General features: G+C 42.6%; 5 protein-coding genes and 1 long non-coding RNA gene across 12 annotated transcripts; 4 read left to right on the plus strand and 2 right to left on the minus strand.

Moving 5' to 3' along the window:
• Positions 1-3,468: 3,468 nt before the first annotated feature.
• LOC110496283 (phosphatidylinositol 4-kinase beta) lies at positions 3,469-36,067 on the minus strand. The gene is made up of 12 exons (XM_021572087.2): positions 35,873-36,067; positions 26,828-28,194; positions 10,097-10,324; positions 9,653-9,886; positions 9,419-9,528; positions 7,769-7,873; positions 7,467-7,590; positions 7,236-7,349; positions 6,868-7,019; positions 6,481-6,613; positions 6,125-6,245; positions 3,469-5,986 (listed from the first exon to the last, which is right to left on the minus strand). The coding sequence occupies exons 2-12, from the start codon at positions 28,178-28,180 to the stop codon at positions 5,805-5,807; spliced, it is 2,856 nt and encodes a 951-aa protein (XP_021427762.2). The 5' UTR covers positions 28,181-28,194; positions 35,873-36,067; the 3' UTR covers positions 3,469-5,804.
• A 6,292-nt stretch (positions 36,068-42,359) lies between these two features.
• LOC110496934 lies at positions 42,360-45,270 on the plus strand. The gene is made up of 3 exons (XR_002469626.2): positions 42,360-42,494; positions 42,657-42,857; positions 43,085-45,270. It is a non-coding gene; the product is annotated as an uncharacterized LOC110496934 (long non-coding RNA).
• A 7,792-nt stretch (positions 45,271-53,062) lies between these two features.
• Positions 53,063-65,164, minus strand: LOC110496284 (DNA-binding protein RFX5). 3 transcript variants are annotated; one of them, XM_021572089.2, is made up of 11 exons: positions 65,058-65,164; positions 57,589-57,738; positions 57,378-57,411; positions 57,202-57,284; positions 56,617-56,700; positions 55,959-56,084; positions 55,664-55,780; positions 55,255-55,333; positions 54,938-55,136; positions 54,713-54,807; positions 53,063-54,577 (listed from the first exon to the last, which is right to left on the minus strand). In XM_021572089.2, the coding sequence occupies exons 2-11, from the start codon at positions 57,696-57,698 to the stop codon at positions 53,522-53,524; spliced, it is 1,983 nt and encodes a 660-aa protein (XP_021427764.2). In that variant the 5' UTR covers positions 57,699-57,738; positions 65,058-65,164; the 3' UTR covers positions 53,063-53,521. The 3 variants fall into 3 exon arrangements, with proteins under 3 accessions (XP_021427764.2, XP_036808748.1, XP_036808749.1); XM_036952853.1 differs by having other exon boundaries at positions 54,710-54,807; XM_036952854.1 differs by lacking the exon at positions 56,617-56,700 and having other exon boundaries at positions 54,710-54,807.
• Positions 65,165-65,703: 539 nt separating this feature from the next.
• psb4 (Proteasome subunit beta type 4) lies at positions 65,704-69,981 on the plus strand. Its single transcript, NM_001165075.2, is given in 7 exon segments — positions 65,704-65,838; positions 66,355-66,561; positions 68,187-68,333; positions 68,828-68,909; positions 69,274-69,390; positions 69,518-69,606; positions 69,819-69,981. Coding segments are annotated over 7 exon segments (771 nt in total). The 5' UTR covers positions 65,704-65,722; the 3' UTR covers positions 69,832-69,981.
• A 21,961-nt stretch (positions 69,982-91,942) lies between these two features.
• Positions 91,943-99,324, plus strand: LOC110496285 (retinol dehydrogenase 12). Of its 4 annotated transcripts, none has more exons than XM_036952858.1 (7): positions 91,943-92,077; positions 96,034-96,168; positions 96,417-96,656; positions 96,816-96,977; positions 97,069-97,188; positions 97,968-98,172; positions 98,912-99,324. In XM_036952858.1, exons 2-7 carry the CDS (start codon positions 96,156-96,158, stop codon positions 99,006-99,008), a joined length of 837 nt encoding a protein of 278 aa, XP_036808753.1. In that variant the 5' UTR covers positions 91,943-92,077; positions 96,034-96,155; the 3' UTR covers positions 99,009-99,324. The 4 variants fall into 4 exon arrangements, with proteins under 4 accessions (XP_036808753.1, XP_036808750.1, XP_021427765.2 ...); XM_036952855.1 differs by lacking the exon at positions 91,943-92,077 and adding an exon at positions 94,925-95,439; XM_021572090.2 differs by lacking the exon at positions 91,943-92,077 and adding an exon at positions 94,925-95,439 and having other exon boundaries at positions 96,465-96,656.
• A 405-nt stretch (positions 99,325-99,729) lies between these two features.
• Positions 99,730-125,774, plus strand: LOC110496286 (vacuolar protein sorting-associated protein 45). Of its 2 annotated transcripts, XM_021572095.2 has the most exons (15): positions 99,730-100,003; positions 101,551-101,685; positions 102,356-102,416; positions 104,461-104,540; positions 104,803-104,871; positions 105,047-105,184; positions 105,259-105,369; positions 106,726-106,860; positions 109,037-109,150; positions 109,386-109,553; positions 110,893-111,051; positions 111,268-111,375; positions 111,493-111,614; positions 111,895-112,026; positions 125,069-125,774. In XM_021572095.2, exons 1-15 carry the CDS (start codon positions 99,911-99,913, stop codon positions 125,151-125,153), a joined length of 1,710 nt encoding a protein of 569 aa, XP_021427770.2. In that variant the 5' UTR covers positions 99,730-99,910; the 3' UTR covers positions 125,154-125,774. The 2 variants fall into 2 exon arrangements, with proteins under 2 accessions (XP_021427770.2, XP_036808754.1); XM_036952859.1 differs by lacking the exon at positions 99,730-100,003 and having other exon boundaries at positions 101,658-101,737.
• The last annotated feature ends 1,429 nt before the right edge of the window (positions 125,775-127,203 follow it).

Consider the following 127,203-nt stretch of genomic DNA (forward strand, 5'->3'; position numbering starts at 1 on the left):
AAATCAAAGTCTATTTGTCACGTGTGCTGAACACAACAGGTTTTGCCCTTACAGTGAAATGAATACTTACAGGCTCTAACCAATAGTGCAAAAAAGGTATTAGGTGAACAATAGGTAAGTAAAGAAATAAAAACAACCGTAGCGAGGCTACATACAGATGCCGGTTAGTCGGGCTGATGGAAATATTATGTACATGTAGATATGGTTAAAGTGACTGCATATATGATGAACAGAGAGTAGCAGTAGCATAAAAGGGGTTGGTGGGTGGCGGGACGCAATTTGGTTAGCCAATGTGCAGGAGCACTGGTTGATCGGGACAATTGAGGTAGTCTGTACATGAAATTATAGTTAAAGTGACTATGCATATATGATAAACAGAGTAGCAGCAGCATAAAAAAGGGGTTGGGGGGGCACACAGTGCAAATAGTCCGGGTAGCCATTTGATTACCTGTTCAGGAGTCTTATGGCTTGGGGGTAAAAACTGGTGAGAAGCCTTTTTGTCCTAGACTTGGCACTCTGGTACCACTTGCCATGCGGTAGTAGAGAGAACAGTCTCACTGGGGTGGCTGGGGTCTTTGACAATTTTTAGGGCCTTCCTCTGACACTGCCTGGTGTAGAGGTCCTGGATTGCAGGCAGCTTAGCCCCAGTGATGTACTGGGCCGTACGCACTACCCTCTGTAGTGCCTTGCGGTTGGAGGGTGAGCAGTTGCCGTACCAGGCAGTGATGCAACCATGCTCTCGATGTTGCAGCTGTGCCATTTCAGAAGGTGAATGGGCAAGGCAAAAGATTTAGGTTCCTTTGAACAGGGTATGGTAGTAGGTGCCAGGTGCACCAGTTTGAGTGTCAAGAACTGCAACTCTGCTGGGTTTTTCACACTTGACAGTTTCAATGTGTCTTTCAGGGTTTCTAAGGCGGACATCTGTAAATAGGATGTATATGGAGACGCTGTAAACTCTCAACAGTAGCTCTTAAACATTGTACAACAAAGAACAATATTTGATTAGCCAGACTGGGAGTGTGGGAAAAGGTCTAGAGAAGTTTCTGAGCAGTAAGAGAGATGCTTGTGGATTTAACACATTGAACTGTACGGATTAGAATGTATTTATAACTTGTTTATAAAGAAGTCTATTACCTCAGAACAGATCTTGCGCCGTGTGGCCTCCGGCTCTCTTTGTTGCTCGTCTCTCTTGGGGAGCCAATCATTAGTGGCACTCCTCATGGAGATCTCTATCTTCCTCGCCATGTCTAATTTCTATTTTTTTGGATTCTCAACTCTTCCTTGTTCTGGCTTACAGTCCAACTCATGGGTTAGCCTCTGATTCTTTTCTTCCATTGTCAGGATCCAATGTAGAAATTGTGATAAATCTTGGAGGTCCTTCTGTAGCATCACTTGGGGATTATGCCAGTTCTCCATCTGGTTTTGGACCTCTTTCTTGCTTCTGGCTCTCCAACTTCGATCTCGCTGATTTCAGCTCTGTTTGCAATGTCTTCCTCCATCCTCTCAGAACTTCAGGTGGTAATACATTTCTTCTCCCTCTATCGCCAAGCTCGTTATCTTTGCACACTACATGTCGTTCTCCTTCTCGGCGATCTTCATTGTTGGCGCGCTCTCCTCTCCACCCTTCATGTTCTTTCTCTTCATCGCCTCTTTTAGAGCAGTTCTGTCTATCTTCTGCTCTCCCTGAGAAGGGAGTTAGGCCATCGTAGTGAGAGAATCTTACTTTCATCCCTGTTGTTTTGTATCCATCTGAGAGGGATTGTGCCACCATGGAGAATATTTGATGTCCTGAGTCTGACACCTGACAAACCTGAAATACATACTTACACACACATGACCACCCTCATTTACAGCCTCGGGCACATAACACACTCACACAAGACCAAGTCATTCAGTAATGTAGCCTATTCCTATTATCACACATTTACATGCTGTATTAACACACAGAGTACAGACTCCGTTTGTTTTACCAGGTGATGCAGCTCTGCGGACAGGTCAGGGTTCTCAAGTCTGTCTCGTTGTCCACAACCACATTTTCAAAGTCAAGAGAAGTTTATATTGCTGTGTTTTCTGAAAATCTATTGAAAAGTGATTTGTCGGTTGTTCAGTTAAAGGCTACTTACACGTGGCCGTCTGGTCCGAGAACCTTTTTTAAAATGATTTTTATTTATCGGACTTATTTGCCTATTTAAAGGTTAAGAACAAATTCTTATTTTACAATGACGGCCTACCCCAGCCAAACCCTCCCCTAACCCAGATGACAATGGGCCAATTGTGCGCCATCCTACGGGACTCCCGATCACGGCCGGTTGTGATACAGCCCGGGTTCGAACCAGGGTCTGTAATGACACAGCAGTGCCTTGCGCCACTCGGGAGCCCTGGTGTGTTCTCACCAATGGCGTTCTGTATAGAGGGGCCATTTGAGGAATTTTGTAGGGATATTACGGCAGAATTGTTCCTTACAGTGCGCCTACATGGCTCTCCGCCGGTCTCTTATTTTCATCATGAGTGGAGATCTGGGCCACCGTAGTAACAGAATTGTTTACCCCTCCTGACCCTCACACACCTAAAACACACATAACACCCTCATTTATAGACTCGGGCACATACACACTTGTAATATCCATATATCATCATGTTATAGTAGTTCACCCGGTTAGTGTGTTAACTGTTGTAGCCCTGTGGCCTTCAGGGCTCAGTCTCAGGGTTAGCCTTGCTTTCCACAACCACATTCTGAAAGCCAAGGAAAGTTTTAGATTTACAGGTCTTTCAAAATATATTTGCAGTTTGTCTGTCATTCTCCCTCATCATTTGATGAATTTTGTACAGAGTGGAATTTAATTTAAATCTATTCCAGTTTACATTTTTTATTTTTTTTTACTTACAGTAGGCCTAGATATACACAGCACGATGCTCGTCTCTGATATTGGACTCAAATCAAGAAAAACAGCTCCTATTAATGAAAGAAACACTTCAGGTAGCCAAAAATGTCCAAGTCCAATCAAGACCGTGTTTGTTGGAAGAATGCTGAACTTTGACAAAGTAGTTACAACCGTAGAATTAAAGTCATTGGCCGAGTTTACACAGGCAGCCAAATTCTGATTTGTTCACGAATTGGTCTTTTGACCAAAGATATTTTCACATCAGATCTTTTTCAGAGCAGATTTGGTTGGTCAGAAGACCAATTAATGAAAGATCAGAATTAGTCTGTGTGTAAAACAGCCATAGTAGCATCAGCACTGCAAATGATTAGAATCACTGTAAAAGAGCTGTAGAGGACAGGTTGTCATTAAATTTGCTACAATTCATATTCAGTTGATTACAATATAGCCTGCCATAGCATCACTCCATATTAAAAACAGAATTAACAAAGTCTATCCTTGATGCAACTGAAAACAGAAATCTATTGCAATACATTACTAGTTTACTGGGTGTATGTAATCACGTGACTCGCATTTTATTCAATTATATATCCAAAATTCCCCCTACAATTTATCAACACATGTTAAGAAAATATACAAGAAAACAACTTTCCAATTTATTGAAGGAGTCATGCATTTAGGCAACATGATACAAGGTTCATCTCTGTACCATGTGTATGAAAAGCGAAACATAGAATTAGGAAGATTAAAGTGTTAGCGTTCTGATACAAAAGTGGGCAATATTTCTTCCCCTGTACATTCTAAAATGTCTTTAGTATCAAGGACTTGTTAATTTAGTCGAATAAATGCTTTGCTTGGTGTTAGCGGTGGACCAGTTCCGTCTAAAACCACGTCTTTCTGTTCAGAACAATAGTGTGATCTATACATTATCTGGAGCAGTCTGGACAAGCATTTAGCTGGTGTGACACTGGACAAGGAGAAGCAGAATTGTGCCCATGGTTCAGAATGGGAGAGAACATCAACGGGGGTTTGACAGAACCCACTCCGGTAAAGATAAAAATGCACTTGAGTTATTTACATCATTTTACAGAATGTTAGGGTTGGAATAAATGAAAGGGAAAGGCAATGAAAGTAGTAGTTTACTGAAGTGTTTAAAACTTATCAAATAAACTTCCTGGGTACATGACCTGCACGCCTTTGTCCCAACTGTTGCATTGATAAAAGTTGTATGTGTCAAGGCATTGGTTTGCTCACAGGAATGACTCATTTGAGTTCTCTGTCATTTTTGCTATACACAAAAGCCACCCACCGACAATACAGCTTTGAAACATAAGCAGGTAATATAAGTTATAGGCTATCCCAGCATGTAGCTTTTTCAAACAGCTCTCTTCAATACTGAATACATGTTTGTGTTTGAGAGAGCAAAAAACTAAAATCGGTTTAGTAGAGTATCATATAAAAAAAATTAAAAAAATCACATAAAGGAAATAATGAGCTCATACTGTTCAAAATAAGGAGAAATAAAAACAGACAGAGGAATGAAATCATCACTCCCATTATTTACATCGTCTGCTCAAGGACAACCCTCTCTCTGGATTGGCCCGAGTTAGTCACAGGAATGCATCCGAGAGCCAACAAGAGAGGGACGTGTTGAGCATTCGTTAAATATGCAACCTTAGTTAACATAACATACAATAATAATGCGTTAACATACACATTTAGTTAGAGATGAAAGACAAACAGTGGAACATCAATGTTGAGTTTTTTTTGCATAAATCCATTGCAATTGTTTTATATATATGTAACCACAGGTAGCCATTTTGGTTCAACGTCAAGTGCATGAGGCTCAGCATGACGCTAGCGTTCCTTCAAGTATGGTGGCTTTAAGAGTGACACTAGCAAAGCAAAGCCCTACATGATGTATGTTGGCATGACACAGTCTGTTGAATATACAGACTGTCATGTGACGATAGAGAACAGTCCTTTTTATTCATGGTATTTCTATCTGTAACAGTAAGTACAGATGTGCTTTACTGGATGAGAACCAGTTGTCTTAAACCCAGATTGAAATGAAACTGCTCCTTTTAAGGATGGGAAGAAAAACACAACCAGCAGCTTTGCTGCATGCTTGGACCCCTAAGAAGAGACGTGTTGGTCCTAGTTCAAACTTCCAGTTCAAAACAAATCAAACTCTTGGAATAAAGTTGTTTTCCTGACAGATAACACTCATACACCCATGGTTTTTAAATAGTCCTTCCCCCCTCTCTTTGGGCTGGCTCATTCTTGATGACCACAGAATTTTCAGAGAAGAAGGGAAAATGTCCATTAGAAAACCTGTCTTGTGCTTTCTTTGTCGTTACATAGTGGCTTCTCAAAGTCCATTTTGCTCTAAGAACAATGGGAAAATAAGTACATATTCGATATGTACCTCTGATTTGCTCTTGCAGTTGTCCAATCTGAGAAAACGCTTCTTGGCTCCTCTGAATTTAGACCACGCCCTCTCCCACAGTACCTCCTCCAATATTGATACTTAATCGTTTTCGTGTGTGATTTGAACTGTGCGTTATGCCTCTTTTTAAGCCGTCAATGAGGTAAAAGTCCTATGGACAGGAGGGAGGAGGTGCAGTCTCCCCCTCCACAAGGCCAAAACAAGGAGGGGGGAGGAGGGGGGCAGAAGTCTGTCTAAGACAAAGAACATATCAAGTTTGCAAACAAGTCCTGTAGTACTAGTCTATACAAGTCCTGTAGTACTAGTCTATACAAGTCCTGTAGTACTAGTCTATACAAGAGTCCATTTTTGTAGATGTGCTGCTATGGCAAGCACATGTTTGAGTCCATATGCACATGTTCACCACCATCTGTGTGTGTGTGTGTACACGATTGCTTGCTCTCCCATGTGGTTGTGTCCCGGTGTTGAACTGTTCACATGATACCGTTGGTGAAGTACTGGAAGCCGTCGTAAAGCTTGGTGGTGATGGAACGCATGGAGCCATCCACCATCTGCTCCACCAGCACCTGTAGCTGCTCCTCCGTCAGGCTCATGTGGAAACGTTCCTTCAGGTAGCGGATGGTGCTGGAGCCATGGAAGCAGGGCAGGTGAGAGCCTGGTGGGGGAGGAGAGAGTGGAGACGGGAGTTGTAATAGCAAGACCATAAAAGAAACCAGACACAGGGCAGAAAGATCATGTACATGGAAACGGCGACACACTGACCATGCTCATATACCGTTTTAGCAAACAGTACCTTGCTGCATGATCTCCACTATTTGGACCACCTTCTCCATGTGTTTGCGAGCAGCTATCAGGCCCTGGAGCATCAGCACCTTGTAGTAGTTGAACATGTCTCCATCCAGGCCTCCCATCACCTGAGAGAGAACCGCGGACAACAGAGTTGACTTTTTACACATGCAAAACCGACAGGTTATGCAGATAACCAGCAAACTCAATGTCGCTAATAGCATCTTTTAACACACCAACAAATGCATTTATGCAGTGAACATTGTGAGATTGCTAACTCAATTGTTAGGCAGCTAGCTGTATGAGCAATTCCGGTTTACAGTTTTATGTGACAACGCACATTCACTAATTTATTTGACTCACATCCACAAATTCGCTGGTGAGCTTAAAAGCAGAGGTCTCAAAGCCCAGGTTTCTGGGTGAGCTGGACAGGATGAAACCAAAGTCAATGTGGATGATGTGGCCCTCAGAGTCCAGGAGGATGTTGCCATTGTGTCTGGAGAAAGGAGACGAGAGAAGGGGGAGTGAGTAAAACATATAGGAATACAGGAGAGGGTGGGATGTGGTAGTTTATCACACCACAAAAGCGGTGTTTATACAGGCAGCCCAATTATCGGCAAAAGATCAGAATTGGGCTGCCTGTGTAAACGCAGCCAAACATCCTCAACGATGCAGGAAGTGGAGAAATAGAACAGGGGAGTAATAGTACTAGTGAAACTAAAGGAGGAATGAGAAGGGAGGGCTGCCCACCTGTCTTTGACCTGCAGCAGGTAGCAGATGAGGCTGTACCCGGCGCAGCTCTCCACAAAGTTGCGCTGGGCGGTGAGGAAGGCCTCGGTGGTGTAGCTGCCGTGCTCCTGCAGGAAGTAGTCCAGCAGAGACAGCTGGCTCTGCTTCCTCACCTGGAGCACAGACACAGCACTCCATTAGAAATGGCAACCAACACGGTATTCTGTACAAAATAGCTATTGATAATAGTGCATTATCAAACTTGTTACTTATATTATCAGAATCTTCATCTCAAGAGGGCAGTCGTACTGCATCACAGCTAAACAACTTGGGCAGCTTTGTCATGACATTTCAAGTGGGGTCCATTTAATTAATAAAAATGCGCTCACCTGGTGCAGAGAGACAGCGTTCAGCACGGGCTCAATCATCCCGCTGTCCGATGACATCACCAGGATTTTATAGGGCTTGATCCACAGGGGGACGCGCTCCTGCTCCCAGATGGACTGGAGAAGAAGGGGGAGAAGTGGAGCGCATTAGCCGGGGAATGCTAATAATAATCCATTATTAGTATTATTATAGCATTTCTGTGGAATGGGACTTGACTGTGGAGGGTCACGTACCTGCAGCTGGCTGAGCACCTGGAAGGCCAGTAGCTCCTGCCTCAGGTCGTCCCCACACTTCACGATGACCGACAGCAGCCGCCAGTTTGGCAGGTGACCGTAAGGAGAGCCCTCCCTTATCCGCCTGAGGGATGGAGAGAGAGAGCGGGAGGAAATAGTGAGACACAGCCAATTACTTGACAATGCCACAATGTGCCGTTCTTCGCTGCACCTAAGTGGGATAGACATGTATCGTCCGGTGGGATTGTGTACGCCCATCCATGCGTGTCCCTTCTATTCATTCTGATCTGCCAATCACCCACCTGACTTTCTCCTGCCAGGGCTCCTTGAGCGCCACAGCGGACGGGTCCTCCGGATCTTTCCGGAACGTGGTGGGGGTGTGGGCCAGGTTCTCTGACAGACGTCGCCTAAGAAAGAAACATGCTGTTGTAAAACCTCTATCCAGACCATAGCGATGGACCCAAATACATGAAACTATAACAAGCATTGCTTGGGCTTGGGCCGGAGCTGTCCTGAGAGCCATACCGGATCCTCAAATTTTTGGGGAACTGTCGTCTCCTTCAGAAAACAAAGTGGGGGGGGGGGGGGGAAGCAGCAAATCACACAGAAGCGGCAAAAAAACGGTTGATCAAAGTGAAGGATCGGCATTGAATAGTAATGGAGAGTGTGCTTTCATATCCTGACTCCTCTTTGTTCAAGCTTATTTGACACTAGTCTCTGAATCCGGTGTGTGTGTGTGCCAGAGTTTGAGAATGCGCCAGCCTGAACGCCAGGATGCGATGTTCCAAGATGTCAAATCAGGGTTCTTATGTTCATAAATCATTTACATATCAGCCCTGATCAGAATTATGCCTACCGTTCAGCGCGTATGTGTGCTGCGGATCATCTCTCTGTGTGTGTGTGGAAGTGGGCCATTGACCAAGGAGAGATAGACATTTAGGCAGCAGTAGGCCTATAAAATAAGGATAGACTAACGGAACAGCCAATTCAAAACATAATTAGCCACGCTACAAGCTATTTCGCTAGTCTTCGCATGATCTATAGCTAAAAAGTTAGTCGTTGACTCAGCCTTTCCACCAGCAACGTTGAGAAATAAATCTAACACCGTTATTTAAAAGCTGCGATTCCCCCCTCTATTAAAACAGTAGGCTATGTAATTCTGACGTTAAAAATATTCTAAGAATAGCCTAATTGACAAATAGCTCCCCGGAAACAAACATTTTAGCCTCAAGGTTATAGATAAACATGTGTTAGTTAGCTACCTTGCATTGAAGTAGCCTACATGATCCATTTTAATGAGGGAATCATTCTAACAAGATAAAAGTATCTGGTTGTAACGTTGCAATATTTGATATCAAGGGTGGTCAACCATCCTCCAAGAGCGCTTCTGGGCGCGCAGGCTTTTGTTCAAGCCCTGCTCTAACACACCACATTGTAGCCTAAACATCAGCTGCTCAACAGGACCTTGTTAGGCAGACTCCGGTGTGTTTCAGGGCTGAATCAAAAGCCTGAACAGCCAGTGGCTCTCCAGATGGAGGGTTGATCACATGCGTTTAATACAGTAGCCGTACAGTGCAGTTATTTTACTTTGTGGGGGGGGGGTTAAGTGCCTTGATCCAACAGCACAGCGGTAGGAGATAAGTCTACATGGGATCACAGACCAGCAGCCTTCTAGTGTCAATGCCACATTTATGCCGACTTCTTTCCATGTAGGCTACAGCGACGCATGGAAATTTGGTTAAAAAGGCATGAAATTCCATCAGTCAAAATGTATATGAACTCTTAACAGTGAATAATCAGAGGTCTCTATAACAATGTAATTTGTGGATTTCTGTGAACTAATATAATGGACTGACTTGGAAAAAAAAAAAGACAGCCCCCCAAGTCAAGCAAGTCTTGAAAGAGAAACTACAAGCTAGCAGAGCAATTCTAGCTGACAGTGACCCCTGTACCTGATGTCGCCGGCGGCGATGAAGATGGGCTCCTTGCTCTCCGTGCTAGTGATGCTGTCCACAGAGAACTGGGAGATGTTGTCGCTGCTACTGGTGTGGCCTTCTGGGAGCTGGAACCATAGAAGGACCCCAGGGTTCTAGTACATTCAAATCTGATTCACTCCTTCACCCTTGTCATCAAAATGTGATGGAAAGTCACACGGTGCCACCATGTGGTTCCCCACGGGTACCTACCTCCACTTGCAGCTCGCCGATGTCGTCCACGGCCCAGGCCTCGTCGTCGTTGTCGTAGTTGGGCACGGTGGAGAAGCTGCCGGCGCGCTGCTCGGCTGTGATGCCAACGCACTCTGGGAGGAGGTTGTCCGCAGAGCGGGCACTGCGGATGCGGGTCTCATGAATGCGCACGGGAATGGCAGACGTCTCGAAACTCCCGCACTCCAGCACCTCCACATAGATGATGTACGGGGCCTGAGAGGAAGGGGAGAATGAAGGAGGTCAGAGGTCATACTTAGGGAATGGAATTCTAGAGCTTTTATTTGAATTTTTAAAGGTACATTTAACCAGTTAGTCCCATGGAAAGAGCATTGGGGCACGTTCCATTTAAACTCCAGGCACCTCAGAAAATAACTAAATGAGTTAACTAAAAAAAGGTTTTAAACTACTAGGCCTTCTGGTCACCTTGTCTTTGGAGTTGAGCACCACGGCCTGTGTGTGGGGCACGCGCACCACGTGATGGTCGAAGGCTGCAGTGGGCAGCCAGACGCGGGCGGGCAGCTTGTGGTTGAGCACTAACAGCTCTGAGGTGAGCTGCTTGGTCTTCTGCTCCTTGGTGGGCAGCGTGGCCAGCCGCTTGCCGATGCCCATCAGAGACTTGATGAACTCCCTCTGTGGCGTCAGGCGCAGCGGCTACAGAGAGGAGGAGAGCGGTTAGAATCTAGATCAAATACATTTCTTTTTGTGTTTTGAAGAAAATGTACAGCGAGTTACAGCACATGACAAGTGGCACAACTTTTTCCCAGGTCCTTCCTTCAATGACTACTCCAATGAGAGGCTGAGAAAGGAGAGAGGACAAAGATGGTATGATGAGACATGAAAGAGGGATGTTTCAGGAGCAGAATCAGAAGAAAGAAAACCAAGGGAGTTATAAGACTAAGAATATATGGCCACAGGGAGAAGAAACAAGCAGATAATGGAGAATTTATGTCAACCTGTTGCAGTACCACATACTGGCACCAGGTGTCAGTATAGCATTGGTTAAAATTAGAGGGTTGAGAGAAACGCATATGCCAAACAAGCTCTGGGGCCTTTGGAATGTTTAGTCACCACTTATGGTGTCCAATATCTTCATATCTCGAGTATGAACGATGTTCAATACCATTACAGTAGGTCAAAGAACAAATCTAGGAAGTCCTTTGTTCTACAGTCCACTATTAAAGTGGAACAAACAGACATATCAAATTCCCAGTTAATGCTACAAAACCAATTTCATAGAGGTTATAAAAATAGGTTATATTTGAATCAACATTCCATTATTGTACACTAAGGCATTGTTGGCAGAATAGATAGATGCAATTCAATGCATGATAAATATCATTTCACCAATGCATTTCTTGCTATCGGGTTGGAAATCACAGCTGACCAGGTACATTGTTTGGTGCCGCCATTCGGGATACACCGTTTCAACGACTCAATATTTTGGACAAAAACAGTGGCTCCACACAGATGCAAGTGTCATTTGGTTAGCGAGCAAGAACTAGAACGACTGTTATCCAGTTAGCCAGAGTAAAGTTGCGAACGCAAGAGATATGCCACCCTCGCCGATTTCGTATGTGTCCCAGAGCGCAGAATAACTGATGAATTTACGAACGCACTACGACCGTGTCAGTAATAGTCACGAATGCACTGGATCAGGGTTTCCTGAGGCCCCCCCCCCAGTGAATGTTTAGTTTTTTGCCCTAGCACTACACAGCTGTTTCAAATAACCAACATCATCAAGCTTTGATTATTTGAAACAGCTGTGTAGTGCTAGGGAAAAGCCCAAAATGTGCAGCCAGGGGGGGCCCTAGGACAGATTTTGGGAAACCCTGCTCTAGATAACATGTAAACAATGTCTGGAAGTAGCTATACTAGAGCTAGCCAACTTTAGCCAGTTAGCTTAGGTGCTTGGTTGGGACAAGTACGAATCATAGGCAGACAAGCTGCAGAAGGATGAGTAGGCTACAATTCCCCATCTTGCATTAGTTGATGATCTTGTTGTGCAAACCATCGAGAGAGGGAGAGATTTCCTTTTTATGACTATTTGATCAATAGGACTGTAAATGTCACAAATGTAAAAGGACTCCCGTGGTATAGACATAGTGGCAGAAATCCACTATAACGTTATTTTGTGGCTTTTGGCGAATGCGTTCTACTGATCTGAAGTTACACGGTTGTAACTGCCTGTAAACACACAGTCCAGTTCAAAGTGAATTATATCAGGCCTGATTGGAAATGCCTTTACATAAAAGGTCTACTGGCGCAACGGTCTGCATATACTCCGGTCCTGGACAAGACATGTTTTTATTAGGTTTCATTTACTGCAGTTTCTATTAACTGTCCAAAACACACAAATTCTATATTGCTATAGCATTTTCATAAATGCCTTACTCTACGTAATTCCCAAACATTCTAAGAATGAATGAAAACATGAAACTGACCATAAGTGCTTGATGTCAGAAAATGTTTTAAAAAGTGTCATTCTTCCTGGGAGGGTGTATATGAACAGATTAAGATTTCATGTTGCTAAAATGCTGTCAGTTCCACTTTAAGGCTACTTTGGAATTAGATAACATCTCAAACACAAGGTTACTATTTAAAAAAAATAGTTAATTATTAGTTTTATGGAAACAATGAATCAAGCTCCAATTAAGTAGTCTAACATATAGGACAGTTACATTTTTTGTTAAGAAAAAAAAAAGATAAGCTTAATTTGTCAATTCTTAGTTAAAGGGGCACTCAGCAAAATCATGTTGCCACCAGAGATATTGAGATGAGTGAGAGGCAAGACTTTGCTCTCACAGTTATATCGTGGTAGCCAGGCGATCAAAACCGTGGAGAAGTTGATCCTCGCGCTTTAATGTGCTTAGATGTTCCGGAAATTGACCCACTATGCTGTTTAAATTTCTGCATATACATCATATCAACAACAACAAGCAGGACTCACACGATATTCTCCAAACACCCCACAGGGCAGACATCCCAATTATTCACAAAAGGAAGCGATGCAGAGGACGAAGAGCCGGATGCCTCGTCCGGACCCAAAGAAGACAACTAGGAAAGCTGCCGTTACCGTCAATATTACTCACCAACGTGCAATCATTGACAATAAACTAGAGGAGGTACGATCACAAATATATCCTACCAACGGGACATCAAAAACTGTAATACCCTATGCTTCACAGAATCGTGGCTGAATGACGACATGGATATTCAGCTAGCGGGATACACGCTGCACCGGCAGGATAGAACAGCACACTCCTGCGTTCGTGATTGTAAGACGAGGGGGGCGGTCTGTGCATATTTGTAAACAACAGCTGGTGCACGAAATCTCTCTAGATTTTGCTCGCCTGATGTAGAGTATATTGTGATAAACTGCAGGCCACACTACTTGCCTAGAGAGTTCTCAGCTACACTTTTCATGGCTGTTTATTTACCACCACAGACAGATGCTGGCACTAAGACCGCACTCAGTCAGCTGTATAAGGAAATAAGCAAACAGGAAACCACTCACCCAGAGGCGGCGCTCCTAGTGGCCGGAGACTTTAATGCAGGGAAACTTAAATCAGTTCTACCAAACCTCTATCAACATGTTAAATGTGCAACCAGAGGAAAAACAATTCTAGATCACCTGTACTCCACACAGAGATACGTACAAAGCTCTCCCTCGCCCTCCATTTGGTAAATCCAACCACAACTCTATCCTCCTGATTCCTGCTTACAAGCCAATATTAAAGCAGGAAGCACCAGTGACTCGGTCTATAAAAAAATCAGATGAAGCAGATGCTAAACTACAGGACTGCTTTGCTATCACAGACTGGAAGATGTTCTGGGATTCTTCCGATGACATTGAGGAATACACCACATCAGTCACTGGCTTTATCAATGAGTGCATTGAGGACGTCGTCCCCACAGTGACTGTACGTACATACCCCAACCAGAAGCCATGGATTACAGGCAACATTCGCACTGAGCTAAAAGGGTAGAGCTGCCACTTTCAAGGTGCAGGACTCTAACCCGGAAGCTTACAAGAAATCCTGCTATGCCCTGTGATGAACCATCAAACAGGCAAAGCGTCAATACGGATCCTGGACTTCCTTACAGGCCGCCCACAGGTGGTGAGGGTAGGTAGCAACACATCTGCCACGCTGATCCTCAACACTGGAGCTCCCCAGGGGTGTGTGCTCAGTCCCCTCCTGTACTCCCCGTTCACCCACGACTGCATGGCCAGGCACGACTCCAACACCATCAAGTTTGCAGATGAAAAACAGTTTGCTAATCACCGACAACGACGAGACGGTCAGAGACCTGGCCGGGTGGTGCCAGAATAACAACCTATCCCTCAACGTAACCAAGACTAAGGAGATGATTGTGGACTACAGGAAAGGAGCACCGAGCACGTCCCCATTCTCATCGACAGGGCTATAGTGGAGCTAGGTGTCCACATCACCAACAGACTAGGATGGTCCAAACACACCAAGACAGTCGTGAAGAGGGCACGACAAAGCCTATTCCCCCTCAGGAAACTAAAAAGATTTGGCATGGGTCCTGAGATCCTCAAAAGGTTCTACAGCTGCAACAGAGAGCATCCTGACCGCATCATCGTGCATCATAGTCTGGTACGGCTATTGCTCCGCATCCGACCACAAAGCACTTCAGAGGCCCAGTACATCACTGGGGCTAAGCTGCCTGCAATCCAGGACCTCTACAGCAGGCGGTGTCAGAGGAAGACCCTAAAAATTGTCAAAGACCCCAGCCACCCCAGTCATAGACTGTTCAATCTACTACTGCATGGAAAGCGGTACCGGAGTGCCAAGTCTAGGAGAAAAAGGCTTCAACAGTTTTTACCCCCAAGCCATAAGACTCCTGAACAGGTAACCAAATGGTTACCCGGACTATTTGCATTGTGTGCCACCCCCCCAACCCAACCCCTCTTTTACGCTGCTGCTACTCTCTGTTTATCTTATTTGCATATTTACTTCAACTATACAATCATGTACATACTACCTAAATGGCCAGACCAACCAGTGCTCCCGCACATTGGCTAACCGGGCTATCTGCATTGTGTCCCACCACCCGCCAACCCCTCTTTACGCTTCTGCTACTCTGTTCATCATATATGCAGTCACTTTAACGATACCTACATGTTCATACCATCTCAATAAGCCGACTAACAGGTGTCTGTATATAGCCTTGCTACTCTTTTTTCAAATGTCTTTTTACTGTTGTTTTATTTCTTTACTTACACACACACACACACACACACTCTTTTTCGCACCATTGGTTAGAGCCTGCAAGTAAGCATTTCACTGTTGAATATGCATGTGACAAATAAACTGATTTGATATCTACCTTAAAATACCAGGTAGGCCTATTTTGCCACATGAACTACTACCAGATTGGCATGATTGTTGCCTAGAACTACCAAGTAAAATGTGTAATTATGACTGACCTTGCATGTGACACTGGAGCTTTCCACTCAAAATCTTCCTATACTATCCTCTCATTCAGGATAGAGACTTTACATTTAGCAGTGTCTCAAATTTTTTGTTGGGGGAAAACCTGAAGCAAGTTATCCAATTAGAGGGAAAACAACCCAAGGGGTTGAGAGACCGTTGCACTACATTCCAATGTCCATATTAGTATACCACAAAGAAATCATGCCCAATACATACACTAGGTGGTATGCTGGTTGGTGTGGACATTGAAACAGAGCCTAGAGGTGGCATTGGTTAGGCCTATTCAAAACAGATTTTCCAGGATGAGGAACCCGTGTTTCATTGCATTTCCTTAGGTCTTTTTGTGTTGACACGCAAACCAAATAGCTTCCTTTGTGTTCTACTTTTGTAGTCAAATATCAAAACGCCTTTCCTGTGAAGTGTCGTTTTCTGGACCATGACCAAACGTCATGACTTCCTGAACATCACTTCCGGAGTGGACAGGACAGTCTATTGAGGAAGGGTCCCTGAGAGATCTAATTTCTAGAAAACACTCTACTCTCCAAAACTGTTAAAATAATGTCTGAGTATAACAGAACTGATATGGCAGGCGAAAACCTGAGGAAAATCCATCCAGGAAGTGCTATTATTTTTGAAATGCCTGTTTTTCCATTGAAAGACTATCCACCATACAAAGACTTATGGACGCAGTTCACGATCCCTATGGATTCCACTACATGTGGCTAGTCTTTAGGCATAGTTTCAGGCTTTTACTCTGAAAAATGGAGGGAGAAACACCACTTTCAATGAGACGACAGTGGAAATTTCCAGACATGAGTCCTGCGCGTAACCTGGACCGTGCCTTTCTTGTTTTTCCTTTTCTATTGACGAAGCCATTGTCCGGTTGAAATATGATTGATTATTTATGACAAAAACAACCTGAGGATTGATTATAAACATCGTTTGACATGTTTCTACTAACTTTTATGGTACTTTTTAGATTTTGTGTCTGTTGTGACTGCGCTTTGTTCAATGGATTACTGGGGGGGAAAAAATACACCAACAAAACTGAGGTTTTTGAATATAAAGAGGGACATTATCGAACAAAATGAACATTTGTGTAACATGGAGTCTTGGGAGTGCAATCTTATGAAGGTCAAAAAGTAAGTGATACACATTTTAAATCGCCATTTCTGACTTTTGTTACTCCTCTTCTTGGCTGCTAACTGTTTGTAATGATTTGTCTGCTGGGCGCTGTTGTCAGATAATCGCATGGTTTGCTTTCGCCGTAAAGTCTTTTTGAAATCTGACACCGTGGTTGGATTAACACAAAGTTAATTTTTAAACCAATGTATGTTTCATGAATTTTTATGAGTATTTCTGTTTTTGAATTTTGCGCTCTACAATTTCACTGGATGTTGGCCAGGAGGGACGGTAGCATCCCACACCCCGTAGAGAGGTTATCTTCACCTTCTAGTGGGTCTAACGTTAATCATTTGATTCTTATTCCATTGGTTACCTCAAGGCAGATGCCCCAGGGACAGAAAATGAATAAGGCACTTTCAAAAAAATGTTAAAGCAATCACAAGTAAAACCTCCCTCGTGAATGACCTCATTACCGAGCAAAGTTGATTGCATGTTCCTCACTGAAACATGGCTGTAATCATACTGTAGTGCCGCTCTTATTGAAGCCTCCCCCGTACTATCCGGTGAATTCTAATTAAATTACTAAAAATATTTCATTTTCTTCGTGAAATCACAAGTGCAATACACCGCTGAACTTGTTGTTAATGCAGCCGGCGTGTCAGATTTCAAAAAGGCTTTACAGTGAAAGCAAACCATGCGATTATGTGAGGCCAGCTCTCAGCAGACAAAACATTAAACAGCTAGCAGCAAAGTAGATTGGTCATGAAGCTCAGAAAAGCAATAAAATGAATGACTTACCTTTGATGATCTTCATATGTTTGCACTCACGAGACTCCCAGTTACACAATAAATGTTTTGTTCGATAAAGATTCTCTTAATATCCCAAAACCTCCATTTGGTTGGCGCGTTTTGTTCAGTAATCCACAGGCTCGTGCGGTCACGAAGGGCAGATGAAAATTCCAAATAGTATCCGTAAAGTTCGTAGAAACATGTCAAACATTTTTTATAATCAATCCTTAGGTTGTTTTTACAATAAATAATCGATAATATTTCAACCGGAGGGTAGCCTTTTCAATAGAAGAGGAGAAGGAAAAGGTCTCGCTCCCGGCGCGCGTGCATGCACAAATCTGAGGACATCTGGCTATCCACTGACACGATGTGATCATTCTCGCTCATTATTTAGAATAAAAGCCTGAAACTGTGTCTAAAGACTGTTCACACCTTGTGGAAGCCATAGGGAAAGGAGTCTGGTTGATATCCCTTTAAAATGGAGGATTGCAATGGAAAAGAGTAGTTTCAGAAAAACAGCACTTCCTGGATGGACTTTCCTCAGGTTTTTGCCTGCCATTCAATTCTGTTATACTCAGACAATATTTTTGACAGTTTGAAACTTTAGTGTTTTCTATCCTAATCTGCCAATTATATGCATTTTCTAGCTTCTGGTCTTGAGAAATAGGCAGTTTACTTTGGGCACGTGTTTCATCCAAACATCAAAATACTGCCCCCTAGCCTAGAGGTTTAAACTGAACTTTTGTCTATTGTCCTTGAGAACTATGATAAAATCATTGTGTTGGGCGATTTTAATATTCATGTTGACAAAAGAGACCGACTCCAAGGCCATTGAATTTATTAATCTTTTGAGCTCTATGGACTTTATCCAACATGTTACTGGGCCCACCCATAACCACAGCCATACTCTGGACCTGGTTAATACCAAGGGGCTTTATATTGACATATCCTTTATTGTTGATGTATCTGATCCCCACTGTGCATTTTTTACTACCTTGTTGCCCATAGCACAGTGTAATACCTAACGCATTATTAAGAAATGCTTCCCTCTCTGAAGTTGCTACAGACTTTGAGTGTATGAACAATACTTCACCACTTATTCTGCCTTCCTCGTGATGATTTAGTTGATCACTTTAATAGCAAATTAAGAGCAACCATTGATGCCATAGCTGAAAGAGGCCACACCAAACAGAGAGCTCATTGGATGAGTGAGGAAACTAAATTAAAGAGAAATTGCAGAAAGGCAGAGCAGAAGTGAAGAAAGTCAGGTCCATTATGATATTATGAGAGAGCAACTTGGCATACAGTACAAGTCAAAAGTTTGGACACCTACTCATTCCAGGGTTTATTTTTTTTAAACTATTTTCTACATTGTAGAATAATAGTGAAGACATCAAAACACACATATATGGAAGGAGTCATGTAGTAACCAAAAAAATATATTAAAATAAAATATTTTCAAGATTCCAAGTAGCCACACACTCTTGGCATTCTCTCATTCTTTTTATTGAATTTTTTTGTGTAGTAAATATTTAAGCTTTTATTTATTGTATGTAAACACATTGCGTTGCAAGCCATGTCTGAAATGTGCTGTAGAAATAAAGCTGGATTTGAAACAAACAGCTGACTGAAGACGGGACAGCCTGATGCATCATGAAACTTTGTTGCTGCTTGCTGAAACAAGCAATATGTTCTAGCAACGCCTCCCTCCCTGCAGCACCAGCACATACAGTCAAACAAGAAAAATGAACAAAAATGAAATACTAAATTGTTGGCTGACCAAGTAATTTGACCAACCAATAACAGTCATTCAAAAGTCTATGACCTTCACAGTCCTTGTCGTTGTTGTTCTACAGTTGGGGTCAAATATATTGGCACCTATGCACAGAACCAAGAAAGTACTTTTTTTTAATGAAATGAAGATTTTTCACTTCAAATTTGTTTGGAGGCAGGTGATTCTCGGTTAGTGTAACTTCCCACCTGTGGTAAGTTGCAGGTGCCTACACAGTATAAATACTAATTCAATCCGTTTTGAAAAGAGAAACAGAACATTCTGCACCATTGCAAAGTGCAAGGGTGGTAAAATATTTTGACTGCAGTTGGACACATTTTAAAGAACTGAAAAAAAATGTCACGCTGATTGTTTCAGTGCTTAATGACACAAAAGATTGTTTTTTTCCACTACAACGCAATGCATTTCGGGAGTTTAGCCTAAATGAGAAATTAGTGGCAGGATACCTTCTGGAATGTACCTGTACAGTCAGTAACTGCTCACCCAATAGACCTGTAACCAAAGGACACATTGCTGATGACTTGGGGATAGAGTTGACAGGGAGGCTTGGTTACCTGCAGAACACAAGGTGCGGCAGAAATGCATCATCTATATGCATGGACGTCAGCAGTAGAGCAGACGTCCTTTGCACCTGTAGTCCAGGTGATTGTTGAACATATGGCCACGTGTTAGAACACCATTGCGCAAGGCAGAGCTAACCTGGTGACAACACATAGCTTCTCTGTACTAGTTTATCTTACAAGGAAGTCAGTCTAAAAATGTACAACTGATTTTACAGCAGTCAAACAAATCAATGTTGAAGCATGTCTGCCACCAAAATGTCTATTTTTAATGCAACCAATCCAACTACACTGAACAAAAATAAAAGCAACACGTAAAGTGTAGGTCCCATATTTCATGAGCTGAAATAAAAGATTCCCTAAAATGTGCACAAACGTGTTCACATCCCTGTGAGCATTTCTCCTTTGCCAAGATAATCCATTCACCTGACAGGTGTGGCATACCTTGTGCTGGGGACAATAAAAGGGGAGGTTTTGTGGAAGTGTGCAATTGGTAGCTACTTTGAAGAAACTCAAATATATTTTGATATGTTTAACACTTTTTTGGTTACTACATGATTCCATGTGTTATATCATAGTTTGTCTTCACTATTATTCTACATTGTAGAAAAATAGTAAAATAAAGAAAAACCCTTGAATGAGGTGGTGTCCAAACTTGTACACACACACAGCGCATTCGGAAAGTATTCAGACTCCTTGACGCCCCGCCCCATTTTGTTACATTACAGCCTTATTCTAAAATGGATTAAATCGTTTATTTCCCCAATGATGGCAAAGCAAAAACAGGTTTGTACAAATGTTTGCACATTTATTTTAAAAAAATTACATTTACATAAGTATTCAGACTCTTTACGCGGTACTTTGTTGAAGCACCTTTGGCAGCGATTACAGCCTAGAGGCTTCTTGGGTAAGACGCTACAAGCTTGGCACACCTGTATTTGGGGAGTTTCTCCCATTTGTCTCTGCAGATCCTCTCAAGCTCTGTCAGGTTAGATGGGGAGTGTCACTGCACAGCTATTTTCAGGTCTCTCCAGAGATGTTCGATTGAGTTCAATTCCGGACTCTGGCTGGGTCACTCAAGAACATTCAGAGACTTGTCCCAAAGCCACTCCTGCATTGTCTTGGCTGTGTGCTTAGGGTCGTTGTCCTGTTGGAAGGTGAATCGTCGCCCTAGTCAGGTCCCGAGTGCTCTGGAGGCGGTTTTCATCAAGGGTCTCTCTGTACTTTGCTCAGTTCAGCTTTCCCCTCGATCCCGTCTAGTCGCCCAGTCCCTGCCGCTGAAACATCCCTACAGCATGATATTGCGACCATGGTTCACCGTAGGGATGGTGCCAGGTTTCCTCCAGACGCTTGGCATTCAGGCCAAAGAGTTCAATCTTGGTTTCATCAGACCAGAGAATCTAGTTTCTCATGGTCTGCGAGTCTTTAGGTGCCTTTTGGCAAACTCCAAGTGGGCTGTCATGTGCCTTTACTGAGAAGTGGTTTCCATCTGTCCACTCTACCATAAAGGCCTGATTGGTGGAGCGCTGCAGAGATGGTTTTTCTTCTGGAAGGTTCTGCCATCTCCACAGAGGAACTCTGTAGCTCTGTCAGAGTAAATTTATTTTTTAAATTTTTTAATATATTTGCTAATATTTCTAAAAATCTGTATTTGCTCTGTCATTGTGGGGTATTGTGTGTAGATTGATGAGGAAAAACATTTAATTAATCAATTTTAGAATAAAGAATGTAACGTAACAAAACGTGGAAAAAGTCAAGGGGTCTGAAAACTTTCCGAATGCACTGTTTGTTCAGTACCAGTCAAAAGTTAGGACACACCTACTCATTCATTTGTATTATTTTCTACATTATAGAATAACAGTGAAGACATCAACACTATGAAATAACAAATATGGAATAATGTAGTAACCAAAAAGGTGTTAAACTAATCAAAAATCTATTTTATATTCTTAAAAGTAGCCACCCTTTGCCTTGATGACAGCTTTGCACACTCTTGGCATTCTCTCAAACAGCTTCACCTGGAATGCTTTTCCAACAGTCTTGAAGGAGCTCCCGCATATACTGAGCACTTGTTGGCTGCTTTTCCTTCACTCTGCAGTCCAACTCATCTCAATTGGGTTGAGGTTGGGTGATTATTAAATTTTTTAAAGAATTGTGGAGGCCAGGCCATCTGTTGCAGCCCTCCATCACTCTCCTTCTTGGTCAAATAGCCATTACACAGCCTGGAGGTGTGTTGGGTCATTGTCCTGTTGAAAAACAAATAGTCCCACTAAGCGCAAACCAGATGGGATGGCGTATCGCTGCAGAATGCCTGTTAATTTAAACTCATTCCAGGTGACTACCTCATGAAGCTGGTTGAGAGAATGCTAAGTGTACAAAATTGTCAAGGCAAAGAGTGGCTCCTTTAAAGAATCTCAAATATAAAATCTATTTTGATTACTACATGATTCCATGTGTGCAATTTCATAGTTTTGATGTCTTCACTATTATTATACATTGTTCTATGTAAAGAGTAAAAATAAAGAACCTGGAATGAGTAGGTGTCCAAAGTTTTTACTGGTACTTGTATATATAAACTACAATAATTTGTGTAAAGCGACAGTTGCATCTATAGTTAAACTTCTAATGTATTTTACATTTAATACCACTCTGAATAAAAAATGTAAAAAGGAGCCATCCTAATCCACCACAGTGCCCCAGCCCAGCAGCTTTGTTGCCAAGACTACGTGGGGGGCAGGAAGAGGGAAGTAGTGAAGCGGAGGGGGCCTGCTGGACACTGACAGCTAAACCCAGACTTTAAACAAAAGCACCTTTATGCAACACCCACCCAAACTGCACTGCGGAGGCGTCCCACTCACATTAAAGCGCGGCTCAAAATGGTGGACATACCCTGAGTGTACAAAACATTAAGAACACCTTCCTAATATTGCGTTGCACCCCCAATTTGTGTCTCAATTAATCTGCAATGCTTGCTGTTTGGGGTTTTATGTTGAGTTTCTGTATAGCACTTTGTGACATCGACTGACGTAAAAAAGGGCTTTATAAATACATTTGATTTGAATTCGTCAGGGCATGGACTCTACAAGGTGTCGAAAAGGGATGCTGGTCCATGTTGACGCCAATGCTTCCCAGAGTTGTCAAGTTAGCTGGATGTCCTTTGGGTGGTGGACCATTCCTGATACACATTGGAAACAGTTGAGTGTAGAAAAAACCCAGCAGTGTTGCAGTTCTTGACACAAACCGGTGTGCCTGGCACCTACTACCATACCCCGCACTTAAATCTTGTCTTGCCCATTCACCCTCTGAATGGCACACATAATCCCTGTCTCAATTGTCTCAGGGCTTAAAAATCCTTCTTTAACCCGTCTCCTACCCTTCATCTACACTGATTGAAGTGGATTTAACAAGTGACATCAATAAGGGATCGAAGCTTTCAACTGGGTTCCCCTGGTCAGTTTGTCATGGAAAGAACAGGTTCATAATGTTTTGTACGCTCAGTGTATTTCACAGCATTCGTCTTCCTTCTCACTGTGCTTTGTGTCCTGATGTTTTTTTTCCCCCTCACTGATGCAATCCAGCCAGAGGCCAAGTAAAAAGAGAAAAGAGAAAAACCTAGTTATTCAATTAGGCCTATAACCAGAGCTGTGTTTGAATACCCATACAAACATACTGTATACTACATACTCAATTAGTACACACACCACATATTATTAGTTCATTTTAGCATCCTATAAACAAAAGGTATCCTTTCAGCTACTGTAATGATATGTGGTTTGTAAGGATAGCGCAGCTAACAAATTGTCAGCCAACATAACATGTAACGCAACTTATTTGAAAAGTCATTACCTTATTACATTGCTCAACATTTTCTTAAAAGCAGCCAATGTATCCGCTCTCGTCGTACTTCACTGTATATTTTCTGCCATTTTCTTCTAATCTGAAATTGTTGTAAAGCCACGCCCATTTCCTGGAGAATTGCATTATTAATTAATAATTGCACTGCTTGTATACTTTGCTTGTATACTTTGAATTTTCGCAATTGTAGTACGACATATCCGGGAACTTTTGGAATACTAACTATATCCATACTATGACCAATAAGCATATTACATACTCATTTTGTCACAAATAGTGCGGTTAGCATGAGTATTTGAACACAGCTCAGGACTAACAAGATGGCGAGTGAAGCCTTATCAATAAGGACTATCAGTACAGTTTTATCATCAAAGCAAAATGGACTGCTTGCATTACATCTCGTGATCAGTTTCTAAACCCAGAGGCGCAACATTGCGAGACTTCCGGGAACGATTGCGAAGCAGACCGGGGTTTGGCAAGTCAATGGGAGAAGTAAAAAAAAAAAAGTATCCTTAATTATTAATTTTCTCAAATGCAAAACATGGTTTTGAGACAATGTCATAAGTAGCAGAAACTGTCATTAATATAACCTTGTGAAAGGGAGACTGACACGTTTTTATTTTCATCAAAAACGTTATATCGAAGGAGTGCCTTTGACAAGCACGGCCTGCACAAGCACAGTTCAGCACGACAGGGATTTCTATTGGAGATGCAGTTTCTGCCCATCTTTGCTCATACATCTTAAAGACCAGAGTCAATAGAGTGGTGTGCCCTTAAACTCCTTTGTGGTGTTGGTTGTGTTCTGTGGATCGTTATTGGGCTCCACCTGCCCTACAGGAGTCTTCACAGAGCACCGACATGGATCACTAAGCACCCAAAATCCCAGCGGGGAGGTTTGATGCAGGCACAACTGGCGAAGGGAGAGGAGGAAAACAGAGTGAGGGACAGTGAAAGAAGGAGAGGATATTAGCCGAGAGAAGGCGGGTTAGGGGATATTAAAAAAGGATGACAAAAACGGGAACAAAAAAACAGAATGAAAAAAGGCAGCAGAGCGAAAGAGACTAGAGGTAAAAGAGGGAACATTGGAAGTAGGGAGAAGACATAACACAGCAAGATGTCGGAGAGTCCACTTGCCTAAAAAGTATATATAAAAAACATTTAAAAGAAGGGGTGGAAGTGAGATGAGAGTCAAATATATAAAACGAGAGGAGAGGGAATGTGACCATCTCTCTGCTCTGGTTCAGGACATTGTTCTGTCTTTCTCATAAAATAACAGATCCCCTGATGAGATGGAAGGCTGCAAGCCAGATTTAAGTTCAGACAGTCAGCGAGACAGAAAGGCCAGAAAGGGGAAGCAGATAAACACTATCCCTGACATTCTTTCCCTGTGCACTCACAAGGAAACCACACTGTTTGAAAGTGTCTCTTCCAACCAAGAGGCATGGATTTCATGTGGTTTACCACAAGGCCCATATCCCTGGCCAACACTGACAAATCCTGCCTCAACAAAAAACCATACTCACAATAGCATCTGGTAAACAATTGAATATCAGCAACAATAGAAAGTGACCCATTTTTACAACAAGCGCTCCAGTCGAGAGGGACTCAAACTCACTCCGACCTCTGACACCAGCTGCAGAGCAATCTGGCTGAGAAGTCCAGCCAAAAAGAAGAGGGAGTAAACTGCACATCCAAAACAATAGGGAGGGAACTCTGGAGATGTGGGACAGATGCTACCTAACCCCACCCCCTTCTTTATTAGTTGGTCTAGCCAGACTAGCCTCAGTCTATAGAAAGAGCTGGAATAGTGCTCCTGAAGATCCTAAATGTGTAATCCTGTGCTCCCAAAGAATGTTCCATTTTGACAGAACAGTTTTTCCACAAGTAATATTATTGTGAGACAATGCCATAAGTCGCAAGCAATCACTGCACCTGCGAAGAAAAGTCTTGCTGACCTGCCACGATCCAGTGTAGTTGAAAAAATGTAACTTGCTGAATCCCAGTGTTATGTAGGACACGCATTTACTACTGACACACAAATAGAGAAAAACTTGGTAATCAGAGTAGGGGCTCAGATTCCTCAACTAAAATCCACACAGGGTTTACTCTGCTCGATCATCTACAGTGACTATTAACAAAGAGAACATGTATGCAACAGGCCTATTGAAGACATGATTAAAAATAACATATTCTATACTCTACAACTCAGATAACACTCGCCCCTCTTTTTGTATGACAAAAGATGTTAACTTCTTTGGGGTGGGGTGGGGGGGAAACACTGAAGTTTCTAAAACTGTTTGAATGATGTCTGTGAGTATAACAGAACTCATTTGGCAGGCAAAAACCTGAGAAGAAAATCCAACCCAGAAGTGGGAAATCTGAGGTTTGTAGGTTTTCAAGTCTTAGCCTATCCAATAAACACTGTCTGTGGGGTCATATTGCACTTCCTAAAGCTTCCACTAGATGTCAACAGTAGATGTCAACAGTCTTTAGAACCTTGTTTCAGGCTTCTACTGTGAAGTGGGAGAGAATGAGAGCTGATTGAGTCATGGGTCTGCCAGAAGGCCATGTGCTCAGTCACGCTCGCCCGTGAGAGTTAGCTCCGTTCCCGAAATTCTCCGGTTGAAACAGATTTATGATAAAAACATCCTAAAGATTGATTATATACTTCGTATGACATGTTTTGACGAACTTTAATATAACTATTTTGACTTTGTCTGGACCTATTGCCTGCGTATTTGTATTACTGTACTAAATGCGCAAACAAAAAAAGGAGGTATTTGGACATAAATTATGGACTTTATCGAACAAAACTAACATTTATTGTGGAACTTGGATTCCTGGGAGTGCATTCTGATGAAGATCAAAAGGTAAGTGAATATTTATAATGCTATTTCTGACTTTTGTTGACTCCATAACATGGCGGGTATCTGTATTGCTTGTTTTGGTCTCTGAGTGCTGTATTCAGATTATTCCATGGTGTGCTTTTTCCGTAAAGCTTTTTTGAAATCTGACACAGCGGTTGCATTAAGGAGAAGTAGATCTTTAATTCCATGCATAAGTTGTATTTTCATCAACATTTATGATGAGTATTTCTGTAAATTGACGTGGCTCTCTGCACTTTTTATGTTTTATAGGCAAAATATAACGTGCCAATGTAAACAGAGATTTTTGGATATAAATATGAACTTTGTTGAAAAAAACATACATATACTGTGTAACATGGAGTCCTCTGAGTGCCATCTGATGAAGATCAAAGGTTAGTGATTAATTTCCTCTCTATTTCTGCTTTTTGTGACTCCTCTCTTTGGCTGGAAAAATGGCTGCGTTTTTTTGTGACTGGGTACTGACCTAACAATCGCATGGTATGCTTTTGTCGTAAAGCCTTTTTGAAATTGGACACTGTGGTGGGATTAACAACATGTTTATCTTTAAAATGGTGTATAAGACATGTATGTTTGAGGAATTTTAATTATGAGATTTGTGTTTGAATTTGGCGCCCTGCACTTTCACTGGATGTTGGTCAGGTGGGACGTTAGCGTCCCACGTACCCTAGAGAGGTTAAGGCACTCACCTCATCGTAGCCCCTTTCCACCTTGGGGTTGCTGGCTGTTCTCTTGAGGCTAGTCGCCAGGCTCGTGCAATGCGTGGCGTCCGACTTGGACCGCTGGTGTGTCCGCTTGGAAGGCGAGAGGTAGGCATCGGCAGGGATGATTTGGCTGTCGGGAGCCGGGGACAGCTCCACGGCGTGCCGCTGGTGAATCCGAGCACCGTCCCGCAGCCCAGGGCTGGCGGCTGCAGCACCAGCTGGATCTACACCTTTAGAAGCCGAGTGGGGCTTTAGTTCGTCGGAGAGGATTAGCTTGCGCAGCTTGGTGCCGCGCGAGTGGCGCTGGGTAGAGATGTGCATGTCGGAGGAGTAGGCGCCGAGCAGCCATGCCGTCTGCAGGGAGAAGGCAATGCTCTGGCGGCAGCGGTGCACCACGTAGGGCCGGATGGCGTCGCCCATATCCTCGTCCATGTGGACGTACATGTTGAGCAGCTGGGGTAGGTGGAAGTCCACGTCGTCGTCAGAGAAGCTGAAGAGGCGGTTGCCAATGTAGGCCTGGACGCCAGGCTCTTTGGACTTGTACAGGTAGGAGATGGCCATGGAGACGTCGAAGAGCTTAGACTCAAATAACCGTAAAAGCAAGGACTGCTTGGCTGCTGCAGAGGACTGGTCGCCATTCTGTTGTTGCGACTGAGGGCATGTGGGAGTAATTTGTCGGGGAGGATCACGCTTTTCTTCCTCCTCTTCATCCTCCTCTTTAATCGAACCGGTGTCACAAGGAATATGTCGAAGAGCATCACTTTCTTCCTCCTCTTTAATGGAACCTGTGTCACAAGGCTGTTGTGACAGAGGACATGGTAGCGTTATTTGTTGTAGAGGATCATGCTGTTCTTCCTCCTCTTTAATCGAACCCGTGTCGAAAGGCTCCAAGTATACTGTTCCATTGGGCAGTCGCCTTTGCGGGCTGCACTTTTCCAACAACTCTGGTTCTTCCTCAACCTTCAGAAGTTTGACATTCTGCAGGACCTCCTGGCAAGCCTTCAGGGCCACTTCAGGGTCGATGACCAGGTCCAGCTCCATAGCGTCCTCAGATATGATGTCCAAAGGAGGGCTGCAGCCCCGCATGCCATCGCTGCCGCTGCTGCAGCCACTGGGGCTGGAGCTTCTGGGACTGGAGCTTCTGGGACTGGAGCTTCTGGGACTGGAAGAGGACTGGTGCTGGTTGGGGCAGTCCGAGGAGCAGTCCGAGCAGGAGGATGAGGAAGAAGAGGATCCAGGTGAGGAAGGGCAGGAAAATGTAGAGGTGGAGGACAGCGAGGGGCTGAGATGAAGTGTCTCGATCTGGGCAGGAGAGATAGCCACTTCCATTTCAGCCATGGTGGCAGTTGAACCTGGGAGAAGGAGAGATGAGTCAGTGGAGCATGAGAGACCAGTGTACAGACAGGGGAAAAGTAGCATGTATTCATAACATCAGATTGATTCTTGAAGTTATATGACTTCAAGGGTTAGTCTAAAGCATATATTCATTTTTTTAAAATTAAATATTTAACTGAATGGCTCAATTAACATTTACCAAAAGAGCAAACTACCATCTGGAATATATACTGAACAAAAATATAAAAAACAACATTTACAACTATTTTACTGTTACAATTCATATAAAAGGAAGTCATCAATTGAAATACATTCAGCAGGCACTAATCTATGGATTTTACATGACTGAAAATGGGCACAGTCATAAGTGGGCCTGGGAGGGCATAGGCCCACCCACTGGGGAGCCAGACCCAGCCAATAAGAATGAATTTTTCACCACAAAAGGGCTTTATTAACAACTCCTCAGTACTCCCCCCACCCCTTCCCTCAGACGATCCCACAGGGGAAGAAGCCGGATGTGGAGGTCCTGGGCTGGCATGGTTACATGTGGTCTGCGGTTGTGAGGCCAGTTGGACGTACTGCCAAATTCTCTAAAAGCAACATTGGAAGCGGCTTATAGTAGAGATATGAACATAAAATTATCTGGCAACATCTCTGGTGGACATTCCTGCAGTCAGCATGCCAATTGCACGCTCCCTCAACTTGAGATATCTGTGGCATTGTGTTGACAAAACTGCACATTTTAGTTGCCTTTTGTTCTCAGCACAAGGTGCACCTGTGTATTGATCATGCCGTTTAATCAGTTTCTTGATAAACCACACCTGTCAGGTGGATGGATTATCTTGGCAAAGGAGAAATGCTCACTAACAGTGATGTAAACAAATTTGTGCACAAAATGAGAGAAATACGTTTTTTTTTTGCATATGGAAAAATACTAGGATCTTTTATTTCAGCTCATGAAACCAACGCTTTACATGTTGCGTTTATATTTTTGTTCAGTATGACCAAGTATTAAACATTTTAATCTATTCCAGTACCTTTACCAAAATCAATTCACAAAGCATGCATTTCCAATCAGCATTAGATCTGGGTCACAAGGTCGGTTCTCCAGACATCCATGATCACACTCCTGCCATAACCAAGTCCAAAGATGTGACAAACACAGTACTCCACGCAGCTGCACTCCCAAGATTTCCTAGAACAAGTCTGAGCCAATGACACAAGCCTCACAGATGTGCTTGAGGCCCTTTCCAATTCCCTCAAGAACGGAAAGGATTAGAGCGTTACAAAACCAGGCAGATTCCCCTCATTGCTTGAAGGGGACGAGATTAATGCTTTATTGCACTGATGTGATAGTGTCCACGACAGCATTTCCATTCAAAAGGTCTGGAAAAGTATTTGATAGCTCAAGATTTCACATTCATTGTGTGTCCATCATTCATGTATAGAAATGTCATGACAAAATGCTGGTCATTTTCAGGAAACAGAGGGAGATTGGCACTTTTCATAGAAGTCCTCTACAAAAAAACTAGCTAATAGGCAAGTATTTTTGGGGATTCATGAGGGGGGGGCTATTAAAGCATGAGAACCACTTGAGGGACCAAAGTAAACATATTTCCAGAAAGAAACCATCAGGCTAAAACTAGGCCTTTTAGACAGATTTCGGTAATGAGAACTTGGGGTGAAGCATCCAAAATTCAGGCGAAAATGTCAAATGTGTTTGCCTTATTTTAAAGTGCCATAAACTAAGCATCTGGTCTTACAGTGGATTGTTGCAGATATCATGGTTTTCTAACTGAATTTGCTACTGCCATGGTTAAAACTGGTTTCATGAGAATCTATCACATGCGTGTCATTCAACAGGTTTCAGCATGCAGTCAGCGACCGGGCTTTAAATTACATGTGCGCGATAGTCCCCTATGTCCACAGGCTTGAGCAACAACAGTGAAACAGAAGATACAGCCCTGCATGTTTGCCTTTATCAGTACCTTTAAGGTTTCGCAAATGTTCACATCACCAACTCAAAGTGGACCTCTCACTTCCACAATCACCCAAACCTCTGGAGTATATCTTCGGTTGGATTAAAGGTTTGATCAAGTAGACTTGAAGCACGTTTCACTTTCTAGAATAAAAATGGAGCCTATTTTCAAAATGCATTTGGAGTCCTCTACCTCCCGAGTCCCTTTTAGAATACATGTTGCGTAGCTTAGCTGGCTCTTTCAGCTGAACAATCCTCCTTAAAAGCATGTAGCCCTGACTACATATGTGTATTGCTCTCTATAAAAAATGTTTTTTTAAAGGCAGTCACTGAAGACCTAGGCTTACCAATACAAACAGCGTATGGCTCAGGTTCCTACACCTATTAAAATGAGCATATGCTGTAGCTCTCATAGGTTTCATTGGGTTGTGGACCTATTAAGATTGAGCATGTGGCCTTGCTCTCTCTCAGGTACAGTTCACTTTGTAAGACATCCTGATCCTCTGACTGTCACCAGATCTGATTATGTTGTGGAGAGGTCCCGCCCCTGCTGTGTCAGAGAATCGGGCACTGATGCTGAACAGTTTGTAGAATACACATTGCCATTCCAGCCTCAACTTTGAGAGAACAAAACACTCAAGTAATCTACTTCCCTCTCGGTGTGTGTTTAGCATACACATTAAAACACAGACCACGATACAATATTCTGATCTGCTGCTTCTGACACCCATTCCAGGCCCCAAAAGCACATTGTGCTATTACGCTAAGCCTGTTCCTATTAACACAGCTTTAGAGTCAAAGGTATAGTCTAGGCCAAGACTAATTAATTAACTCCACAAATGTTGTTTTAGAAGCTGATCTGAGATTAGCACACAATGGAGATTAGGCCTTTATACAAGGGAAAGTCAGAGTATCAATTAACGGTGACACGTGCCCAAAGCACTGATATGATATCACTGGAGGTCAATGTGTACCCACAAATGTTATTATAGCAAGGAAAGCTCTTAAAATGTTTTAAATGGCTAAGAGACATGATAGGCCTACCTAATATTTATTCAGATAAATGTTTAACTGACTTTACAAGCTGTAACCTAGAACATGACTCATTCTTGTGGGATGTGCTTGATGTTCCGATTTCATTACCGATACGCCAGTTGACACCACCAGAAATTCTTTAGGTGGAATTTCAGGAAGTAAATGTTTCAAGCAATTGAAAAAAAATGATTAGCACTTTGACAAGGCTCTGTGTGGTTGTAATGATTGCAAACTCAGCCAACTGTAAAACACAACCCAGACGAGACACGGTCGCGATTAATAAAACACAGGTGACTGACGTAATGGAGCCTGTGCCGGCTCCTCCAGGCCCTGTCAGGCAGGGGTGGGACGATGGCTTCCAGGTGTGGGGTTTGAGGCTGTAGGGGTGGGCGCCTGCCACCTCTCTTCCTCCACACAGCTGCTGCTCCACAGAGCGAGTCATACAGCACAGACACGAACAGTCAACAACTTCTCCCTTTATGGCATCAAGTCTGTGTGTGTGTGTGACATAGTTAATTAAGGCAGTGAGAAGGTTATTTACCAGACCAAGGGTTTGAGGCAAATGTGCACTTGATAATTGAGTATTTGTGCTGGCATCTCCATATCTTTTAAGGAAAATATGACAACTGCCAACTGGGCTTGAGATATTTGCAGGACAGACCATGGCAGTACAGCCTGGCCTTCAAGCTTATTTAATGTGGCCTCTTAACGTGGTTGTGCACAAATAGTCACTGTGTACTGGCCTGAATGGCCTTTATCATTGTTGTGGTTGGATGGTAAAGTCTGGAGTGAAATGTGGGATGTTCCCTAAAATGTTTGCATGTCACTGTTACCAATTAGATCAATGGTGAAAAATCTCTCACTCCAAACACTAACGACATCTGACCTAATTGGACTGACCAACCAGCGATGTAGCAACAGGAGTCCATTTGCCGTCCTTGCCTCCTGAACTCCGACCCTCGGTTATCAGAAATCTAGAGCTGTACACAGAATTATCACCCCTTAAACAAACAGCATATAAAAACTTGCTGGTAAATGACCCTTCCACTGTCCACATAACATACGTACGTATATACTCTAAAATGTCATTACCACAAGTGAAGGCATTGTCAGCAGGTGTGACAGGATATCAGCCTGCATTTCCATCTTTAATTTGTTTCCCTATTTAATTTCTATAGAGAAGCTACTGGACAGTGAAAACAACAGGAAGGGCAGTCAGTGTGTCAGTGGGGTGGAATATCAAGCGCACAAAGCCCTACCTCTCCCCTCTCCCGATGTATTATTTAATGGGGTAGTGGCACAATGAGCTACTCAGGCGGAATAACACTGATTGGCGTCTCGCTCGCTCTCCGAAACTGTGACGAGCAGGATCAGTTGCACACTTCAGTCTTTCCATCACAGCACAGACGGTAAAGTTTCTCTGCTATAGCGGGGGAGTGAGTAATCTGGCACTGGTTCAAATCACGATCTCTCACACATTATGACTTCACCAAGAACATCCCCCAGCTTTTAAAATACGTACATTGAATAAACAATGATACATCATGCTCTTTTAGAGTTGGAATGTGTGGTTGTGTCGTCAAATCAACAAAGACCCTCCAACACACATCTCCAGAAGGCAGCTTGTCCATATACAGTGCATTCAAAATATTCAGACCCCTTGACTTTTTCCACATTGTTACATTACAGTCTTATTCTGAAATGGATTCAATTGTTTGTCCTTACCAATCTACACACAATACACCACAATGACAAAGTGAAAACGGGTTTAGAAATGTTAGCAAATGCATTAAAAAAATAAAAACAGACCCTTTGCTATGAGACTAGAAATTGCACATCCTGTTTCCATTGATCATCCTTGAGTTGTTTCTAAAACTTGACTGGAGTCCACCTGTGGTAAATTCAATTGATTGGACATGACTTGGAAAGGCACACTTGTCCATATAAAGTCCCACAGTTGACAGTGCAAGTCAGAGCAAAAACCAAGTCGTGAGGTTGAAGGAATTGCCCATAGAGCTCCGAGACAGGATTGTGTCGAGGAACAGATATAGGGAAGGGTACCAAAAAATGTCTACAGCATTAAAGGTCCCCAACAACACAGTGGCCTCCAGCATTCTTAAATGGACATTTGGAACCAACAAGACTATTCCTAGAGCTGGCAGCCCAGCCAAACAGCAATCGGGAAGAAGGGCCTTGGTCAGGTGGGTGACCAAGAACCCGATGGTCTCTCAGAGAGCTCGAGTGTTCCTCTGTGAAGATGGGAGAACCTTCCAGAAGGACAACCATCTCTGCAGCACTCCACCAATCAGACCTTTATGGTAGAGTGGCCAGACAGAAGCCACTCCTCATGACAGCCCGCTTGGAATTTGCCAAAGGCACCTAAAGGACTCTCAGACCATTGGTCTGATGAAACCAATATTTAACTCTTTGGCCTGAATACCAGGCATCAAGTACAGAGAGATCCTTGAGGAAAACCTGCTTCACAGCACCTCAGACTGAGGCAAAGGTTTACGTTCCAACAGGACAACGACCATAACGCAGGAGTGGCTTCGGGACAAGTCTCTGAATATCCTTGAGTGGCTCAGCCAGAGCCCGGACTTGAACCCGATCTAACATCTCTGGAGAGACCTGAAAATAGCTGTGCAGCGACACTCTCCATCCAACCTGACAGAGCTTGAGAGGATTTGCACAGAACTGGAGAAACTCCCCAAATACAGAAGTGACAAGCTGGCAGCGTCATACCCAAGAAGACTTGAGGTGGTAATCGCTGGAAAGGGTACTTCAACAAAGTACTGAGTAAAGGGTCTGAATACTTATGTAAATGTGATGTTTTTTATAAATTTGCAAAAATGTTGAAACCTGTTTTTGCTTTGTCACCATGGGGTATTGTGTGTGGACTGAGGGGGGACTATAATTTAATACATTTTAGAATAAGGCTGTAATGTAACAAAATGTAGATAAAGTCAAGGGGTCTGAATACTTTCCAAATACACTGTAGGTCTAGCCCAGTAAGAATTTATTCAAGAGAAAAAAAGCAACTGAACAGGAAGAGAACTGGGTGGCTTATTATTTTAAATGACGGTAAATATCCATACTGAAGACTGACTTGCTATGGTCTTGCCGGTATACAGCACTTCCTTATACTTACGCTCTGGAATAGCTCTTGAAATTCAGTGTCAGGTTGAACACAGATGAGAAGGTCTACAATGCCTGAACTAAATGTTACATTGTCACCATATATTAGACTAATACAAGTAATGTCTGCAGTGAACTTGAGGTCCTGTCTGGATAAAACACAATCCTGATGATGCTCCTTTTCAGTTTATCTTTTAGGGGACAGAAATGTTTGGTGCACTGAAAGATAATCCACCTGGAAGTGAATCAGTTTGTTTGGACATGACAAATGGAAATGAGTGCATTCTTCTATATTCTTCAGTTACAAATGACCAGACAAATCACAAATTTACCTAGCTACGAGGAACGATGGCATCAAATGACGACGTCTATGAAACGGGTGTATGCAGCGGTTTCCGATTAGGAATTCCGAGTTCGATTAACGTTCAATCGACTTTTCCCAGTCGGGGCTAGTTTTTTTAAGTTCCCAGTTGTTTTGAACACACTGAGGTCAGAGATTTCCGAGTTCGGATGTTTTGAACGCGACAAGTCAATTCTCGAGCGTTAATGATAAACATCGGTGTGACGTTTCAAATTGTACAAAGTGTCAAGAGGCACGTGCAGTTCAAAACAATCCGCAAAGGTAACCATCAGTCATGAGACTCAACTGGCATCAGCTCGTCGGGAACCCCCCGGCAAACCCACTCGTTTCATTCTCAACGACTCGAACGTGGGTAACCCTAGAGTAACGTTAAGTGGTATCATGCACACTTTTCATCACCACTTGAATCCTACCGTGGTTAGTCATGATGCTGGTTAGGAGCACTTCCCAAACGGCATGCCTAACTACTTCGCACAGTTGTTTTTGAAGTACATACACCAACGATATGGCTTTTTAACTAAAGTCAGTTGGCTATAGCCATGGAGGAATAGGCGAAACCAATTAACTAATATTTTACTATGGCTAACTACTGTAGCTAGTATACCAGAACCTATTGGCTTTCAAGGAGTGCCAACACTACACCGTTACAGTCAAAACGCTTAGTTAGCTATCAACCCCCCCCCCCCCAAAAAAAACTGCCCAGTGCCCACCTGAGAATGACTAGCATCCTAGCTGTAGTTAATACTCCGTCTCAATCGTGCTTTACATTTTTAGCTAATGCTTTCATAGACAACCAGAAACTGGGTCACGTGAGTTATTGTTTGCCATCTACTTAGCTAGCAGCGCGAACCAGGCTAGCTAGCCGCCTAGCCCAGCAGCTAGTAAACTAACACTTGAAGATCCTAAATGCTACAACAAGCGTTACAGGAAATTCTTCACATCACTGACTTCAACCTCCAATCGTTAAAAAGGACAAATACATTAATACTGCTAAACTCAATAAATAAAGCATAGCTTCTGACTGATTTTCTCGCTAACTAGTAGCTAGTATTGTTAGATAGCTACTGCGTCGATTGGAAGAGGAAGCATTCCTTAAAACGACTAGCCACAGCTGGGACCGGGAGCAACACATATCAATTGAACCCTGTAACGTTAGGTAAATTAGTTATATAAATAAACAACTTACCCTCTTGACAATATTTTTTGATTTTAGGGTCTCAATCTATCCATTGGATTTCTAATTCCATTTGGAAAGACTCTAGCACCCCAGCTCAAATCTCATTCTGATGCTGCGCAAATCCGAAACCTCTAGCCAACGGATCCGCCTCAAAATATTTAAAAGGACCGATGACGCCAGCATTATCACAGTGAATCTGATGCCGCGTTGAAAACAACTGGGAACTCGGAAAACGAGGTCAAATAATGACGTCAGTGATCTTCAGAATTCTGAGTTGGATGACCGTTTAAAACTATTTTTTCCAGTCGGAGCTCATTTTTCCTTTGTTCCCAGTTGTCGTGAACGCGGCATAAATGAACACATCCCTTTCCACCAATATAAGGTACAGTGTGATGCGTTCTATCTGTTCATTACCAAAACCAACCATACATATACCCAAATGATGGTTTATGGTCTGTACTTTATATTGTGTGATTTGAAAAGAGGAAGCTCAGAATAACTAATGTTGGAAATAGATTACATTGGAATATTAACTTGATATGTCCCATTTTCTCGTAGATCATGAGTCTTTGGATTCTTCCTAACTGAGTTGACTTCTCGGTGTGTTTCTGGAAGATTTTATATTTGCCTTGTGCACTCACTGCATTGATTTGCATTAACTAAATGTATGTCTGTGGATAGTATGCCACCCGGTGGCCAATGTGTGAAAATACACCAGTCCCTGAACCCTGGGTCTATTTAATTAGGGAAACGGTCTACCATTTAAGAACGAAACGGAAGCAAACAGAATGAAACGGAGAGGGCCCTACCTGCAATGGTCAAGTACAAACTCAACGGGTGTAGGTAGACCTTACAGTGAAATGCTTACTTACAAGATCTTAACTAACAATGCAGTTAAGAAAATAAGTGTTAAGAAAGTAATTACTAAAATAAACTGAAGTAAAAAATATATATAAATAATACAAATTAAAAATAAGAAAAATGAAAAAATAACAAATAATCAAAGAGCAACAATGAAATAACAATAACAAAGCTATATACAATGAGCACCGGTACAGAGTAAATGTGCGGGAGCACAAGTTAGTTCGAGGTAATATGTAGGTAGAGGTAAAGTGACTATGCATAGATAATAAACAGAGCGTAGCATCCGTGTAAAAATGCGGGGGGCAATGCAAATAGTCCGGGTAGCCATTTGATTAGCTGTTAAGGAGTCTTATGGCTTGGGGATAGAAGCTGTTAAGAATCCTTTTGGGCAAAGACTTGACGCTTCGATACCGCTTACCGTGCGGTAGCAGAGAGAACATTCTATGACTAGGGTGGCTGGAGTCTTTGGCAATTTTTAGGGCCTTTCTCTGACACTGCCTGCTATAGAGGTCCTGGATGGCAGGAAGCTTTGTCCCAGTGGTGTACTGGGCCGTACGAACTACCCTCTGTAGTGCATTGCAGTCGGAGGCCGAGCAGTTGTCATACCAGGCGGTGATGCAACCAGTCAGGATGCTCTCGATGGTGCAGCTGAATAACTTTTAGAGGAGTTGAGGACCCATGCCAAATCTTTTCAGTCTCCTGAGGGGGAATAGGCGCTGTCGTGCCCTCTACTACTGTCTTGGTGCTTTTGGACCACCATAGTTAGTTGGTGATGTGGACGCCAAGGAACTTTTACCTCTTGACCCACTCCACTACAGCCCCATCGATAAAAATGGGGGCGGGCTCTGTCCTCCTTTTCCTGAAGTCCACGATCGTCTCCTTTGTCTTGATCACATTGAGGGAGAGGTTGTTATCCTGGCACCACACTGCCAGGTCTCTGATCCCCTCCCTATAGGCTGTCTCATCGTTGTCGGTGTCATCTGCAAACTTAATGATGGTGTTGGAGTTATGCTTGGCCATGCAGTCATGGGTGAACAGGGAGTACAGGAGGGGACTGAGCACGCACCCGAGGGGCTCCCGTGTTGAGGATAATCGTGGCAGATGTGTTGTTACCTACCCGTACCACCTGGGGGCGGCCTGTCAGGAAGTCCAGGATCCAGTTGCAGAGGGAGGTGTTTAGTCCAAGGGTCCTTAGCAAGTAGTCAGTTGTCTGACCTACACACACAAACAAACAACATTTGGATATCTTACTGCATATTGGAAATATAGATCTGTAAACACACAGATACAATGGGTTGAAATATCAACTATGATTAGTCATGATGAATGTAAACTTCACTTTTTGGTAGCTGTTCAATAGACAACCTTCCAAGTCAAATTTGCTTTCATTCACAAATTTGATTTCATGCCATCCTGAATCTCCCAAAACATCCTTGATAGGCCCAGTCCACCATCAGTCCTCCTCTCAGACAGTTACTAGAGACAGAGAAACCATGGAACTGGACTGCCACATGTCAGGAGGCCATTCAACAGCAAAAATGCACTGGAAATGGCTGCTGTGCATTGCTCTAATATGTAACTATTTTGCTACCAACTATGGCTGGCCAGCCCATATGATAACTGAACTGGACTCGCAATGAGAAGAATGGGCATTCATGCTGGGGTGACTCATGCATTGGTCTGAGAAACTGCAGCCATCCCAACATCCTCCCGAGTGGCGTAGTGGTCTAAGGCACTGCAACGCAATGCTAGCTGTGCCACTAGAGATTCTGGGTCGTGACCGGGAGACCCATGGGGCGGCGCACAATTGGCCCAGCGTCGTCCGGGTTAGGGGAGGGTTTGGTTGGGAGGGATGTTCGTGTCCCATCACGCACTAGCGACTCCTGTGTCGGGCCGGGCGCAGTGCACGCTGACACGGTCGCCAGGTGTACTGTGTTTCTTCTGACACATTGGTGTGGCTGGCTTCTGTGGCTTGGTTGGGTTGTGTTTCGGAGGACTCCCAGCTCTCGACCTCATCAGGAGTTGCAGCGATGAGACAAGACTGTAACTACCAATGGGATACCACGAACTTTGGTAGAAAAAGGGCTTAAAAAAAAAAAAAAAAGGAATCCCAACATCTCTATAAGGACATATGGACTCACAATATGAAGAATAAGCATTCACAATGTGAAGAATGAGCATTCACACTGGACTCGCAATGTGAAGAATGAGCATTCATGCTGGGGTGACTTTAGGATGGTAAAACTAGATGTATGTGAACATTTATGGTGGCCAGGGAGTACAGGAGGGGACTGAGCACGCATGAAAGCACATTTGTGAGTTAGTGGTCTTTGTGTACAATGCTTGATCAGAAATAACACATATGGAATCATGTAGTAACCAAAAAAGTGTTAAACAAATCAAAATATATTTTTTATTTGAGATTCTTTGAAGTAGCCACCCTTTGTCTTGATGACAGCTTTGCACACTCTTGGCATTCTCTCAACCAGCTTCATGAGGCAGTCACCTGGAATGCATTTCAATTAACAGGTGAGCCTTGTTAAAAGTTAAATTGTGGAATTTATTTTCAACTTAATGCGTTTGAGCCAAACAGTTGTGTTGTGACAAGGAAGGGTTGGTATACAGAAGATCGCCCTATTTGGTAAAAGACCAAGTCCATATTATGGCAAGAACAGCTCAAATAGGCAAAGAGAAACAACAGTCCATCATTACTTTAAGACATGAGGGTCAGTCAGTCAGCACACATAATCCAAAATGAACAAGAACTACTTATATGCATGCATAGATGTTTGAGTGTAATCATGTTTGCCATATTGGATTCAGAATCAAATTGATTTACACGAACGCTTTATAGGCATGAGTGTTGTACACAATTCTGAATAAGATAATCTGTGATGGCCCCTTGATTTAGGGCTCTATTTAATCACGGAAAATCATTGTTACAGCGAGAGTGAAATTAAAAAGGCAGTTCTCCCGTGTTAGCGGAGACTGCATTCACAGCTCAAATGGAAATGATCTTTACATTTATTTCTCACAAACTGTAACGCTTCAGCAATACAGATTGAATAGAGCCCTTAATTGCACGTCTGGTGTCCTTTGACAGCTCTTTGGTCTTGGCCATAGTGGAGTTTGGAGTGTGACTGTTTGAGGTTGTGGACAGGTGTCTTTTATACTGATAACAAGTTCAAACAGGTGCCATTAATACAAGTAATGAGTGGAGGACAGAGGAGCCTCTTAAACAAGAAGTTACAGGTCTGTGAGAGCCAGAAATCTTGCTTGTTTGTAGGTGACCAAATACTTATTTTCCACCATAATTTGCAAATAAATTCATACAAAATCCTACAATGTGATTTTCTGGATTTTCTTTTCTCATTTTGTCTGTCATAGTTGAAGTGTACCTATGATGAAAATTACAGGCCACTCTCGTCTTTTTAAGTGGGAGAACTTGCACAATTGGTGGCTGACTAAATACTTTTTTGCCCCACTGTAGGCTTGTTCTGTTCAATGTTCTCTATCGATATAGTAATCTTAATACCCCAATTCATGAATACAATATAAAAAGAATACAATAAAAAAAATATAAAAAAATAATAATATAAAAAGAATTCAAAAGAATACAATATAAAAATTACTGACACCATTCAAACCAACGAGGGTTCGGAAACTTAAAGCCAATTATCTCAGAATCCGATTTTTGCAGATAGAACCTTATTGCATTTCTAGCATAGTCAAATTGCCAGGGTTAGAGGTTCCAAAAGCATATCCGCGGGAAGTTGGGGTGCTGCAGCACCTGAAAAATCTGAATTTAAAAAATATATTTATAAAAATATATATATTCTTCTCACAAAATGATGATATAAACATCAGTAGAGCGGGCAAAATTGTTTTCAGCATATATACCTTGGCAAAAAGGTAGTTGTATAATTAAAAACAATAGTTGCAATTGTAAGAGTTCTTTCCCTGTCCCTTTCTCTGCAATTGTCGTTCTAATGGAATCCAGAAAGAACAAAACCCTTTTTTACTATGTATGTAACGTTAGCTTTCTACCAGCGAAACAATTTTCATAGCTACTTATTTAGCTAGCCGGCACAAGGTTAGCTCGCTAGGTGACGTTAACGTGTTCTAACTAGCTCAATGCGATGGCCAAAAATCAGCTGCATTTGGTAGTCAAACCTATGATGGGAGAAATGTGCATTATTGTAACGACTGTTTTTTGATAACATATTTTGTCTGCGCATTTGTTGGATCATATGTGACAGATGGTTTGCTATCATTTGACAATGTGTTACTAGCTACGTAAACTATGCTAGCTAACTTGTAAGGTTTTATTTCTTATTTCTTGCTAACTTTAGCTAGTAAGTAGCTAGCTAACATAAGAGAGCTTATGCTAGCTAGATAACATTCTAAGCTAGGCTAACGTTAGCTAATTTACTTTTGTCTGCCCATATCCATTATAGGAAGCTAGCTAGTGTATCCACAACTCCAAACTGGTGGGGTGTAGTCATGTGTCAGCCGTTGATTACTAACTGACGTTAGCTAATAGCTAACGTCTATGTTTGCTCGCGGTGCTCGCTCTGACAGTAGACCAATGTGATGGCCTGAGTTTTTCTAACCCAGCTTTGCTTTCTTTTCTATGTCTACATTTGACTTTTTGGTATATATCTAGCTAGCTAGCTTATAAAACCAACGATGTAGCGAAATGATGAATGCTTGTTACGTGAGGTCCATGTAGCCGAGTCTTTGGCATGGAAGGATATGGAAATAATTTAGTGACACACACTTTGTAGCTACTTGTTGTAGTTGCAGGGTCTTGATAACATGTGTTAATGGTTAATCATCTATATTCTTCTTGTGCCTCGTGGCTGATTCATATTATCTCAAAACATAAAGGTATGTACATCTCAGCATATTGCATTCAATTATTGCACTTGTGTGGGCTAATTACAAACATTTCATGACATATACCATCTTACTGTTGGATCATGATTATAAAAGGGATTTATGCCGACCGCAATGTTAGCAATTTCATTTTTTTTTTAAAACCTTTCGCTTTAGTTGTAATTCGTCAATAAGAATTCAATACATGCATAAATACTGTTTTTCCTCAATTAGCTACAATCTTTAGTTGAATTAATAATTTTGTGGTAAGCCATTTTGGATACAAGAAACACTGATTTTCTGTTTTGTGAGCCAGACTAATTAGAATAATGCAGTGCCCAGCATTACCGCCTGCAGAAGTGTGTTGAGTTGACATTTGCCCTAGCAGTTTTCAATTGGGTGGGGCACCGCTCAGTTTGCAAGGCAGGCTCAATGACTCCGGGGGAGAGCAAAAAGAGAGAGATAGCAAAGATGTGGTGCACATGTGTGATGTAGTACTCCATTTTCGGGTGCCACGTTTGGCTTGTGAGTACCACTTTCTGAACCAGTGGCCAAACCGGTGGCATCATTATGTCACGTGTGCTCCCTCTCTGGCCTCTAGGTCACCAGGCTGCTCGTTATGGCTCACACCTGTCACCATCGTTACGTGCACCTGCGAGTCATCAGACTCATCTGGACTCCATCACCTCCCTGATTACCTTCCCTATATATATATATATATATATAACTCCCTTTGGTTCATTCCCCCAGGCGCTATTGTTTCTTTTTCATGTCTGTGCTTCGTTGTTCTGTATTATGTTTTCATTTATTTATGAAATTATTCCAACCCCAAACCTGCTTCCCGACTCCCAGCGCACACGTTGCACTTTAAAAGTAGCGTTTGACTAATGTAGGCAGAGCTTAGTCAAAATTAGACTAGCTACTATGGTGGAAAATTACAAATTCTTATATACATGTGATGTATAAGCCTCAACCTTTACTTTTCCACATTCTGTTTGAAGGTCATGTACGAAGCTAGTAACTTTTCCACTTGTGTCTTTGTGTTACTTAGTCATGCGATGGAGGGCCGTTTAAGGGGGACCATGGTTTTGGTACATCCTGTTCTTTTGGTATCTGTCAAGGACACAGCTGTGTGGAGCCAAGGTTTATGGCCATGCTGGACCAGTACACCCCTAAGCTGTTGTCCTTATTCCATTCCAAGGGAGTATCACTTGGACACAGATTGCAGGTCATGCTGGATGTCCTACTCCAGGTACAGTATTTTCAGAAAAATTTACTTTTATATTTAGCTGGCTGATGTTTGGTGCTACAATTTAAGCCACAGGCCCTGCTCTGCTACCCAAGCATTGTACGTCTTTTAGTAATATTATACTTCGATTGGTGAATGGATAGATTTCACTCCTTCACATGCACAGATTCAATCTGTAGTGTTACTGAGCAGTTAATGGTATGTGGTTTGTGTTGAATACCTCATTTCAGGACCGAAGCAGTACCTCCATTGAGAAGACCAGTGGATTTGTTAACCACCTGGCTGAAGATGAACCCTGAATTACAGAAAATACTAAATGAAAGCAGAAAGTCAAAATGACTCATCAGTAAACGGGATCCTCTAAGCATTCTGAATTGCCCTAGAGGCACCAAAACATTACATTTCTGAACATTTAAGATTGTTCCACTGATGTCAAAAAGCTGATTTACCTAAGTTGGAGACCAAAAGGTGTGGTAACTCGTATGTTTAAAGTTTAGTAATGTTAGGTACAGTGGAACTTTTTGTAAAAGTATCAACCTACGTGACAGAGGGCCAACCAACTTTCGAGAATGCAGTGATGAGTGCTAAAACTGTTGCCTGTAATAAAGTGCATCTAACGGCTTTAATGAAGTAGCCGCTGCGTTCATATAGTCTAGGACCAATAGGCACGTTAATTGAGTGTTTACCGAGGCAGGACCTAGTTCTAGAGAAGAATCCCATTTTTATTCTCCGCTTCTTAACTAACCCAATATGCTTTTTAAAAGACAGCATTTTATTTGCCCAGATACTTGTAAGCAGGGACATGATCAATATGGATACTATCCAAAGTACATATGCTTAAATCAGACTTTATGCACTCTCGAGAACATATACTTAGTTTACAAGGGGCTCCTGAGTGACGCAGCAGTTTAAGGCACCACTAGAGACCATGGTTCAATTCCAGGCTGTATCACAACCGGCCGTGATTGGGAGTCATAAGGGGGCTAGGGTTAGGCCATCATTGAAAATAAGAATTTGTTCTTAACAGACTTGCCTAGTTAAATAAAATAGAAAACCTGCATTCAATACTAATTTCAAGTCTTTCTGTAATGCAATGAAAGACTGTAGTTGGAGCCTGGCCAACCGTGGAGGGACTAGCAAACAGTTTCATCAGTATACAAGTGCAGGTTACAGACAAGTCGATATTGTTAATGTAAAAAAGTACAAGACTCAACAACCCCTGCAGCACACCTTTCATAATATCCGGGAAACCTGATTTAACACCATCAGCAGATACATAGTTCTGTCAAGTAATTTCTAAAACAGTTACATGCAGCTAGGTCTAGGCCAATTGAGGGAAGCCTCTAAATTAGAGGTGCATGAGCAACAGTATCGATAGCCTTTGACAGGTCAATGAAGAGGGCAGCACAATGTTGCCTTTTAGCCATACAATGAACCACATTTATGACTACGGATGCAGCAGAGATAGTGCTATGACCTGGTCTAAAACCCAACTGATGTGCATTTATAATACATTTCAAAGATAAAGAGCAAAGCTGATAATTTAATCAAGGAATCTAATATTTTAGCTAGGCAAGAGGATTTAGAAATAGGGCAATAATTATTTAGCACCTTTTGAAGGGGGATTACATGGGCCGCCTTCCAAACCTTGGGGATAGTACCAGATATGATCTTCAGGTAAAAAGGAGTTAATGATTCAGCAAATCGGGAGGCAGAGAGCTGCAGCAAAAATAGATCAAGCATATCAGCCCCAGTGGATTTTTTAAATATCAATATTAAGGCATCTAGCACATCAGATAGTAAATTGTTGAAATTAAAACAAAGATTCACCAGATATAACTCAACGCGAAACCCAGATGCAGACACAGGAGGCCGATGGTTGAAGTCATTGATGTTTAAGAATCCAAAAAGGAGTAGGCATGAGAATGGTCGCGGAAGGGCTAAAGGTCAAAACCAGATCAGAGTCCAGGAGGTACAGAATGGCAGGCAGGCTCGAGGTCAAGGCAGGCAGAATGGTTAGGCAGGCAAGTACAGAGTCCAGAAACAGGCAAGGGTAAAAATCCAGGAGGACTAGCAAAAGCAGAAGAACAGGAAAAGCGACTGGTTGACTTGGACATACAAGACGAACTGGCACAGAGAGCCAGGAAACACAGGGATAAATACACTGGGGAAAACAAGCATTTCATTTTCCATTTGTTTTGTCTTGTCTTCCTACACACCTGGTTTCAATCCCATTCATTACCTGTTGTGTATTTAACCCTCTGTTTCCCCTCATGTCTTTTTTCAGATTGTTTGTTATTTCAGTGTTGTGTTGGTGCGTGATCGGGTCCTCGTACCCACTTTGTTTTATTTGTTACATTTAGTGTTGGAGTTCTGTTTTCGTCTGTTATTAAATACTCCATTACACTCAGTTTGATTCTCCTGCGCCTGACTTCCCTGCCACCTATACACACGACTCTGACAGAAACTGTAACGGCTGTCGTCTGTGGAAGAAGGAGAGGACCAAAGCGCAGCATGGTTAGTGTTCATCTTTTTAATAAGAAACTGAACACTTCAAAAATACAAAACAACAAAGTGACAACCGAAACAGTTCTATTTGGTGCAGACACACAAAGACTGAAAATAACCACCCACAAAACACAATTGAAAACAGGCTACCTAAATATGGTTCTCAATCAGGGACAACGATAGACAGCTGCCTCTGATTGAGAACCATATCAGGCCAAACACAGAAATAGAAAATCATAGAAAAACTAACATAGACAACCCACCCAACTCACGCCCTGACCATACTAAAACAGACAAAACAAAGGAACTAAGGTCAGAACGTGACAAACTTTTTGAGCAGCCCCCTGAACAACTTGTACAAGTACAACATTAATCCTAGATTAATTAAATTGTACCTCATGTGTCAGTTAAACTATGTTGCATAGTAAAACCTATGTTCTTTATGTGTGTGGTGTATGGTTCATTTCTCTCTCTTTCTCTAGTATGGAAGCGATCTAAGTTCAGCTAGCCTGCACATTTTAAACATCTTATCCTGTTTTTTAGTTTTATTACTTAAAAAATAGCTGAAAGAATAATACTATTGCTGCTACTAATAATAGTTCATATGATCGTTATTGCTGAAGGAATTACATTTAAGGGATGTCATTCAGGGTAACAAAATATTGTCATACAGTATAACACCAGGATTTTATATTAAAATACAACTTATCTGTTGACTCGGAGAGACAAACAAATCTCAAAGAATAAAATGGAAGATATTTTCATAGATGTTTGCATTTTGTTCAGTGTAAGGCAGGAAGTTTTTGTAAAAAAATGTAAACATATTTTTAGTTGTACCCGTGACACATCAAATATGTGGTATTCAAATGAAAAGGTTTTTTTTCTGGGTAGTTATATTTCTGCCAGTCTAAGCATGGATATACAGTCGTGGCCAGAAGTTTTGAGAATGACACAAATATTAATTTCCACAAAGTTTGCTGCTTCAGTATCTTTAGATATTATTGTCAGATGTTACTATGGAATACTGAAGTATAATTACAAGCATTTCATGAGTGTCAAAGGCTTTAATTGACAATTACATGAAGTCGATGCAGAGTCAATATTTGCAGTGTTGACCCTTCTTTTGCAAGACCTCTGCAATCCGCCCTGGCATGCTGTCAATTAACTTCTGGGCCACATCCTGACTGATGGCACCCCATTCTTGCATAATCAATGCTTGGAGTTTGTCATCATTTGTGGGTTTTTGTTTGTCCAACTGCTTCTTGAGGATTGACCACAAGTTCTCAATGGGATTAAGGTCTGGAGAGTTTCCTGGCCATGGACCTAAAATTTCAATGTTTTGTTCCACGAGCCACTTAGTTATCACTCTTGCCTTATGGCAAGGTGTTCCATCATGCTGGAAAAGGCATTGTTCGTCACCAAACTGTTCCTGGATGGTTGGGAGAAGTTGCTTCTTCACAACAATTGAACCGCTCTCCTTGAAGTTTGTTGTCCATTTTGCCACAACTTTGGAAATATGCTTGGGGTCATTGTCCATTATGAAAAATGGTCATAACATTTGTATTATTTTAAAACACTTAATGTTATCCTGAATTACATTTTACTAGGGTACATTCATATGAATCAGATCATATGCAATACTAGACAAGTATTTATGGGGGTTATTAGTAAGAATTAAATCAATTAATGCCGGGGATATATCAAGCAAGTATTTTTATATTCCATAAGTATTATCAGATTAACTGTTTTGCACAGATAATTATCAGATTCAAGTTACAAATGCTGGTAAACACTCAAATACATTTAGTTGAAATGTTTTCACAAAAGTAGTGCACCGGGCATTTACTAGTCCTGTATTAGCGGACTGATATAGATCTCTTCAGTACAGTCGTTTTTTTTTCTCCAGTTCGTTCATACAATGTTTGAATATTCTCATAAACACCTTGTTGATGCAATGCTTCAATATACGCAGAATGTTTCCCTTCCCTGGCGAATAATGCAGACAGGCAAATACAAAAATGAGCTGGGCGCACACTTTCATAAACATTGTAGGCTATCTCAACTGTGCCCACAAACGGAATATCCTAATTCTACCTGGCTACGAGACAGAGGCTGTCCATTCATCCACACCGCACGGAGCTCCCTGGTGCTGAATCATCGGCGCGGCCTTAATGTGTAGATTCTTCTTTATTCCTTGGTCGAGTTTGTTTGTCTTTATGCGTCCTTGTCGATTGTAAGCGAATTGCAAACGAATTATTTTGATGTATGCCTTTTATTTCAATGCATGTGTAGGATTTATCTGACATAGTTTGCATTCGCAGTCAGCTGTTTTATGTTCTGGTTACTTTCACATTGATGTCGGTATTTGAAGTCGTCCTTGATACCGTGTATTATGCATCTATTTCATGTTGCACTGTAGTGATGGGTCGTTCGCGAACGAGCCGGTTCTTGTAGGTGAACGTTGGGAGCCGGCTCGCATATCAGAAGAGCCGAATCTATTTATAAATTATTTATTTTTTAAATGAAGATATGAATAATCAAAATATTTACATGAATATAATTAACTAATTCAAAGAACGAAAAAATAAATTAAATAATATAGGCTTAAATGCTCAACCGCACACACATTCTTTCTGAAACATCTGCAGATCCTCTGAGCTGGTGGAAGAACAAGGCCTCTGTCTACCCACGGCTTACTAAAGTCATGACAGGGAGACTGCATAGTGGCCACATCCGTTCCCTCTGAGAGGGTCTTCTCGAAAACGGGACAAATAATTACTGACAGACGAAACCACATCAGCCCCTCGAAAGTAAGGCAGCTTGCGTTTCTGAATGCAAATCTCTCATAAAAGCTAAATCTGGTCAGCATTGCTGTGTGCTGCTGGTTATTACATGGCAATAAAGAAGTGAGAGAAAAGAGGGACATGTTAATGTTTTAAGTGGGATGCTGCAGTTTTGCACATTATTTATTTTTCTTTATATGGTGCAATATTGTATTATACTGTTCAAATTGTATTCGTTTTGAATTGTTAGATTTATATGCACTTTGTTTACATTAATTTAAAAACATGATTTAATTAGAATTGTTTTAACACCAATCATAGCCAAACTACCGCAAACTGTTTGACTTGAAAAAATACAAAACATGTATTTTTTTTAAAGAGTCGTTTGGGAGCCAAAAGAGCCGGCTCTTTTTGGTGAGCTGAGCTGAACGAGTCGGCTCACTGAAAAGAGCCGGAATGCCCATGAGCTAATGCACTGTGCCACAAGTAGGCTAAATGAATGAACGTAGCCTATGGATAATGAGGTTGAATAGTACAATGTACACGCCAAACCTAATATATACCTAATATCGAGGTGATAATATCTGGGGGACATTTGTTTGTTTTTACTGTTCACCAAATATAATTCTAGAGTTTTAATATTGCGTAGAATTACAGTAAATGAGATTCAACTGGTGGGTGTATTTCTACTCACCCCACTTTGACATACCCTCGTTTTTTTCCAATAGTCATTGACTGAGTTTGACTCTTAGCATCTGGTTTGGAAGAGTTTAATATGGGTTCCGAAATTAGGAAGAGCTCAAAACAGCTCCATTGCCTCAACGGATTAAAAACTCTCCCCCTCTACTCTCCCTCCCTTAAAAGTCATTTTCAGCTCATTTAACACCTGATTTACTTAACAAAGGGCACATCTTAATAGGTGATCAAGGTGTCCTCTTTTAAGTGTGTGTGTGTGTGTGTGTGGAGGCTTTCCTCTTTTGTTCTGTATTGTTCCTCAAGCAAGTGGGTAGGCCGATGACATCAGAGGGCCATCGGACCAACTACTTGAATGGCCTACTCAACGAAGTTTACACTATTTCTCTCGCTCAAATTTATTTGTGGGATATTGCTTTTCAACAGGGAAAGTTTCAAAATAGCTGGAGTGCGTCTTTAAGAGAAGAGTAAAAAAATATATATACAAATGATCAACACCCAACATCTCTTCAACATCTCTCCTTTAACAACATTTATTACAGTCAGCATAGGAAAATATATTCACATTAGTTGTTGTTGGCATCATTTTGTTTAGCTGTTTTTTTAAAAGGAAGCATAGATGTAAACTATACAACTCTGAGACAATGATTTAGAAAAAAACAATTCAAACAATTTCAAACAAGGGCATTCAGAGTTGCACGTATAAAATCACTAACATGTAAGGTGCAATTCTTAATGATCAAATCAGGATTCTGTTTTTTATGTGCACACCAAATGCACACCAAATTGTAAATAATTTAATCTTCAGGTATAAATAAAGTGCAAAACACAACCTGGGGGAATATAATGTTAAACTAAAACAGATAACTTAACACATCTCATTTTTAAACCCTTAGTCAATACATTTTATGGTTTGACGTATGCTTTCTAATCTAGGAGAGTAACAGGTTTTTTTTATTGAATCTTAGAATAATAGAATTACTGTCACATAAAACCATGCATGGACAGATTTTTTAAAACTGGAAGTGCCTTTGAAATTCAAAGACATTCATGTTAAAACTGGACTTCAAATGACCTGTACAATGAATGAAACTTTAATGACTCATATCAACAAAAGCACATATGATAAATCATGTTTTTATAGATTTGATAAAACAACAATAGCAAATGAGTCATTTGCTATCTTCTTATTTGCATGACTCAAACAAACCGCAAAGCAAAGCTATGAAGCTACTTAACCACTACATAGCTAGCCGGGCTGGTTTACAGAGGGTTACCACCATCTACAGAGCTTGACCGTGGTCGGTCATGATGTGGTTTGACCGCCAGTTATGGTCAAGGCTCCGCTACCCGGATCCCGATCCTTATCTTTGATTCTCTAACCCGTTTCTTTTGAGCACTGTGGCTCCACAGTGAAAAAGTTCTCCAACTCACTCATTCACTTACTGCAACACTCATTTAACTGCACACTAAAGGACCTGCACTTACTTAGGGAAGGGGTTACCCGTTTGTGTCCCCTGGGCCTCCAGTTTATCAGTAGTTTTCATTCAAAGTAAAACCCACCTCTTACTGATATTAACTTGATCTGTCAATTGACTAATACAACTCTGAGATCATTGCTAGCTCATACTCCAATGTCATCAACGAGGATAAGTTGAGTTACTATAACTATGCACATGTAATTACACAATTAACAGACCAATAGAATATACTAGATCAGGGGTGGCCAACCCTCCTCACAGCTACATGGTACGCACTGCAGGATTTCATTCCAGCTCTGCTCTAACACAACTGATTTACCTAATCATGAGTAGCTGATTAGTAGAATAGAATCAGGTGTGTAAGAACAGGGCTGGGACAAAAGCCTGCCAGCAAGAAGGTTGGCCACATGTATGTATATGGTTGGTCACCCTTGTACTACATACTGGTTGGGGAGAAAATCTATTAAGACAGACATAGGGAATCCTTGTTTTCCCAGGAAATAGTGTAGTGTGTAGACAAACTTGTGTCCTCACCAATACAGTACCAAATGAATGCATCATGAATTTACATAAAGTTTCTCTCTTCATAATCCCATAGTTTACAGAAGGACAATAACATGGCATAGGCTAATAATAAAGTCTAATTCCGTAGTGCTCATTCTCAATTCAGTCAAATTTGACCATCAACTCTAATGAAAAATAAAGCTAACATAGCCTCATCTAAAACTACCTCAAGCATATAGCAGGTTTTTTTTTTTTCAATCATTGTTTTAATTCCTAGTAATCACTACTATTATATGTTCTAACCAACAGGCTCTTCCCTTTTTGATTTCTTCATTTCAGTGCAAATATTCTTGTCTGCTTCAATCTAATTCCAAAAGGGCTGAGGCTGGGGATTACAAATTGAAATCGCCCATTGTCAAAGGACGGAAGGTATAAAAAACACAAAACCAGCCTATTTAAGGTTGATGATACTTTGGATGATATGCTGGGTTTGGATTGAAGGGTATCAATATCTTACATTATCATGTACTGCTATGTATTGCAATATGCCTCAGTTCAGCACCAAAGATGTATGCACCCCTAGGCAAAGCCAGAGGCTGAAAGTTTGGCAAAGGGTGACTAATAGTTGTCTCTGCCAGACAGTTTGAAAATGTGAAAATTATATAATATTTATACACTCTAGGACTAAGGTACAACATCCATAACTTATATTAAAAAAAGGGCTTGGCAACCTGCATTACCTTAGCATCAGGCTAAATAATTTGCTAAATCTGCGCTAATATTTCATTATGTCTCTTTGCCGCGCTCAAGGTTTTACACTAGGCTCGCAGGTTTGTGCTTTGACGCTTTCGCCCGAGGTGATGCAAGTTCAAAACAGGCATATTTAATTTCGTTTCGTAATCTATGCTAAATCGCTAACAGGAAGTGCTGTAATATTGGCATGACGACCTGGTAAGTGCTCGCGTTGTCACACTCCAATTTAATGGATTTGGAGAAGGGGGAGGGGGCAAACTCACAATCTTGTCACACAATTTTTTACAACACTGTGGCAGACCCAGTTCTGATGCTTGAGGGGGGCATCATTTAAATGCAGCTCCACCAGCAGCGAGTCATGCATTCTCCTTTACTCTGGAAGTCTATTTGAAAGCACAACTACAAACATTAACATAACACAACCAAAGATATACAGTCGGAAGTTTACATACACTTAGGTTGGAGTCATTAAAACTCGTTTTTCAACCACTCCACACATTTCTTGTTAACAAACTATAGTTACGGCAAGTCGGTTAGGACATCTACTTTGTGCATGACACAAGTAATGTTTCCAACAATTGTTTACGGACAGATTATTTCGCTTATAAATCAGCCAAGACCTCAGAAAAAAAATTGTAGACCTACACAAGTCTGGTTCATCCTTGGGAGCAATTTCCAAACGCCTGAAGGTAACACGTTCATCTGTATAAACAATAGTACGCAAGTATAAACACCATGGGACCATGCAGCCGTCATACCTCTCAGGAAGTAGACACGATGAACGCACTTTGGTGTGAAAAGTGCAAATCAATCCCAGAACAGCAGCAAACAACCTTGTGAAGATGCTGGAGGAAACAAGTGCAAAAGTATCTATATCCACAGTAAAACAAGTCCTATATCGACATAACCTGAAAGGCCACTCAGCAAGGAAGAAGCCACTGCTCCAAAGCCGCCATTAAAAAGCCAGACAACGGTTTTTGGAGAAATGTCCTCTGGTCTGATGAAAGAAAAATAGAACTGTTAGGCTATAATGAGTCATCGTTATGTTTGGAGGAAAAAGGGGGAAGCTTACAAGCCGAAGAACACCATCCCAACTGTGAAGCACAGGGGTGGCACAAAATGGCTTAAGGACAACAAAGTCAAGGTATTGGAGTGGCCATCACAAAGCCCTGACCTCAATCCTATAGAAAATTTGTGGGCAGAACTGAAAAAGCGTGTGCGAACAAGGAGGCCTACAAACCTGACTGTTACACCAGCTCTGTCAAGAGGAATGGGCCAAAATTCACCCAACTTATTGTGGGAAGCTTGTGGAAGGCTACCCAAAACGTTTGAACCAAGTTAAACAATTTAAAGGCAAAGCTACCAAACACTAATTGAGTGTATGTAAACTTCTGACACACTGGGAATGTGAAATAAAAGCTGAAATAAATCAAATGTTATTCTGACATTTCACATTCTTAAAATAAAGTGGTGATCCTAATTGACCAAAGACTGGGAAGTTTTACTAGGATTACATGCCAGGAATGATGAAAAACTGAGTTTAAATGTATTTGGCTAAGGTGTTTGTAAACTTCCAATTTCAACTGTATATCATTAAAATAAAATAAACACTGAGGGGAGTTCCTCTCAGGGAGAGTAGCACTTAAAACCTTAAAAGGTCCGAACCCGTAAATACCCCCCCCCTCGTCATCAGAACTATGGAACCGCCTTTATCGCTCTCTCTGCTCACAATTACAAAGACAAACATGCAGTTAGAGTCACAGCAAAGAGTTATAAACGGAAGGTCAACAGGGATTAATAGTGTTTAGGCTTCATCGATCCTTCTTGGCTCTCTGCGCTGCCAATCTTGGATTTCCACCAATCGGGGAGAAGACGCTACCTGGGAGAAGATGATTGGGGGTGGTTATCCTCCCCCTGAGGGTAGTTTAAAGTCCCTTAGTGCTCCTTAGTCTCTGGGACAAGGAAGGCCAGGGCTAGGTTCTTTAGAGCTGTCATCGGGTGTGGGGCCACCTTCCGAGCTAGCCTGGGCAGTGGGGGTCGAGCTAGCCTGGCCAGTGGGGGTCGGCAGATCGTCCGAAGGCTCCACGGGGGTGAGGGTGATCTCCACCTCCCCTCGATCCTCCAGCACAGTGGGCAGGGGCAGGCGGTGCTGGGGGGTAGACTGGGAGTTGTTGTTGTTCTTGGTGATGATGGTGGGTGGTCTCGGGGCCCTCTGGATGACCTCTACCATGGCCCTGCCCATGTCCCAGTTTGTGTGACTGGCCCCTGACAGCAGCAGCACGGGCCGTGGGTCAGTCTCGAGCACCACGCCCCGGTGCTCTGGGTCACCTGTGTCCGCTACCGAATGCAGCTGACCTAGTACCAAGGCCTGCTGGTCCTGGAATACGACCTCCACCACCTGGGAGGAGGAGGAAGAGCAGGCTTTCTGGATCACCCCTCCGGTGAGGGAATTCATAATAGGGGCTTGGTTGACCGAGGGTAAGGGTGGAGGGGGCGGCTGCGGGGGGGTGATGTCCTCTGGCCGTGGCTTCCTGGGTCGTCCTCGTTTCCGTTTGGCCGGCGTGCCTCCTGGCCCGGGGCCCCCACTTGCTGCCTCGGGGGCCCGTTTGCCCACTGCGCGAGCCCTCTGCACCACCGACGTTGGTGCCACGGGCGCCATGGTGATTGACGGGGCTTTTTCCCTGTCGGGGTAGGAGAGGCTGACGCTCTGGGGGAGGATCATGACGGGGAGAGCGCCCCCTTGCTGCTGGGGCAGGGCAGTCATTGTGATGACTTTCATGCCGCCTGCGTCTTTGGGCGCCAGCGAGGGAGGCGAGGAGCGCACCGAAAGCTGGGACTTTTCCGGGACAGAGCTGCGAGGCAGGATTCGGGGCAAGTGTTTCATCAGAGCCTCCACCTGCAATTCGCGACCCCCCGGGCGTACCGACTCCGCCCCTTTCATAGGCTTGTCACTGGACTGCAGTTTCCCTGGCAACGACTGATCCCCAACGTCTTTATCCCTCTGAGAAACAACATCATTGTGTTACATAAAATCAATATAAGTAGACATGGCTCATTATTACAACTTCCAGCCCAGCAGTGTGTTCATGTACTTTGCGTTTAGTCTTTGAAAGGGTATTGTTGATGCACTCACTACCTTAGCTTCAGAGGCGCTCCCTTCCGTCTCTGGTCCACCTCCTTTGGATGGTACTGGGTTCTTCTTGATCACCTTGTGGGGCTTTGCAGGACCTCCTGTGAGACAGAGAAAAATCACAAGAAATTCCAACCATAAGATGGTTGGATTGCGGATGGTATTGAAGATGACTAAACACAGTGTAACGAGGACGACTGAACACAGTATGATGGAAACACTGAGACTCACCTGCCATAGCGGCAGAAGTGACAAGTTCAGCCTGGCTGCAGCGCGGGTTGACGATGTGCTCCTGCACAAGAAAACGGGCGATCTCGACTACTGTGTCAAAGGAACGCTTGAGGATCTTCTGGGCCCAATCACAGATGAGCTCACAAGCCGCCTCCGTCACCTCTTGCTTGTAGGTCTGCACCAGCTCCGTCAGCTCCGACTACATGGACGTACAGCCTTAATCACTACTGACAGTCATTTTTGCACTTAGCTATAGCAAAAGCAATGGTAGTGTGCTATCATCTAACCAGGAAGTGCAGTTGGCTAGTCATACATACCGGGTCGTTTTTCAGGTCCAGGTTTGGCAACAGTGGCATGTTTAGCACCGTCTTCCTGCGGATTCCACTATAACAATACGTGTCAGCGGAGGAGTTAAGGAATAACTGTAGACAGAAAGGGGAACCCCACCCTCTCCACTTATCAATAGATTATGGTAATAATTGTTGATCCTTTGTACTCTGTGGCATTATTCTATCCACATTTCCCATATTGTGCAAAAATATAAAATAGGATGCAAATAGGATGCATTGAAGTATGGGTGAATCCCTGAATTCCATCCAGCATTCAGGGAGACGCTTGAATATTTCATTTACAGGTGTCAATGCAGTTGTGGCAAACAAAAGTAAAATTGCGTTAAAATGCTTAAAGGGCCTCCCAAAACAACCTCGTAACAGACTGAAAGGATATTTGGACTGTCCCCTGCCACCAAGCCTCCGGGCTTTGATGTTGGGGAAGATGTCACGGATGATCTTCCCAAAGTTGGCAGCACTCAGAGGCCTGTGTTGCAGGTTTTCACAGTATCTCCTGGGAGATGAGAGTGTAAGAGATCATAACATTAGCTGGGTTGTTTTCATTAGGGCACACCGTAGCAAAGCGTTTCAAATGGGAAAACGAACATTTCTTATTGATGTCCAGGTAGTCATGGGTTCACGAGTACATTTGTAACTCACAGTCACAGCTGTGCCTCATGACATGAACTTACTTGTATGTCTCGTAGACGTCTTGCTTGGGCAGGCAGGTGTCTGCGTGCTCCTCCAGGTGGCTGCGGATCCAGTTGCAGGTGTGCAGCTGGTCAGCTGTGTTGAAGGAGCTGGGGTCACTGCTGCTGCTGCTCAGGACAAACACAGCAAAGCAGTACATCTCAGCAGCCATGTTTTGCTGATATATTTTTTCTTTCTTGTGGCGGGAAACAAAGCGACAGTTCAATGTAGACATTTTGAAACAAGTTAAGGCGGTGAACCTTAAAAAGAAAAAAATCTAAGGAGGAGATTTACACATCCCCAACTTCTCAACCGGTGCCCCCCCCCAAAAAGAAAGATGAAAAGCCAGCACAAGGTTCATGTTGCTGCTGTTATATTCCAGCTGAAACATGCATTGCTGCCCAATAGTAATAATAATCAATTTGCACTCACATTTTGGCAAGCAACTAAATAACATTCACAAAATGTCAATCAGTGTCAACTGTTTATAATAGATTTATAAACTTAACTAAATAATTTAGTTTATAAACTACTTATAATAGCATTTATGAATCGTTTTAAGTGTAAAGTTATGGGGGAAAGTCAGTATGTGACTGGGTTATTGAGCTTTGTATACATGTTGACAATAACACCCATGAAAACGTGGACCTCTTCCCTTACCTTGGCAGTGTTCTCTCCTCCAAAGCTGACATCGATGCAGAAATACACCACCGCCTAAGTTGTGCCAGCGGGGCCATTGCCAGACTGAGAAAAAGAGTTTGGGGAATTTGGAGATGCGTGCATGTTCGAGATACATAGATCTGCATGGTCTGTTGAATCTCTGCATCTCAAACGCACACAATAACATCCAGATCAAAACTAAACTTAAAACCACCAGCAGGTAGGTACAATGCACCCCCCTCTGGATGGACCACTGCGGCAACGCTTGCTTGCATGACACCTAATGTATCTCTAATGGACTGAATGGAAATAAAACAAAATGGAGGAAGGCCATCCACGGTAGGGCTGCACATCATGAAAAAGACCTCCACCGTGTCACTGAGGACAAGCGGCAACAACGAAAGGAGAGGATAAACATCAACCACTATCAGCCACTACCACCACACACACACTGGCCTCTTCAGTGGGATTTGTGAGTCATACATCAGCCTCTTCAGTCATCTGAAGAGCCACAGATATGTCCCTCCAGGAGGACAATCATAGAGTGCTAGACCCAGAGCGATTTCTGATGATAATGATGCTCACCTTTTCTCCCCTGAACTGGGGCCAGAAGGCAGCTGGAGGTAAAGGTAGAGTTTGTCGTTGTCAGAGAAGCGCTGCACATCTTGCTGTGGGTAGGTGAGACATAGGATACAATCTGGGTCATTCATAGACAAGGCAATTCATACACAGAGCAATACCAAAGATGTCTTGGCACTCACCAGGATAACGTCCACTTTGCCCTGTACATTCTTACTGCGAAAAGAAACAGCTATTACAAACACATTTCTGCAGACTTTCTAATGACACTGATGGATAAGCTGTATGAAATAAATGGCAGGAAATGTTGGAGAGGGTGCTGATACTACACAATATTTTAGTACATTTTGATGATTTAAGCAGTGGCTGTGTGGACAGAGGGGTGGGACTTACGAGATGTTGCTCTTTAGTTTCTGCAGCAGCAGGCTGGGCTCTGTGTCTCCCTCTACTGAGTCCAGCCCCTCCCGCTTGGAGGGGTCCGCCTTCAGCCTGTCCTCCGTCATTGTTTGCTCACACAGTGGTGGCAAACACACCCTGAGGCCTCTGAAATGAGGAGAGGAGGGTAAACGTTATAACACTGTTTTAAGCACTGTGGAATTTGCTGGGGGCTGTCATTTAATATTTTAAAAGCAACTTTTAGTTTTAGTTGAGGATGTTAAATCTATCCCTCCACATCCAATAACGCTCTTTATTGGACATGCACAATGTTAGTGAATTTTCAACTGATAAACTGCCCAACAAGACAAGACAGAAGAAGCCTTCATTTCGTTTCATTTAAATCCAAATGGAAACTATGGATTATATCTGACTATGATGATGGTAGTACTGATAGGAGTTAGTTTCTGATTAAATCCACCAATGGAGTGGAGCAGAGACCAGGCTTGGAATTCAGCTCCAATTACATTGATTCGCCCAAGAATATTAAAAAAAAAAAAATCTATGACTAAACCCTCTGTAGTTGCATGCCTTTCATTGATTGCTGAAATCCATACTCTTAAAAAATAAATGTCAAAAACAACCATTGACTGTTTGCTCAGTGCTCAACAGGTTAGAGCGTTGGGCCTCTTCAGTCATCAAATCCCCAAGCTGACAAGGTACAAATCTGTTGTTCTGCCACAAGGCAGTTAACTCACTGTTCCCCGGTAGGCCATCATTGTAAATAAGAATTTGTTCTTAACTGACTTGCCTAGCAAAATAAACGTTAAATAAAAAAAATATGATGGCAACACAAATGCGTATGTGCCAATTGAATCTCAACAAGGAAACTGTCCGTGAGTATGTGATTAACATTTATTGAAAAGTGGTACAAAAGTCTGGAAAGTTGCATCAACTAGGCTGGATTCTGTGAGAGAATTAAGGCTACTGGCTATCTGACAGGCTCGCTTTGCCGTTTAACTCGTCATCTTTCTTCTCGAATCCGCAGGACATAAAACAATATAGAGGTAAGGTGGATATCGATTTTGAGACATGACATGTAGTATTTTCTTATTTTAGTATACACTTTTCATATGAATTCAAAATCCCTTATCTTTTTTACAAGATTTCTCACATAACAAGCGTATCTCTGTGAAAATGTCAACGGAGCACTGAGCATATACCAAGATTTTTTTCAAATCCGTTTACATTTAATTCAGCTCATGTCATGCTAATTTAGATTTTTGTGACCCGCGTTTGCATGTTGAGTTTGTCTATCCCCACCAGACGTGATCAGGACACAGAGGTAGAAATATCAAAATTAACTCTGAACTATATTAATTTGGGGACAGGTCGAAACTTATGAAACATTAATGGATATTTAGCTAGCTAGCTTGCTGTTGCTAGATAATTTGTCCTGGGATATAAACACTGGGAATTACATGTACAGGGTCCTTTTCTGCTGGATCTTTGTAGAATATCGACCTATTTTCAGTCACAAAATCATGTGTTCTCTACTCCGACAATTAATCCCAAAATAAATTGGGAAACCTAGTTAGTTTCTAGTAATCTCTCCTAGTTCAGTCATCTTCTTCTGTGGATTTTATATGGCAGTTGGCAACCAACTTTAAGGTGCCTTACTGCAACCAACTGGACTGGAGTGTGGACCTCGTTCATCTTTCAATCACCCACGTGGGTATATGCTCCTAAAAACCAACGAGTAGATGGGAGAGGCAGGACTGACAGTGCATCTAAAATAGAACCAAGTTCTATTTTAGCATCTGGCTACGCAGATACTTGTTGATGCGCACGAGCAGTTTGGATGAAATGATTGAATAACATGCATGGGTACATATATTTTGAAACGCTTGGGGACGCAATGCGGCCAGTGTTGTCAGCATGTAAGTGATTTTAATTTTGGAAATCTGTTCCAAAGTATTATAATATGGAATATGATATATTCCAACACATACAGTGGGGCAAAAAAGTATTTAGTCAGCCACCAATTGTGCAAGTTCTCCCACTTAAAAATATGAGAGAGGCCTGTAATTTTCATCATAGGTACACTTCAACTATGACAGACAAAATTAGGAAAAAAAATATTTTCTATGGGATTGAGATCTGGAGACTGGCTAGGCCAATGATATATTCCAACGCATACAGTGGGGCAAAAAAGTATTTAGTCAGCCACCAATTGTGCAAGTTCTCCCACTTAAAAATATGAGAGAGGCCTGTAATTTTCATCATAGGTACACTTCAACTATGACAGACAAAATGAGGAAAAAAAATATTTTCTATGGGATTGAGATCTGGAGACTGGCTAGGCCACTCCAGGACCTTGAAATGCTTCTTACGAAGCCACTCCTTCGTTGCCCGGGCGGTGTGTTTGGGATCATTGTCATGCTGAAAGACCCAGCCACGTTTCATCTACAATGCCCTTGCTGATGGAAGGAGGTTTTCACTCAAAATCTCACGATACAAGGCCCCATTTATTCTTTCCTTTACGGATCAGTCGTCCTGGTCCCTTTGCAGAAAAACAGCCCCAGGATTTTGAATGCTTACCTACTGCCTCTGATCTGGCGGACTCACTAAACACCACTGCCTGTTTTTAACAAGGCACTAAAGTAATAATGAAAAAAATGTGGCAAAGCAATTCACTTTTTGTCCTGAATACAAAGTGTTATGATTGGGGCATATCCAATACAACACATTACTGAATACCACTCTCCATATTTTCAAGCGTAGTGGTGGCTGCATCATGTTATGGGTATGCTTGTAATCGTTAAGGACTCGAGTATTGTTCAGGATAAAAAATAAATGGAATGGAGCTAAGCACAGGCAAAATCATAGAGGTAAACCTGGTTCAATCTGCTTTCCAGCAGACACTTGGAAATCAATTCACCTTTCAGCAGGACAATAACCTAAAACATAAGGCCAAATCTATACTGAAGTTGCTTACGAAGAAGACAGTTAATGTTCCTGAGTAGCCAAATTATAGTTTTGACTTAACTCTTCGTGAAAATCTATTGCAAGACCTGAAAATGGTTATCTAGCCATGTTCAACAACCAAATTGACAGAGCTTGAAGAATTTTGGAAATAATAATTGGCAAATGTTGCACAATCCAGGTCTGAAAAGATCTTAGAGAGTTACCCATAAAGACAACTGTAATCACTGCCAAAGGTGCTTCTACAAATTTTTGACTCAGGGATGTAACAAATTCTTCCACAACTATCTCGACAAACCTTTTCTGTATGGACCTCGCTTTGTGCACAGGTGCATTATCATGCTGAAACAGGAAAGGGCCTTCATCAAACTTTTGCCACAAAGTTGGAAGCACAGAATCGTCTAGAATGTCATTGTATGCTGTAGCGTTAAGATTTCCATCACTGGAACTAAGGGGCGTAGCCCAAATCACGAAAAACAGCCCAGGACCATTATTTGTCCTCCACCAAACTTTACAGTTGGCACTATGCATTCGGGCAGGTAGCGTTCTTCTGGCATCCGCCAAACACAGATTCTTCCGTCGGACTGGCAGATGGTGAAGCGTGATTCATCACTCCAGAGAACACCTTTCCACTGCTCCAGAATCCAATAGCGGAGAGCTTTACACCACTGTAGCCGACATTTGGCTTTGCGCATGGTGATCTTAGGATGGGGCCACAGTGTCTCTTGACCCCTCCTGTCTCAGCCTCAGTTTATGTGTCGGGGGGCTGGGGTCAGTTTGTTATATCTGGAGTACTTCTCCTGTCCTATTTGGTGTCCTGTGTGAATCTAAGTGTGCGTTCTCTAATTCTCTCCTTCTCTCTTTCTTTCTCTCTCTCGGAGGACCTGAGCCCTAGGACCATGCCCCAGGACTACCTGACATGATGACTCCTTGCTGTCCCCAGTCCACCTGGCCATGCTGCTGCTCCAGTTTCAACTGACCTGAGCCCTAGGACCATGCCCCAGGACTACCTGACATGATGACTCCTTGTTGTCCCCAGTCCACCTGACCGTGCTGCTGCTCCAGTTTCAACTGTTCTGCCTTATTATTATTCGACCATGCTGGTCATTTATGAACATTTGAACATCTTGGCCATGTTCTGTTATAATCTCCACCCGGCACAGCCAGAAGAGGACTGGCCACCCCACATAGCCTGGTTCCTCTCTAGGTTTCTTCCTAGGTTTTGGCCTTTCTAGGGAGTTTTTCCTAGCCACCGTGCTTCTACACCTGCATTGCTTGCTGTTTGGGGTTTTAGGCTGGGTTTCTATACAGCACTTTGAGATATCAGCTGATGTACGAAGGGCTATATAAATAAAATAAAAAAAACATTTTTTTATTTTATTTTATTTGATTTGTGTGTGGCTGCTCGACCATGGAAACCCATTTCATGAAGCTGACGTTGCTTCGAGAAGCAGTTTGGAACTCGGTAGTGAATGTTACGACCAAGGACAGACGATTGCTACACGCTTCAGCACTCGGCGGTCCCATTCTGTGAGCGTGTGTGGCCTACCACTTCGCGGCTGAACCGTTGTTGCGCCTAGATGTTTACACTTCACAGTAACAGCACTTACAGTGGACCCGGGGCAGCTCTAGCAGGGCAGAAATTTGACTAACTTACTTGTTGGAAAGGTGGCATCCTATGACAGTGCCACATTGAAAGGCACTGAGCTCTTCAGTATGGTCCATTCTACTGCCAATGTTTGTCTATGGAGATTGCATGGCTATGTGCTCGATTTTGAACACTAGTCAGCAACGGGTGTGGTTGAAATAGCCTAATCCACAAATTTGAAGGTTTTTTTTTCATTAATTTGCCAACATTTTTAATAACGGTCATTTTCACTGTCATTATTGGGTATTGTGTGTAGATGGTTGAGAAAAATATATATTTTATCCATCTTGAAAATAGGCTGTAATAAAATGTGGAATAAGTCAAGGGGTATGAATACTTTCTGAAGGCACTGTATATTATTTTATACTAATACAATTAGTAGAAAAAATATTTTGTTGAAACAAGTAATAGTTTTTTCTCGCAAAAAGGTAGGGGTCAAAATTATTAACACCCCTAAAGATTCTTATAAATAAAGTAGTCCAAATGTAGGATTTGGTCCCATATTCCTAGCACGCAATGACTACATCAAGCGTGTGACTCTACAAACTTGTTGGATGTATTTGCATTTAGTTTTGGTTGGGTTTCAGATTATTTTGTACCCAATTATAAATTAATGGTAAATGTATTGTGTCATTTTGGAGTAACTTTTATTGTAAATAAGAACAGAATATGTTTCTAAACACTTCTACATTATCCTAATATGGATGATTCCATGATTACGGATAGTCCTGAAATTAATAGTTAATAATGATGAGTGAGAAAGGAAGTTACAGAGGGTCAAATATCATAACCCCAAGACATGCTAACCTCCCCTGTTATTGGTAATGGTGAGAGGTTAGCGTGTCTTGGGGGTATGATCTTCGACCCTCTCTCTAACTTTCTCACTCTCATTATTGTTTCAGGTCAGGATTATTAAATGAAGAATAGTACTGCAGAAGTGAAAGTCTTTTTTTTTTCATTTCAATCTTGTGTCAATATATTCAATGTATCAATATGAGCATATTTTTTTATTTGAAAAATCTGAGTTTGGTGTGTACTGTATAGCCAAAATCAAGTACAGTGATGCGTGCTACAGCTACACAGAAGGGTGCAATTCGGGACATTCCTGCATCTGCATTACCCTCTTTCTATTGCTAAATTATTAAACTCGGACAGGTGGGAGCGCTCCAATACAGTAGGTGGTATTAATGCACAATGTTGGATGCCAGCCGCCAATACACCCCACAGAAGAAGGGGCAGGGGCGACAACGGTAGTTAGCTAGCCGTACACCGGTAGACAGTGTCTTTCGTCCCCACCTGTCATGCACTGTTATCCTGCAGTTCTGTTAACTACGATGAGGGCAGGCGTTCGGCGGGCGGGAGCGAAGGACACAGCAGGCAGGAGCGACACAGTGTGCTAGATAGCGCACGGTGTCTCTAACTATCAAGTTAACTAACACACGGTGTCGCCCCAGCCTCCCGCCGCGGGAGCGACCGGTAGAAACTGTATTTCACCACCGCCTGTCGGCCCACAACAGAAAGCTGTGCCCGAAAGGCAGGGGTGAAGGACACGACTTCCACAGGAGGCGGGGGCGACACCGTGCCCTAGCTAATTAGCAAGCTAGCACACAGTGTCGCTAGCTAGTTCGCTACCACATGTTGTCCCCCCAGCCTCCCGTGCTAGCAGGAGGTGGGGGCGACCGGAAGACAGTGTCCTTCGCCCCGGCTTGTTGGGCACTGTTTTCCTGCAGTTCTGTTAAAGACAGTGAGGGCAGGAGGGAGCGAAGGACATCGAGGCGGACTCCGCCAAAAAACTCACATAATACTTGAACTTTCCTTTTGACTCCACATTCAAAAGTGTCATATGCATGAAGACATCGAGGAGGGGGCATTCATCCAGGAACCAATTGGATGCTCATGGGGGGGTTCATGAAGGAACCAATGGGATGCTCAAGGGTGGCCACATGCAGGAACACCCCGAATTGCGGGCTGCAGCTGCACACTATTGCAGCTACAAGGCTGTCTGTCCCTTAAATAGAAAATAAGTCAATCAGTTGAACAGCCAGGGACACTCCCACTACGGCACTATCAGTGTCTGGCAAAAATAATAATACTTGGGAGTGAAACATGCACGATGCTGTCTACATTTCCAAAACATGACAAACTGACGATTACGTAGGATAATTAAAAAAGAAGTGTTCCTAATTATAAAGCTTGATTGGCATAATACAATGGCGCATTGACAGAGTGCAGCCGCTGTCAACCTGGCTGTCACTAGCACGGTGCCGAAATACTATGAGGCATGGTTTTGGCGTACCAATACCTGCCATGACATGGGTCTTTTTCTCACTAGCGTTGCAAACTACTCGCTTCCCTCTCAGCTAGCTAGCGACTTCCATTATTTGAGATGGTTAACAATGGCTTTTTCATGTCACAGCTTGTGCTATTCTATGGTCATGCGCTTGCAATTTGCATACTTCCCGCTTTATCGACACAACATGTTTCAATTCACTGTAGCTAGCTTGCTAGCTAGCCATCTGGCTAGGCACACACTGGTGGTCAGTTTTTTGGGAATAGAAAGCACATATAACAAACGAAGAACAAATAAGCTAGTTTGATAGGCATTTAACACATGTAGATTCACTGAATACTATTATTTAATCTTAGCAAGTGACTAACGTTAGCTAAACTTGATAGCTAGCTAGCTGGGCTAGCATTAGCAAGCAATGAAACACCTTTTGAAACATTAATTGTAACAGAATTCAAACTTTTTCAACAATATATCAAAGTAATGTTTAAATTGCGCATATTATTCGGTGATATATATAATAAAAACCTATTTTACTATTTATTTTATAAAAGAAAAAGAAAGTACCTGAGCCAAAGATACAGCAAAAATCCCCTTTCAGATTTGTTTTGTGATTGGACAAATATGTCATGTCTGCCTGACTACAAAGCAAACGTAAATTCCAATTGGTGGATTGTTCTAATTCTACTCGGATACCAAGTGTAAGTTAAATTCTATTGGTTCAATTGCTTTATTTTCTTGCTAAATATTATTCTGATAGGAGCCGTTATGGTTGGTCTGCCCAGTAACTGAGCTGATGGCTCGTCTAAGAAAATTCTGCCTAGTGACAGAAACTTGATTGGTTTACCCATATATGAATATTTTATTTCCTTTTGGGCTAACTTACCCCATGCACAGATCTAGAATCAGTTTACTACAACACTATCCTAACGTCGCCTTCTAAACACAGGAAACGTAAACCTAACCTTGGATCAGCATCTAGTGCAATTTAACTCTCCTCTGATTTTACTCCTTCCCTTCTGACTAAATCATCTAATATTTATAATAAAACTAACAGTTATTGATGAGTTTCTTGTTTTATTTATTATACTTCGGGTTAAGGTTTACATGTGGTTATAAATAAGATACATAATGTTTGGCTTTTGTTAGAATTGTCTGCTTCCTGTATCCCATAATCTTTGCAAAAGAACACAACACGAGCAGCTGTGTCGTCACATCCGCAAATTTGTAACATGGATCCAAGCGGTTTGAAGCTCAATTTCTGGGAGAATGGACCAAAACCCGGACAATTTTATTCATTTCCTGGCAGCAGTTTAGCCCCAGGATGCGGACCTATCAAACACACTCTGTAAGTAAATACTTTTGAGTGGAGACCCTAATAATGTCATCCCACTTTCGATTTCCTCGGTACGCTGCAGTGCTGTATCATCATGGTGGAGCTAGCCGATGTAGTTAACGTTAGCTCACTGACTACTGCACTATTATTTAGTTGGGCTACTAGTTAGCTAAACTGAATATGTTCACGCGCTATCTTATTCTATTTCGCATAAATTGGCTGACGTGATAAGTTGTACATCTATGCCTCGCCAGTTATCTACCTAATCATATTGCGCTTACGGTAGCTAATGCTAGTATGACATGGCAGTGAGGTAGCTATCTAGCTAACAAACTCACCATCACGAAGGATGCTATAGAAGCATATTATGTAGCTAGTCCTACTCCCGCCATATATGATATATATGCGCGTGCATGAGCCTAAATGGACGTTCAGCATGCATTCCTCTGTATTGCATTTTTAGTGTAACGTTAGCTAATACAACTTTCCCATGACAAACTATCTACATTTTCCCTCCCTAAACTTTAGAAACCCCATGGTGACGGGAACATCAGTGTTGGGAGTGAAGTTTACAGGTGGAGTCATCATCGCAGCTGACATGCTGGGCTCCTATGGTTCCCTGGCACGGTTCCGTAACATCTCTCGTCTCATGAAGGTGAATGACACCACCATCCTGGGCGCTTCCGGTGACTACGCAGACTACCAGTACATGAAGCAGATAATCGAACAGATGGTGTAAGTTTGAGGTTTCTTTCAGAAAAATCGGATATGCTGTCTTGGTCCTTTTATGGTGAATATTTACATTAATGTTTTAAAAGTATATATATTTTTTTGTTTTTATTTATTGTTGACTCTTAAAAGGCACATACACAGAAAATTGAGTAGTTCATAATATATTAGCATTCATAATAATAGGTTGGTTCTAGAAAGGAGAAACAGCAAGAGATGCCCTTAGCTTTGTATGCTTAACTCACTGACATTGGCACACAGAAGCAGATCTGACCATCTCTGTCAATGACATCAGTGCGTTTGCATATGCTAGTGTCAACATTTTTTATATACAGATATTATCCATTGACAGAAGTATATGAATATGCACAACATGAGAGGAAATAATTAAGGAATGAGGCTGAGTTAAACGCCAACTTTTTTCCCTAATCAGCCAAATTGAAAGTTGCTTGGATGAGGTCTTTACTAGAAGAGAATTTCAGATGTGAGACCTCTTTTTCTAAGCAGTACCTTGTGAAAGGAATGAGGATTAAACTTGGTTTCCCGAGGTACCACATAACCGCTCCTAGCCGAACGTAATTGTAAGTAGAAAAAAAAAGTGCTTCGGCAGGTTGTGCTTTTGTTGGACGTCTTGGAATGAGCCATCCCCCATAATTTCTGAACGTACTTGGGTTTTTTCCCCCTCCAGATACATGGAGATTAAGGAGTACAGTTTTTTTTGACAATTCTTTTGTTTGTTGACAATTTGTTTAAAAATGTAACCTTATTTTAACTAGGCAAGTCAGTTAAGAACCAATTCTTATTTACAATGACGGCCAAACACACCCTATGGGACTCCCAATCACGCTGGATGTGAAACAGCTTGGAATTGAACTAGGGACTGTAGTGATGCAGTGCCACTGCGATGCCCCGCTGTGCCATTCGGGATCCCGGGTGGTGCTACAGGGAGCATTGATACTGAAAAAAATTGTGGAAGGGTGTTCATTTTAACCACTGAAACACAATTGAAATTTAATTATTAATTATTATTACATCATTTATCTACTTTTTTTTTACATTATTCAGTACAATATTTTGCAAGGAGGGATACATTTGTACTCCCAGATATCTAAAATACTGGACCATTGGGATGTTTAACGGAATAGATTACTCTTGTCTATTGTTCAGTGGTAGTAATGCAGACTTCCCCCCAATTGATCTTGTATCCTGCAATTTTGCTAAAAGCATTAAAGATATCTAAAAGGTGGGGAAAAGAGTGAGAAACAATCTGGAAGAATAATATGTCATCAGTATAGAGATTTGATATTTGGTGCCATAGATTGTAGTAGGATCATAGCAGACTGACTACGGGTTTGAGAGAAGGCAATTAACAATGAAGAGGACATCCTTGGTGTGTACTTCTGGAGATGGAAAACTAACGGAAGCAGATGTTTGCAGATAGATTGGAGTATAGGGTCTGGATCATTGATACAAAGTATAATAATGGGTTTTAAGGAGATTGGGGCAGGATCTCTTTGTTTTAATGGTTTCTGGCAATAAGTAGTCATTTCCCTCACTTGGGGTGCTGAAACCTTTTATTGGTTATCTCCCTGAGGACCACCACTGATCAGGTCTGTGTGTTTGCATCCAAGGATCGACGAGGAGCTCCTGGGGGACGGTCACAGCTACAGCCCCAAAGCCATTCACTCCTGGTTGACCCGGGTAATGTACAACCGCCGCAGCAAGATGAACCCACTGTGGAACACTGTGGTCGTTGGTGGTTTCTACAATGGCGAGAGGTGGGATGATTTTTCAGCATCTTTAACTAGTCATTTTTTGTCCTTCTCAGAAGTTATGCCGAGATGTGGAACTCTTGAACTTGCTTAGCAATTTAGGAGTGCCCGTTGACAATGTTGTCATGTTAGATCGAATAGTTTAACCATGACCCTGGTTAGTTTTTGCCTTTTTTATTTTACCTTTTACTTAACTAGGCAAGTCAGTTAAGAACAAATTCTTATTTTCAATGATGGCCTAGGAACAGTGGGTTAACTGCCTTGTTCAGGGGCAGAACGACAGATTTGTACCTTGTCAGCAAGGGTCCGTGTTGAACTCTTGCAACCTTTCGGTTACTAGTCCAACGCTCTAACCACTAGGCTACGCTGCCGCCCCTTTTAACAAACATCAATACCATGGTATGAGGTTAACATCAAACTGACTTGAGACCTGCAGCTATGCATATTGTAACTAGCTACATCAAAATAAATGCATAACTCGTCATCTTGTATTTCTCTAGCTTCCTGGGCTACGTGGACAAGCTGGGTGTGGCCTATGAGGCACCTACAGTGGCGACAGGGTTTGGTGCTTACCTGGCCCAGGTGAGGACAAATAAGCTAATGAACACACATAAGGGGACTAATATTGAGAGGCAGTAATAACTTCTATACATTTCATAGTTTAGAATGTATCTTTTATAAATCAAAGATAAAATGCCATAGTTTCTATTCCCATGATTGGCTGGAGTAGTCATTTATTTTTAAAGTCGTCGGGCTACACTTTTTCATAGAAAGTGGCAACCCCTTCAGGGATAAGAAAAGGAATGAGTGTAATCTGTACTGCATGATGCATCTAATACTTCATGGTAATACTGTATGTAAAAATGAATGTTCCACAGTTGGAGTTCAACAAAGACCCTTGCAGTACGTATGGATTTGTTTAAGGTTATTCTGTGTGTCCATGCAGCCCCTGATGAGGGAGGTGGTGGAGAACAAGGTGGAGATCACTAAGGATGAGGCGCGAGCGCTGATTGAGCGCTGCCTTAAAGTGCTGTACTATCGCGATGCTCGCTCCTACAACAGGGTGAGTCGTTAGTCTTGTAACACTCCCAAATGAGTTATTTTCAACAGCATATAGTGAATTTTTCTGTTTTTGAAGCTACCAGTCTCATAGCCATTTGTGACATGACTGATGTTTTGACTGTTTTTAGCATGAGATTGCCATTGTGACAGAAGAAGGTGTGGAGATTGTTGGCCCCATGTCCTGTGAGACCAACTGGGAAATAGCGCACATGGTCAGGTAGGTTATAGCCACATGACTCATCGTGACTGTCCAGTCAGTGTCCATGAAGTTGGCATGTTTAGTGTACTTGTGTGTAGTACATCACTTGATAGGAAATTGTTGTTTAAAGCTGTCATTTGTCCTAAATTGATCATAGCATTTAACTGAAGATACATTGTAGATTAGTTCATATTAAGTGATATGAAAATGTAATTTTTTTTCTTTTGCAGTGGGTTTGAATAAGGACGATGTTGGTGATTCAGGACTGTACGTTAAGCCACACTATCAGTCTGTTCCATGACATTCTAAAATGTTAGCGCTTTGATAAGGCTGCTATGTAACCAATTTAGTTTTTCCCACTTTTGTAATATGAAAAATAAATGTACATTTCTGAATGGGTGAGTTATTTAAACTTGAATGACAATCAGGCTTAAAATAAATCTGGTGAAGTTCTGAGAAATTAGATTTATATTCTGTAATTGGAAAGGTCCACACACAAGCAGAGCTAAGGGTAAAGGTTCTTGGGGGGGGGGGACACACCTAAACTTGTTTTTGGTTCAACCATACAGAACTATGCTGTTAGTACCTCAAAGGAAAACCCACCATTAAAGCAGGCTTGGCACTTTATTTCTTATTTAAAAATGGAGAATCATTCAGGTGATAATAAAAATATGTAAATGAGCCCAGGGGTAGGATGTAATCCAAGAGAAAGCAGTCGGTAAGGCATCGACATCTGAGATTTCCTTGGAATGCATAGTTGGTTTTCTTGAGGTAATTTATCGCTGTGGACAGGATTTCTTTAAAGGCTAGATTGCTTTTAGTACATAGGCCATTGCATCTACTTTTTGTTTATCTATCCACTTACGTGATAAAAACAGAGAAGCCGGTCTTTGGAGGATATATTGGCACAGGTGTTAGGTGAAGCATACATTTGTCATTTAGCAGACGCTCTTATCCAGAGCAACTTACAGTAGTGAGTGCATACATTTTCATACTGGTTCCCCCGTGGGAATCAAACCCACAACCCTGGTGTTGCAGGCACCATGCTCTACCAACTGAGCTACACAGAATCATACAAGTGAGTGAAGTTAAATACACTGCTCAAAAAAATAAAGGGAACACTATGTAACTCCAAGTCAATCACACTGTCCACTTAGGAAGCAACACTGATTGACAATACATTTCACATGCTGTTGTGCAAATGGAATAGACAACAGGTGGAAATTATAGGCATTTAGCAAGACACTCCAATAAAGGAGTGGTTCTGCAGGTAGGGACCACTTCTCAGTTCCTATGCTTCCTTGCTGATGTTTTGGTCACTTTTGAATGCTGGCGGTGCTTTCACTCTAGTGGTAGCATGAGACGGAGTCTACAACCCACACAAGTGGCTCAGGTAGTGCAGCTCATCCAGGATGGCACATCAATGCAAGATGTGGCAAGAAGGTTTGCTGTGTCTGTCAGCGTAGTGTCCAGAGCATGGAGGCACTACCAGGAGACAGGCCAGTACATCAGGAGACGTGGAGGAGGCTGTAAGAGGGCAACAACCAAGCAGCAGGACCGCTACCTCCACCTTTGTGCAAGGAGGAGCAGGAGGAGCACTGCCAGAGCCCTGCAAAATGACCTCCAGCAGGCCACAAATGTGCATGTGTCTGCTCAAACGGTCAGAAACAGATTCCATGAGGGTGGTATGAGGGCCCGACGTCCACAGGTGGGGGTTGTGCTTACAGCCCAACACCGTGCAGGACGTTTGGCATTTGCCAGAGAACACCAAGATTGGCAAATTCGCCACTGGCGCCCTGTGCTCTTCACAGATGAAAGCAGGTTCACACTGAGCACATGTGACAGTGTGGAGACGCCGTGGAGAACATTCTGCTGCCTGCAACATCCTCCAGCATGACCGGTTTGGCAGTGGGTCAGTCATGGTGTGGGGTGGCATTTCTTTGGGGGGGCCGCACAGACCTCCATGTGCTCGCCAGAGGTAGCCTGACTGCCATTAGGGACCGAGATGAGCTCCTCAGACCCCTTGTGAGATCATATGCTGGTGTGGTTGGCCCTGGGTTCCTCCTAATGCAAGACAATGCTAGACCTCATGTGGCTGGAGTGTGTCAGCAGTTCCTGCAAGAGGAAGGCATTGATGCTATGGACTGGCCCGCCCGTTCCCCAGACCTGAATCCAATTGAGCACATCTGGGACATCATGTCTCGCTCCATCCACTAACGCCACGTTGCACCAGACTGTCCAGGAGTTGGCGGATGCTTTAGTCCAGGTCTGGGAGGAGATCCCTCAGGGGACCATCCGCCACCTCATCAGGAGCATGCCCAGGTGTTGTAGGGAGGTCATACAGGCACGTGGAGGCCACACACACTACTGAGCCTCATTTGGACTTGTTTTAAGGACATTACATCAAAGTTGGATCAGCCTGTAGTGTGGTTTTCCACTTTAATTTTGAGTGTGACTCCAAATCCAGACCTTGGGTTGATAAATTTGATTTCCATTGATAATTTGTGTGATTTTGTTGTCAGCACATTCAACTATGTAAAGAAAAAAGTATTTCATAAGAATACTTCATTCATTCAGATGTGTTATTTTAGTGTTCCCTTTATTTTTTTGAGCAGTGTATATCAAACGATCCCTACTAGAAGTGACATTTTGCTCTTAAAAAAAAAAAAAAAAAAAAAACTCATTTCATATCCAATTTGGTAGTTAGTCTTGTCCCATCGCTGAAACTCCCCTATGGCCTCGGGAGAGGCGAAGGTCGAGAGCCATGCGTCCTCCGAAACGACCCTACCAAGCCACACTGCTTGCTTAACCCTTGAAGCCAGCTGCACCAATGTGTCGGAGGAAACACTGTCCAGCTAACGACAGTCAGCTTGCAGGCACTCCCGGCCCGCCACAATGAGTCGCTCACACGTCGCTACACCCGTAATAACATCTGCTAAATGTGTATGTGACCAATAAAATGTAATTTAAAGAACGATGGGACAAGGACATCCCAGCCGGCCTAACCCGGACGACGCTTGACCAATTGTGCGCCGCATCATGGGTCTCCCGGTCACGGCACGGCCTGGGATCAAACCGATGCAGTGCCTTAGACCGCAACATTTTGCTCTCTAAGCCAGCCTATGAATGACAGTTTCAATCAAGTCTAAGGAGTTTGAGTACAAGTTATTTACAAAGTCTTTAGTCTACAGTGTTGATGGAAAGAGACTTATTAATTGCATAAAACAGGTTAGTCATATTTAATGATTTAACCTTAGGGTTACACGTAAGACAAAAACGTGTACAACAGCAGCTTGTGATAGAAAATGTACAAAAACACTTCATTATGTGCATGTTCCACCCACAAAATAGCAAAAGTTACCTCGCCTTCCCAAGAGAAAGGAATGAATGTGTGCACATAGTTAACAGGGGTTTGGTAAAGTCTCCAGAGATATTCCATTTCTGCTTCAAATGTCATGATTCCCTTGGTTTGAAACAGTGTTGAATGATCCATGTCCGTGGTCTCTACTGTGAGTTGCGAGTCCGCAAATGATCAATCTCAGTTTCCTCAAAGCCATGGAAAGATTCCAGATCACTGTCCTTCTCAAACACCTGTTTAAGAGCTTGAGGGTTGGGTGTCGGCGAGGGCAAGGTGTACTCAGACGTAGTGTCCGAGACCACCCCTTTGTCCTCTGGCTCCACTTTCATTAGCTCTTCAGAGCTCCTCTTTGCCGACTTTGCTTGAGAAAGGCCAACCAGAGCCTCGGTCAGGCTCTGCGCCAGTTCAGCTGGACCTTCCTCTCCTTCCTCCTGTGGCGGTGTGCTGACCATCATGAAGGACTGCTGGAGGATCTTGGGTTGCGTGGCCAAGCACGAGACCACGTCACCCAGACATTCCACCAGAAGTAGAGCCAGGTCGCCCGGCCCCAGAGCCACAGCTCCTTCATTCTGGGTGTGCATCTCGCACCAGCGGGCCTGCAGGAACTCCTTCATAACAGGTACTACGCACAGCTCCAGGGGCTGCAGGCGACAGGAGCAGCCGATGGGGATCACCGCCGGCAGGGTGTTGCTGCTGTTTAGAGCGGCCAGAAAGTCATTGGCCAGGTGGCCGTGGTGGGTGTCCATGATCAACAGACCTTTTCCCCCCGCCTGGGGGTTCACATGCTTCTGCCACACCTTAGAGAGCCACAGCTGGAGCCGCTCGTCGTCCGTAAAGCCCTCCGGGCGCGCCTCCAGGAAGACAGAGTTCGGGATGGCCTTGTGGAGGTGTGGAGGGTTGCCTTTGAGGAACACCATGGTGGGCAGCATGGTGCCATCGGCCAGCCCTGCTAGGACCACCTCTATCAGGGGCTCCCCGGTGCCGATCAACTGGAACGCCTCAGGGCTCGTCTTGAGCTTATCCAGGTCCAGGAACACAGAGAGCTCGTCGACGCATCCCATGGAGGGTGGCCGGAAACCGACATCTTTGACCTGCTTGCAGACAAAGCGAGTGAAGATGCGGACGCTCTCGTAGACGTTGCGTGGCAGCGGGCGCTTGGCCGAGCAGGTGGCCTGCAGGCCGAGGTTGTGGCGGAGCATGAACTCCACAGCCCACTCGTAGAACTCACCGATCTCGTGCGACTCCTCCAAGGCCTGCGTGGCTGTCTGGAGCAGGTTTTCCTCTGTGACTGGCAGCTGCTGCTCCCGCTGGCACATCACCCACTCTGCGATGCGGTCCGTGCTCCAGATCCAGTCCTTCTGGAGGCGCTGGTTCTCCAGCTGCAGCATCCAGTCCTGGATGAGCTCTGGCTGGGTGCCAAAGCGCAGGGATGCCTGGGGGAAGCCACTGCATAGGGCGTAGAGCAACACCTTCAGCTGGCGCAACGTCAATTTGGTTGCCCCTTCTTTCCTGGATTTGCCCATCCTGGCCTCTCCTCCATGGAACAGCTCTCCGTTGGACCCGTGGGACTCCACTGCCTGGTGTTCCATCACATGGCCCAATCCTCTGACCTTGGGGGTTGTCCAGACACCATTGGATGCAGCAGTGGAGGGCATGGTTTTATTAGGACCAAGGACCGTGATAGTCATGCTGGGTTTGGAGGATAGGAGGGGTTTGATAGAGAGCTGGGTGGAACTATTGCCAGCTGGTAGCAGATGGATAGGCACAAAGGACCCTCCTTGACCCGGGCTGATTTCCCTAATTACAAAGCTACAGGAGGAATGAAAACATGTTCATTATTACATTTTTCAGGAAGCTCAGTAAATGACACACACATTTGATAATGTAGCAATGGAGTGTCGCAGTGCAACCAAAGTGTAAATTGACTCGAGAGCCAACTCCAGGTCTGTCCAGCAGTAAGTAATTTCACTCAATATGTAAGAGGATATTAAATACCTTTGAGAACCCTCCTCGGGAACTTCTGGATGGAAAAAAGAAACATAAAAAAGTTTGACCTACAAAGATACTTAAATATCAGAACATGGAACTCAAAACAATTTCTGGTCCCGTGTGGCTCAGTTGGTAGAGCGTGGCGCTAGGTTTGTGGATTTGATTCCCACGATTCTCTGGATAAGAGCGTCTGCTAAATGACTAAAATGTAATGTAATTACCTTCCACCTCCGGCTTGCTGAAGCTTGCAGCATCATGGTCTTGGTGATCCACCAGGTGGTTGGCCATCATATCTCCAACCTTGGTCTGGTAGTTACAAGACGTGCACCTCATCTCATCCATTCTGACACGGGACCAACAGAGGGTTTAGAGCAGTCCGTATTAAATAAAAACACACTATATTCAGTTAAATACAGCTCAACAAATTCGGACTAAATGATTGTTACCTTGGGTATGACTCGTACATGGCCAGGTATTGGGTGGTGCTCTTACGAGTCACGTGGTTACTGCCAGTGAAAAGAGACAGAACCTGTGTCATACACCCTTTTCCAAACCCACATCATTTCAATGACCCTCTATGATGGAAGAAATCACTTGGGAAATGTTGAGTTGACAAAATCTTGAGGTGTTGAGCGACATCACTCACTTGATCATGTGGTTGGCATAGGCGCGGGAGCAGCAGGTGCAATAACGACACAAGGAGCAGTGGACGTAGGTGGGGAAGTGGTTGGCAAAGTCAGGAATCTTAAAGGCGCACTCCATGCAGTTCTGTTGGGCCAGCGATGCACTGTGGGGAAAGGAGGTGAAATGAAGGCAGAGGCAGGTTACCCATAGTGCACAGCGATGGAATGTCCAAGCTTATCCATTTTACACATTCAATTTCTATCTGCAGCATCCCAGAACACTGCTCCAAATTATAAACTGTCAACAGTTTTACTGTCAGACAAAAGCTAAACACTGTTTACAGTATTTATTTAAACACAATGGAGTCTGAATAAAGCTTGGAGTCAATTCCATATCAAATCAGGGTGAAAAACATCAACCCTCTTCTACCTCATCTGGAACTTAGTGAGCAGCTCCATCAGGCTCTCGACAGGCTTCTTCTTGGGCTCGGGTTTTTGGGGAGCAGATGGAACGTCAATCACTTTGGAGGGCCGGAGGTCTCCTCGGCCAGAAGACTCCTGATGGAAGTACTGCTTACCCTGCAGCGCGTAGGCCCTGATGGTCACCTGGAACAGAGAAATATTCTTAGACCACTCTAATATACATGACTAATATTCCCATTATGCACAGGGAAAATGCATACATCACAGCAATTGACTTTCCCATCACAGAGAAAGTACAGACAAAAATTACGATTATAAACTGGTGGGTCGAGCCCTTGAATGCTGATTGTCTGACTGCCATAGTATATCTGACAATATACCACGGGTATGACAAAACATTTTTACTGCTCCAATTACGTTGGTAACCAGTTTATAATAGCAATAAGGCACCTCTGGGATATGTGGTATATGGCCAATATACCACGACGTAGGGCTGAATCCAGGCACTCTGCGTTGCGTCATAACAGCCCTTAGCCGTGGTATATTGGCCATACACCACACCCCCTCGGGCCAAATTGCTTAAATATCACACTCCAGCAATCACTCACACGTGCACACATACATAGACAAACACACACTCCTCACCTTGGTCCCAGGCTTCAGGCCCTCCAGCTGCCTTGGCTTGAGGTGGGTCTTGTGGTATTGCACCTTGTGCTCTGCCCGGTCCTTGGCAAAGAGGAACTGCAGCCGGCACCGGTCGCATTGAAACACTGTTTTTTTCTGCACATAAACACATAGGAAGAAAAACACAAGGAGGGTTTCAGAACAAAAATGGAGTGGAATAGACGCTGCCAAACGGCCATATATGTAGCATGTCACCTCATTGAGTTTACCTGGTGGCGGCTGTAGTGGTTCTGGTAGTTGCTGCTGGAGCGGAACAACTTGAGGCAGTAGGGGCACAGCAGATTGGCCGTGCCGTTGTGGACCTCACGGAAGTGGGCGAAAACGTCCACATACAGGGACGAGCGGTAGTCGCACACCTTCACATGAAACCATGAGACTATTTTAAGGGTGAATTGCATTAGGAGACACTACATGTTGATATAGTGAGCTTTCTGACAGGACATTGCATCTAAATATATAGACTTGGTTTGGACATTTAGGCTTAGCCCTCAAGTGTTCACTGAAGTTGTGTAATAAAACAGCCCTCTCAAGTGATTAACGGTGAGTGAACGTAAAAGAGAAAAGAGTGCAGAGATTCACCGTGTGAAAGGAGGGCGAATGGAAGAAACAGTAGAAATAATGACCAAGTGGGCAACGTTTACCTGGCAAATGTAGGGCATCTCTCCTGGTTTGTGGGTGCTCTTCATGTGCTGCAGGAAGACAGGCTCGCTCTCGTATGCCCACTCACAGATCTTACACTTAGCTGTGACGAACACAGAAAAAAGGCCGGCGCGTCACAGAAGCTTTCAAAGTTCTCAGTCCTCTTGCTGTATGCACTTACTGAACATCACGCAGTGTAAGAGTGACTGCTTACTAAATACCCAACAAGGTATTTCACCCAATACCCAACAAAGTGATATTTCAGCACCCAGTGCTGATTCAATGTGACTTGACACTGGGTGCGTGTGGGAGAATATTGGTGGGATGGCAAGTGCCGATAGATTCACATTGTTTTAGCGACTGTATGTGGTAGGACAGTGGTTGGTGGGTGAGTGGGGAGTGAGCTAGTCCTCACCGGTGGACTCCAACTGGCTGTGGACGCTCTCCACGTGGCACTGCAGGCGGAAGGGCGTGGCCAAGTTGCGGAAGCAGTGCTGGCAGGCGGTGTGCGTGTCCACCTCGCCGTTCTGCTGCGCCGTCATCTCCACGTGGTGGCGCATGTGGTTCATCAGCCTGGAAGAGAGGACAGGTGGAAAATGGAGGACAAGGAAAGGGTACGATTTCAGTCAATTCAACAAAGCAGAATTGTTTAAGAACGTAACCTGAATTCCCGTTCCCCCACACTCCACCACTCACTTGATGTTGGTCTTCAGGGTCTTTTCGCAGTGGATGCACTTGAAGACGCCCGGCGGCTTCTCCACTGGTGCGCCACTCAGGCTGCGGCCCTTGTCCACGCCGTAGTAGAAGTCCTCCACCAACATGATGAGCTTGCCCTGCTGGTCGACCTCCAGGATGGGGCTGCCTTCCTCCTCTGGGTACACTGGTCGCACCGGCGTGGTGGGTGGCTCCTTGGAGGCCTCCTTGGAGGTCTTGGAGAAGGATGAAGAGGAGGAGGTGGCTTTGGATGACTTGGACTTGGACCTGGAAGATCTGGAGGGTTTGGAGGAGAGCTTGGCCGTGGCATTGATGGCATCCAGGCTCAGGGCGATCTGCTTGCTGCAGAGCTAGAAGGTAAGAGGGACCAATGGGGTAAATATCAATATTCAGTCATCTCTTTAACCATTATAAGAGTGTAATACTTTAACAGAAGCTTTTAGGGTAGATGTCATTATAGCAGAGGATTTTGCCATATCAAGAGAAGCTTTTAACAACAGTCATTCACGGTCAAGGCTAATAACATTAATACATCACCCAAAAATCCACTAAATAAGTTCTATACGTTCCCCAAAAGGAGAGTGTAAAGTAAATCTAAGGCACACTTACACACATGAAGCCCCGGAGGGCGTTGACCAATTTGTACTCGGATCCACAGCGCTTGCACGTCTTTGGCTTGGCGGTGGCTGGTGCAATCACTGCAAAGGGAACACAACAGAACTCTGGATAAAAAGAAAAACTATTAAATGTGCCAAATCACAGAACACAACATTGGGCTTGGTCAGTAGTAAATTACCTTTGACTTCAATAGGATATCCTATTAGTATGGATCACTTCTTGTTTGGAGTGGTGAAAAAAAATGACAGGCTACACAGTAGTAATATCTGAAAGATGAATGCAGTACCAACCTATTTCTATTAGCTGTTACAGGAAAGCGGTGTGTTCCTGGAGACTACTGACCTCTGAGGGGTGTACCAGGAGAGGGCGCCGTGCTCGGACCACTGGTAGCAGGGGACCTGATAGAGCTGGGGGCTGGTTGCAGGGTCTGATACCGCTGTATTTTGGGGGTGACTGTGAGGGGTGCAGTCCTCACAACATGGCTTCCTGCTGCACCTGAAGAACTGGCTGACACAATCCCTACACACACAAGAAAGCGGGATTAGTGTCCCAAGACAAAGCAATGATTCATAACAGATTACACAAATGTGGGTTTAAAAAAAGAAATAAAGATAGCCTTCACTCTCGGAGACTACACTTAAATTCATACGGACAATAATTAGCTGAGACTGCAATTTAATTTATTATCCCGTGTTCACTCGGGAGAGACTGATGGCCCACAAGGACTAGAGCCTTCCTCACCTGTGACAGCTGCAGGGGAGGATGAGAGGGTGACCCCGCCGGAGGCCACAGTGCTGATGGTCTGGACTCCGTTGGTGGTGCGGATGGTGAGGGTGACGGGGATCCGCACTGTGGTGAAGCCGCTGGTGTCCGGCCTGCCCCTGGGCTGAGACAACACCTGCTGGGGCGGTAGCTGCAGCTGGGTTCCCTGAACTGGAGGAGACAGTAGTTAAGAGCCTCTCACAATAGGCAGGTTTTCATTAACAGGTTTATTAGGCAACAGCAAAAACAACAATGCGACACGTAATGGAAACGGCAGCTATAGGAGAAATGTTCTAATGATCGACAACATTTGTATCTGTTTGACGGGTGGATTTTTATTTTATTAAAACTGTCTGTTTTAAAACTGTTTATTTCTACAACTGATGACGGAAACCGTTTTCCCGAATTCATTTGTATTGCCGAATACTTTTGATGGTATGTGGGGTACGTGATGTCATCACTAAGACCTACAGTTGAAGTCGGAAGTTTACATACCGTAATTTCTGGACTATTAAGCGCACTTGAATATAAGCTGCACCCACTGAATTTAAAAAATATATGTATTTTGTACATAAATAAGCCGCACATGTCTATAAGCCGCAGGTGCCTACCGGTACATTGAAACAAATTAACTTTACACAGCCTTTAAACGAAACACGGCTTGTAACAAAAATAAATAGGCACTATCTTCCTCCTCCTGTGCACTGAAACCACTGAAGTCATCTCCTTCGGTGTCGGAGTTGAATAGCCTCAGAATTGCTTCATCCCATGTTGGATCGTTTTCATTGTCGCTCTCGTCACTTTCATCCGGAGGCAAATTCCCCGCTGAGCTCATGCTGCCCCCTTCAACACGCAGCAGTCCAGCCTTTCGAAACCCGTTGATGATAGTGGATTTTTTGACAATGCTCCACGCTGTCAGGACCCACTGGCAGACTTGACCATAAGTTGCTCTTCGCATGCGGCCCGTTTTAGTGAAGGATTTCTCACCACTTATCATCCAAGCCTCCCACTGAACAAGGAGCGCCACCTTAAATGCACGATTTACACTGATGTCGAGTGGCTGCAAATACTTTGTTGTGCCCCCAGGAATCACAGCTGGAATTGAGTTTGTCCTCTTGATGGCTTCTTTCACAGAATCTGTTATGTGGGCCCTCATGCTGTCCAACACGAGCAATGCCTTGTTCTTGTGAAAGAATCCTCCCGGTCGCTTGCCGTAACACTCCGTATGCCATTCATGCATCAGGCCTTCCGTCATCCATCCTTTCTTGTTGACAACAATTCCTCTCTGGAATTTCTTTCGGCATCGTCATGCGTTTAAAAATCAACATCGGTGGAAGCTTTTCTCCTGATGCCGTGCAGCTCAGAACACAGGTGAAGTGCGTTTTCAGCGTGACGGCTGATTCGCCTTTCCTGTTGACAGTCCGAGTGAGAGGCAGGTCAAACGTCAGAGGAACCTCATTCATATTTATGACGTCGTGCGGGCCGATGGAATGCTCCCCTATCTTTGCATCAGTGAATTTGCGGATGTTTGAAACTTTTTCCTCGTAGTCGGGAGGGAACGGCTGACAAAGACTCGTCCATACCCTGATGGACAGGCCTTTACGTATCATAAATCTTAGACACCACGATGGTCCACCTCTAAAATCCTCAAACTTCATTGCGGTGGCGATTGTTTTGGCTTTCAGTCGGATCTGCACAGTTGAAACACCTCAGCCGTCTGCTCTCTGTGTGTTGACCCAGTCTTCAAGCTCATTTTCTTCCCTCTGAAATCCTTTGTTGTCTTTTTGCACTGAGTCAGTTCCTCACGCTGCTGTTTCCAACGTCTTATCATCAACTCATTAAGGCCAAGCTCCCGTGCAGCAGCTCTATTTCCTTTTCCAACAGCCAAATCGATCGCCTTCAACTTGAAAGCTGCATCATATGCATTTCTCTGTGTCTTTGCCATGATGAGGGTGACAAAATGACTACCGTAATCAGAATGATGGGAAGTTTGAGCGCGTTCGATTTACTTTATTATGCGACGGTGCTCAGTTTTTTGGCGGCATGAATCTTGTGAAAGCGGGAAAAATCCATAAATTAGCTGCGTCATTGTATAAGCCGCGAGGTTCAAAGCGTGGGAAAAAAGTAGCGGCTTATAGTCCGGAAATTGCGGTACACTTAGGTTGGAGTCATTAAAACTCGTTTTTCAACCACTCTGCAAATTTCTTGTTAACAAACTATAGTTTTGGCAAGTCGGTTAGGACATCTACTTTGTGCATGAGAAGATTATTTCACTTACAATTCACTGTATCACAATTCCAGTGGGTCAGAAGTTTACATGCACTGTTGACTGTGCCTTTAAATAGCTTGGAAAATGTCATGGCTTTAGAATCTTCTGATAGGCTAATTGACATAATTTGAGTCAATTGGAGGTGTACCTGTGGATGTATTTCAAGGCCTACCTTCAAAAGCAGTGCCTCTTTGCTTGACATCATGCGAAAAACAAAAGAAATCTGCCAAGACTTCAGATTTTTTTTTTGTAGACCTCCACAAGTCTGGTTCATCCTTGGGAGCAATTTCCAAACACCTGAAGGTAACATGTTCATCTGTACAAACAATAGTACGCAAGTATAAACACAATGGGACCACGCAGCTGTCACACCGCTCAGGAAAGAGACGCGTTCTGTCTCCTAGAGATGAACGTACTTTTGTGCGAAAAGTGCAAATCAATCCCAGAACAACAGAAAAGGACCTTGTGAAAATGTTGGAGGAAACAGGTACACAAATATCTATATCCACAGTAAAACGAGTCCTATATCGACACAACCTGAAAGGCCGCTCAGCAAGGAAGAAGCCTCTGCTCCAAAACCGCCATAAAAAAGCCAGACTACGGCTTGCAACTGCACATGGGGACAAAGATCGTACTTTTTGGGGAAATGTCCTCTGGTCTGATGAAAAAAAAACATAACTGTTTGGCCATAATGACCATTGTTATGTTTGGAGGAAAAAGAGGGAGGCTTGCAAGCCGAAGAACACCATCCCAACCGTGAAGCACGGGGGTGGCAGCATCATGTTGTGGGGGTGCTTTGTTGCAGGAGGGACTGGTGCACTTCACAAAATAGATGGCATCATGAGGGAGAAAAATGATGTTGATATATTTAAGCAACATCTCAAGACATCAGTCAGGAAGTTAAAGCTTGGTCACAAATGGGTCTTCCAAATGGAAAATGACCAAAAGCATTCTTCCAAAGTTGTGGCAAAATGGCTTAAGGACAACAAAGTCAAGGTATTGGAGTGGCCATCACAAAGCCCTGACCTCAAACCTACAGAAAACGTGGGCAGAACTGAAAAAGCGTGTGCGAGTAAGGAGGCCTACAAACCCGACTCAGTTACACCAGCTCTGTCAGGAGGAATGGGCCAAAATTCACCCAACTTATTGTGGGAAGCTTGTGGAAGGCTACCCGAAACGTTTGACCCAAGTTAAACAATTTAAAGGCTATGCTACCAAATACTAATTGAGTGTATGTAAACTTCTGACCCACTGAGAATGTGATGAAAGAAATTAAAGCTCAAATAAATAGTTCTCTACTATTATTCTGACATTTCACATTCTTAAAATAAAGTTGTGATCCTAACTGACCGAAGACAGGAAATTTTTAATAGGATTAAATGTCGGGAATTGTGAAAAACTGAGTTTAAATTCATTTGACTAAGGTGTATGTAAACTTCCGACTTCAACTGTATCTATAAAGCTCTACTACACATTTAATTCTAAATGCCAAAGCCTACTGCTTGCTAAATCTATTTTTTCTATTATAACAATTGTTTTTCTTTGCAGGAAAAGGATTGTCCTGACTTTTAAGAATGCCTAAAATTGCTACGCCTTGCTTTTCTGGGTTGGCTGGATGCAAGTTTCACCATCCAATTATTTCAGCTTTACAGGAGCGCAAGTTCCACCATGGCACGGACCATGGCGATATGTTGGCCCATGAGAATTATTAGAATATGCCAAATATTAGTCCATTCTAGCATTCTATCAACGGTGGCTTTTGCGTGCTACTGGAGACCTGAAACAGTTAAGTGGGATGGCATACAGGCTGTTTCCAATTTATTAGTGTGCAAGGAACTGTTATTTTTATTCAACACTAGGTTTTTGCGAGGTCCAACTGTTTTTATTGACACAAGACAGTTCATTGGAAACACACCATAGCAGGCAATTGTAAGTATATACAGTGGGGTGAACAAGTATTTGATAACCTGCAAAATCGGCAGTGTTTCCTACTTACAAAGCATGTAGAGGTCTGTAATTTTTATCATAGGTACACTTCAACTGTGAGAGACGGAATCTAAAACAAAAATCCAGAAAATCACATTGTATGATTTTTAAGTAATTCATTTGCATTTTATTGCATGACATAAGTATTTGATCACCTACCAACCAGTAAGAATTCCGGCTCTCACAGACCTGTTAGTTTTTCTTTAAGAAGCCCTCCTGTTCTCCACTCATTACCTGTATTAACTGCACCTGTTTGAACTCGTTACCTGTATAAAAGACATCTGTCCACACACTCAATCAAACAGACTCCAACCTCTCCACAATGGCCAAGACCAGAGAGCTGTGTAAGGACATCAGGGATAAAATTGTAGATCTGCACAAGGCTGGGATGGAATACAGGACAATAGGCATGCAGCTTGGTGAGAAGGCAACAACTGTTGCTGCAATTATTCGAAAATGAAAGAAGTTCAAGATGACGGTCAATCACCCTCGGTCTGGGGCTCTATGCAAAATCTAACCTCGTGGGGCATCAATGATCATGAGGAAGGTGAGGGATCAGCCCAGAACTACACAGCAGGACCTGGTCAATGACCCGAAGAGAACTGGGACCACAGTCTCAAAGAAAACCATTAGTAACACACTACGCCGTCATGGATTAAAATCCTGCAGCGCACGCAAGGTCCCCCTGCTCAAGCCAGCGCATGTCCAGGCCCGTCTGAAGTTTGCCAATGACCATCTGGATGATCCAGAAGAGGAATGGTAGAAGGTCATGTGGTCTGATGAGACAAAAATAGAGCTTTTTGGTCTAAACTCCACTCGCCGTGTTTGGAGGAAGAAGAAGGATGAGTACAACCCCAAGAACACCATCCCAACCGTGAAGCATGGAGGTGGAAACATCATTCTTTGGGGATGCTTTTCTGCAAAGGGGACATGACGACTGCACTGTATTGAGGGGAGGATGGATGGGGCCATGTATTGTGAGATCTTGGCCAACAACCTCCTTCCCTCAGTAAGAGCATTGAAGATGGGTCCTGGCTGGGTCTTCCAGCATGACAACGACCCAAAACACACAGCCAGGGCAATTAAGGAGTGAGAAGAAGCATCTCACGGTCCTGGAGATGCCTAGCCAGTCTCCAGACCTGAACCCAATAGAAAATCTTTGGAGGGAGCTGAAAGTCCGTATTGCCCAGCGACAGCCCTGAAACCTGAAGGATCTGGAGAAGGTCTGTATGGAGGAGTGGGCCAAAATCCCTTCTGCAGTGTGTGCAAACCTGGTCAAGAACTACAGGAAACGTATGATCTCTGTAATTGCAAACAAAGGTTTATGTACCAAATATTAAGTTCTGCTTTTCTGATGTATCAAATACTTATGTCATGCAATAAAATGCAAATTAATTACTTGAAAATCATACAATGTGATCTTCTGGATTTTTGTTTTAGATTCCATCTCTCACAGTTGAAGTGTACCTATGATAAAAATGACAGACCTCTACATGCTTTGTAAGTAGGAAAACCTGTAAAATCGGCAGTGTATCAAATACTTGTTCTCCCCACTGTATTTTCTATGCATATTTTCTAAATGTCAACAACAAAATTCACTGGAATAATAATGAAATCATACAGTAGCTATTGTCTATTTGCATTTTACAAAACACTACCCACAGATAAAATATACATTTACGTGCTTTTATGACACAATAATAGAACAAACACATTTCTCTGGATCCCACTAAAGGTGGTTACTTCTAGGTTTCAGGTGGGCTGTGAAATACTTAGTTAGCCATCAGGACATTGATAAGATAACAAAAATAGACATGTCTAATGCAGTGGAGGCTGCTGAGGGGAGGACGGCCATCTACAATGGCTGGAATGGCGTGAATGGACTGGCATCAAACACATGGGAAACCATGTGTTTGATCTATTTGATACCATTCCACCTATTACGAGCCAGCCATTACCACGAGTCCGTCCTCCCCAATTAAACGTGCCACCAACCTCCTGTGGTCTAATGTCAGCTACTTACCACCAGGCAGCACGGTGATGGGCTGGCCATTCAAGATATATCCTACTGGTTTGGCACTTATGGTCTGTCCTCCCCCTTGAATGTTCTGCACCACAAAAAGAGAACAATCACAGCAATGACTCTAGGCTCCTTATTCCTGTAGCAAAACACAAGTCCATGAAGCGCTGCATGGTCCACTGTTGTCAACCTAAATGTTCGCTGCTCAGCAGCAATCTAATGAGAACAATCAGGGCAGGGTTCAGATAGAATTATAGAATGAAGAACCAACAAGTCTCTCACCTGTGTGGTGAATATGATGTTCTGCCCAGCGTTGCTGCCTGTGCCAGGCAACATAGTGGTCGGCATATGCAGCACCTGAGGCATGGAGGTCTGAAAAGGCTGCAGCACTTGAGTCATAGCCTGCGTCAAGACCATTGGTTTGGGTAGTAATGGTGCTGCAGAGATGGGCAAAAGTCAATATACTCCCTATGAGGCTTACACCGATTGGTTACATGTGTCCATTGAACCATGTTTTATTCTACTGTGACTACAAGTCAGTAAGTAAAAAAATAAGTGAAATAATTGAAACATTTGAGTAAATGAGGGATACAATGTATATTGACAGCGGGCGCTTCCACACAGGTGTGGTTCCTGGGCTAATTAAGCAATTAACATTGCATCATGCTAACGGCCATGTATAAAAATGCTGGGAAGTCCATTATTTTGGCTACCATGGCTATACTCCCATAGGATGAAAATGGACCCATCCACAGGGCACACGCCCTATTAAGACACTTATTTTGGCAGTTACCTCATATTCCTATTTCTTTTTTAATACACTACATGACCAAAAGTATGTGGACACCTGCTCATTGAACATCTCATTTCAAAATGATGGGCATTAATATGGAGTTGGTCCCCCCTTTGCTGCTTTAACAGCCACCACTCTCCTAGGAAGGCTTTCTACTTGATGTTGTAACATGGCTGCGGGGACTTGCTTCCATTCAAACCCATGAGCATTAGTAAGGTCAGGCACTGATGTTGGGCGATTAGGCATGGCTCGTAGTCAGCATTCCAATTCATCCCAAAGGCATTTGATGGGGTTTAGGTCAGGGCTCTGTACAGGCTAGTCAAGTTCTTCCACACTGATCTCAACAAACCATTTCTGTATGGACCTCGACTTGTGCAAGGTCCATACAGATGAATTGTCATGCTCCTGAGTGGCGCAGCAGTCTAAGACACTGCATCTCAGTGCTAGAGGCATCACTACAGACCTTGGTTCGATTCCAGGCTGTATCACAACCGACCGTGATTGTGAGTCCCATAGTGCGACGCACAATTGGCCCAGCGTCATCCAGGTTAGGGTTTAGCCGTCATTGTAAACAAGAATTTGTTATTAACTGACTTACCTAGTTAAATAAGAAAATGCTGAAACAGGAAAGGGCCTTCCCCAAAATATTGCCACAAAGTTGGAAGCACAGAATCATCTAGAATGTCATTGTATGCTGTAGCTTCAAGATTTTCTTTCACTGGAACTAAGGGGCCTAGCCCCAGACCATGATTCCTCCTCAACCAAACTTTACAGTTGGCACTATGCATTCGGGCAGGTAGCGTTCTCCTGGCATCCACCAAACCCAGATTCGTCCGTCGGACTGCCAGATGGTGAAGCGTCATTCAGCACTCCAGAGAACAGGTTTCGACTGCTCCAGAATCCATTGACGGCGAGCTTTACACCACTGTAGCCGACGCTTGGCATTGTGCATGGTGATTTTAGGCTTGTGTGTGGCTGCTCGGCCATGGAAACCCATTTCATGAAGCTGAAGTTGCTTCGAGAAGCAGTTTGGAACTCAGTAGTGAACGTTGCAACCAAGGACAGACAATTGCTACGCGCTTCAGCACTCGGAGGTCCCGTTCTGTGAGCTTGTGTGGCCTACCACTTCGCGGCACAGCCGTTGTTGCTCCTAGACTTTTCTGCTTCACAATAAGAGCACTTACAGTTGACCAAGGCAGCTCTAGCAGGGCATACATTTGACAGACTGACTTGTTGGAAAGGTGGCATACTATGACAGTGCCACGTTGAAAGTCACTAAGCTCTTTAGTAAGGCCATTCTACTGCCAATGTTTGTCTATGGAGATTCCATGGCGGTGTGCTCGATTTTATACACCTGTCAGCAACGGCTTTGGCTGAAATAGCCGAATCCACAAATTTGAAGGGGTTTCCACATACTTTTCTATATACAGTGTACCATTCCAGAGCACTCACCAAGGGCAGACATAGGTTTGGTTGTGATGCTACTGCCATCGCTGAGGGGTATCACTGAAGTGTCATCGGGAGGTGCTGGTACTGGGAAGGCGATTTAAAGAACCATGAACGTCAGTTTAATAGAATATGACAATACAGACTCCCCATTTACAGTTGTCTGTTGTGAAACTGTTGCATATGAAAATTGAGTCTCAGAACATACAAAATGTTACATTGAGTCTGCAAACCGCACACTCACCTTTACTTGGGCCCTTGCTTGTTTCTTCCATTTCCTCTTCTGGTTGCTGTTGCCATGGCGTCAGATCCTCCTCCACACACTCCATGTGGAGCTCGGAGTCAGTCACATTGACCTCAGAGTCTGTCATGTTGACGTCTGAGTCCGCCATGCTCATAACTGTAGATTAGTTGATATAATAAGGGCGTTATGATGATAATCTATGATCAAGTTGTAGAGATGTGGACAAGACATCATGTGTATGTGTTGTCCAGTTTTAAATGGACAGCCATTGTGGTTGTAGTTAGAGAGGAAGGGGAAGAAAAAAAACGAAATTGTATTGTCTTAACCAAATTGTAAGCATGAACAGTGTATAAATGTCATTAATATAATAAAAATATATTAAAGCTACAAATACACTAATAATAAATATTGAGGCATTCCAGTGAATTTATATCTATATAAACATGCCAATTAAATAATGCACGACCTAATAGGATAATGTTAAACAAAATGTACAGTATATTCTTTGTAATGCATAATTTAATATGATCAAAACGTCATCTCATTAGCATAACGCCACCATGTTCTCTGTAGAGGGCAAACAGCAAAGTTTTGATACTCCTTGCTTGAATTATTCATAAGCAACGATCAAGTTTCAGTTATTAGCTACTAGCCGGCCACATTCGTTGGAAATAAAACCTAGCTACATTCCAAGTTAGCAACGTTAAGTTGTAATGATGCTCATGCACGCTGGTCCAAGATCAGCTTCCTGTCTTCTAATCTTCACTTTCCTTAAAACAAGTAGTACAAACTAACTTGTCCTGGATCAGTAGCTAGTGACGTTCGGATATGTGCAGTGCGCATGTGCATTGAATCCTGCAGCACACTCTGCAACATGGCTCCATGCAAACAGCAAGACGTGAGCTTGAGCTAAAACCACTGCTAGCTAACTAGTTAGCAAGCAAGCTAACTGAGTTCAACAACTAGCAACATCTAAATCTATCCACGAAGCATGCCATGACTCTGACCTTGTTCACTCTTTTGCCAAAGTTAAATAAAAAGGATGAAGTACAATAAAACGTGGATATACGTTACGTACCTCACCCATGAAGTGAAAAATAGATCTGTAGAAGAATGGTGGCTGCTACCGTTTTTCCCTTTTCGGCTCGTTTAGGACAGCGCAAGCAATTCCCTACGCCACTTCCCGTTTTTGATGTCGACGCTCTGATTCGCTACAATCCTAAAAACAGGGGCGGGGTGCCCATCTCCATCCTGAAAAGAACACGATTATGTTGACGTCTTCCAAAAATCTAACTTGCAACTCCTAATACACCCGCAGATATAATTTTGGTGTAAATTGTATGACTATTTCCACATTATGCATATTCCAATTCGATGCGTTTCTTAGTACAAGTTGTCAGATAGTTTGTTACAATGTTGCAGCCAATGTAAAAGTCTCACCACTTTCGCTTTCAAAAAATCGTAGAAACTGCAATTACCGGAATCAATAGTAGCATGCTAATCTAACGTTACCTCCTAACTAACGTTAATATAGTTAGTCATCCATTTCAACATGTTTTGAAGAATGATCTGCAAATGAAAAAAGTTACTTGCACGACCATCTTAACGGGCACTGCTCTCAAACGCCAACCCGCGATAAAGTTAAGGCCCCACAACCAAACTAACATTTAGCTAGTTTATACTTCTGAATGTCTTTCTTAAAATGTTGGGGGATTTGTGTGTATTGTTAGGTATTGCTGCACCGTTGCAGTAATAAATATAAGCATTTCACTGCACCTGGGATAACATTTGCAAAATATGTTTAAAAATAACATTTCAAAACGTAGCTAGCTCGTGCTTGTGTTCATTGAAATAAATAGACGAGGACGTAGGTGTTGACTAGCTAACTCATTTAGCCTGCTAACAATCTATATGTAGCCTCGAACACCAGTCCAGCTGCCCGATATAAAACCAGGGTCGGGTGACAACTGGAGGTATTAGCAGTGGCTGACTAACGAAGCTAGTTAACTAACAAACCGACAAAATTGGTTATCAAACTGCTAGCTAGCTAACATTATTGCTAGCTAGCTAATAATTCACGTATCGAACTGGCTGGATAACGACGGTATAACTAAAGTTAGCTAGCTGAGCTATCTATCTAATATTGTTCTGTATGTGAACATGAACCATAGCTAGCGATATGGGCAACCGCCTAAAACAAATACAGCTTTACCTGCCTAGGCAAAGCGAAAGGTAGCTAGTAGCTAGGTACCGGTAAACGTAATTTTACGCGGTGGCGCCGGTATACGAACAGGAGCGCCCCCCTCTGGTAGACGATGGGTTTAGCTCAGCTATCTAGTTATATAACCTAAATTACAAAATTCACGCGACCAACCATCAACCCCAGTAATTCAGTCAAACAATGTTTACGCATATTTCCTCAATGTTGCAGTTGATTAGATTATTTCCAAATGCACTACTAACTCAATATCGATATCAGTGTAGCTTGCCAACAGTATGATTACCAGATTGTTACTTATAATAAAATAATTTACATGAATTATGAATAATCTAGCTATAGCTTTTTGTCCTATTTGCCTTGACTATCGCTCTTTTAAAATGGTAGCCCTACAATAGGTGGCACACTAGGTCCTACCCATACCTCAGTGGGTCCTACCCATAGACTTGGTCCTACCATGTGTCATCATAGCAAAAGTGGAAGTATTAGTAGTACACTCAACCACAGGGACTATGCCACTTCTGCTACTAATGTCAAAATTGAGGGGGGGCACTATTAAATGGAATACTAACTGAAATATGGAAACTGACTGTAGACCTAAACTCTGCAAAAAAAGAAACGCCCCTTTTTCAGGACCCTGTCTTTTAAAGATAATTCATAAAAATCTAAATAACTTCACAGATTGTAAAGGGTTTAAACACTGTTTCCTATGCTTGTTCAATGAACCATGAACAATTAATGAACATGCACCTGTGGAACGGTCATTAACTTCTTCAGAATTGGTGTCCCTTCCACAGGACAGTTGAACAAACACAGGCTAATTCGATTAGCATGAAGTTTTATTTATTTTACTAGGCAAATAATTTAAGAACAAATTCTTATTTTCAATGACAGCCTAGGAACAGTGGGTTAACTGCCTTGTGCAGGGGCAGAACAACAGATTTTTACCTTGTCAGCTCTGGGATTCGATATTGCAACCTTTCGGTTATAAGTCTCTAGCCACTGCCGCCCCAGGTAGCCAAATTTCCCAGGACATAGACATATCTAATATTACATTATTGTTAATCTAACTGCACTGTCCACTTTACAGTAGCTATTACAGTGAAATAATACCATGCTATTGTTTGAGGAGAGTGCACAATTTGCACATGAAAAGTTATTAATAAACAAATTGGGCACATTTGGACAGGCTTGATACAAAAGTTTGAACAGAAATGCAATGGTTCATTGGATCAGTCTAACACTTTGCACATACACTGATGTCATCTAGTGGCCTAAATCTAAATTGCACCTGGGCTGGAATAATACATCATGGCCTTTCTCTTGCATTTCAAAGATGATGGTACAAAATAAATGGTTGAACGGTTGGTTTTTTCTTTGTATTATCTTTTACCAGATCGATTGTGTTATATTCTACTACATTCCTATCACATTTCAAAAAACGTCAAAGTGTTTCCTTTCAAATGGTACCAGGAATATGCATATCCTATCTTCAGGGCCTAAACTACAGACAGTTAGATTCTGTGTCATTTTAGGCGAAAACTGAAAAAAAGGGGCTAATCCTTATGAGGTTTTAATCGCAGGGACTTTGTGGATGAGCTAGAGGAGGAGTTTGGTCTGGGTGTGTCGGACGGAGGAGATCTGCCCTTCGTAACCATCAGAACACAACAGGGCTTCAAGTACACCATGAGGGAGGAGTTCACGTGAGTTACAGACATATTCTCAGCAAAAAAAAGAAACTGCCCTTTTTCGGGACCCTGTCTTTCAAAGATAATTTGTAAAAATCCAAATAACTTCACAGATCTTCATTGTAAAGGGTTTAAACACTGTTTTCCATGCTTGTTCAATGAACCATAAACAATTAATGAACATGCACCTGTGGAACGATCGTTAAGACAATAAAAGCTTACAGATGGTAGGCAATTAAGGTCACAGTTATGAAAACTTAGGACACTAAAGAGGCCTTTCTACTGACTCTGAAAAACACCAAAAGAAAGATGCCCATTGTCCCTGCTCAACGTGAACGTGCCTTAGGCATGCTGCAAGGAGGCATGAGGACTGCAGATGTGGCCAGGGCAATAAATTGCAATGTCCATACTGTGAGACGCCAAAGACAGCGCTACAGGGAGACAGAACGGACAGCTGATCGTCCTCGCAGTGGCAGACCATGTGTAACAACACCTGCACAGGATCGGTACATCCAAACATCACACCTGTGGGACAGGTACAGGATGGCAACAACAACAGCCCGAGTTACACCAGGAACAGACAATCCCTCCGTCAGTGCTCAGACTGTCCACAATACGCTGAGAGAGGCTGGATTGAGGGCTTGTAGGCCTGTTGTAAGGTAGGTCCTCACCAGACATCACCGGCAACAACGTCACCTATGGGCACAAACCCACCGTTGCTGGACCAGACAGGACTGGCAAAAAGTGCTCTTCACTGACGAGTCACGGTTTTGTCTCACCAGGGATGATGGTCGGATTTACGTTCACCGTCGAAGGAATGAGCATTACACCGAGACCTGTATTCTTCAGTGGGATCGATTTGGAATTGGAGGGTCCATCATGGTCTGGGGCGGTGTGTCACAGCATCAACGGACTGAGCTTGTTGTCAATGCAGCCAATCTCAACGCTGTGCATTACATCCTCCTCCCTCATGTGGTACCCTTCCTGCAGGCTCATCCTGACATGACCCTTCAGCATGACAATGCCACCAGCCATACTGCTCATTCTGTGCGTTGATTTCCTGCAAGACAGGAATGTCAGTGTTCTGCCATGGCCAGCGAAGAGCCCGGATGTCAATCCCATTGAGCACGTCTGGGACCTGTTGGATCGGAGTGTGAGGGCTAGGGCCATTCCCACCAGAAATGTCCAGGAACTTGCAGGTGCCTTGATGGAAGAGTGGGGTAACATCTCACAGCAAGAACAGGCAAATCTGGGGCAGTCCATGAGGAGGAGATGCACCGCAGTACTTAATGCAGCTAGTGGCCACACCAGATACTGACTGTTACTTTTGATTTTGACCCCCCTTTGTTCAGGGACACATTATTCAATTTCTGTTAGTCACATGTCTGTGGAACTTGTTCAGTTTATGTCTCAGTTGTTTAATCTTGTTATGTTCATGCAAATATTTACTTATGTTAAGTTTGCTGAAAATAAACGCAGTTGACTGTGAGAGGAGTTTATAACCTTTCACATGTAGTAAAATATAACTCCTGCAGATTTATGCATTTTTTGCAGTTAAATGATACAACAAATATTACTTTTGTCTCAGTAACAGCAGTGAATTAATATTATCTCTTGAGAAAATGCTAAGTGCGTGTAATGTGTGTTTTTGACTCTGTTATACAAGCAGACAGTATTTCAACCACATAAAATAATAGTGCCCAAGACGAACTGAAGTCTAATCAGAAACGTGTTTCATTGTTTTCTCAGCTTTTAATTTCCTTAAAACCAGTCAAACTCATTACATTGGGCGTTTTGCATATGATCTTTCCACTGTTTTGGAGTTATTGCGTTTTCTCCCGGTCCCTAAAGGAAACAGACAACTTTACCGGTGTTAATTAGATTGTTCCATTCATTCTATCGATGTAAGACATTATTCTGGTGAGCACTACTTCTAGGGCAACAAGTAATGAACGAAGAGAAGCTTCATGTATGTATACTGAACAAAAATATAAACGCAACATGTAAAGTGTTTTCCCATGTTTCATGACCTGAAATAAAAGATACCAGAAACTTCGATATGCACAAAAAACTTAATTCTCTCAAATCTTCTGCACAAATGTCTTTACATTTCTGTTAGTGAGCATTTCTCCTTTGCCAAGATAATCCATCCACCTGACAGGTCTGGCATATCAAGAAGCTGATTAAATGGCATGTTCATTGCATAGGTGCACCTTGTGCTGGGGACCATAAAAGGCCACTCTAAAATGTGCAGTTTTGTCACAACACAATGCCACAGATGTCTCAATTGTTGAGGGAGCGTGCAATTGGCATGCTGACTGTAGGAATGTCCACCAGAGCTGTTGCCAGATAATTTAATGTTAATTTCCCTACCATAAGCAACAACTCCAATGTTGTTTTAAATAATAGGGCAGTATGTGTTTGAGGAGTATTTCTGCCTTTAATAAAGCCCTTTTGTGGGGAAAAACTCATTCTGATTGGCTGGGCCTGGCTCCCAAGTGGGTGGGCATATACCCTCCCAGGTCCATCCATGGCGGTGCCCATGCCCAGTCATGTGAAATCCATTGCTGAGGGTCTAATGAATTTATTTCAATTGACTGATTTCCTTATATGTACTGTAACATAGTAAACTCGTTGATATTGTTGCATGTTGCGTTTATATTTATGTTCAGGGTAGTTGATAAACAAATGGCCTACCAAATGTCTGAAATTATAAGCAGAAACTTGAAAGTAGCCATGCTATACGGTCCAGTCTGGCGTATCAGCAAAACAAATGATTATGGTGGATCGAACTGCGCAGGTAGCCGACTTTTTGAAGTCATCACACACAACACCCTAATATGCGCGACTGAGCCTGCGCAGACCGCGAAAAACAACAGATGTTTACATGCCACAGTATCCCATCTAAAATCAACATATCCCAGGCATTTTGTCCTGGTTTCACATAACCGGGATACAAGTTTTTTCGGGTTATTGTAAACGGGATATGATGTTTATATGCATCAACTCAAAAACAGAATACTTAAGTATCCCGAATAATAACGGGATATTGGTGTGCATGTAAACGTGGTCACTGACTGGTCAAGGGAGTAGTCCTGGTTTAATCGGACTATAAGACTTTAAACCTCGTATGTAAGATACTTAGACCTATTCATAGCTACTCGATCTGTATCACTGCTGGTGCTATAACAACATTTAAAGCAACCCAGTTCAAGAAGACGAGACAGACTCGATAAACTCATGATTTACCAGGCTAAAATGTAATTGTCTTGCCTGGGGTGGTCAAATTATTTTGGCAACAGTTGATAAGATGTGGAAAGAATTGAAGAAAAACCAGCTCGTCAAGTACGGCGCTGTGACCACAGTGTCAACCATCAGTAAGTCACTGCTCTACTGCTATGCAAGTTATCTTGATGTATTGTAGGTTTCAGACCTAATTTCAATTACTTTTACAGTTTTTTTGTAATGGTAAAATCGTTTCTAACATTTCTACATTGACATATAGTCTCGGTAAATTGTATTCTAATTTCAACAAAACCAGGAACTTCTTAGTAAACACTAATAAACTACCCACAGCGAGTATTGTACCGAATGACATATGTTGTGACGTACAGGATGTACAATTCTTCAGATTGTATTATACATTTATCTTGATCGACATGGAAATGAACAGAATCACTGAAGGATGATTGACCGTGGTATGTGGTTCATTTGTATTGTAGTGTCTATTTAAGGGTTGTGATTTTAAACGTGTTTATTCCCTGTAGCTCCAAGATCCTGATATATACTATTATGTGTGTAAATACTTTACAATTGCACATACAGTATATGCTACCTTGTCCATTAAGTATGTAAACAATTCCTACTCCCACAACAAAGGGTCTGCTGCATAGGCTTAAAAGGTTCATAGGTCAACATAAGAAGAAGTAAAGAGTGATATTTTGTCTCAGTGCCGTTTGTCTCCAAACCAGGCTATGTTTTACTGAGAAAGTGGATCGCCGGTGGGATATGCCACAGCCGTGCCAAGCTGCATGGAAGGACTGTGGTGATCACTGGTGCCAACACTGGTATCGGCAAGGAGACGGCCTGGGATATGGCCATGAGAGGTACAGTAGGCAAATACCACTTCTCTATTGGACTGTAACTATGTTGTGATTTGCATTACCTTTCATGGGATGTCGCTTTTGAACACAAACAAGTTACAATGCAATCTGAGGAAAATGTGGGTTTAAGGGCAATTGTGGGCACTATTCAATGGAAGGCATGAGAATAGGGGGCTTAGTGATGGGGTGTGGTAAATTTGTGGATGTTGTTCAGCTGATGATAGGACTGATCCTATATATTCTATTGGAAGGGAATGTGATGAGGGTGTTCTCAGACGGACGGTACTGCGTGTTCTCAGGAGCCCGGGTGATTATGGCTTGCCGAGACCTCACCAGGGGAGAGGCCGCTGCAACAGAGATCCGCAGTTCTACTGGAAATACTAACGTGGTGGTGCAACAACTAAACCTGGCCTCCCTCGGGTCAGTACGACAGTTTGCCAGGGAATTCATTGCCACGGAGACCCGTCTGGACATACTTATCAACAACGCAGGTGAAACTGATGCATTTAACCAACATGCTTTGAGAACCTGAATTGTGTTGGTGTTACTCTGGGTATGTTTTGAACTATAGCATGTTTTTCGTTGTCAAAGTTGTGGGCTTGATTTTTTTTTAACCATCCGTTAAATACTCAATCCTCTACTCCTCACAGGTATAATGCTATGTCCCAAAAGCTTCACAGTGGACGGGTTTGAGAGTCAATTTGCTGTCAATCACCTAGGTCACTTCCTATTGACCAATCTTCTCCTGGACATGCTGAAAGCCTCCAGCCCCAGCCGCGTCGTCACTGTGTCTAGCATCGCTCATCAAGGCGGTAAGCCCATTCTGACCAGATATTTTTGTAATAAAACAAATATCCTCAATTAAGTTATAGCTTTATCTGGCTCTACCTCATTCTCTTTCAGGGAAAATCCACTATGATGACCTTAACTTTGATAAGAAGGGGTACAACTCAGTAATTGCCTACAAGCAGAGTAAACTGGCCAACCTCCTCTTCTCCAGGGAGCTGGCACGAAGGACCAAAGGTGAGGGGTTGCCTTGTTACAGCTCTATTACGTATTACTACTCATGTACATGTAGTTAGAAATTAGACCAATTCAAATGAATTAACCTAGTTATGCATAGAAAATTAGGTAATGTAACTAGGAGATTTTTCCATTTCCACTACATATCCTGTTCAATGGCTAAATGTACTGTATTGGTAATGGACCCCAGTTAACCAATACATGGAAATACAATACCAATGGGCCATAACTTTGTGCGGGTTCAGAAAACACCATAATAAATGCTTCAACACATACACTGTTAGTCTACATTTATTGGTTAACAATCGATGTGGATTTTACCGTAGTTATGGATGGATTTGACTTTACTTTATGGTGGTTTAGCAATGCATGGCTAAAGATAAGGGAACTAATGTTTATTAGTGGATTCAAGCCCGTACCAGTTGGCTGAGAGGGGTGGTGTCAAGGCTTATCTTTTGTTTTTGTAATGTGCATTGGGGTGCGGAGTGATTTGAGGCTGTTGTTGCAGAGTATTCATCAAGTATCTTGAAGTTAACCGTAAAAATAATCGGACCTATGCAATTACTGTATTTAACGATTATTTACCTATTAATGCTGTTTCCCCCATTCTTCCCCATCAGTAGCAGTCTTAGTATGCACAACAAACATTATACAAACAAATCATGTTGCTTCAAAATCAGGTCATAACTGGTGTACAGTGCATTGCTCTCTGCCACATGATGTCTCTGAATGTCAACATTCTAAGGTTAGTGGCCCTATCCCTACACTCACCCCATCAGGTACTGGAGTGACGTCGTATTCCCTGCACCCCGGGGTTATCCGGACAGAGCTGTGGCGCCACTCGCAGTCAAAGTACCCCATGCTGAGTTCCATGCTGTCAGCCCCCGCCTGGCTCCTGATGAAGACCCCCAGGGAGGGGGCCCAGACCACCATCTACTGCGCCGTCACTGAGGGGCTGGAGGAGAAGAGCGGCTACTACTTCAGGTAGTAGCATCCCAGTGTGTAGAGTGAATTAGCCTAAATCGATCTCTCTCTTTGTGTGTGTGTTTGTGTGTTAATTGGAGGGGGATGATTTTCATTTACAGTGGGAGTGTATCTTGTGTGTGTGTATGTGATAGTTAAGCATCCCATCAAAAGTATGTGTGTACAATGCGGTATATATTCTGAGTGTAGACAATATACACTGAACAAAAATATAAACACAACATTTAAAGTGTTTGTCCCATATCATGAGCTGAAATAAAAGATCCCAGAAATGTTCGATACGCACAAATAGCTTGTTTCTGTCAAATTTGGCGCAAAAAATGTGTTTACATCCTTTTTAGTGAGCATTTCTCTTTTGCCAAGATAATCCATCCACCTGATAAGTGTGGTGTATCAAGAAGCTGTTTAAACAGCATGATCATTACACAGGTTCACCTTGTGGAGATGTATCACGCTGCATGAAGCAAATGGTGGTCACACCAGATACTGACTGGTTTTCTGATCCACGCACCTAACATTTTTTAAAGGTATCTGTGACCAACAGATGCAAATCTGTATTCCCAGTCAGTTGAAATCCATAGATTATGGCCTAATAAATGTATTTCAATTGACTGATTACTTTATATGAACTGTAAATCAGTAAAATCTTTGAAATGGTTGCCTTTATATTTGTGTTCGGTGTAAATAACTACTGTATGTGTTTAGGTGAGCTTTAAGTTAGGATGTGTTTGTTTCTCAGTGACTGTCAGGTAAAGGAGCCAGCTCCTGAGGGGAGAGATGATCTTGCAGCACTGAGACTATGGGGCGTTAGCGCCGGGCTAGTGGGACTCAATTAAAACAACTGAACAACTCACCTTGCAACACGGTGCCACTCCCAACCCCACCTGACAGAACCCTCACGGATACTGGCATTTTTAAAAATGTTGGTTCTTAACTTTCATATCAGAAGATATCCTGTATCCTATATATATCCTGTATTCTACACATTTTCTATATTCTATATTTTTTGATGTTGTATTATAATACAGTATATTTTGATCAAACATTTTTTTTCTGTATTTTATTGTATTGAAGCTTATTCTCGTTACAATGGTCTTCATGCTGAAATTCTGTATTTTTCATGTTTTCATTAAAAAAAATGTTATTTTGCTTCAGAAGTCTTTGCATGAGTAGTAGTGTAGTTTTATTAATTGTAATTTTACACCCCAGTTATTTTATCAGTTTAGCTAAACTACCTTTAAAAAGTGTTACTTATTTTAAAGACATAATAAATTATATGCTATCTGTACATCTCAATATTTTATTTCTAGGTTTTTAGAAGTTGCTTGCATGCATGACATATTTCTCAAAATAACAAAATATATCCGTTTCATTTGAATGGTCTGCCCTTACCAAAATGGCGTCCTCGTCGTGCAACCATTAGCGGAGCATTGTGGGATGTAACAAACACATGCTGACTTTGGATCAGTGAAATGCATGCTCAGATTACGCTTTTGCCTGTACTTTGCTCTACAAACTGGTCGTAGATCAGTCATTACACTCTTCAGTTGACCAAATGTTCACCCGGAAATGTAACTCAGGTTCATTTCGAAGCTGAGCTGAATATTTGTCAACAATAGACTCATTTAACATAAAACGAATTGAAGCGTTGCCTGGTGCAAGAGATCTTAAGTTCATACAATTCGGCCTTTGGTTATTTTTCAAGCTATCATTGCTAGAATTTAAGAACGTTGTCAAAATGAATGTGACACTTGCTGTCAAGCAGTATATCTCCAAAATGATAGAAAACAGCGGGCCAGGAATGAAGGTTCTGCTCATGGATAAAGAGACGGTAAGTAATGTAGATAGAATGGTTACAATGTAGTGGTTCAAACGATGGACAGTGGTTACAATGTATCAGGTTATTTTTGTTGGTACACTACATGCCCAAAAGTATGTGGACACCTACTCGTCAGACATCTCATTCCAAAATCATGGGCATTAATATGGAGTTGGTCCCCCTTTGCTGCTATAACAGCCTCCATGGTGCAGGGACTTGTTTCCATTTAGCCACATGAACATTAGTGAGGTCGGGCACTGATGTTGGTCGATTAGGCCTGGCTCGCAGTCAGCGTTCTAATTCATCCCAAATATGTTCGATGGGGTTGAGGTCAGGGCTCTGCAGGCTAGTCAAATTCTTCCACACCGATCTCAACATTTTTGTATGGACCTCACTTTGTGCATGGGGGCATTGTCATGTTGAAACAGGAAAGGACCAAACTGGTGCCACAAAGTTGGAAGCACAGAATAGTCTAGAATGTCATTGTATGCTGTAGCGTTAAGATTTCCCGTCACTGGAACAAAGGGGCCTGGCCTGAACCATGAAAAACAGCCCCAGACCATTATTCCTCCTCCACCAAACTTTACAGTTGGCACTATTCATTCGGGTAGGTAGCATTTTCATGGCATCCGCCAAAGCCAGATTCGTCCGTTGGAATGCTAGATGGTGAAGCGTGATTCATTACTCCAGAGAAAGCGTTTCCACTGCTCCAGAGTCCAATAGCTGCCAGCTTTACACTACTCCAGCCGACGATTGGCACTACGCATGGTGATCTTAGGTTTGTGTAAGGCTGCTCGGCAATGGAAACCTATTTCATGAAGCTCCCGACGAACAGTTCATGTGCTGATGTTGCTTCCAGAGGCAGTTTGGAACTCGGTATGTTGTAATCGAGGACAGACGATTTTTACACGCACCAGCACTCGGCAGTCCCGTTCTGTGAGCTTGTGTGGCCTACCATTTCGCTGCTGAGCCATTGTCGCTCCTAGACATTTCCACTTCACAATAACAGCACTTACAATTGACTGGGGCAGCTCTAGCAGGGCAGAAATCTAATGAACAGACTTGTTGGGAAGGTGACATCCTATGACGGTGCCTTGTTGAAAGTCACTGTGCTCTACAGTACAGGCCATTCTACTGCCAATGTTTGTCTATTGAGATTTATACACCTGTCAGCAACGGGTGTGGCTGAAATAACCAAATATTTATTTATATTTATATAAATTAGCCACTTATTTGAAGGGATGTCCACATACATTTAGCCATGTAGTGCATGTGTTGTCTTTCTGAGACGGACACATTGAAGGAACAGAACCTTGAATTATTCACCAATTCCTGATAATAAAAAAAAAAAACGTGAAATCACAAAAAAGTCTCTGGACCAGTCTCTAAAATGCCATTCATATCAAATGTAGAGATTTGGTTATAAAAAAGGAAACTTCTCCTTTAATGATTAGTATTAAATAATATAGATAGGAGAACCAAGCTTCTGATAATGTCATACTGTCAGCAACTCCTTCCATTTTGTCATCATGCCTATTTGTTTGTGCTTGTCTCATCAGACCAGCATCGTCAGTGTGGTCTACACTCAATCCGAGATCCTACAGAAGGAGGTCTACTTGTTTGAAAGAATCGACTCGCAGAGTCGAGACAACATGAAGCACCTCAAAGCCATCTGCTTCCTCAGGCCAACCAAGGTGCCCCAGTCACTGTATAGACATTGCAGCCAGCCTTTGCTCTGCATTAAAGGTCCAATGCAACCATTTTTATTTATATCAAATCATTTCTGGGTAACAACTGAGTACCTTACTGTGATTGTTTTCAATTAAAATGGTCAAAAATGATATTGCTAGGACATGAATGTTGCTAGTACTGTCTTGGAGTGGTCTGAGAGGAGAAAACAACAGAAAATGTGCTGTTATTGGCAGAGGGGCTTAGAACTCTTTGTTATTAGTATATTAACTTAAGTTATCTGCATGGCGATGTCAACATGGAAGGCCGAAACGCCATTCCACCAAAACAGACTGAAATTTACAAACAGCTGTTACACTAAAAACGATTATCATAATTTTCACAATTTCACAGTATTATTCCAACCTCATAGTGTGGAAATATAAATAAAACACAGGCAAATCATCTTTTTGACTGCACTGGGCCTTTAAGACTTTGTTACTTACCATCCACACACATTGTATCTACTGGATTGTGTCCATCCACAACTGTATGAATGCATATGTCAACTTCATTGTACGTATACTGAATATATTGCGTCCATACACTATGCACTATTTGGAGGCAAAGTACTTTAGTCATGCTCAGTTTTGGATTTGTATGACTCCCCTGACTTTCTCTCTGTCCTCTTTACAGGAGAATGTGGAAAATCTGATACAGGAGCTCCGGCGACCAAAGTACAGTGTCTACTTCATCTGTAAGGACTTCTGCGCTGTTGTTTAAATCGTATGGTTCTCTGTTCTGATTCCTGTGCAGGTTTTTAGACAGATCAAATACAGATAAAGTGGACTAAGATGTTATGTCCCTGTCTCATTTATATGGTTTAAACCTAAAGACTCAAAATTGATTGACATTGCGATTGACCACACATCAACATTTCATGGTGGCGGCTATTGCCCATACGTAAAAATGATATATTAATATATATTTCAACAACATGTTTGTAAATTACAGATATCTAAATATTTAAATATATATACAAAAATATATGGACATATTCCAAAATGGTCCGTTTTCAAATACACTCAGTGGTCTGTTCGTTAGGTGCACCACCCCGTTCGCGAAAATGGTTTTCTCCTACGGACAGTGAGTCATGTGGCCGTGGCTTGCTATGTAAAGCAGGCATTGAGGCATTCTGTTACGGTTCGATTGAACAATAGAATGGGCAAAACTATTTTACCTTTTGAGTGTGGTATGATCTTCGGTGCCAAGTGTGCCGGTTTCTCGATCTAAGAAACGACCGGCCTCCTAGGCTTTTCACGAATTACAGTGTCTAGGACAGGGTACTCCAACCTTTTCGTTGCTACACATTTTTTCAAGCTTTCAAATAGGCATATTCTTCTCTTCTCCCCTGCAACCCTTCCCCGGGTACCTAGTGTACAAGAGAAAGTAGTGCACTATGTTTTCTGTCAATATACCTCATAAAAGAATGGTTAATAAACAACTCTAAGGGGGGGCCCTATAAAATGTCCTCCAAAGTAGGTTCTCAGTTACGTTTTTTCTGGTTTTAGATTTAATCTTAATTACAATTTTTCCTAGAGAAAAAAATTAATTGGATGTTATGAGTCCACGCCAATGCTTAAATCACATCAGAAGACATTTTATTTAGGTCTGTAAGTAAACATTAAGATTCGAGTGTAATTCCTCTTTAATTGTGCATCTAACGAGAGGAATGTGCGTCTAACACACTGGTCTAGCGATGGTTCTGTACTGCTGCTGCTCATTTCATGGCAAAGTTTGCAAACAATAGATACAAATGATATACTTATATACATAATATACAGTGTCACTAACTAGAAAGCTAGCTAGGAGGCAGGTGCGACCGGTAGACTGTGTCTTTGCCCCCTGCCTGTCGGGCACTTTTTTCCAGCAGTTTTGTTAACAACGGTGAGGGCAGGTGGGAGCGAAAAACACTGTCTACTGCTAGCTAGGAAGGAGGAGTCCGGTAATGCAGGATTGAAAAAACTCTAATTCTTTAAACCCACCTCAGTCTTCAAGTATTGTGGTGGCAGCATCATGTTATGGGTATGCTTGTCATCAGCAGGGACTGGTGAATTTGTCAGGATCAAAATAAATATGAAAGGAGTTAAGCCCAGGAAAAAAGTTAGAAAACCCACCTCAGTCTTCTGAAAACCTAACCCTGCGACTAGTTTTATTTTTCAGCAAGACAATTTAATACCAAAGACACACCAGAATGACTTTCCAAGAGGTGTTGAGTGTTCCTGAATGGTCAAGTCTCAGTCCTGACTTAAATCTGCTCAAAACAATCTGAGACACGGTTTAAATATCACTGTCCATAAATTATCGCCATCCAAATTTACGAAGCCTGAACATTTTTGACAAAAATGATGGAACATTACAAATTGTGATTGACAGCTCAGGAAAATGTATTTGAATCTATTTAAAAATATATTTACAGATATGGTCTACGTTCAAGTGTCTTTTCGAAATAAACCTCCTTTTTTTAAATATGTTTCATTAAGTGGCGGGTAGGCTATACCTCAATAGCTGCAGAATACATTTTCAATTACAACTCAATGATCCAACTTTTGCATGCAAAATAACTCTTTGGGAACCTAATGCTAAGGTACGTAGAAACTCAACGTTGTCATTGGGGTAGAGAAGGTTGTGAGACGTGAGCGTGTATTTATTTGATATATATATTTGGTAAATATATTTAAATAAATTCCAATATATAATTTTTCCTGTATGGGTGACATCCTCCTCATAATCCTTTCTAGACTTCAGCAACGTCATCAGTAAGAGTGAGATAAAAGCCCTGGCTGAGGCGGATGAACAGGAGGTGGTTGCAGAAGTGCAGGTAAGTTAACGCTAAGGGCAGTACTGTAGGACAGTATCCATCAGTTAGGTACACAACTATTATTATTTGTAAACATTTTTTAAATTTAATTTATTTTATTTTTTTACCTTTCTTGGTTTTTCCTACTAGTCCTGAATCCACATTTTTCATCATTTCTAGTTATAACCACTTTACAGTAAGCGTCGTTTTGTAATAGCCAGGTTATCCTTTGACGTTTATACTGGAAACTAATAATTCAAATTTCTCTCATATATGACTGCAGGAGTTCTATGGAGACTTCATTGCTGTGAACCCACACCTTTTCTCCCTCAACCTCAGTGGTGTCGCAAGGGTAGGACATGCAAATATGCTATGACGCTTTGCATATGTGACAATCTATAAAGGGGTTTATTATTCATCTGCATTGACTTTAGTTTAACGTTTTTTGTTTGTCTCTACACTTGACATATTCCCTCTGTATTTTGGATCCGTTTACAGAGTGCATTCCCATCATGTGTGTGTTGCAGGGTCGTAGCTGGGAGCCAACTCTCCTACCACGTACCACCCAGGGTCTGACCTCAGTGCTGTTGGCCCTGAAGAAATGTCCCATGATCCGCTACCAGCTGTCCTCAGACATGGCCAAGAGACTGGGAGAGAGCGTGAAGGTGACTAATATCACATGCACAACTATCGCACGTGCACGCATGCACGCAATCTCACTACCCCTCTCCTCCTCCAGCAAATCATCACCAAGGAGTATGAGCTGTTTGACTTCAGGAAGACAGAGGTGCCTCCTCTCCTGCTCATCATGGACCGCAGTGATGACGCCATCACCCCACTACTCAACCAGGTCAGAACTACACTACCGATCAAGAATTTGGTGTCACTTAGAAATGTTAGTGTTTTGAAAGAAAGCAAATGTTTTGTCCATTAAAATAACATCAAATTGATCAGGAATACAGTGTAGACATTGTTAATGTTGTAAATTACTATTGTAGCTGGAAACGGCTGATTTAAAAAAAATATATGGAATATCTACAAAGGTGTACAGAGGCCTATTATCAGCAACCATCACTCCTGTGTTCCAATGGCACAGTGTGTTAGCTAATCCAAGTTTATCATTTGAAGTCTTATTGATCATTAGAAAACCCTTTTGAAATTATGTTAGCTCAGCTGAAAACTGTTGTTCTGATTTAAAGAAGCAATCAGAACAACAACTGGCCTTCTTTAGACTAGTTGAGTGTCTGGAGCATCAGCATTTTGAGGTTTGATTCCAGGCTCAAAATGGCCAAAAACAAATAACTTTCTTCTGGAACTCATCAGTCTATTCTTGTTCTGATAAATGAAGGCTATTTCATGCGAGGCGACTCCTCTTCACTGTTGATGTTGAGACTGGTGTTTTGCGGGTACGATTTAATGAAGCTGCCAGTTGAGGACTTGTGAGGCATCTGTTTCTTGACCTAGACACTCTAATATACTTGTCCTCTTGCTCAGTTGTGCACCAGGGCCTCACACTACTCTTTCTATTCTTGTTAGAGCCAGTTTGCGCTATTCTGCGAAGGGAGTAGTACACAGCGTTGTACGAGATCTTCAGTTTCTTGGCAAAGTCTAGGCAAAGTTGCAAAGAAAAAGACATCTCAGACTTGCCAATAAAAATAAAAGATTAAGATGGGCAAAAGAACACAGACACCGGACAGAGGAACTCAGCCTAGAAGGCCAGCATCCCGGAGTCGCCTCTTCACTGTTGACGTTCGTTTGAACTATTAGCCAGAAGATACATTTCAAAGATAATCTACCTGTTTTTTTTAGCCTGGCACCAGACTGAGCATTTTATCAGTCTGGAACCCAGGCTACATATTTACAAAAATGTAGGCAATGACCAGGTCATCTAGTCAAACGACATACCTGTAGAATATTCACATCATTCTGATGTGTACTGCAGCCTCTGGTCACTTGGGGGCAGCAGCGTCTTATACATACATTTACCAGGCCTGCAACCTGCACACTAAACTAGGTCATGTACTCAAGGCCCTTTGTGTCACATGTAATGCACCAATCTTTAGCGCACATTAGAAAAGCTAATCAATTGGCAAAAACCTCATACACCCCTCATCGCTGAATGGAATTAGTAGAGATTAAATGTACTTTATTTTAATTGTGGGTTTCATTGCTTTGGTTTCATTGTTTGTTGCCCTGTTCCCTCTAGTGGACGTACCAGGCCATGGTGCACGAGCTGCTTGGCCTCAACAACAACCGTATTGACCTGTCCCGAGTCCCAGGGATCAGCAAGGAGCTGAAGGAGGTGGTGCTGTCTGCAGAGAACGATGAGTTCTATGCCAACGTGAGTCCCAGTCTCTAGGCCTGGTTCCAATTCTACACAAATGTTCCCTTCGGCATTGAGACGGTCTCATTTGAGCAGGCTGGCAGGTAGCCTAGAGCATGGTTCCCCCACGGGCCAAATTTGTTTTCTTATTGCTGGACATAAGACTGTAAAAACGGCAGCATTTCAGCACCAAGTGATTTTAATTTTGGATATCTGTTCCAAAGTATTCCCACGCATAATAGAGAGATACAGTGGGGCAAAAAAGTATTTAGTCAGCCACCAATTGTGCAAGTTCTTCCACTTAAAAAGATGAGAGAGGCCTGTAATTTTCATCATAGGTACACATCAACTATGACAGACAAAATGAGAAAGAAAATCCAGAAAACCACATTGTAGGATTTGTAATGAATTTATTTGCAAATTATTGTGGAAAATAAGTATTTGGTCAATAACAAAAGTTTATCTCAATACTTTGTTTAAATACCCTTTGTTGCCAATGACAGAGGTCAAACGTTTTCTGTAAGTCTTCACAAGGTTTTCACACACTGTTGCTGGTATTTTGGCCCATTCCTCCATGCAGATCTCCTCTAGAGCAGTGATGTTTTGGGGCTGTTGCTGGGCAACACAGACTTTCAACTCCCTCCAAAGATTTTCTATGGGGTTGAGATCTGGAGACTGGCTAGGCCACTCCAGGACCTTGAAATGCTTCTTACGAAGCCACTCCTTTGTTGCCCAGGCGGTGTGTTTGGGATCATTGTCATGAAAGACCCAGCCACGTTTCATCTTCAATGCCCTTGCTGATGGAAGGAGGTTTTCACTCAAAATATCACGATACATGGCCCCATTCATTCTTTCCTTTACACGGATCAGTCGTCCTGGTCCCTTTGCAGAAATACAGCCCCAAAGCATGACGTTTCCACCCCCATGCTTCACAGTAGGTATGGTGTTCTTTGGATGCAACTCAGCATTCTTTGTCCTCCAAACACGACGAGTTGAATTTTTACCAAAAAGTTATATTTTGGTTTCATCTGACCATATGACATTCTCCCAATCTTCTTCTGGATCATCCAAATGCTCTCTAGCAAACTTCAGACGGGCCTGGACATGTACTGGCTTAATCAGGGGGACACGTCTGGCACTGCAGGATTTGAGTCCCTGGCGGCGTAGTGTGTTACTGATGGTAGGCTTTGTTACTTTGGTCCCAGCTCTCTGCAGGTCATTCACTAGGTCCCCCCGTGTGGTTCTGGGATTTTTGCTCACTGTTCTTGTGATCATTTTGAGATTTTGCGTGGAGCCCCAGATCGAGGGAGATTATCAGTGGTCTTGTATGTCTTCCATTTCCTAATAATTGCTCCCACAGTTGATTTCTTCAAACCAAGCTGCTTACCTATTGCAGATTCAGTCTTCCCAGCCTGGTGCAGGTCTACAATTTTGTTTCTGGTGTCCCTTTGACAGCTCTTTGGTCTTGGCCATAGTGGAGTTTGGAGTGTGACTGTTTGAGGTTGTGGACAGGTGTCTTTTATACTGATAACAAGTTCAAACAGGTGCCATTAATACAGGTAACGGGTGGAGGACAGAGGAGCTACAGGTCTGTTACAGGTCTGTGAGAGCCAGAAATCTTGCTTGTTTGTAGGTGACCAAATACTTATTTTCCACCATAATTTGCAAATAAATTCATTAAAAATCCTACAATGTGATTTTCTGGATTTTTTCTCATTTTGTCTGTCATAGTTGAAGTGTACCTATGATGACAATTATAGGCCTCTCTCATCTTTTTAAGTGGGAGAACTTGCACAATTGGTGGCTGACTAAATACTTTTTTGCCCCACTGTATGTGATCGTATACAAATGCAAGCAAGATTTGAAAGGATTAATGTTATAATCAAAGGTTATATCTATTTGTTCTTCTTGTGGTAAATTTGCAGTCTACAAATTATTTGTAATTATGTTCCGGCCCCCTGACCATCCGCTCAAAAAAATAAAAAATAATAATAAAATTGGCCCGCGGCTGAATCTAGATGACGATCCCTGGCCTAGAGGTTAGGAAGGCGTCCAGCAACCCTCTATAACAAGACTCTGATGGAATGTCGGGCAAAATGTGTAGCAGTCGGTCAGTGAGAAAAGGTTAAAGAATTCCGACAGGGCCAGACGTTAGCTGACAACTTCCAATTCACTCTCACATTCTCTTATTCAGAATCTGTACCTGAACTTTGGAGAGATCGGCACAAACATCAAGAACCTGATGGAGGACTTCCAGAAGAAGAAGCCCAAGGAGCAACAGAAGCTGGAGTCCATCTCTGATATGAAGGTGAGAGCTGGGCACTGTAGGAACTCGATTTCCCAGTACAGGAACTCAATTTCCCAGCATGTCCTATTGCAGTTGCTCATTTAGGACCACTAACACATCTCAGCCTCATTAGTTAATAACCACTCACAATTAGATAAATGATCTCTTAATTACAATAATGATACGAGCTATAAATAATTGCTGCAACTTTAAGAAATGCCTTTCTGTTTTCTTTCTGTTCTATTTTTCTCTGCAGGCGTTTGTGGACAACTACCCCCAGTTCAAAAAGATGTCTGGCACAGTGTCGAAGCACGTGACTGTGGTGGGCGAGCTGTCTCGCCTGGTGAGCGAGAGGCACCTGATGGAGGTGTCAGAGGTGGAGCAGGAGCTTGCCTGCCAGAATGACCACTCAAGCGCGTCACAGGTAAGACTCTGGGGTTGAAGGGATACTTCGGGATTTTCGAGGTCCTTTATCTACTTCCCCAGAGTCAGATGAACTAGTGGATACCATTTTTATGTCTCGATGTCCAGTATGTAGGAAGTTATAATTAAGTCTGTCAACCAATGCTAACTAGCGTTATTTTTTTATTTACTGGTAGGAAACACATTTCTATTATTACCAATAGAATTTCCTGAATTGTCTGAAATTAATCAACACTCCAGTCCTGCTCTGCACTGACTTGATGTCAGAGACTGATTAGAAATACACTACTAGATACAGTGCATTCAGAAAGTATTCAGACCCCTTGATTTTTTCCCCACATTGTTACGTTACAGCCTTATTCTGAAATGGTTCAATTGCTTTTTTTCCCTCATCAATCTACACACACTACCCCATAATGACAAAGCAAAAACAAATTTGTATACTTTTTGTTATTGAAATATCACTTACATAAGTTTTCAGACCCTTTACTCAGTACTTTGTTGAAGCACCTTCGGCAGAGATTACAGCATTGAGTCTTCTTGGGTATGATGCTACATGCTTGGCACACCTGTATTTGGGGAGTTTCTCCCCATTCCTCTCTGCAGACCCTCTCAAGCTTTGTCAGGTTGGATGGAGAGCTTTGCTGCACAGCTAATTTCAGGTCTCTCCAGAGATGTTCGATCGGGTTAAAGTCCAGTCTTTGGCTGGGCCACTCAAGGACATTCAGAGACTTGTCCCGAAGCCACTCCTGCATTGTCTTGGCTGTATGCTTAGGGTCTTTGTCCTGTTGGAAGATGGTATTTTCTCTGACATGCACTGTCAACTGTGGGAACTTTTTATATAGACAGGTGTGTGCCTTTCCAAATCATGTCCAATCAATTGCATTTACCACAGGTGGACTCCCAGTTGTCGTAACATCTCAAGGATGATCAATGGAAACAGGATGCACCTGAGCTCAATTTCGAGTCTCATAACAAAGGGTCTGAATACTTATGTAAATAAGATATTTAATTTTTTTGTAAAGGTTTTTTTTAAGAAAATATTTTTTTATTATCCTATTACTGACACCAATGGAAATGTGACATGGGGGAGGGGCCTACAGCTCAATGTTATTCTATACAATAACACTAATAGTTCACACAATATTACTTTGTGTTGGTTGAAGAGGAATACAACCCACTCCTGTATTGTATATTGACTTGGCCACTTATAATAATAGTAATTTTCAGAATACAATAAAACACTGCACATAGAAGCCAGAGTGAAGTAGCATAAAAAAATAAAGAATGGCAGTCTGTATTAAAGGCTATGTAAAAATGTACTCCCTGTTTTTCCACAGAATGTGCGTCGGCTGCTGCAGAACCCGCGGGTGAGCGAGCTGGACGCGGTGCGCCTGGTGATGCTGTACGCACTGCGCTACGAGAGACACAGCAGCAGCATCCTGCCGAGCCTCATGGAGGAGCTCAACAGGAAGGGCGTGTCAGAGAGGCATCGCAGGGTAAGGGAACATTCTATACTGTACCACTACCTGACCCTTGGGGCAATATGAGGACTGTATACAGTTGTTGTACTCGTCTTATATTATGTGTTATTATTTTGGGATCAACAATGTACATTCAGTATGTTGGTATGTTTGATGCGTCTGTTTTATCAATCTAGACTGGGTTAGAATAATAGCCTTTTTATCTTGTTTAACTGGCATCTTTTACCTCAGATGGTAACGTCCATGGTGGAGTATGGGGGGAAGAGGGTGAGAGGAAGTGACCTCATCAACCCCCAAGACGCAGTTGCCATCACCAAACAGTTCTTCAAGGGGCTGAAGGTACACCATTCTCCTCACAAATTAGACAAATACTAGCGGTAGTTTTGTGTCCATCTAGCCACTCTCAACCAGATTCTAATAAAACACCTTTGGTTTTGGGTGCGTGCGTGTCTCCAGGGAGTTGAGAATGTGTACACGCAGCATGCACCGTTACTGCAGGAGACCTTGGACCAGCTGATCAAGGGGCGGCTGAAAGACAGTCAGTTCCCATACCTAGGACCCAGCTCCCTTCGAGACAGGTAGGGTGATATATATATATATATATATATATATATACACACACATCCACGCACACACATGCAAACACACACACACAGTTAAAGACACGACCTCAGACCCTACACCTGAATAGCCAAACACACACACTTCTACACACTATCCATGATACGTAAAAAAAATAATAATAATTAAATACATATTCTGTGTGTATGAGCACATAAGCCCACAGTTCATCACCATTATTGGATGACCCCAACCGGATGCTAGCCTATCAATGATTACCATGTAGTTCCTCTTCAGGCCACAGGATATCATAGTGTTCGTCATCGGAGGGGCCACCTATGAGGAAGCGCTGGCAGTCTACAACCTGAACCGCACCATGCCAGGGGTTCGGATCGTACTGGGCGGCACCACCATCCACAATACCAAGAGGTCAGATTCATCAACCGCTCCTCGTGACCTACTGTAGTCGCCTCAGTCAATTTTCCAGACATAGCCATTAGCCAGTAGACATCCATTGTCTGTTACCAGGTCAACACATATGATCAAAATGGCTTAACCCTCTAGAGTCGACGGCCACGTGGGAATCTAATTGGCATAATACAAAAATCCCCATAAAAAGTCTCTGTTTAACCTAGAGATATCTGTTGGGCTGCATCTCAATCCACTACATATGCCAGTGGCGACCTTCCGCATCGGTGGCGGGGGGGGGGGAGCTGAGCTGAGCTACGGCGGTGGTTGTTAGATCACGAGTCATCCCTAAAAATCGGTCTTCTCACGAATATGTCTGTAGCGTCCCAACCGGTTTGGCCTAACTAATATGATCACTCCAATGGAATGATGAGACTCTCCCGAACACGGTGGTGTTCTCCATTTTGCTCTACAACCCCCACAAGCGTTACAGGACGGAAGTCGGCACCACCGATATGTCAACTTCTGTCTGTAGCATTCGAACAGTTTTGGCTACCCACTGATATGACCCCTCTATGAAAAGGTGAGACTCTCACGAACGCGTACATGTCAGTGCTATAGGGCATCCACAAGCCTCACTTGACCTGTCTGAAGGTAGCCCGGTACCAGTTTTAAAAAATGAATGGAACTGAGTGTATAAAACATTAGGAACACCTTTCTAATATTGAATTGCACCCACTTTTGCCCTCAGAACAGCCTCAATTTGTCGGGGCATGGACTCTACAATGTGTCAAGCGTTCCACAGGGATGTTGACTCCAGTGCGTCCCACAGTTGTGTGAAGATGGCTGGGTGTCCTTTGGGTGGTGGACAATTCTTGATACACACGGGAAACTGTTGAGCGTGAAAACCCCAGCAGCGTTGCAGTTCTTGACACACTCAAACCGGTGTGCCAAGCACCTACTGCCATACACCGTTCAAAGGCACATAAATCTTTTGTCTTGCCCATTCACCCTCTGAATTATAACCTCATACTTGGGTGAGTCAGTGTCACTGTAAGGTTTATTTTCTAGCCTACTGTAGCCCATATTATATACAGTGCCTTCGGAAAATATTCAGACCCCTTGACATTTTCCACATTTTGTTACGTTACAGCCTTATTCTAAAATTGATTAAATAAAATCAAATCCTCAGCAATCTACACAAAATACCAAATAGTGATGAAGCAAAAACTGTTTTTTTATGTATAAAAAATTGGCACGTAAACGGGCTGTCATGTGCCTTTTACTGAGGTGTGGCTTCCGTCAGGCCACTCTACCATAAAGGTCTAATTGGCTGAGTGCTGCAGAGATGGTTGTCCTTGTGGAAGGTTCTCCCATCTCCACAGAGGACCTGGAGCTCTGTCAGAGTGACCATCGTGTTCTTGGTCACCTCCCTCCCCCAATTGCCCCTTTTGTCCAGGTGGCCAGCTCTAAGAAGAGTCTTGGTGGTTTCAAACTTCTTCCATTTAAGACTGATGGAGGCCACTGTGTTCTTGGGGACCTTCAATGCTGCAGACATTTTTTTGGTACCCTTCCCCAGATCTGTGCCTCAACACAAGCCTGTCTCGGAGCTCTACGGACAATTCCTTCGACCTCATGCCTGTGGGACCTTATGTAAACAGTTGTGTGCCTTTCCAAATCATGTCTAATCAATTGAATTTACCAAAGTTGGACTCCAATCAAGTTGTTGAAACATCTCAAGGAAGATGAATGGAATCAGGATGCACCTGAGCTCAATTTCAAGTCTCATAGCAAAGGGTCTGAATACATACAGTACCAGTAAAAAAGTACCCAATTGAGGTGGTTTTGGATGAGTTGGACCGCAGAGTGAAGGAAAAGCAGCCAACAAGTGCTAAGCATATGTGGGAACTCCTTCAAGACTGTTGGAAAAGCATTCCAGGTAAAGCTGGTTGAGAGAATGCCAAGAGTGTGCAAAATTGTCATCAAGGCAAAGGGTGGCTACTTTGAAGAATCTCAAATATAAAATATATCTAGATTTGTTTAACACTCTTTTTGGTTACTACATGATTCCATATGTGTTATTTCATAGTTTTGATGTCTTCACTATTATTCTACAATGTAGAAAATAGGTGTGTCCAAGCTTTTGACTGGTACTGTATGTAAATAAAGTATTTGTTTTTTATTTTTCATACATTTGCTTTGTTATTATGGGGTATTGTGTGTAGATTGCGGAGTATTTTTATAAGGCTGTAACGTAACAAAATTTGGAAAAAGTCAAGGGGTCTGATCTTTCCGAAGGCACTGTATATATAGGCTAAAGTAGGCTAGAAAATAAAGTGACACTGACTCACCCAATGATGAAGATGAAGCATAGGCTACTCACCGGTGATGGGCGATGGGTTTGTGCCAATATGTCAAGATAAGCTACTTTGAAAAACAGTGCTGTTCACTCAAAAGTTGTTCAGAATAATCTTTTTAGCTTCTTCAGACAGATTACTCTTCTCTTTTTCAGCAGCAGGCATTTGCTTTTCAAACGGTAGGCCTAAATGTTTCTCGCGATTGTATTTAGAAATTTGGGAAGGCAAACTGACAGCTGCAACCAACCATATAAATATAATCCATAGAGGGCAGTTCCCATTCATGTCAGGACTGTCTGCCAATGCTAGTGTACCCATGAGTTTAAAAGTAAAAATAGGGGCGGCAGGTAGCCTCGTGGAGCGTTGGGCCAGTAACCGAAAGGTTGCTAGATCGAATCCCAGAGCTGACAAGGTGAAAATCTGTCGTTCTGCCCCTGAACAAGGCAGTTAACCCACTGTTCCTAGGCTGTCATTGTAAATAAGAATTTGTTCTTAACTCACTTGCCTAGTTAAATAAATGTTTAAAAAGTGCCAGGGTTAGAGGTTCCAAAATCCTTCTATGGATTATATCTATGGCCACAACGCAACGAGCTGTTCTATATTTGGAGCACTTTCTGCCCTAACTGCGGCTTTCCCGACTGTAAATGCTTGTGATTAAACTTAATACACAGATATTTTTTAGAAGCTATTAATCCTCTATCAAAATGATGCTTTCTGGTGTAGTATTTTGAATATTTTTATCTGTCTGTTCAGACAGGAGTATTATTATGTTGGGGGGGAAATGTATAGCCTAAATTATTTAGATTTATCGGGGGGTGCTGCAGCACCCCTACCTCCCGTGGCTTTGGTCCCAGTCAGTATAAGATGTAATGTCATGGCCCCGCACGCCTGTGGGGAAGACAACCTGTGGGTAGCCTATTGGCTCACAACAAACACTTAACCTTTTTCAAATGCAGTTTTCTTGTCTCTTGTTTTAGTCAATTACAAAAGTGCATTTAAGAGAAGTTCAACATGTCTAAAGATGACTTTTCAACATTGGCTGCTCCCGAGCATTCTCAATACTTAATGTTATAAAGTCATATTGTAGGGCTTCCCTCATGGCCCTATTCATGATGGTGCTAGCAGCCACGTTAGTGAAGCTACAGTACCTTCAGAAAGGATTCACACCCCTTGACTTTTCCCCACATTTTGTTGTGTTACAGCCTGAATTTAAAATGGGATTCAATTTAGATTTTGTGTCACTGGCCAACACATAATACCCCATAATGTCTAAGTGGAATTATGTTTTTAGATTTTTTTTAAATATATTACTTAAAAATGAAAATCTGAAATGTGTTGAGTCAATAAATATTCAACCCCTTTTGTTATAGCAAGCCTAAATAAGTTCAGGAGTAAAAATGTGTTTTACAAGTCACATAACAATTTGCATGGACTCACTCTGTGTGCAATAATAGTGTTTCCTAAAAACATTTGTTATGACTACCTCATCTCTGTACCTCACGCATACAATTATCTGTAAGATCCCTCGGTCAAGCAGGGAATTTCAAACACATTCAACCACAAAGACCAGGGATGTTTTCCAATGACTTAAATCGACATGAAAATCTACGGAAGACCTGAAAATGGTTGTCTTGCAATGATCAAGAACCAACTTGAGAGCTTGAAGAATTTTGAAAATAATACATTTTGCACAATCCAGGTGTGGAATGCTCTTGGAGACTAAACCAGAAAGACTCACAGCTGTAATTGCTGCCAAAGGGACTTCTACAAAGAATTGACTCGTTTGTGAATACTTATGTAAATGAGATATTTCTGTATTTAATTTTCATTAAATTAGCAAAAATGTCAAACATGTTTTCACGTTGTCATTATGGGGTAGTGTGTTTTAGATCGGTGCATAAAAAAATAATATTTAATCCATTTTGAATTCAGGCTGCAACACAACAACATGTGGAATATGTCAAGGGGTATGAATACTTTCTGAAGGCACCGTAGCTACCGATGGGAACATTAAGCTAGCCTTGACCAGCAAACACAAACGGACTATACAGCTACAAATAGTACTCCTGGAATTACAAATGGCCTATATTAAACAAGTTAAATGTCTTACCTGTGAAATATATGTTTTCCGCACGTATAACTAAGTGTAGCCTACTTGGACACTTCCAACTCTCCCACGCCGAATAGCCTGAAGCCACAGGACTCTTCTCGCAGGCTCTATTTCCCTGCGGGGGAGCATTGCGAACTGTAGGTTGGGATTTCTGACCTGGTTACAGGTACATTGAACAACACAGTAGCTTTCTGACATGTTTTGTTATTTCTTTATAACAAAATAATTGACAATGAAGTTGGGAAAGTATGGTTTTGTTTTCTCCAATTTGTTGGAATGGTCGAGGGGAATTCCTTCTTATGACGGAATATCAACTCCGAGTCAGCCTACACTTTACGTGCAGAACACTAAGTTTCTATTCAATTTACTGAAATGACTTCGCTAATGTTAAAAGGGGCATTTCAGTTTTTACACAATTTACTGAGATTAACTTCAATAATGTTAAAGGGGAATTTTACTTGATAAACATTAATTTCACTCGTTACATATTTTTTTTGGTCAAATGTCTCTTTTAATATCTTAACTTTTCTGCTCATGGGGGTTCACTGTTCTGACGTTGACTACGGATATTAGTTGTGACCGGTATGGTTTACTATGTCCGTGTTATCCCTAGTTTGAATGGAGTCACCTAAAGAGTAATTCAACTTGCATACCTTCCTCTTTTGAACCTTATTAGTTATTTGTGTTGCTTTGTGAGGCCCTTCTTCGGAAGGCAGTTTTTGCTTAACCTGGTATTTACCGAATCGCTACTCTTCTCTCTCTCGTTCTCTCCCCCTTTTCTCTCTGACGGTGTTGGCTGAATGAAGAGTTTGTCTACTCACAGCCTTTCTTTCCCGCTCCCTCTCCCTCCATCTAACTCTCTGTCTGACTGACGGTGTTGGCTGAATAAATCATTGTTTAGCTATCTATACATATTTCTCTCTCTCAGGCTGAGCTGAATAGAACTTTGTGTGATCACGTGACACCGGGGTGCTCAGGAGATGCTTCAGCGCTCTTTTTGCAGTGCCCCTTTCTGACACTCCTGTGTGGGATCACCCCTGTTCTCTTTCATCACTGGGTCTGGACAAACACACCCACACACACACACACGTCAAACCCTGACGTCAAACCATGCATTTCTCTCCCGGTTATATGACAACTTAGTGCTCATCAGCCTTTTATGAGTTTCCAACCTGAGCAGGCCTGAGATTGACCAGGTTTTACACGACAAGGGATTTAGGCAAGAGAGACCAACGGTTTGCAGTGTGATTACATTACCTAGGTTGCTAAGCAGCACCCATGTGCTGAGTGATGATGCTCCTTGGCCCCGCGCCTTTGACATTTATAGCGTTTGCTGACGCAACTCAGGTGAAGTGTCTCTCGCTCTCGGTTATGCAACACCATCTAACAATGTCCACCTCTGGGAATTGAACTTGCAACTTTCTTGCTCTGATCCTGAGGCGTTTCGTGTTGTACTGTAGCACTCACTTTTGTGCTGCCGGAGATGATAGGTGCACCTGTGTGTGTTGTGAGGTTTATTTTTAGCGTGCTGTTGCTGTCCCATGCTAGGGAAATGCTGGTACTCGCTATATATGGGTTGTTTACATTTTAGTGTCTTGATGTTGTCTCTGTTTTGTCTGTCACAGGCAGGCTTGTTTTTATAAGCTGACCTTGACATACTGTCACTTGATCATATTTCAATTAACTGGTGCTAGCTGTATTTTAATTGTTATGTTGTCCAACATTCAAAATCCTGCCCGTTTTGTATTTGAGCTCTTAGGGTAGATTCTAGTGACCCTAGACAGCCGTCTCCTGTCGTTGTTACATTGAGTAAGACACTTAACCTATAGGTTGCACAGGGGGGCAGGGCAAGGTGTTGCCCTCCTGACTGGTTGATGCTGGCTTCCAACTCTTCTGGGCATTGGTGTGTGTTGCTTGGGAGGTTGGGTTAAAAGCAACACACAAAAAAGCTACATTCTATGATCTGAAAATGTTAATGCACATTGAAGTACTCTTCGAAACATCTACTTGCCCATTATTTAGCATTTTAATGTTGGCTGTGACGGCCATGCTTTTTTTTTTTTTAGCTCATAGCGCAGCGTGTGGCGCATTTGAACCATGTTCTACCCCTCACCCAGAGGCACTATAAGCCAATAGGAATGGGGCTCTTTAATGCATCTTTAAGCTTCTCCTCTGTGTCTTTCCCCCTTTGTGTACTGCATGAGTTGCTCGCTGCCCATTGGTACTCACTCACAAGTTGTTTCATGATAATGTTCCCTGCAATCAGCAACACAAAGACACAGTTAACCCCTTTGGGGGATTTGTCCTAGGCCACCCTCTACTGCTGTGTACCGCCTCAGTGGGCCAAAAGCTGGAAATACAGTGCCTTCAGAAAGTATTCCCCTTGACTTATTCCACATTTTGTTGTGTTACAGTACAATTCAAAATTGATTAAATATATATTTTTTATAAATCTCACCCATTTACACTCAATTCTTCATAATGGCAAAGTGAAAACATGTTTTTATAATTTTTAGCTAATTTATTTACAATATTTGAACATTATTATTTTTTTAAAGTTCTTCAGGCTCTGTCAAGTTGGTTGTTGATCATTGCTGGACAGACATTTTCAAGTCTTGCCATAGATTTTCAAGCTGATTTATGTCAAAACTGTAACTCAGCCACTCAGGAACATTCACTGTCTTCTTGGTAAGCAACTCCAGTGTATATTTGTCCTTGTGTTTTAGGTTATTGTCCTGTTGAAATGTGAATTTGTTTCCCAGTGTCTTGGAAAGCAGACTGAACCAGGTTTCCTGCAGAATTTATCCTGTGCCCATCTCTGTTTCATTTATTTTTATCCCCCCAAAAACTTTCTAGTCCTTGCCGATAACATGATGCAGCCACCACCATGCTTGAAAATACACTGCTCAAAAAAAATAAAGGGAACACTTAAACAACACAATGTAACTCCAAGTCAATCACACTTCTGTGAAATCAAACTGTCCACTTAGGAAGCAACACTGATTGACAATAAATTTCACATGCTGTTGTGCAAATGGAATAGACAACAGGTGGAAATTATAGGCAATTAGCAAGACACCCTCAATAAAGGAGTGGTTCTGCAGGTGGCGACCACAGACCACTTTTTAGTTCCTATGCTTCCTGGCTGATGTTTTTATCACTTTTGAATGCTGGCGATGCTTTCACTCTAGTGGTAGCATGAGACGGAGTCTACAACCCACACAAGTGGCTCAGGTAGTGCAGCTCATCCAGGATGGGACATCAATGCGAGGTTTGCTGTGTCTGTCAGCGTAGTGTCCAGAGCATGGAGGCGCTACCAGGAGACAGGCCAGTACATCAGGAGACGTGGAGGAGGCCGTAGGAGGGCAACAACCCAGCAGCAGGACCGCTACCTCCGCCTTTGTGCAAGGAGGAGCAGGAGGAGCACTGCCAGAGCCCTGCAAAATGACCTCCAGCAGGCCACAAATGTGCATGTGTCTGCTCAAATGGTCAGAAACAGACTCCATGAGGGTGGTATGAGGGCTTGACGTCCACAGGTGGGGGTTGTGCTTACAGCCTAACACCGTGCAGGACGTTTTGGCATTTGCCAGAGAACACCAAGATTGGCAAATTCGCCACTGGCGCCCTGTGCTCTTCACAGATGAAAGCAGGTTCACACTGAGCACATGTGACAGACGTGACAGAGTCTGGAGACGCCGTGGAGAACGTTTTGCTGCCTGCAACATCCTCCAGCATGACCGGTTTGGCGGTGGGTCAGTCATGGTGTGGGGTGGCATTTCTTTGGGGGGCCGCACAGCCCTCCATGTGCTCGCCAGAGGTAGCCTGACTGCCATTAGGTTCTGAGATGATATCCTCAGACCCCTTGTGAGACCATATGCTGGTGCGGTTGGCCCTGGGTTCCTCCTAATGCAAGACAATGCTAGACCTCATGTGGCTGGAGTGTGTCAGCAGTTCCTGCAAGAGGAAGGCATTGATGCTATGGACTAGCCCGCCCGTTCCCCAGACCTGAATCCAATTGAGCACATCTGGGACATCATGTCTCGCTCCATCCACCAACGCCACATTGCACCACAGACTGTCCAAAAGTTGGCGGATGCTTTAGTCCAGGTCTGGGAGGAGATCCCTCAGGAGACCATCCGCCACCTCATCAGGAGCATGCCCAGGCGTTGTAGGGAGGTCATACAGGCACGTGGAGGCCACACACACTACTGAGCCTCATTTTGACTTGTTTTAAGGACATTACATCAAAGTTGGATCAGCCTGTAGTGTGGTTTTCCACTTTAATTTTGATTGTGACTCCAAATCCAGACCTCCATGGGTTGATCAATTTGATTTCCATTGATAATTTTTGTGTGATTTTGTTGTCAGCACATTCAACTATGTAAAGAAAAAAGTATTTAATAAGAATATTTCATTCATTCAGATCTAGGATGTGTTATTTTAGTGTTCCCTTTATTTTTGTGTATGAAGAGTGGTACTCGGTGATGTGATGGATTTGTCCAGATAATGCTTTGTATTCAGGACAGAAAGTAAATTTCTTTGCTACATTTTTTGCAGTTTTACTTTAGTGCCTTATATACAAACAGGGTGCATGTTTTGGAGTAAAAAAATGAAATATATACCGGCATCCTTCTTTAAACTCTGTCATTTAGGTTAGTATTGTGGAGTAACTGCAATATTCTTGATCTATCCTCAGTTTTCTCTTATCACAATAGTTTTTCCAACTATTGTTTACAGACAGATAATTTCACTTATAATTCACTGTATCACAATTCCAGTGGGTCAGAAGTTTACATACACAAACTCAGTGCCTCTTTGCTTGACATCATGGGAAGATCAAAAGAAATTATCCAAGACCTCAAAGAAATTGTAGACCTCCACAAGTCTGGTTCATCCTGGGGAGCAATTTCCAAATGCCTGACGGTACCACGTTCATCTGTACAAACAATAGTACGCAAGTATAAATACAATGGGACCATGCAGCCATCATACCACTCAGGAAGGAGATGCGTTCTGTCTCCTAGAGATTAATGTACTTTGGTGCGAAAAGTGCCAATCACTCCCAGAACAACAGCAAAAGACCTTGTGAAGATGCTGGAGAAAACAGGTACAAAAGTATATATATCCACAGTAAAACTAGTCCTATATCAACATAACCTGAAAGGCCACTGCTCCAAAACCGCCATTAAAAAAAGCCAGACTACGGTTTGCATGGGGACAAAGATCGTACTTTTTGGAGAAATGTCCTCTGGTCTGATGAAACAAAAATAGAACTCTTTGGCCATAATGACCATTTATGTTTGGAGGGAAAAGGGGGAGGCTTGCAAGCCAAGGAACACCATCCCAACTGTGAAGCACGGGGGTGGCAGCATCATGTTGTGGGGGTGCTTTGCTGCAGGAGGGACTGGTTCACTTCACAAAATAGATGGCCTTATGAGGTAGGAAAATTTTGTGGATATATTGAAGCAACATCTCAAGACATCAGTCAGGAAGTTAAAGCTTGGTCGTAAATGGGTCTTCCAAATGGACTATGACCCCAAGCATACTTCCAAGGTTGTGGCAAAATGGCTTAAGTACAACAAAGTAAAGGTATTGGAGTGGCCATCACAAAGCCCTGACCTCAATCCTATAGAACATTTGTGGGCAGAACTGAAAAAGTGTGTGTGAGCAAGGAGGCCTAGAAACCGGACTCAGTTACACCAGCTCTGTCAGGAGGAATGGGCCAAAATTCACCCAACTTATCTTGGAAGCTTGTGGAAGGCTACCCAAAACATTTGACCCAAGTTAAACAATTTAAAAGTAATGCTACCAAATACTAATTGAGTGTATGTAAACTTCTGACCTACTGGGAATGTGATGAAATAAATAAAAGCATTCTCTACTATTATTCTGACATTTCACATTCTTAAAATTAAGTGGTGATCCTAACTCACCTAAGACAGGGAATTTTTACAAATATTAAATGTCAGGAATTGTGAAAAACTGAGTTAAAATTGATTTGGCTACGGTGTATGTAAACTTCCGACTTCAACTGTGTAACGGGATTCTTCCTGGGAAGGAGAGGCGGACCAAAATGCAGCGTGGTTATAATTCATGGTTCTTTCATTATGAAACTATACATGAATAAACTACAAAACAAGAAAGGTGAAAACCTGAAATAGTCCCGTGTGGTACAAACACTGACACAGGAGACAACCACCCAAAAAAAACCAACACAAAACAGGCTACCTAAATATGGCTCCCAATCAGAGACAATGACTAACACCTGCCTCTAATTGAGAACCATATCAGGCCCAAACACAGAAACAGACAAACAAGACATCCAACATAGAATGCCCACTCAGATCACACCCTGACCAAACAAAACATAGAAACATACAAAGCAAACTATGGTCAGGGTGTGACAAACTGTGTTATATTTATATACCTTTAACTAGGCAAGTCAGTTAAGATCAAATTATTATTTTCCAATGACGGCGTACCCCGGCCAAACCCTCCCTTATCCCGGACGACGCTGGGCCAATTGGCAGTCTATACAGCCGGGGATCAAACCGGGGTACTACTAAGTTATTTGGAATTGTTTTAAGACCGTTGTACCAAGGATCATTTTGCTATTTGATTTAGAATTTTAAGACCCCTTGAAGTATTGTGTGTGTGTGTGTGTGTGTGTGTGTGTGTGTGTGTGTGTGTGTGTGTGTGTGTGTGTGAGAGAGAGAGAGAGAGAGAGAGAGAAAAGAGAAAAGAAGGGGCCTTACTGCTATTACTTACCCTTTTGGGGCCTTATTTTTGTATTTAACACCTTATTTTTGGCACCAAACAGTCTCCATATATACTGTACTTCCATTCATTTTTTGTCACATGGTCTGACAAACACCGCTCTAGCTCTGTCACCTTTGTTATGTAGGCGGATGCGATGGATTGAGATGTATCCAATGCAAAAAAACAGATACAGTATCTCTAGCTTAAATGGACAGATTTTGATAGGGATTTTTTTATTATGCTAATTTGATTTCCGCTAGGGTGCGGACATCGACCTTAGGGGGGTTTAAAGTCACCATTGGCCTCATGGTGAAATCCCTGAGCGGTTTCCTTCCTCTCCGGCAACTGAGTTAGGAAGGACGCCTGTATCTTTGTAGTGACTGGGTGTATTAATACATCATCCAAAGTGCAATTAATAACTTCACCATGCTCAAAGGGATATTCAGTGTCTGCTTTTTTATTTTTTACACATCTACCAATAGGTTCCCTTCTTTGTGAGACATAGGAAAACCTCCCTGGTCTTTGTGGTTGAAATTCACTGCTTGGCTGAGGGACCTTACAGATAATTGTATTTGTGGGGTACAGAGATGAGGTAGTCATTTAAAAAATCACGATTAACACTATTATTGCACACAGAATGAGTCCATGCAACTTATGTAACTTGTTAAGCAGAGTTTTACTCCTGAACTTATTTAGGCTTGCCTTAACAAAGGGGTCAAAAACTTACTGAGCTTTTCATTTGTTATTCATTTGTAAAAAATTCCACTTTGACATTATGGGGTATTGTGTGTAGGCCAGTGGCACAAAATCTCTAAATTTGATCAAATTTAAATTCCGGCTGTAACAAAACAGAATGTGGAGAAAGTCGAGGGGTTTGAATACTTTCTGAAGGCACCCATACAATATATGCCTACCACTACCATCGTACCACAAGGGTCGTAATCTGTCTTTTGATAACCAGGACTGTTTTTGAACTCCAATATGGCTGGTTGAATGAGACCCAATCTAGGCAGCTTTGTTCCAAAAACTGCATATTTATGACCTGGAGGTTGTCGGTTCAATACCATGTTCTTCTCTTGTGCCTTTTGAACTTAAACATCAGGATTAAAAAAAAAAGAAAGTTTTTTTTCGTAGTTGGGTGGATGGTAGGCTTTCTGACCTATGTCCTAGACCATGTGTGTAGTCACTCATTGATATAGGCTAGTCACCCAGAGGAGGCTGCATGAATGGAAACCGACTGCAAACAGATGAGCATTAACATCAGCAATTGTCACACTGGTATCTCTGATATATCACTATTGTACTCTGTAATTACTACTCTATCAAAAGTCAACATTTAAAAATAAAACAAATACAATTTATGAGGGTCTTTCATTGGCAGAGGTCTGTAAGAGAGACAAGATGGCTGCTCTTTAGAACCTTACCTTTCGGTGACAGTTAGCCAAAATCTCTCTTGTGTCATTTGCAATGACACCTTTTAAATGTTTTGGGTTGATCAGCTAACAGAAATAGGTATTTTGACATTACTCTAGAGGGTTTCTTATTTTTTATTTGTTTGCCATGTCTCCGCCCTACCCTTGCTTTACAGACCAGAACCCTAACACCGGAACCCTAGTGACACACGCTGACACAATAATTCTGTGTCTGTGTAACACAGGGCTAGAACCTGAGGTTATTGTGTCTGCATGTATACTTCTGTCACATGGGCTTCTGTTTTTAGATGAAAACGTATTTTGTGAGTCACAGAGATGATGCTGATGTACTGTCAGTACTGCTCATGCTTCTCTCAGCCTCGTGAGGAATGATACCTTCATGTCCCTTTTCTGCCCTCTCACAGTTTCCTGGAGGAAGTGACATTGACGGCAGGTGCGGGCCAGGCCGAGAGGGTGCAGAGGGCGGGTGGTCATCCCAACAGACGCTGAATGTTTGTTGACATGCTCACACTCTCACTATATATTGTGTCTGTTCCTTATTGTTGTTATTAGACCATGCTTTAATTATTGGATGTGTCCCACTAAAAACATTCCAGTGCTCTCAGCTTTCACCACCACACAGCTGGACTCTTTATCGACCCCTTAAAAACGTGTTGTAACTAGGCCAATTAACTCCAACCAAATGAACATGTGACCCAATTAGAAAGCCAGGTTACCTAACCCTGGGTACCAAAGCAAACTGACTTGTGACTGAACAGAGCACAACACTCTCAATGTTAGTGTCCAACATTTGAACATGTTGCAGTTTAACATTTCCCCTTAATTTTGGAGTTAAGTGGAAAACTCCAGTCTGCTCTTATATTAGACCTTTATTTAATTTCTGGAAACAAAAGTGACACAAATACTTTTGAGTCTTGTTTATCTTAAAAGTTCCTATTTGGGTCCAGAATATTAAGAAAAATATATATCTCTAAGATAACATTATGTACAGTGTATGTTTTCCTTCCTTGCCTATGTACATTTCCCCATGCTATATACATGTCATCCAAACCTACTGATTTTGAAATGACTGAATATTTTGTGGAAAATACCAATAAATGTAAAGAGTGATGGGTTGTGTTTCTCGTTTATCTTGTACACATTTCCTGTTATGTTGTAATTCTTTCCTTATAACCCATTTCTTGTCGCAGTTGATGGAAATAGCCCTCACTGTTTTGATTTCATTCATGTGTATTGTTATTGTGCACAAATGTCCCCCTTAGATCAATAATGATAACATCATCATCTTCCTCCGTCCAAGTCCATTATGCCAAGCCACATTCTCTCTGAATATCTTCGAGAAGTTACCCTCTTGTTGTACTTTCATTTGAACAGTATTTCTGTTCTGTTTCTGCTATGACTTGAAAGTACAGTTTGTTTGGTCTTTTTTTGTGGGCTAGTGTGACTGCTCTGGTTCCACTCAGAGATGTCATGTTTGGGTAAGAAATTGAATGCACAGTATCTAAACCCAAGGTGGAGTCTTTGGGTTTTCCCCCCCACACGGCAAACAACCAAAATGTTTGGCAGCCCATGTTTGGCAGTTGATTGATTCTTTGCCAACTGCCTACCCCCACTACCAGCCACATGGGCCACAGATATTCAGCCTGCCTCCCTATAAAACCTCTCCAAACCCCACCACCACCACCCCCAAATCAGATCCTCTAATCCTCCGCAACAACAACAACATTGCCTGGGTTATGTTCATAAGGAATACAACCGAACGTGTTTTCAATACGAAATGGAAATGAGCGTTTCTTATTGCAGTCTCGCCCCGTTTTAAGTAATTGTTTTTCCGTTTGCTGCCTAAGGAACAAGACACTGTTCACCATAACACAGCAGCAACTCCACAGTCAGAGTGCATTCCCTGGAGATTGTGGGTGTGTGTTCTGAAAGATCTGGAGGTCAAGAAAAGGCTCAGAGTTTATGCTCTGAGCAGCTTAATGCCGATTACTTACACAACACTGCTTTTTCTTATCGGAGGTCCAAAAATGCGGTGTTCAGATGTTTCGGTTTATTTAGAGGATAAGTAGATGGGAATATGACTACTAGGAAAGTTGCCCCAGGATGTCTCTAATTTGCCAACAACCTCCATCTGAACTCAAGAGACATGAGTCTTAGGACAGGAGAATTTGCCCAATTTGTGTTTGTTTCGAATGACCAAGGTAATTCTGTGCAGTCATATGTACAGCATTTGTCTCTTCTTCATTGTGGATCCTGTATATTGAGGCGAGGGAATCGGCACAGCTGAAAATAGAGTTAAACCAATAGATGACAGAAAACCATGAACCTAACTGTCTAGGGTGCATGCAACAATCATTTAAAGGTCTCCATCACGAGACAAAATGTTGTGGTCTCCTAGAAATATAATGGAAAGAATAGATTATATTTCTATGGGGGTCTCCAAATACTCACTCCCTGTAATATGATTTAAATTGAAATGTTGTATGCATAAGTCTAGTTGGCCAATGCAAGAATGTATACAGGTTCTATTGAAAAATCA

This window comes from Oncorhynchus mykiss, chromosome 18 (assembly GCF_013265735.2).
Source record: "Oncorhynchus mykiss isolate Arlee chromosome 18, USDA_OmykA_1.1, whole genome shotgun sequence".
In the NCBI taxonomy this organism is placed as follows: Eukaryota; Metazoa; Chordata; class Actinopteri; order Salmoniformes; family Salmonidae; genus Oncorhynchus; species Oncorhynchus mykiss.

Bases quoted from the DNA above. Each gene is read 5' to 3' on its own strand.
- LOC110496286 (XM_021572095.2), top strand. From the start codon at position 99,911: ATGAATGTGACACTTGCTGTCAAGCAGTATATCTCCAAAATGATAGAA. The intron at 104,541-104,802 runs GTAAGTTAACGC...ATATGACTGCAG, and splicing joins AGGTGGTTGCAGAAGTGCAG to GAGTTCTATGGAGACTTCAT. The intron at 105,370-106,725 runs GTCAGAACTACA...TGTTCCCTCTAG, and splicing joins TCACCCCACTACTCAACCAG to TGGACGTACCAGGCCATGGT.
- LOC110496285 (XM_036952855.1), top strand. From the start codon at position 95,373: ATGTGGAAAGAATTGAAGAAAAACCAGCTCGTCAAGTACGGCGCTGTG. The intron at 96,169-96,416 runs GTACAGTAGGCA...TTCTATTGGAAG, and splicing joins CTGGGATATGGCCATGAGAG to GGAATGTGATGAGGGTGTTC. The intron at 96,657-96,815 runs GTGAAACTGATG...TACTCCTCACAG, and splicing joins CATACTTATCAACAACGCAG to GTATAATGCTATGTCCCAAA.
- LOC110496284 (XM_036952853.1), bottom strand. From the start codon at position 57,698: ATGACGGAGGACAGGCTGAAGGCGGACCCCTCCAAGCGGGAGGGGCTG. The intron at 57,285-57,377 runs GTGAGTGCCAAG...ACCTACCCACAG, and splicing joins GCAAAGTGGACGTTATCCTG to CAAGATGTGCAGCGCTTCTC. The intron at 54,808-54,937 runs GTGAGTCTCAGT...TCTGTCTCACAG, and splicing joins CACTTCTGCCGCTATGGCAG to GAGGTCCTGCAAAGCCCCAC.
- LOC110496283 (XM_021572087.2), bottom strand. From the start codon at position 28,180: ATGGCTGAAATGGAAGTGGCTATCTCTCCTGCCCAGATCGAGACACTT. The intron at 7,020-7,235 runs GTGAGCGCATTT...TCTGTGCTCCAG, and splicing joins ACGCTGTCTCTCTGCACCAG to GTGAGGAAGCAGAGCCAGCT. The intron at 5,987-6,124 runs GTACTGTTTGCT...CTCCCCCACCAG, and splicing joins AGTGGAGATCATGCAGCAAG to GCTCTCACCTGCCCTGCTTC.